Genomic DNA, 143,192 nt, shown 5'->3' on the forward strand with positions numbered 1-143,192 from the left:
AAAATTAGGCCAAGCAGCCAGGAGGTGGCAGCTCGTGCCTTTAATCCCAGCACTCCAGAGGCAGAGGTTGGTTGGTCTCTGTGAGTTCAAGGCCAACCTGGTCTACAGAGAAAGTTCCAGAACAGCCAGAGCTGTTACATATAGAAACCCTGTCTTGAAAAAGAAAGAAAGGAAGAGAGAGAGAAAAGAAAAAGGCTGTACCAAGCCTTGTCATACATGCTTAGAATGCCTAGAATTCCAGCTTCTCAGGACACTGAGGCAGGAGCATCATGATCTCAAGGCTAGCCTGAGCTACATGGTGACCCTTTGTAACTTAGCAAAACCCTGTCTCAAAAATAAAATAGAAAAAAACAAAAACAAGCTAGGGGTGTAGCTCAGTGCTACAGCTCCTAGCAGCCTAGCAGGCACAAGGTCATTGGTACCATCTCCAGTACCACACACACACACCACACAGAAAAGAGGCTAGCCTAGGCTACACAACAAAATCCTATCAGAATGAAACAAAGTGAAAGAATTAAGAGCCAAGCATAAAGATGTGTATAATAGCTGATGCCCCAAAATCTCAGAACTTAGGAGGCTAAAGGCAAGAGGTTGAGATGTTCAAGGCTAACCCAGGTCACATAACAAAGGAGGAGAATGGAGCCATGCATGGGGAAAGGTGTGTTGCCGTTGTAGTGACTGTTTTAATTAGAAAGCAGTGGACTCTTTGCAAGAGAGAACCCTAAACCACAAGAACATTGGTGATGAGCTGATGTAGCATGAAAAATGTACAACAACATTTCCAGATCGCTTGCTGAGAGTCTGCTTCAATAAAATGGCATTCATAGCTTTGCAGTATGGAAGTCTCTCTCAAATCTGTGTGCTTCCATTAAAATGAACTCCCTCTCAGTGTCTGCCCTTGAATTAAACAGCATGCGTTGTACTTTCAGAACACCTGCACCTAAGATTATTACTTTGGAGAAAGGCTCTGCAGGATTGGGGCTTAGTATTGTAGGGGGTTATGGAAGTCCACACGGAGACCTGCCAATTTATGTCAAGACTATATTTGCAAAGGTATTTTTTTTCCTTTTTACTGTTCTTTTAAAATCAAAGCTAGTGAGATTTTTAAGTGCTTTGTACTGATTTGCTGTGGTTGCGCTAATGGGGAGGTGGTATTTCATTTAGGTCTCATAGGAAACCCCCTACCAGGGAAGGCAGTGTCGCAGCAATGAGATCCTAAGAAGCAGTTTTCTCTGTACTGCAGTGGGGAAGCTAGCACTCACAGATTTGAGGAACATCTTCAGTAGCGCCTGCTCTGGAGGCTGACTCTGGAAGCATTATTCTAGGCTGAAAGGGATTCAGCTTTGTGCTTTAAGGAAGAAAATCAGGGCTTAAGATCACTGATTGCTCTTCCAGAGGTCCTGAGTTCAATTCCCAACAATGACATGGTGGCTCACAACCATCTGTAATGAGATCTGGTGCCCTCTTTTAGCCTGGAGGGATACGTGCTGTATACATAATAAATAAATAAATCTTTAAAAAACAAAAAAACAAAAAACAAAAAAAAAATATGCATAGCTGAAAAAAAAAGAAAGAAAGAAAATCAGGGTCTTGGTGTAGTGGCGCACACCTTTGATCCCAACACTTACATTCAGGAGGCAGAGACGAGTGGATCTCTGTGAGTTCAAGGCCACCCTGGTCTACAGAGTGAGTTCCAGGAGAGAGTGGGGGAGCGATGTCATGGGGCTATAGAGCCTGCTTAGTGGGTAAGGCACCTGCTCTGCAAGCATGGAGACCTGAGTTGAGATGGCCAACACTCACAGGAAGCAGCACTGTGGGGCAGAGACAGGCGATCCCAGGCTCTCAAGCCAGCCAGTCCCGCTGAATGGGTGAGAGACACTATCGCAAAAAATAGAAGTGGAAATAAATAAGGATAAGGATAGAGGAAGATACCCAACATTAGCCTCTAGACTCCATAAAAAACATGCAGAGGCCGGCACACACACCTTCATGTGTACACACACACACACACACACACACACACACACACACACACACACCTTCATGTGTACACGCACACACACACACACACCTTCATGTGTACACACACACAATTTCATGTATACGTACACACACACAACTTCATGTGTACATACATACATACACAACTTCATGTGCACACACACCTTCATGTGTACACACACACAACTTCATGTGTACACACACACAATGTCAGGCAGCAGAGAGCTGGGGTAGAGGAAGCTCGGCAGTCTTCAGAACATTGAGAAATTGTTGGCTTAAGTTTCTCTGCCAGGTACTTGGTAAGCTAGTCTAATACTGAATCATAGTGATTCAGGAAATAAACACTATTTCCAAACCAGGTATGGGCACACACCTGTAATCTCAGCACTCAGGAGGCTGACACGGGTCTTCACTATACCTTCAAGGTCAGCCTGGGCTACATTTTAGAACCTGTCTTAAATAAAGAAAATCAAACAGCAAATAACAACCTCACACTGCTCTCAGCATGCCCAGGTAATCAGTGTCCTCCTCTACTCCTGCTGCGACTGTGTGGCTTCTAGAGTAATTAATTAATTTCAGTGTTTTGAAGACCTGTGAAAAGTACTTAGGATCAACATCCCAACTTTTTCTCTCACTTAATTTGTGAACTTTTTTTGTTTTTGTTTTTTGGTTTTTTGGTTTTTGTTTTTGTTTTCGAGACAGGGTTTCTCTGTAGCTTTGGAGGCTGTCCTGGAACTCACTTTGTAGACCAGGCTGGCCTTGAACTCACAGAGACCCGCCTGCCTCTGCCTCCCCAGTGCTGGGATTACAGGCGTGCGCCACCACCGCCCGGCTGTGAACTTATTTTTTGGCTCATTCATGCTGTAACCCAGGCTGCCCTTGAGCTGTGTTGCCTCAACCCTTGATTCCCCTGATCCCCCCTGCTGAGTGTGTGATTTCAGGCATGTGCCACCACACCTGGCTTCTTACTATTTTATTCATTTTTAAAACTACAATCACTTATTCATTAATTGATCCAATGGCTTTCTATTGAATTATATTCCTAAAGAAACAAAGGGCTCTTGATGAGAATATATTGTATGAAGTTCTCACAGAATTAAAAAATATTTTAAATATTTATTTGTTTGTTTGTTTGTTTGTTTAAAGATAGTGTTTCTCTGTGTAACAGCCCTGGCTGTTCTGGAACTCACTCTGTAGACCAGGCTGGCCTCAAACTCAGAGATCTGCTGCCTCTGCTGGGATTAAAGGTGCAAGCCACCATACCCAGCTATTTAAAAAAAAAAAGAAAGAAAGAAAAGTGGGTGGGGATTTAGCTCAGTGGTAGAGCGCTCACCTAGCAAGTGCAAGGTCCTGGGTTCCATCCTCAGTTCAAAAAAAGAAAGAAAAGGTTTTCTTTTTTTTCCTTTTTTTTTTTTGGTTTTGTTTTTTGTGTTTTGTTTGTTTGTTTGTTTATATTCTTAAGACAGGGTTTCTCTGTGTAGATTTGGCTGTCCTCGAACTCACAGAGATACACCTGCCTCTGCCTCCCAAGTGCTGGGATTAAAGGCGTGCGCCCCCACTGCACGACAGAAAAGGTTTCCAAAGAAGTAAAGATAGCTCCTCTATCTTCCTTTGCTAATATTAACACAAGCTTGCTGTTACTTGCACACATCTTGCCTGCTACCTGGACTCTTGAATCAGTGGGTGTTTGCTTTTGGATAACTCTAGACAGCCACAGATTTACCCACGTGTCCCTCTTAGCGGAGTGCGGTTATCCCACCCTAGGCAGGAGGAAGTGGGACTCACGTAGCTGATGAACGGCAGCGAGTCATCAGAGGCAGTTTCACAGGGCAACGGTGGTGCCAGTCTGAGAGTCCCTGAGGCGGATACACGCTCTAGCCTCTAAAGACATGTGTGACACCACAAGTAGTTGTGACCATTATTCGCAAGGGGCACTGTTGCAGTTGGTTGGCTTTTGGCAGCCTCTGCGCTGGAGTGTAAGGCTGCAGGGGTCCTGCCATTCTGCATCTGCCTCCATGATGCTCCCCATATGGCTGACTCACTTCATGATGCCCGTTGCCGTGTTAGCTGTGGTCCAGAAAGCTGGAAGGCCTTTGCCTTGGGCTAGAGAACAGCCAGCTGGCCGGCTGCACCTGTCTGTACTTCCCAGAGGCCAGTGTGGGTGGGGATGTCTTCAGAGCACATAGCTGATGTATTCGGGTGCATTTGAAAGCGACCATCTTCAGGTACGTTAACGCGTGCTTGTGATGGCAGTGTTTGGAAGACTGAGGCCTGGGAGAGAGTGCCTTGAAGTTTGAGGCTAGTTTTGGCTGCAGAGTAAGACACTGTCTAAAAATAAATAAATCCAAAAAAATAAAATCAAAGAAGGAAACTAACGAAAGAGACAGTCATGGCATCGGAGTGGGATGTAGTGAGTGGGACTGAAGTGTTGTGGGAAGCCCTTGGCGGACATCCCCTGGACAGGCGTCCTCTAGAAACTCCCAAGGGAGTAACAGCTGTGCTGGCGATGAGTATCTTGTAAGTTGTTTTCCTTCGCTTTCGTTGGAGGAGTTGTTTCACTTTTAGATAGGAGCTCATGTAGCTCAGGCTGGCCTTGAACTCCCGATGTTGCCAAGGATGACCTTGAACCATCCCCATCTACTCCACCTCCTCCCCCTCCCCCCATGCCCTGCCCCCAGTACCTGGATTGCAGGCATAAGTCACCACACCTGGCTTGGTTTGGGGGTTGTTTGTTTGTTTGTTTGTGGTGTATTTTATTTTTTAAAGAATATGGTTTTTTGTTTTGCTTTGCTTTGCTTTTTGAGATAAGGTTTCTCTGTATAGCACTGACTGTCCTAGAACTAGCTCTGTAGATCTTCCTGCCTCTCTGCCTCCCAAGTGCTGAGATTAAGGACATGCACCTGGCTGGAATGTGATTTTCTTTTAAAGTGAAACCTACCTAAAAATTAAAATTTCTGAATTTAAAAGAAGAAAAAAAATATTTCTAAGCCCTGGTTCCTAGCCCACCCACTTCCTGTAGTCAGTCTTGGTAGAAGACTATTCTGGGGTTGTCAAATGGTTCAGTTGCTGCAGGAACTTGCCTGCAAGCTTGGTGGCTTGTCTTTGATCCCCAAAACCAACATGGTGGAAAGAAAGCGCTGACTCCCAAAAGTTGTCCTCTGACTTACACACACACACACACACACACACACACACACACACACACACACTAAACGTAAAAATATTCTGAAAGCATATTCCAATGCAAATAGTAACCACCATTATTTCTGACCCTGTAGCATTGGACATCACTGAACGTTTTCTTTTTCACTTTGATCAATAAATTTGGCCAGGATATCCCAGTTACAAAATAAATTAGAGAATCAATCGACCTAAAACTGACAGAGACACCCCCCACCCCACCCCCGGTAAAGCTTTTCTAAAATGATCCTGACATTGTTTTTCCCACCAGAGAGCATGGAACTCGAATGTATCCCAAGCTGCCTTCACATAGGACACTTGCCTCAGAAGCTCTCCCTTCTCAGGCTTCTGGAGCCGTGAAACATGGAGTGTGGTTCATACATCAAAACCTTTCTTGATAATTCTCTTCCTTGACTAAGAGATTATTTAATTTAGCCCGTAGTAACTCTTCACCGCTCCAGAAATATGACGTGTCTACATTACAGGTGCTGTAAGCATGTAGAAACTGAGAGTCCAGCTGACTAGCAGGCTCTTAGAGAGCTGCCAGTCAGTTCACGATCGGGAAACTTCAAATTCATGAGCTGGAAAGACAGCTCAAGAGTGAAGAGTATGCGCTGATCTTGCACGGTTCGGCTCCCAGCACCCTGTGCTCATAACTGCCTGGAGCTGCAGCTGCAGGGGAGTCTGATGACTCTGGCCTCCCTCAGGCACCTGCACTCACGTGCACATACCTACACATGGGCTTGGAGTTTTTCAAAATAAGTCTTAAAAAGAAACTTTAAAGTCAAAGCCACCTGGGGTCTTGTCCTCTCAGCAACCAACAAGAAATAGGCTTTCTCGGAAGGTAGAGACAGGTGATCTCTATGACTCTGGGGCCAGCCTGGGCTACATAGTGAGTTCTAGGCCAGCAGAGTTACATGGTGGGACCCTGTAGAAAAAGAAGGAAGGAAGGAAGGGAGGGAGGGAGGGAGGGAGGGAGGGAGGAGAGATAATGAGGCAGGCTAACTTAGGAAATTAGGGGGGATGTTTGGAAGCCCTGGGCAGTGTGAGACATGAGTCTGAACACCATGAGAGCGAAGACTGAGCTTGCCAGATCTGAAGTCTTCAGGACAGCACTGTTTTGGATTTGGGGTGTTTTATTCAGATTATAGAATATTAACATATATGGAAGGAAATTCACTAGAGCTTCATATATATATTATATGTAAGTGAAGATCATTTCATGCAATATTTCTAGTAAGTTTATCATGTTTCTTGTTCATAGGGAGCAGCTGCAGAGGACGGCCGATTAAAACGAGGCGACCAGATCTTAGCTGTCAATGGCGAGCCCCTGGAAGGTGTTACACGTGAGCAAGCTGTCGCCATTCTACAGCAGCAGAGAGGGACTGTGGCCTTGACTGTGCTGCCGTGAGCACAGGTCCTGATCATGACATAGGAGACGATGACAGGATTCCGTGGCTTTCAGTTGGGATGAAAAGTTGCCTCAGCTAAAACTCAGTGTCATCGTTGGCTCTGATTCTGTTTGCAGAAACCGGAGCTGCCGGCTCTGCTTCCTAACCCACATCCCTCATTCCCACAGAGGCAAGCGCCTGTGGTTTCATCTAATGAGTGGGAACAAAGGTTTAGCTTGTCATCTTAACTCGTGATTTGCTTATGCTAATTTGCTCTTCAAATAAGGCAGAAACCATTAGCAGTGTAATTAACTTCCGCACAATGAACTGTCCCCACTCCTGCCACTGGGAATCTCTGCTCTCCCTGTGTGACTGACTCATTCATAGTCAGTCAGTATCAACCCCTGTCTCTAGCTAGATCTGTATATGTTAGTCATTGGTGATTTTGAGGAGTCCATTTGCAGATTCTGCAATCTACTCAGCATTCTGAAAGGCCTTGTTTCTAAGTTCCCAAGTGCACACTGCTTATCAAGTGTGGCTTGATAAGTCCTCAAGTCTGGAATCCTGCTGGAAAGCTGACGCAGAGTGATGGGCATCTTAGCAGGTCAGCGTCACCCATGCTCCTCCCCTGTGGACCACAGGCCAGGAGGTGCAAGCCCTAGACCACACTCAAGAGATAAGCAAGTTTAGGCATCCTCAGCCTGTTCAGAGTGAGTGACAAGAGTAGTGTTTGCCTTTCCCTTACCTCCATGCCAGTGTGCACAGTAGCTCAGCCTATGGCAGCTGTGTGCAATACCTGAACATAAAGTCACTGAGCAAATGACCTGGGAATCCAGTGCTCAGCTGAAGTTTCCCAGGCTCCTCCTCCTGTTGGCTGAAGTGCTACAGCTAAGAAAGTAATCGCAGCAGAGCATAAGACGACATGTAGAGTGAAGGGGGCTGGATGCTCATCACTGAGTTCTGTAGAATCTTCTGTTGGAAACACAGGAGAGTGCTAGGGAAGGTGAGCACATGGACAGCAATGGCCGTAGTCTGGCTTTATTAGCTTTAACTCAGGGCTGCAAATTGTCCAGTCAGTAATCACCAGGATTTAATGGGCCCTAATGTAAAATGTTATTTAATTAGTGAGGATTTTAACTGAGATTCCCTTTGAGTAGATGTAATCACAGAGTGCATCAACTCTTGGTGGAATACTTGTGTGGTTATTCCAAAGGAGTGCCTCAGTTTTATGTTGACAGCACATGTCCATGACTGATGTTAAGTTTTTTGAGATTCCATAGGGTTTTTAGAATTTCTAATGTACCCAAGATACATGGTTCTGTTAGGATCCCATCTCCCAGTTCAGGAGAAGCCACCAGCCTCACTGTTCTGTGGGAATGATACCTGCAAGAACACCTCAAGCAGCAGAGGCCGAATGAAGCCCAGATGAAAACGCACCTTAAAAGATAAAGATAGATGATTTATGCTCTCCAAGTGTGATTCTGCTTCATTTTGATGGAATGACCTTAAATACACATTTTGAAATAATGCATTGTTGTTGTGTCTGTCTTTACACACCATCATTTTGGGGCATGCTACTAAAAGTGAAATAATTGTGATACTTTATGTGTCAGGTTCTTCGGGGCCCTTTCTCTTTCCACACGACTAGTGAGGAGTTGCTGTGCTAAAAAAAGGGGGGGGGGGGTTGTTGCCATCAGAACTTACTGTACACCAAGAAGACAGTAATTTGCAAAAATAGTTTTCTTAAAATCACATATATTGTGTTTTTGGCCATTTAAGTCTACTATTAATATCACTGACTGGAGTTAGCCAAAGAAGTAAAGTGAACTAGAAAAAAATTAAAATCACAGAATATTTTTATGTATAGGTAATTCTAAAGGTAGTAAATCAAGGCAGCTGGCTGAGGAGCAGGCAGAGATGTGGTTTATTTTGTTCTTTAGTCAGCTTTCCAGTGTCCTGTTGCGATCTGCAGTCTGGGTTGAGGATGTAGCTCAGTATGTAGAGCGCCCTCTTCTGACGTCAATGGGTACTGCAAGCACATCGTGCACATGCAGGCAAAACACCTCTGCGAATAAAATGAACTGTATTTAAAAATAAAAATTGTAGTCTTTTAAAGAAGATTTATTGTGTGTTTGCCTGCACGAGTTCTATGTAGCACACAGCTGTAAGAGCCCAAGTGGGCCGGCCCAGAGCCTTAGCTCTCCTATGCCTGGGCTTGAACCAACATGTAAGCACTCTGCGGGGCAGTCAGTGCCCTTAACCCTTAGCCATCTCTCCAGCCTCCAAAATTTCAATCTTGTGTTTTTTTAAGATATAGTTTATTATTTCTAGTTATAGGGGGGCACAGTGTTCACATGAGTGCAGGTTCCCTTGGAGGCATCAGACTCTTTTAGGAGCTGGAGTTATTATACACAGTTGTGAGCCAACCGAGTGGGTGCTGGGAATTGAACTCGGGTCCTCTGGAACAGCTGCACTCTTAACCACTGAGCCATGTCTTCAGCCCCTTTGTTTCTTTGGTTTTTGTTTTTGTTTGTTTGGGGATGGGGATCTCCCTATGTAGAATTAACTATATAGACTAGGGTGACCTCAAACTCATAGAAATCCACCTGCCTCTGCCTCTGCCTCTGCCTCTGCCTCTGCCTCTGCCTCTGCCTCTTGAGTGCTGGGACTAAAGGCATGCCTAGATTCTTTTCTGTAAAATGAAAATAAGTCTTTTTAAAAAGAGACAGCTGGCTTTGCTTACAGGAATGCCCCCCTACCTTCGTGCATCCGTGGAATGCACAACTTTACCCTATCAGTATCATCCTGCCCTGTACACCTCAGCCTCTGGACCCTTCCTACACCGTGGAATGCACGGCTTTACTTTATCAGTGTCATCCTGCCCTGTAGACCTCTGAAATCTCCTGTCCAAAGTCCTAACAAGCCTTCTAATTCAGCAGCTTCAAAACCCACCAACATAGGAGACAGCACCTTTTTAAAGAGAGTGAAGTGGGACTCTAGGAGAAACCCACACCACAAGTCTTAGACTTTCCTCCTCAGAGTCTTCTGTTCCTTAACCCTCTGCTGAAAATCTATATTTAAAATGCTTTTTAATAAACATCAATTCTGCTTCGTGTTGGCTCCTCTTCCTGAATCCTTTCCTGCGGGGAAAACAAGGGTGGAGTTTTACCGCAGTCGGGGTACCTAAAAGACTAAGGGAAGTTGAGCTGCTGAAACCGAGAGCTCCGGGCAGGGAAGACCACCCTGTTTAAACATTTAGGCAAGAATGAAATCCAGACAAGAGCGCCCCATCCTCCTAAACTCTCCTACACTCCCTGTTGCGGGGCTTTGAAGAAGCCTGCAATACCTCAGATGAGCGCGTGGTGGCGCAAGAGACACCGCGAGTATGAGGTTTTGACCAGTGCTCCTGGCAGGTAGGTGGGCAAGGAGTCTGGCATGAGAGTCCGCCTGCAGTGTGAATGGTTTCATTGGCTTCTCTGAAGCCCAGTTCTCAGATTGTTAGCCTCACATCCAAACAGGCTCTCAGCAGACAGCACAGGAAGGAATGTATCCCTCGGAATTGATTTTAGTCCCTAAGGCCAGGTTCCATTGCCTTCCAATTCTCGACTTCCCATTGACCAGCTGGATCAGCTGCCCTGGACCACTGCAGAAATACATAAATGTGAGTGTTTGGGGACTAGGGGCCCCACCCCAACCCCTCTCCCTACTTCCAGGATGGGCGCTGTTGGAGAGCCTTGTTGTAGAACTAATCACATTGGGAGGGCACATTCTAACTGCTATTGAGGAACTTTATAATAGCAAACTGAACAGTTAATAAAACTGATCTTTGCTGAGGATGTAACTCAGTTGGTAGCCTCACATGCACAAAGCCCTGAGTTCCATTGCTGGCATAAACTAGGGATGGTAGCACGTTTGTCATCTGAGCATTCAGGTCACACGGAGATCAGAAGTTCAAAGTCACCCTACGTAATATAGCAAGTCTGGTCTACATGAAACCCTGTTTGTTTATACATAAAACCCACAGATGAGATACAATAAGGTTTTTCGTGTATCTGCAATATGCATCAAGGACTCGGGAGCTAGGAATTGGACGAGACGTGTTTCCAGGACAGATATGATGCTTCACACCATAGCCCAGCACTCCGGAGATGGAGGCAAGAGAATTTCTGCAAACTGAGACTAACTTGTTCTACACAGCAAGTTCCAAGCCAGCAGGAACTAGACAGTGAGACCCTGTCTCAAAAAAACCAAACACGCACACACGCATGTATGCACATGTACATAAAAATGAATACATCTTCGAAAAGTAAATGGCTAGAAGTGGAAAACAATACACTGAGTGCTCATCACCACTCTGCCAGCTCTCCAGTCCCCGGGGTGGTGGTGGTGTTTGGTTTTTCAAGACAGGATTTCTCTGTTTAGTCCTTGCTGCCCTGGAACTCACTTTGTAGACCTGGCTGGCTTGATTTTGGTTTTGTGTTTGTCTGAATCACGACAGAAATGGTAAGTAGGTGGAAGGCTCCTACAGCTTCGTCTGTCAGCTCTGCCAGTTCTTCCAGCCCTTTCGTGTTTCCGTCCACAGCGTCTACTCTTTACAAACCTCTCTTGTGAATTCTACCCCTGTGCCTTGAGCTCCTCCTCCGGGCATGACTAGAACAAATGAGCAACAATCCCTTAATAGCGTCATCTAACGAGATCAGTGTTAAATTTCCCTTTGCCCTCAAATGTTGGGGAGGGCTGTGCATCTCAGTCAGGATTCACACAAGCTCAACAAAGTGAGGCCAGCTTTGCTTTTGGTTGTTGTTGCTGTTTTGTTTTGTTTTGCTTTGCAGCAGGGTTTCATGTAGCCCAGGCTGGCCTCAAACTTGTTAAGTAGCTGAGGTTGGACTAGAATGTTCAATACTTTTACCTCTGCTTTCCAAGTACCGAGATTACAGGCAGTTGCCACTGTGCCTAGCCTGTTCTAAATTCCTTTTAATGATTGCACAGTTGAATTTTAACTATAGCTTCTTCCCTGACCTCTATCCCTTTACTTAAAAAGTATTTATTATTAGTGTGCATGTGTGATGCGTCCGTGTGGGCACATACATGTCATAGCACATGAGTGGAGCTCAGAGGACAGCTCTGTTCTCTTCTTCCTTTACTTGATTCCAGGAATGAAACTCAGTTTGCTGGGCTATAAGGCAAGCACCTTCACAGATGAGTCATCTCGCTTTCTTTCTCTCTTTGTGTATTTATTTGTTTGCTTAACTTGGTTTTCAGATTCAGTGTCTCTGGTATCCCAGGCTGGCTTCAAACCATCTGTATACCTGAGGAATACCTCAAAATCCTGATGCCCCTGCCCTCCTCTCCCATGTTCAGAGAATACAGGTACTTGCCCACAAACTCTACTTAGCTTTTGGTATTTGCTTTTGAGGAAATGGGCCCAATTTGTGTAGATGAGTGGTAGAGGCCTTGCCTAGCACATTTAAAAGCAAAAATTCCTCCACCACTACAAACAAAAAGATTAGGGACTAGAGAGATGGCTCAGTGGATGAAGGAGTGTACCACCAACCCTGATGGCCTGATTTCCAGGTCTGGGACCTGCATGTTGGTGGGAGAGAAATGACTCATGAAAGTTGTTCTCTGACCACCACACAGGTGCTGTGGTACACTCACAGACTCCTACACAGACAGACTAAATATTAATAAAATAGCATTAACATAAGAAAATTAAGTAGAACATGTTTGCATGACTAATGCTGCAGTCTGAACTGTTGCCTGCAGTCCCCCAGGACACCTAATTCTGCTCTGACTCCAGTGTTCTCCTGAGCCATGACTGGCACTCAGCCTCGATTGTGCACATGTGTGTGTTGCTGAGGATGGAGTCCAGGGCATTTCACATGCAAGGCAAGTGCTCTACCACTGTGCTATGTATTTAGATTTCCTATCTTTCTTTTTGTTTTTTGTTTCTTTTTCTAGACTGGGTTTCTCTGTGTAGCCCTGGCTGTCCTGTAACTCACTCTGTAGACCAGGCTGGCCTTGAACTCAGAGATCCATCTGCCTGGGATTAAATCCTGTGCTGGGATTAAAGACCTGCACCACCACTGCTGGCTCATTTTATTTTTTATTTAAGGGATTTTATTAATGTGGTCATTTAGATGAGAATGTCCCCCGTAGGCTCATTTGTTTTAATAGTTGGTCCCTAGTTGGTGGAACAGTTTGGGGAAGATTCAGAGATATGGCCTTGTTGGAGGAGGTGTGTCACTGGGGATGGATGGGCTTTGAGGTTTCAAGAGTGTCGAAGTCCTGGGTCTCTTTCCCTCTCTTCCTCACAGCTGTGTCTCAAGATGGAAGTTCTCAGCTGCTACCTGGTGCTGCCTGCCTGCTGCCATACTCTCCACCATGATGGTCGTGAACTCTAACCTTCTGAAACTGGAAGCCCCTTCTTAAGGTGGCTTGGTTCCGGTGTCTCCTCACACCAATAGAAAAGTAACTAAGGCAGGGATGTCAAAGAGGAAGTAAAATATGGAACAGAAAAATTCACTTACATGAACTTAGTGAGTTGACTGTGAGCTAGCCGTGTGCCCTAACACAGTCCACCTTCCACCTGAGCCCAGCCACCCCAACCCCAAAGTCTCTAACTCAGAACAAGTGCCTGGCACACCCTTGTTTTTTTGTTTTTTTGTTTTTAAAGATTTATTTATTTATTATGTATACAGAAGAGGGCACCAGATCTCATTACAGATGGTTAGGAGCCACTATGTGGATGCTGGGAATTGAACACAGGACCTCTGGAAGAGCAGTCAGTGCTCTTAACCTCTGAGCCATCTCTCCAGCCCTCACACAAAGTCTCAGTATATAGCTCTGGTGGTACTAGAACTCACCAGTGTAGAGCAGGGTGTCCTCCAGCACACAGAGCTCTACTTGCCTGTTCCTCTCAAGTGCTGTGATTAAAGGTGTGTGCCACCACATCCAGCAAACTACCCTTTTTCATTTATTCATTTTATTTTATGCGTATTACCTGCACGTGTGTGTGTGTGTGTGTGTGTGTGTGTGTGTGTGTGTGCGCGCGCGCGCGCGCATCACCTGTATGCTTGGTGCCCTTGGAGGTCAGACGAGGGCATCAGACCTTCTGAAACTAGAGTTACAGATTGTTGTGAACCACCGTGTGGGCACTGGGAATTGAACCTGGGTCCTCTGCAAGAGCAGCAAGGGCTCTTAACCGCCAAGCCACGTCTCTAGCACCAACCTTGGTGATCCTGCAGAAAACCCGGTCCACATTTAGCAATAGCATCTGGTCTGCCGTGGCAGGAGGGGTCGGCTCCCTTACGTATTTCTTCATCCCAAAAGAGGCTGTAAAACATACTAGCCATGATCCTGGGTACAGTGACTAAATGTGGGAGTGAGAAACAGAGAGACACGAAAAGGAAATCCAATTATTGAATACATTCAGCTACGGGAACTGGGAATCGAGAACATGGAGAAGAGATCAGGGTATGGTGGGCACCTCAAACCCCGGCACTAGGAGGGCTGAAACAGGAGTGCCTGGAGTTTGAGGTCAATAGGAAGTTCAAGGCTAGCCTCGGCTACATAACAAGATGTTGTGTTAAAAAAAAAAAAAGTGTGGGGGTAAAAACAGAGTACTATGGTAGAGTGTTAGGATTGGAGGCATGGGTCTTTCAGAAGGGTGGACTCAGGCCACTTAGAGAAGATTTTTGCTTTTGTTAAAAGACAGGTCTCGTCGGGCGGTGGCGGCTCACGCCTTTAGTCCCAGCATTTGGGAGGCAGAGGCAGGAGGATCTCTGTGAGTTTGAGGCCAGCCTAGTCTACAGAGAGAGTTCCAGGAAAGGCGCAAAGCTGCACAGAGAAACCCTGTCTCAAAAAGCAAGAGAGAGAGAGAGAGAGAGAGAGAGAGAGAGAGAGAGAGAGAGAGAGAGAGAGGTCTCACTCTAGTTAGCTTCAATTCCTGTGCACAAAGATATCCTCCTGCCTCCAGAGTAGCTTGGAGGTCTGTAGGTAGGTATTGCCACCATCCCTGCAGTAGTTAATATTTGACCTGAGACCTGGGGATGGAAAAAAAAAGGCAGTTTTGGAAAAAAGTGAGAAAGTAAGGGTTGGTGCTGGGAGAGTGCGGTCCGGGGTTTGCTCACCCCCCTCTCCCTGCACTCCTTGGCGCACAGGTCTGTAATCCCAGCACTAGGGAATGCAGGCAGGAAGATCAGGAGTTCAGAGTTCACTACGTATGGAGTTCCAGGTTGAGGAGATTCTCTCAAAACTTCACCTGGGAAAAGAAGCCATAGAAAGACAGCTTGTGCAAAGGCCCTGGAGCAGAAAGGTGAAGGTCAGAAGTGTCCTGAGATGGAGGCCGCCAAGAAAGGAGCCTAGAGTAACACCAAGGTTCCGTCCCTAGGCGGTCAGTGTAGCTTTTGTTGCAACCAGAACCTGAAGTCAGGACAGGGATGTATGTGCGCACGTTCCCCGGCTGGTTAGCGTGAAGCCAGAGAGCAGCGTTGAAGCAATTTGAATTGCTTAAAATGTGCGCCCTAACTAGCCTCCAGAGTGTTTGGGTTCTGGGCGTGGGCCACCATGCCCCGCAGGCTCAGGCCCTCCTGGGAGGGGGCTAGGGAAGCTGATGGCGAGGGGGGTTGGGCCTAGAAACCTGCAAACTTCGCCGAGGGAGGGGAGGAGTCAGCCCGCGACGACCGGCGAGTCCCTCCTGCGGTCAGACTGCCGGGCCTGCTTTTGTTGGCGTGTGTGACCTCCGGGCTGGACCTCGTGGCTCCCAGGTAAGGCTGCTCAGGGCTAGGCCCCGGATGTCCCCGTGCTTCTCACCCTGCTCTGCCTTGGCCGGCCCCGGGATGGGAAGTGGGAATCGCTCCTCCACCCGGAGAGTGGAGACAGTGAGACAGCCGGGCCGGAGCTGCCGAGGGCGGAGGTGAGCTTGAGCGGCTGGCTGCCCCAGGCAGAGCTTTGCAGAGAGCCTGGAGGACCCGGCTCTCAGGCCCTCCCCAGCCTCCACCTTCCAAAGCTTTCCTCGGTGTCTTTGACTGGGAAGGCGTTTTCCATCAGTCTCTTTGCAAAGTTTGCTAGAAAAATGGGCAGAATTCTTTTTCAAGTCCTTAAAGGTGTTATGTTAATGTATCCTCGCACACAGGGCAGAAGCCACCGTCCTCTGGTCTTCCCTTTGCCGCCTTGAATTCGCACCCGGGTGGTTCCCTCCTTCTCCCTACCCCCACCCTAGGGTCCCTGTTAATAACTTGTATACTGTTTATGCAAACTCACATTGAAGAACTTTTAACTCTTGACACGTGGGTGGTTTTCTACATACTGAGCCACAGCTTGATTGGGCTGCGCACTTAATTCCAGGTGCCGAGAGCCGCGGCTGTGAGTGGACGGAGCAGAACCTGTGCTGCGTCCAGAGAGCCGGTTCCTTAAGGAACAGATCGGGTAAGCTGTAGAGTGTGCTCGTGGGGCACGGAGAAGGGCCCTTTGGAGGGAGACAGAAGTGTCCTGGGTTGAAGTAGGGGTGGGGTGTTGCCTGTATTCTAGGGTGGGGTCCTTAACCTAGTGTCAAGAATTTGTAGAAGCATTGAAACTCACTAGTTGCGTGCAGAAAAGTTTAAAGCAGAAAAGAAGCCAGGCTTGGTGGCGCACGCCTCTGGCTCCCGCAGAGGCAGGCGGATCTCGGAGTTGGGGAGCAGCCTGGTCTACAGAGTGAGTTCCGGGACAGCCAGAGCTAGGTAGAAAGACCCTGTCTCAAACAAACAAACAAAGAGCAAAAAACGGATAGGTAGTTCAGACCTATGGTCCCACCTTCTTCAGGGCCTGAGGCAATAGGGTCTTCTGAAGGCTCCCTGGGACAGCTTCGTGAGATCCCGTCTCTACACAAACAAGTGTGTGAGGTCTTTTTCCCCATCCAAGAGCCTACAGAGTCCTAGTATTACCCCTGAGCTTTCCAGTAGGGTGAGGAACCGAGCGAAGTTGGCGGATCGGGACCGGGCTGGCGGCAGCCATTAAAGCTGTGAAGTGATGGGAAGCTGGTCCGTCCTGGTATGTCTCACATTGTGGTCTGCCCTGTGAACTGTAAAGTTGCGAAATCCCATTCCTTCTGGAGCTGGTGGCACTGTGTCGTTCCAGTTAGACTCCAACTGGCCTCAGCCTCCCAAGTGCTGGGATCACGTGCCACAGGAGCGTGATTTACATTTTAAGTGACTTAGGAGTGCTTCCTTGGCACTTTACTCCAGAAAACCTACCAGTGAAGAAAGGGAAAAGTTTAGCAGATGAGGCCTGAAGCGCGCCCGCGGGCGGGGGGGGGGGGGGGGGGCTTCCTGTCTCTGGCTGAGGGAGGAAAGCCTTGCATTTGCATTTCCTTGGCCTTGGCCTGGTCCCTCCTGCCACCTTCTGTCTTCTTTTCAGATGTTTATTACCACGTTGCATTTTCTAATTAGCGACTTGTTCTTTATTATGTGGGTCCCCTCCTTCAACTTGCTAGCGGGCAGGGCCAGGGTTGTGGACTGTCTCCCCCCCCCTCCACGCACACACTGTAGAGGTTTAGGGTCTATGTCGCTGGGTACACTACATACATACTTGTCCTGGATTCAACATCCAGTGTTGGATTACTTGCATTTGATTTGGTTTGTTATGGGCTTTTGAGAGAGTCTCACAGAGCCCAAGCTGTCCTCCAAGTCATGGGGCCAAGGATGACACTTCATCTTCTTGGGTCCACCTCTCAAGTGTTGGGATTAAAGGCTTAGGCCACCAAGCCTGGCTTTTGGGGTGGGGGGCGGTGCCTTGAACTGCTGATGTGAATGTCGGGTCCTTCTGCCTCTACCGAAATGGCATGCACACCACTGTACCGTTTTGACTGCAGGTTTAGCACTGGCCTGTCTGTCTGGGAGACGCAAGATGAAGGGCACACAGCTGCAAGGCTTTCTGTCTTTGGACTCGAGAGGAGTCAGTGCTTTGGACAAAAGCAGCTTCTGAACTCCTGACTTTGCCCTTTGTACCTCTTGTTGGGATTTTTGTCTTTTCCTTGTGTGGACCTGCTGCTGATGTCCAGGTCCCGCTCTGCTGTGTGAGGTTGCAAAATCTCATCTGTTCTGCTTCTTATGTCCAAAAATTTGAAGCAATCTCCAATTTCTTGGTACATCACTCCAAAAGTGTACAGTGGGCTTCTGCCAGGTCAGTCACCCATAAGCTCTAGAGGGCAGATATCTGCTCCAGTACTGGTGTTCAATGATTGATCTGGAGTCAAATGGGATGTCTTGTGTTTAATCCCAGCACGTAGGAGGCTGAGGCAGGAGTATTGCTATTAGTTCATGGCCAGCCTGAACTACATACTGAGTTCTAGGAAAGCCTGGGGTGCAGGGTGAGACACTCAAACATATTAAAACCAAATCATCAAATACTGAGATCTGTTATTTGGATCAAACCCAGGGTTTATTTTAAGATGAGGTCTTGTTCTGTGGCAGAGACAGGCCTTGTACCTTCAGCCTCCCCTGATCATAGCTGTAAGCCCATAGCTTACAGCTATGATCAGGTTCAAAAGATTTCCCTCACGTTTTAACTTTAATTTTATTTTACTGTTTGGGTGTTTTGCTTGTATGTGTATCTGTGTGTTGTGTGTATCATTGCCTGAGGCAGCCAGAGAAGGTATCAGATTCTCTGGAACTAGAGTTACAGATTTGTTAGCCTGCCAGATGGGTGCTGGGAATTGAACCCAGGTCCTCTGGAAGAACAGCCAGTGCTCTTAGCTGCTGAGCCATCTCTCCAGCATCCCCCTTTAGTTAAGGGAGAGGTTATTTGTTTTTTGAGTTGAGATCTTAAAGTCTTCCAGGTTGGCCTCTTAAGTGGAGCCCAGGCTGGTCTTGAACACCTGATCCTCCTGCCTTCACCTTTCAAGTGCTGGGGTTACGGGCAGGTGACAGGCCTGGTTTTCTATCATGCAAGCGGTTTTCCGTGGCAGATAGGATGGATGTGTATTTGACTTGTGGGTTTTCTTTTTGTTGTTGTTGTTTTGTTTTTTTAATTTTTTTAAGGTTTATTTATTTAGTATATACACAGAAGAGGGCGCCAGATCTCATTACAGATGGTTGTGAGCCACCATGTGGGTGCTGGGAATTGAACTCAGGACCTCTGAAGAGCAGTCGAGGCTCTTAACCTCTGAGCCACCTGGGTGGCCTGGTACTTGCTGTGTATCCCACCTTGGCCTCAACCCCCACATGCTGGGATCTCATGGCAATGTCACCATTTCTTGCTTTTATTTAATTTTGGTGTCATTGAAAAAGCCACCTCTTAAAGGAAATAAAGATAGTTTATTGTGGAGCTGTTTTGAGTGACCGTGGCCCAGGGAACACGGATTTAGGTTACCACAAATTACATATTCCAGTGAGGAAAGAGGAAAACGTTTGATGAAGTTTTAGGGTTTTACCGAACAAAGAAAGTCATATGCCAAGGCAAAAAAATACATTGGTGGGTCCATCAGGGAGGCAGGTACAGCAAGCTTGGGAAGCCTTTCTCTCTCTCTCTTTCTCTCTCTCTCTCTCTCTCTCTCTCTCTCTCTCTCTCTCTTTTCTTTTTTAGTTTATGGAGACAGGGTTTCTCTGTATAGCCTTGGCTGTCCTGGAACTCTCTTTGTAGACCAGGCTAGCCTTGAACTCACAGAAATCCACCTGCCTCTTCCTCCCAAGTATACACCACCACTATCAGTCTGGGGAAGCCTTTCTATAGGCCCAAGATACAATCTGATGACATTCGTGGAAGCTAGGTCTAGAGGTCTGCTAAATTAATAGATTCTAAAAGGTTCTTTTCTATTAGTCCAGGAATGGTGTTCTGGAAGGCTAGAACTAGCCCCAGATGAGGTCATCAACCTCCAGTTCTGCAGCTCCAGGGCAGCTGCTCTCCTAGAGTACGGAACCAAAACAGCCATTCAAGGTGGATTTAAGCACTAATCCGGGTTGCACTGTGAAGTCCTCTTACTTTGTGTGTAAGGGGGTTTGGTCGACATGTATGTCTGTGCAACCACATTTGTGCCCACTGCCCATGGAAGTCAGAAGAGGGCATCAGCTCCCCTGGAACTGGAGTTACAGGCAGTAGTTAGCCACCATGCGGGGGCTTGACATGGAATCCTGGGTTCCCTGGAAGAGCAGCAAGTACTCTTACCAGCTGAGCACCCCCTCCGTCCCTGAGATCATTTTTAAAAAATAATAAGCTCACTTTGGTTTGGAGCAGAGCTGCCAGCTTCTACCTCACACTAAAGCCAGCACTAAGCCTCACTGTGATTTTTATCCCTCGACACCACTTTGCAAGCTCCCTGGTTCAGATCTATCTGCACCTCTACTTAATGACAAGCTTTTCCTAGGCTGGGCTCCGCTGCTGGCAGCTGTATCTCATCTGCTCATAAGGATGAAGCAGGGGAATCTCAAGTTCAAGGCCTGGCTAGGTAGGCTGCAGAGCTAGCTCAGGGCAGCCTGTCTCTGGACTGCTGGGATTAAGTGTGGTGACATGATTGATTGATTGATTGATTGATTGCAGCGCTGTGGTGACACAGTCCCCCCCCCCCCCCCAGATATTGTGAAGCTAGACCCAAACCTAGATTTTCTTCTTCCGGGCCAGCGTGGTACTATTTACCACACGTTGCCTTTCATTTATGAATAAACCCAACACGATCTTGCTATAAGCTTGCTTGATGCCAGTGGGTTTGATTTGCTAGTATTTGCTTTAAAGTTTTTTGTTTGTTTTTGTGTCAGACTGGGCCTGCAGCTGGGGAGTAGCCAAGCACCTCCTTAGCATGCGCAAGGCTTCATTGCTTCGCTCCAGCCCCGGACCCCCGAGGAACTGCGTCTATTTTTTATGGGACTGAAGAAACTCCTGTGATTTTTTTTTTCCTTAGCCTCATCGTCCTTCATATTTTCTAGCTTCTTACAGTTATTGAAGTAGTTCCTTTTTGCTCTTCTCTAGAATTCTGGGGGTTTGGATCTAATGAAGAGAACTTTATAAAGTCAGAGTGGATAGCACAGGCCTGTGTTCCCAGCATTCAGGAGGCAGGTGGAGACTGACACCTGACACAGGTCTGGTTCTAGCAAGTTCTAGACCAAAATAAAACAAAGCAGAACAAATTTGCTTCAAGTTTCCAGATTAAATGTGAAACTTATTCTCTGCTTTGTTATTGTTTGTTTGATTATTGTTTTCTGAGGCAAGGTCTTACTGTGGCTGGCCTGTAATTCTCAGTGTAGATGAGGCTAGCCTCAGCTAACAGACCCCCACACACACTCACTTACACATGCTACATTTAAAATTTTTTTTTCCAGACCTGAGGACTGAACCCAGGGCCTTGTGCTTGCTAGGCAAGCGCTCTACCACTGAGCTAAATCCCCAGCCCCTATTTTAAATTATATTTTATTTATTTGTGTGCATCTCCATGTGTACATACATGTCAAGGCACTCATGTGGAAGTCAGGACGACTTGAAGGAGTCAGTTCTCTCCCACCATATGGATCCTGGGTGAACTTAGGTTGAACCTTCTTTCTGTATTTTTCTTGTGGATGTGTGTCCGTTTGGTTTAGATTTTTGAGATAGTCCTTTGTAACTCAGGTTGGTCTATTTGGAGCAGTCCTTCTGCCTCAACTTCCCTACTGCTGAGATTAGTGGTGTGAGCCTGATCTAAAGGGAGTTGGGGGTTCAGGAGTGCGCACATAGAACCCAAGGCCTTTGTGAGGTAAGCAAGCCCTCTTGACTAAAACCCCATCTGCCTCTGTTCCTTTATATACAGCATAGAAAGTGACTGGGTCATAAACTCATCGGGTTTGCTCTTGGATTGTGTTAAGAACATAGAAGTAAAGTATGGCTAACGGCAAAGAATCTTAATACTTTAAAACTTTTCTCAAGGACTAGGGATCCAGCTCAGTGATGGGATCCTCACCCACCATGCAAAATGCCCTAGGTTTAGGCAAAAATAAAAATCCAAACATTGAGCCAGGTGGCGGTGGCACAGGCCTTTAATCCCAGCACTTGGGAGGCAGAGGCAGGTGGATCTCTGAATTCAAGTCCAGCCAGGTTTATACAGAGAAACCCTGTTTCAAAAAAAAAAAAAAAAAAAAAATCAAAAAGAAAAATCCAGACATTGTTATATGCTGGGTATGGTGGTTCAGGCCTCTGGGAGCTAGAGGCAGAAGGTACAGAGGTTAAAAGCCAGGCTCAGACTGGCTGTGATGGCGCATGCCTTTAATCCCAGCATTCAGGAGGCAGAGGCAGGTGGATCTCTGTGAGTTTGAGGCCAGCCTGGTCTACAGAGCAAGATCCAGGAAAGGCACCAAAACTACACAGATAAACACTGTCTCAAAAAACAAGAAAGCCAGACTCAATTATATAGCAAGTTTCAGGCCAGCTAGGACTGAAAGAGACCCTGTCTCAAAAATGCTGCTGCTGCTGCTGCTGCTGCTGCTGCTGCTCTGACAAAGAAAATTCAAGCACACCCCTGGTCCCAGCATACTCAAGGAGACCCGAAACCACCCCAACACATGTTCTCATTGCTCACGTTTGGTTTCTTGGTAGGCATCATCTTTAGGAAAGGAAGAACTCTTTCCATCTGGCCCTGCATGTTTCCCACAAGCCTATGCTGCCAGCTTAGCAGACAGCGCAGTGTGCTGGTCATGGAGCCTTTAGGAGGCGAGGGTTACCTGAGGTCAAACAAGAGAGCTGTTGAGCGCCCAGTGTCTTGGTCATGACGGTGTGATGAGCAGACACGGCCTCCACAGGCTCCCAAAGTCACAGACTAAAACACGGAACCAAAAGAAACCTTTTTTTTCCCCTTTGAGATGTTCGTCTTAGGCATGTTGTGACAGTAATGGAAACTTAGGAAACCAAGTCAAAAGACCTGCTCCTTCCTCTCCTTCCCACTCTGACATAGCTACACACTCAGCTTTGCCGCTCAAGGTGTTTGGTTTCCATGGAATTGGTTGTGAGTCCTAGTATCTGTGATCCACTGTCTGTTTGCTGGTTCTGCCCCCTGAGCTGTTTAGTCCTTAGAAATTCCTCGGCCCTTCAGGCGGATGTGAGAGCAATTTGCTGTGGTGAGCTGCTGTCCTCTGAGTGGGTATCTCGAGCAAGGAGGTATATAACACATTTTTATTTTATTATGTTGAGGGTCATTACACAAAGGTCACACTCTAAATTCATAACCATGACCCTAAGCCTTTCTCCCCTAAGCAGCTCACCTCTGTGTCTTAGCTGAAGGTCAAGTCCAATCTCTTTGTTTTTCAAGACAGTTTCTCTGTATAGCAGCCCCTCGATGTCCTGGAACTCCCTTTTAGACAAGATTGACCTTGAACTCACTGATTGCCTCTTGCCTCCCAAGTGCTGGGATTAAAGGTGTGTGCCATGCCGGGGCGGAGGCAGAGCCAGGCGGATCTCTGTGAGTTCTAGGCCAGCCTGGGCTACCAAGTGAGTTCCAGGAAAAAGGCACAAAACTACACAGAGAAACCCTGTCTCGAAAAACAAAAAAACTCAAACAAACAAAAAAGGTGTGTGCCATCACGCCTGGCCAGGTTCAATCTCTTAACATTAGTTTTTGATTTGAGGGTCAGGATTCTGGGTGAGACTCTCCAGATGTGCAGGGCGGAGCATTGCTCTTGGTGTCCTCTGCTTATATACCTTCCAGTGAGCTTCATTGGGTTCTAGGCCTGTGTCTGGTTATCTTCTTGAGTAGGTGATTCACTGGGTCCTGGTTATCAGGTGCAGTCTTGGTTGTAAGTGGGGTTCCCAACTAAGCTATAAAGGATTGGTTTTTGGGGTTTTTTTTTTTTTTTAAACTATGCTCAGTACAGTGGGAGTAGTAGACTCTCCTACCTGTTCCTATTAAAATGCTGTTGCTGGAATGGGCTGCCTCTCCCTTCCCACCCTGCCTGGTCAAGGAGCCACACAGTCTGAGGGTCCTTAAGCACAGACTGGGCCTGTGGGTGGAGGGGAGAGAACTGGAGTTTGGCTCTTTTAGGGAGAATCTATCTAACATTTCACACTCTGCAAAAATAATGCTATTAGGTTGGCCTCAGAACTGTTTTTGTTTTGTTTGTGGTATATAATAACTTCCTTTTTATTTTTCAATTTAATTTTTGTTATATTATTCATTGTGTGCATGTAAGGTCAGAGAACAACTTGTAAAATGGGTTCTACCCTTACATGTGGGTTCCAGAGATCAAACTTAAATTGGTGGGCACCATTACCCTCTGTGCCATCCAACCAGCTCGCGCTCTCTCTCTCTCTCTCTCTCTCTCTCTCTCTCTCTCTCTCTCTCCCCCTCTCTCTCCCTCTCTCTCCCTCTCTCTCCTCCCCCCCCCCTCTCTAAGTTTTTTGAGACAGTCTTACTTTGTATTTCTGACTATCTTCAAATTCACTATGTAGACCAGGCTGGCTTTGAACTCAGAGATCCTCCAACCTCTCATCCCAGGTGCTGGGATTAATTTCATGCACCACTATGCCCGCCTTGCCAATTCTCTTGTTTTAGACCTGTTTTGTGTGTGCTGTGTTACCAAGCTACTTCCCCAGCCCTTGTCTGTTTGAGATGGGGGTCTCACTATGCTGCCTACGCTCACCACCAACTCCTGGGGCTCCTACCTTGATTTCCTAATTAGATGGGACCACACGCATGCAACTTCATGTCCACCTCTAAATGGATTTTAGTCATTGTGCATAAATTGTGAGTTCTGACCTTTTCCACCCCTTGTTGATCATATCCATGTGTACATCTCATTAGAAACCCTTTATATCAAATGTTTATGAAGTACACATACCATAGTTTCCTTAAGCAGTCTCTTTGGTTTTTTGAGACAGGGTTTCTCTGTAGTTTTGGTGGCTGTCCTGGATCTCGCTCTGTAGCCCAGGCTGGCCTCAAACTCAGAGATCCGCCTGGCTCTGCCTCCTGAGTGCTGGGATTAAAGGCATGCGCCATCACGGCTCGGCAAGCAGTCTCATTTTTACCAAGTTTCTCGATAAAACTTAGTAAATTTTCATTTGTTTATATTTCAGATGATTTTGTATTATTTTAGAGTTTGAGCTTCTGAAGTCCTCTCAGGGAGAAGAAAGTGCTCTCGGGTGTTAGTGCATCCACGATGTCGGGTATGCAGTCAAAAGCAGCCAGGCTTCAAAGGGAGCCCAAGGAAAAGCCGGCAGCAGGCACGGACAGGGAAATGGCCACATCAGCGGATTTAAAGTACAGTGATGTATCGGCAGCCATGATGAAGAAGTTTAATGCTTTAATGGAAATGCAAGACATGATGTTTGTAGAGATGAGAGAAAGCCTGAAAAATGATCTAAAGGAAATGCTGGTTAAACGTACACCACCTGAGGTGAAGAGTTCAGAGGACGGGGGAGAGCAGCGAGAAGGAGAAGATTCAGCCTCAGATTGGTCTAAGCCAGGAGAGAAAGTGAAGGAGGAAAGTTCTGGAACAGAGGAGGACCCTGGAAACCTCACTGTAAAAAGTGAGGAAAAGAGCAAGCTGAGTAGGAGGCAGTACAAAAAACAACCCTACAGCATCCGCGCCATGAAACCGTCACTAGAGAGGCTGGGAGAAGCCCCGCCTCGCGTAGGTGACAGGTGTAGAGAGAGCGGTGGCCATGTAGAGGTCCTAGGCGAGGACCCGAAGAATGGGCAGGACAAACCAGCCAAAGAAAGAAGGCGTCATCAGAATAAAGAGAACCTCCTAAATGTCCCCAGAGACCCCAGCACACCGGAAGCGGGAGCCACCCTCAGGCTGGCTGCTGACTTCTCAGCAGCCACGCTGGATATCAGTAAGCAGTGGGGCCGCATCTTCCGCCTTCTGAGGGAGGAGGGGCTGCAGCCCGAGCTGCGGTGCTCAGTTAAGTTAGCGTTTAAATGTGATGGCGAAGCAAAGACTTTCTCGGACCTTGACAGCCTCCGCCAGTTTACCAGCAGAAAGCCTTTTCTGAAAGAATTACTGAAAGATGTACTCCCGCCACGCGAAGCAAGAAACGGAGGACGAAGAAATGAGCTTCAAGAAAGATGGGTAAGCATAGAAGGATGTAGGAGTCAAGTGTAAGAGTTGGCATAATTCTTTAAAAAGCATAATGTGAAATTTTTTAAACTTTTTTTTTTTAAATTATTTTGTGTGCATTGGTGTTGGATCTCCTGGAACTGGAGTTACAGACAGTTGTGAGCTGCCATGCGGGTACTGGGAATTGAACCCCAGTCCTCTGGATGAGCAGCCACTGCTCTAAACCACTGAGCCACGTCCCAGCACCGTGAAATCTTTAATATTAGCACTTTAAGTTGGAAACAAGAGTACTGTTGCAAGTCTGAGAGATGAGCAGGGAATTAAGGTCTGTTTGATAGGAGTTCTGGAGATTGACAGGAAAACATTTATGTTAAAATTTAAGGTTAAACACTAAGAATATCTTTTAATTCATCCAAAAGGGGGAGATGAGTGGGCACCACCAAAACTTTAAGCAGTGGGAATGGCAGTGTTAATATCAGGTGTTAACTGGGTTTAATATTCTTTCTAAACAATAGTCTCTGTGTAAGAATGTTTTGCCTGCATGCACGTGTGTGCATCATGTGCCTGCCTTGCCTGGTGCCCTCAAAGGCCAGAAGAAAGCATCAGATCTCCCATGGAGCCACTCCATGTGCGTGTTGGGAACTGAACTTGGGTCCTCTGCAAGAGCTCTTAACCATTCAGCGATCTCTTGAGCCCTCACACTATCTTTCAAACCTTCACTACTCTATGCACTCAACATTTCACTTAACTCAAACCTAACCTGGATGGATTTATATTTATTGACCACTCTGGTTTCCTCCCGTTCAAGCTGGGCGGTGGTGGTGCATGCCTTTGATCCTAGCACTGGCAGAGGCAGGCAGATCTCTGAGTTCGAGGCCAGCTTGGTCTTCAGAGTGAGATCCAGGATAGGCACCAAAACTACACAGAGAAACCCTGTCTCAAAAAAACAAAACAAAACAAAGTCCTATTCAAGTCTTCCAATAACTATATTTTTAGATTGCTATTTAGAGGTAGTATCAGCTGCAAATATCATCTTGACAGACACAGGGTCTTGCTATGTATCCCAGGCTGGCCTCCTTGGTACTGAAATTGTAGGTGTGTACCACACCACATCTGCTCTGGTCTCGTCTTTTTTCCTGGTATATTTTGATTTATTATAGAGGATATCTATCATATGCATGCCGGTGATACCACTGCATGGACATTCAGGAGATCCCATGGCCAGGTCCCCTTAGCCATACGATTTGTTGGGTAATGTGGCTGGTGTGTGCCATAGCTCTGTGGTGGTTTGCATCTCCCCATTAGTAAATCTTTATTTTAAGGTAGATTTTGTAAACATTAGATTTTTTTTTTTTATTGAGGTGTTTATTTTATTTTATTTTTTAATTTTTTTTTTTTTGGTTTTTCGAGACAGGGTTTCTCTGTAGTTTTGGAGGCTGTCCTGTGGAACTCACTTTGTAGACCAGGCTGGCCTCGAACTCACAGCGATCCACCTGCCTCTGCCTCCCAAGTGCTGGGATTACAGGCGTGCCCCACCACCGCCCGGCTTTTTTAAAAAATTTTTTATTTTATTTTTTTTTATGTGTATGATGTTTTGTTTACATTTGTGTATGTATACCATATATGTGCTTGGTGCCTGAGGAAGACAGAGTTGTCAAGTCCCCTGAGACTGGGGTTTTAAATGTTCGTGGGCTGCCACGAACTGAGATTTTCAACACACCTAGAATTTGTACCACTTTGTATAAGGTTGGACTCAAACCTCAGTGTCCAGTGTCTTCCTGTTGCTCACTATTTTATTTTTATTTGTTGTTTGTTTGGATAAAGGCTGTCATTTAGCCCAGACTCCCCACCCTAGCACCTCCGTCTCTGATGTGCTGGGATTACAGGCACACCACTCTATGCATCTTCTGGTCACTGTGTTAAAATGTGGGGCTGGGATGTAGCTCCGTCGGGAAGGTGCATACATAGCATGCATGCACAAAGGCCTGAGTTCAATCCCCGACACCACATAAATCAGGCACTGTTTCCGTGAATGGTGGGAATTGCAGCTGAGGCATGAGGACTGGCATGAGTTTGAGGCCAGCCTAGACTATTAGTGACTGGATCTCAAAAAACAAACGAACAAAATAATAATAAAATAAAATAAAAAAGTTAAAATTGCTGGCAAGATGGTTTAGTGGGTATTGGCGCTTGCCATATAAGCTTGATGGCCTGAGTCCATACCTTCGTCCCACATGGTAGAACAGAGAACTAACTTCTTCCTGCAAACTGTTCTCTGACCTCCATATGAATGCTGTGGTAACCCCCCCCCCCCCCCTCCACACACAATTTAAGAAAAAAAAAAAATTATCCGGGCAGTGGTGGCGCACGTCTATAATCCCAGCACTCTGGAGGCAGAGGCAGGTGGATCTATCTCTGTGAGTTCCAAGGCCAGCCTGGTCTACAGAGCTAGTCCAGGGCAGACTCCAAAGCTACAGAGAAACCCTGTCTCGAAAAACCAAGAAGAAGAAGAAGAAGAAGAAAACATTAGGTTAAATTGCTTTTGTGTCAGAGGGAAAGGTAAATGACCATTCAGGTGAATCTGGGTTACTAGGTCTTCGTTCTATAGAGTTGTGCTAAATGTCAAGAGAGATCATTATATGTGTTTATTCAGTCAGTCACATGCAACACATTACATGCTGGGGATTCAGAAGGTCAGAGCAGGCATGACCTTGTGGAAATTTGTTCTGAGTACTTCAGAAGAAGCAATTTGTTAAGATCATTATAGGAAACGGAATCTATCTGGGGACCCACGTCTTTGAGAATAGGTGACTGGATGCAGTTGTCTACCCTATCAGTGTGGGAGCATACTCACTCACCATGCACAACGCCCTGAGTTTCAGCTTCACCACAGGGAAAAAAATAATACTTAAGCAATTTTACAGATATTCGTTCATTGTTATGGCAAGCATATTAAATTTAGAGGGTGAAAGAGGTAGGGGTTTTAATTTATTGAACAACATGACTTAAATAACATTTTTTAAACTTTTAGGGTAAAACTCTAGGAGACACAAAGCATGAAGCTGGAGGAAAAGCAAGTGATAGTTTGAGCTTCCTCTTCATCAACGAGGTAGAAGTTGCTAGTCCGAACGTGAAGACTGAGGAAGAAGAAACATTGGAATTGAAGGATAAAGAAACTCTCAAGTTGGAGAGGCAGGAGGCCTCAAGGCTAGAGGAGGAGGAAGAAATCATAGATGTGGAAAAAATTTCTGAGGGAGACGCCTCAGAGATGGGGGAGGAGGAGGGCTCAGAGTTGGAGGAGGAAGAGGAGGAGGGCTCAGAGTTGGAGGAGGAAGAGGAGGAGGGCTCGGAGTTGGAGGAAGAAGAGGACTCAGAATTGGACGAGCAGACCTCAGGGGAGGGGGAGGAGGTAGAGGAGCACTCAGAGCTATCAAAGGAGGAAGAGGCCTCTGTCCTTCATGAAACAGGAGGATCAACCTTCCAAGGCCTTACTGTGGTCGAAGAGCGTGGCATTGAGAAAATCACCAGGAGTGGTGAGGAGATTGGTTTGATTAGTTTGATAGCAGATTCTGAATCAGAAGAAGAAGGAAATATGAAGATGACTTTCCATAGTAAGAAAAAGGAGACCTTCCATGGACTTAGAGAACTTGCCTTTAGCTACTTGGTTTGGGACTCTAAAGAAAAAAAGCTGGTTAAGTGCCAGCAGGGAGGAGCAGCCGCCATGACTGGTCAGGGGGTCGGGATGCCCTGCCTAACGTTGTACTTGGCTTCTGCATCAGAATCCCTAGAGGCAGGCAGTGATGGTTCTAAAAACTATTCATGTACAAACCTGAGTGTCCCATCACAAGTCACACCACTTCTAATGAACACAGAGAAGGGGAGATACAAGACCCCGCAAATAGAAGAGCTCTCAGCCAAAGAAGCGGACTTGATCCATGAAACTGAGGAGAACTTTAGAAGAGGGGTGATCAGTATTATCAGGCAGATGCAAAGGGAGGTTGAAAACATCAAGAAACTTTACTTTTTCGACGTCTTAAATATGAAGAGCTCCATGGATGATCTGAATTCCTTAGCGTGCATGATTGAGGCAAGAGTGAATGAGCAGGAAGATGCAGTGGAGGGCCTGACTAAGGAGACAATGCAGTTGGCCAAGGAGATCGTGGATAAAGAAAGGCTGAGAGAGAGAGAGGATAGACTGCGGAGCTCCAACATCCGAGTGATTGGAATCCCAGAGAAAGAAAACCGCGAGAATGGAGCAGAGGACATAATTAAGGAAATAATAGAAGAAAACTTTGCCGAGCTAGAAGACCTGGGTCTCGAGATCGTCTGCGCTCATCGAATCCCTAATGTGGTGGATGAGCACAGGCTCACGCCTAGACACATCTTAGTGAAGTTTTGGAGTGCTGGTGATAAACAGAAAATCCTAAAAGCTTCTAGAGCAAAAAAAGAAATAACCTACAGAGGGTCAAAAATCAGACTGACAGCCGACTTATCACCTGGCACAATAGATGCGAGAAGTCAGTGGTCCGGGATCATTAAAGTTCTGCAAGAAGAAGGCTTTCAACCAAGAATCCTTTATCCTGCCAAGCTGGCATTTGATTTTAAGGGTAAAACCAAGGTATTTTTTGATATTGAAGAATTTAAAAAGTTTATTTCTGATATACCCTTTCTGAAAGAACTGTTGAACAATATAGTTTAGCAATCTAGAGTCCACCGGAATACATCCAAAAACCAAGTCAAGTTGGACACTGGACCATCACATCTCTGTCCAGAAGGACAAACAGCTGGCTTTTTTTTTTTCAGGGACAGGAGGCAGCAAGTCACTACCTGAATGTTGGTTGAGTTAGCGTATGTAGCGTTTTAAAATGGCTATCTACCCTGGTGAGGAGGCATCTTCCCAGCGTTAAGCACACACGGGGGAAAGTACTGGAGGCCACGGTGGGAAATGACAGATAAGTTAGACTAGAGTAGTTGTGCAAGGGGACTGAATCAACAGGTTACAGTACTTTACCATTCGCCACAATGTGGATTTTCATATTAAAACTTGAAGGTTGAATGTGTCATTTGCTTACGTAATATTCTTACGTTTTCAAAAGTACCTTGCTGATACTGTTTATGAATTTCTACCCTTCATTGTTTCAACCCATCCACTGCTGGAGTCTTTCCCTTAACGTGCGACAGTGCGTGTGTAGATAGTCCTTCATTTGAAATTAATCCGTCTTCAGCGGGGAGGCACTGAAGTCAAGGAGAGTGGAGCAGAAGGCTTTGTTTTGTTTTGCAATGAGCTCCAATGGTCCCAGTTGTCCTTGAATCCTTCTCTGTAGCTGGGACTACCTTCCTGCTTCAGCCTGCTGAATGTTGGAATTATGGACTTTTTCTTTTTTTCTTTCTTTCTTTCTTTTTTTTTTTGTGGGGTTGGAAAGGGGATTTCTATGCAGTAAAAACTGCGTCTAATCCTGGGCCAAGTTAAGACAACTGATGGAGTCCTACCATCCATCTCTGAGGCACTCTGGGGATGGAACCAAAGGCCACCGGCTCTCTTGCTTTGCCTCCACTCAGACCTGATAAATGTCAGGTGTGAGATGGACACAACCATCCTTGCTGCTGTGTTCTCTCTCTCTTTAAAATTTTTTATTTTACATGTACGGATGTTGCATCTGCATGTGTACGTGGGCATCATGTACAAGCCTGGTGCCCTTGGATGCCCTGGGATTGGGGTTACAAAAGATTGCAAGCCCCCAGTTAGGTGCTGGGACTTGAACCTAGGTCCTCTGGAAGAGCAGGCAGTACTTATAACCACTGAGCCATCTCTCCAGCCCTGTGTGTTGTCTCTTGCTATGCTGCTTTGCTTTAAGTGGCTGCCAGGAAATTCCCTCCATGTTTACTTTTTGATGTACCACCATAACAAATTACCACAGACTTGATAATTAGCAACAGATTTAGGGGCTGGAGAGGATGGCCTAGTGGTTAAGAGCACTGGATGCTCTTCCAGAGGTCCACTTACTTGGCTGCTCACAGCCATCTGTCAACTCCAGTTCTAGGGGATTCAGTACTCTCTTCTGATTTCCAGGGGTAACAGGCACAAGTATGGTACATGGATAAAAATGCAGGCAAAGTACCCATACATGTAATAATCTTAAAAACAAGTGTGAGCCCAGGGGTCAGAACTCAGTCTGGGCGGCACAGGGAGACTGTCTCACACAGAAACAATAGCGGGCCTTCCAGCCATACAACTGAAGTAAGTGCATAGGCCTGTGGTCCCCAACCTTAGGGGACCAACCTTAGGTGGGGGTGGGTGGAAGGCATGTCCAAAGCCATCTCCCACAACAGTAAAAGGAAATGACCTGTGCTCCAATGTGAGTCTTTGTTTTGTTTTGTCCATGAATTGAAAGCCAGTGTTATGCTGGGTTGAAAAGGTATTTAATTGTATCATCTTGTTGAGAGTTCTGCGGGTGTTGGCTCCACTGGGCCCTAGGTTTAAAATTGGTGGTAGAGCACCTACCTAAGGGGTACCTGGGGACAATGGCGGCACCAGGAAAATAGGTGCTCACGAGAGTTCATTCTGGAACTCTCAATATGATCTGAACGTGCAAACGGGAGGAACGCCTTGATCTCCACAGCATACCACAAAGTCATCCCTGGGGAGTTCGGAGTTGCTTCCGGCGACCTTGGGTTTGCCAGCCACCCTTCCTTTCCTTAGTGCCTTAGTTGTCCACAGAAGCCTATGCAGTGGAAGCAAACTTGCTTGGCTGTTCTCCCCTCCTCTGAGCCACAGGCACACACACACACAAAGTAATAAAAGTCATAAAGGTGTGGGCAATACTCTGAGCTTAGTTTCTGGTGGAAATTAACTGATTCCAGGAAACACTCTCTGGTCATTCTCTGGGGACCAGTCACACCTGTGTTTGAGCCTCCAGAGAGAGAGACCTTTCATCCTTGGAGTTTGGAAAATGTGATCTCCCAGACCAGAGTGAATGCAAAGTCGAAGTCAGACTAACGTGCAGACTCGAGTGTAGCAAATGTGTTCTTAAAGATTTATTTGTTATGTATATAGTGTTCTGCCTGCATGTGTGTCTGCAGGCCAGAAGAAGGCACCAGATTACAGATGGTTGTGAGCCACCATGTGGTTGCTGGGAATTGAACTCAGGACCACTGGAAGAGCAGTCAGTGCTCTTAAACTCTGAGCCATCTCTCCAGCCCCTATTTTCATGTTCTTATTTGAAATCCCTTTATACAAGAACACCACATGGTGACCAGGACTGTGCTACATGGCCCTGAGGACCGTGGCATAGGCATCAGGTCAGCTGGCCCAAATGGAGTCAAAAGAATACAGACAGGCCTGATACAAGGTTCCAGACCACAGGACCCATGTGAGACATGTAAGGCTCTGCCATTGGCTTTGTGCGCAGGGGCTCTCTGTGGGGACAGAGGTTCTGAGTACTGCCTATAAGGACAGAGAAGAAAGAGGAATTAGGCCCCCTATCCTGCCCTCTAGATGGGGCCAGAAGCATGGAGTTTTGGCAATTTGACCCACCACTAGCTACTGGAGCCACCCTCAGCCGTGGCCATGGCGAAGAGCTGGCCAACCCTGTAGGAAGCAAAGGCAGCAGATCCCAGGCCTCCCTGACTGGGTCACTAGGGTGGAGATGTCACACAAGCCAAGGAGAGGGGAGATGACAGGCAGACAAGTGAGTTAGGAGTACGTGACAGCCCCCAGTACGTGTTCCACGTGTTAAGATATGATTAAACAGTGACTGACAGGGACAGCCTGGCCAGAGAGCGGGGTGCTGAAGGACAGCCTAGTCTTCAGCCCCATGCTGGGGCAGAGACACAGTGGGCTGGGCAAACCCCAATAGTTCACTACCTTCTAGAAGTCAGGGCCCAGCCAAGGCCTGAGGAAGGGAAGACAGGGAACCTGGAGGGACGCAGTGATTTGGAGGCCTGGGCTGGAACCCTTCCTCCACGGCAGAAGCAGCATTTTGACACTAGAGGGCTGTGGGCAGGAGGAGGAGAGGCTGAGGCTGCCTACCTGAGGAGATCAGGGAGGATTCTGTCGGCACTTTGGTTTGGGGTGGGGAGGGACATGTTGGCCTTCTGTTTGTCTGTCATCCCCAACTCCCAGCTAGGCGCCCTTCCATTCCCACGACAGGTGGTCAGTCTTGTCATCATCCGTGAAGTGGGGCTTGATATTGTAGCTGCCCCAAGCAAACATGTCTTTGGGGACCACCTCCATGGGTGTCAGGAACTCGTGCTCCTCAGCCCGGAGCCCAGAGCCTGGACCACGCAGTCAGTCCTGTCAACCTTAACCACCTATCCTGTATGTACGCTGGGTGTACGGCATACCTGACACAGTCTCTATGCACCTGGAAGGTGATTTTTACCCTGTACTCCACCTTCTTTTGGCACAAATGACTGTTTCGTGAAGCTCTCCAGACCACCTGCCCCATCTGGTACCAGAGGACCTGGAGGGGTCGGTTGGGTCGCAATGATGTTGGGGTCTATAGAGACGGCCACTTAGGGCCTCCTTGTACTCACGAAGGAGTTCATCATCCTTGTCCACTTCCTGGATCTCCTGGATTGGGGGCTTGTAGTTGACAGCGTGCCCGCCTCCCTCATTCTCTGCCACTATCTGGGCCAGCTGCTCAGTGGGGGGCTCCTGTTCTGCATTGTTCTCCTCTAGCCTGGGACACCATTGACTTGGCCACCACGCCTGTGCTCCCTCTCCTGTGTCAAAAGTATTGACTCTCAGGTAGCAAGAAATATCAACCCTAACCCAGGGTGAGGTGCCCTTTATCCTTACCTAGTTTTCCCAGTCTTTCTATCCTGCCTCATTTTCCCCACTTGAGACTTTTGTTTTAGGGATTAGTGGTGGCTGAAGTTTCATTTTCTTCTTTTTTTTTAAATTTAAGATTTAAATTAAGGTTTGTTTTCTCTTTTTATGTGTATGTATGCATACCTGTGTCAGTGCCTTGAGACGCCAGAAGAGGGCGTCGGATCCCCTGGTGTTGGTGATATAGGCAGCCACCTGATGTGGGTGTGGGGAGGAGAACTCAAATCCTCAGCAAGATCGGCAAGCTCTCTATCCTGGAGCCATCCCTCCAGCCTTGAAGTTCTATTTTCTGAATCTTCATGGTGAACAGGAGTCTGATTCCAGGGGAACCTGAGAGCTCAGAGGGTGCTGCGCTCACTTGCTGATGAGAGCCTCCCGTTTTTAACCAAGAATTGTGACTATTCCAATGAGGCTCTTATGCAATTATAACAGAAAACAGATTTATTTATTGAGCTGCAGAGGAAGCTACAGCAATAAAATCCAAAGCACTAATGTAGCCTTATTCACGATCTTGTTTTGCTGGAATTTAATACTTGCACACAGCAGGATATGGTCCCGGCTGTTCTGAATGCTTCCTGCCTCCCAGACACCCAGTTTCTGCAGGAATTTGTCTCCTGAAAACAATGGGCACTGCCGGCTATGGGAAGCAAGGCCAGACAGAATATGCCGGCAGTAATATTCCCTTCTCATCCTCCCCAAATTAAAACACACAATTCAGTTGTGTCTGGGACCATTTGGGCTCTCCCCAAAGCTATTGTTTGAAGTGTTTTTAGTCTTAGCTAATTGCTGAGAAATCACCATGAAAGCATCCTAAGGCAACACTCACAAATTCCCAAGGCAAGAGCTTGAATGCCACCCAAGGTGAGGGGGTTGAGTTGGATTGAGTGCCACTCTCTCCTTCACCCATGTATGTCATTGTCAGAGTCCCTCTTACCTCTCCGCCCCAACCTTAGAGGTGGAGGGAGGCCTCCTTGTTCAGAGCAGAGCCCAGGCATACCAGGAGCAGGGAATGCAGGAGCTTTTAGGGAGACAGTGACTTGTTCAGGTCCATCTAATGCTAAATCGGGGCCATAGGAGAGAAGGGCCTGTTCTTTGTGGAGCCCTTCTTCCCAGCAGCACCTGTGTTCTGCTCCTGACCCCCCCCCACACACACACCCCACCTCCCCACCCCCCACCCCGTGTCAGGAGTGCAGGAGGACTGTGTTAGAAGGTTTTCTCAGTGCTCAGTCTCGCTTTTCCTTCCTCTGCACAGTGATTTCCCCAGCTCAGCACAGCCTTGCCTTGGCTGCTTGCCTGCATGCCTTCCATGTCTCCCCTTTCCCAGGGCTCCATCTTCTCCAGGGCTCCAGCTTTAAAAGCTTTCCTCTCTTTTTCTTTCTTTCTCCTCTACCTAGAACCATCAAGGCTTTGATCCCAATAACTTCCACACCTTGTCTGCCTAGATCTCCCCACAGATCCAGTGCATGCTGACTTTGTTGTTAAATTCCAACTCAACAACCAATCCAAAACATTTTTAATAGAAGTCTAAATATCACTCAGTCTAAATAATTTACACATCAGTATTTATTTGATTTGGGTATACTTTTCTAAATACCAGGGACTGGCAAGAAATAAAAATTTAAAAAATTTATAAAATTTTTAAAAATTCATCATCATCACCATCATTATATTTCAGTTTTTTGAGATAGGGTCTCACTGTAATCCTGGCTGCCCTGGAACTCCCCATTTGGAGACCAGGCTGGCCTCGAACTCACAGAGCTTCTGTGTCCACCTCGCAAGTGCTGGGATTAAGTGTGTACCACCATGCCCAGCTTATTATTTTTTTTCCCTTTATGTTTTAGAAAGGCTACCTCCTAAAAGCTAAAAAGTTTAGGTTACCTTGGTGGGGCACATTTGTAATCCCAGCTGGCAAATGGGAGGTGGAGGCAGGAGGATCAAGAGTTCAAGATTGGTCATTCTCAGCTATGTTAATTTCAAGAAGACCAGTCCAACTTGGGGCTCCAGAAGACCCCAGTTCAAAGAATAACAAATAAAACATCTGTAAGACAGAAAGCTTAAGACTGGAGGCAATCAATGGCACATGCTGACGCGGAGAACTCTGTCTCTGTTCCCTGCTTCGGCAGCAGGTACCGAGCTCTGCAAGCTGAGCCCAAGCCCGTTTTGTGCTGGAAGCTCTTCCTAACTAACCTCTCATAACCAACTGTGGCTAGGCCGCCCCTCTCCCTGAATCCCTTGGAACTGGGCTCCGTGTGTTCTAGTGGCCTGCCGGCTCCCCTTTGGCCCAGGGTGCTGCACCAGCCCTGCCTGACCTCTCTAGTGCACCAGAGCACCCATCCACTCCAGTGAGCTCTCTGCAGCCCTGAGAAGGGCAGGGCTGGGAAAGGCTACCGTGACTTCCTCTCTCTGCAAACTCAGACACTCCCCCGAGGCTACTTTCTTCCTTCCTGAGTTGAAATTGGTGCTAAAGAAGAGGTGATGGGAGAAGCAGGATCAGGGATGAAAAGCCACCGCTCAAGAGAACCGAGAACTCTGGAAACACCGCTTGCATTTAGACTCCCCTCCTCCACCACAGGGAAATCAGATTAGGAGTGCAGAGAGGTTGGATTTTCATTTTCAGAAATCTGATTTCTAAAGTGCTTGTCTAGGATACAGTAGCTTGTCCTTGTCAAGTACCCGCTTGACTCAGAGTGTTTCAATGTGGCAATCCACTCTCTCCTGCTGCCTCAGCAGTGGCCAGGCTGGGGCCAATCCTAACAGGCAGCAATGCTTAGGAAGCTCTGGCCAGTTAGCTGCTGCCTCTGAGGGACTGTGAATCTTTTCAATGACTTAGGGCCTGCCTCCATCCTAGCCACCAAGAGGGACAACTTCCTGGAGGAGATGGCAGATGATATGAGCAATTCTCAGATAGATGGAAATACACACACACACACACACACACACACACACACACACACACACACATACATATATACATTATATAGATAGATAGATAATGTGTATGGGTATTTTGCCTGTGTATATGTCTGTGTACCATGTATATGTGTGGTGCCCAAGGAGGCCAGAAGATGGCTTAGGATCCCTTGGTACTGGAGTTAGAGTGCTCATAATCGCTGAGCATCTCTCCAGGCCCAGGCCCTGGGTTAAACAATCTCCTTTGCCTTGATTTTACAACTTGCTTTGGCTAGGCTTGTGCACATGTGGCTCTGCACTAGAATCTCCCTGGTTGGATCATGACAACTCTTGGTCATCAGCTTTGTTCTTGCCGGCATTAGGTAATGCATTCACTTTATTCACAGCTAACAGACACCTTTTTAGAGAATTGTTTGGTTGCTGGGAAATTCAGTTTCTCTTTAGCTGACTGGCCAGTGCACATTAAGTGGAAAATATTGGCCAATGCCTCCTTCTGAGTACTAGACTTAGTCAGAGGTATCCACATGTGTGAGAAGCAGGAGCAGAGCCCATGTGCTTTGTTTTAGAGGGTTGCCACAGGTTTTCTGTAAACAGATGTCTCTCTGAAGTATTAAAAATGTGTTCTACTTGTGAAGATCATGGCTATGCAGCTTGACATGGTGGGTGGCACATGGCTGCAATCCCAGCAAGTAGCAGGTTGAGGCAGAACTTTGTGGCTAGCCTGGACTTCAGAGTGAGACCCTATCTTGTCTGAACTTTATAATACAAATGTCTAAAAATGTCCTTGCAGACTCTCTAAAGATCTTAATCTTTAAACTTCCCACTGACCCTGCCCATGGGAAATAGTTTTTAGGCAAATCATTCCATCCCAGGGAGCTTAGTTTACTCTTGATTGGAAATGAGATCATGTCTTTTACAGCTAGTGGCCCTGGGCTCCTGGACATGGTGACCTTTCCCAGTACATCGGTATTCTCCCCTGCTAAGGCTGCTATGATCTGCAACAGAATAACCACTGTGAACTACTGGGCAAGTGACACAACCTAGGAAGGGTAAGAGAAAGTTGCCAGCATCACCAGACGTGACCAGCAAATACCCATTAACTATGGAGGGACCTGGGAGATGAGAGTTCATTTGATCTTGGCTGTCTCCTCTAGGCCATGACGGAGGCAAGGCTAGACCAGCATGGGCTATAGAGTGAGATCCTGCTTCCAAAATCAAATAAAAAAGAACAACAATTTCTCTGACAAATTAGGAGCTAGGGCAGAGGCGAGGCCGCAGAGCAGTTCAAGGGCCTGTATCCTTAGAGGTAGGCTTTCTCTCAGAAAGAACCGATTGTGGAGGAAACAGGTGTAGAGGGCACTGAAGGCCCTTAGCGGAAGAGTCAAAGGTTCAAGTTGATTCTAGAATTAGTGGCTTCAAAATTTGCAATTTCCTGAAATGGGTACAGTGACTTATAGGGGTGGTTGTCTGTGCTTTACCCCAAAGCGCTGCCCTTAGTAGGCAGCAGGTAATTAACTACTAGTGCTTGCTTTCTTGGCTACCTCATGGTCTTGGATGCTGGATGCTGGTACTGCAGACCAAGGCAGAGTTCTCTAGAGAACTGCATTGGACCTCGTCCCACCCCTCCTGGATCCTGCAACCAACTCCCTTATATGTATGGTGAGTTAACTCAGAACAAATCCCTTTTGACTAACAGGCAGACTCTATGGAATTGCCACTTTAGTGGCTCACCTCTGGCATCACAGCCCTTGAGAGGTAGCGACAGGAGGATCAGGAGTTCAAGGTCATCCCTTGGCTACTTAGAGAGTTCCAGGCCAGCTCTGACTACTCAAAATTTGTGGTGGTGTGATCTAGCAAATAAAGTCTGCCTGAACATTAGAGTGCTGAGCTAAGGCACTAGCTAACCATAGAGGCCAGGCAGTGGTGGCACGCACCTTTAATCCCAGCACTTGGGAGGTGGAGACAGGAAGTGATATGTCTCGGTGGAGAAAAGGAATACATGATGGGAGGAGGCAGGAGCTCAGCCCCCTTTCGGCTGAGGATTTCATACAGGTAAGAACCAGTGGCCGGCTGCTCTGATTCCCTGATCTTTCAGCTTTCACCCTGATATCTGACTCTGGGTTTTTATTATTGAGACCAATTAGGATTCATGCTACAGAAATTGTCCCTGTCCCCACCCTCATAGATTTTTCTTGACTAAATGGAATATGCATCCAGTTACAAAAAATTCATGAGATCTCAAATAGTGCACAATGAAGTCTCTTATTCTCCTCCCCATTCTCCCTGCCACCTCCTCAGAGAGGACAGCATTCCAGCTCGATGTCTTTCCCCTTGCTTCCCACAGTGAGTCACTCTCCAGAAGCACTGGGAGCTTGCTGGAATGCATCATCTCAAGCCCAATCCAGACTCAAGAATGGGGATCTGCATTTTAACAAGACTTCCTGATGATCTATGTGGATATTAGACATCAAGATGCAGTTACCACCACTGTGGTAGTAAGGGAGGCCATGCCTGTTAAGATGTCCAAGAACCCAGGAGTGACGGGGCGTGTCTATAGTCCCAGCATTTGAGAGGGAGAGGCAAGAAGAGTGCCGTGAGTTTGGGGCGAGCTAGGACCACACAATAAGAGAAAAGAGAAAAGAAAAATAATAATGTATTTTTTAAATGCCTGAGAAAATTTTTGTGGATCTTAAGAGAACCCTGCACCTTCTGTGGGAAGGCTGCATTGGAGTCCAGGAGTTGGTGTTTAGTTAGTGAAGCCATGGTACTGAAGATCCAACCCAGGGTCCCAGGAGAAACTTCCTTCCTCCAGCCATTGAGGCAATGCAGGGCTCAGACATCTGTGCCCTGAACAGAGGCCCCTTTCTTCCCAGAAATGCTGACCCATAGGCGTTCTGACAACACAACTGTCCCAGCCTTAAACACTCTGTCCTAAGGGGTGGCCCTGAAAAATGTGCAGGTCAGACACTGCCTTAGTCTTCAGCCCCTGAAGCAGCTTTGTACCTTAAGTCATGGCCATCTTCTGCAGTCAGGCACCCTGTCCCTAGCCTGGACACTCGCAGGGGTCAAGAAGGGATCCGAAGGTACAGCAGTGGAATTTTGTCAAAGAGCCTGTCTTAGTCAAGGTTACTATTGCTATGAAGAAACACCATGACCAAAAGCAAGTTGGGAAGGAAAGGGTTTATCTGGTTTACACTTCCATATCATAGCCTGTCATTGAAAGGAGCCAGGGTGGGAACTCAAACAGGGCAAGAACTTGGTGGTAGGAGCTGATGCAGAGGCCACAGAGGAGTGCTGCTTACTGGCTTGTTCCTCATGGCTCCCTCAGCCTGCTTTCTTTTTCTTTTTTTTTTTTTTAAGATTTATTTATTTATTATTATGTACACAGTGTTCTGCTTGCACGTATCCCTGCAGGCCAGAAGAGGGCGCCAGATCTCATTACAGATGGTTGTGAGCCACCATGTGGTTGCTGGGAATTGAACTCAAGACTTCTGGAAGAGCAAGGAGTGCTCTTAACCTCTGAGCCATCTCTCCAGCCCTCAGCCTGCTTTCTTTATTGTTGTTGTTTGGTTGGTTTTTGGTTTTTGTTGTTGTTTTGCTTTTCAAGATAGGGTTTCGCTTATGTAGCCTTGGCTGTCCTGGAACTCAGACTCACAGAGATCCACCTCCCCTTACCTCTGCCACCCAAGTAAAGACCTGCACCACTACACCCAGCACAAGCTGCTCCTGTTAGAGGCAGAGTCTAGATAGAGCAGTTCATGCTGTTATCCAGGCTGCCCACTGTTGTGGAATATTATTTTAACTAGGCAAAGATGTGTTACATTTGTTTGTGCTAGAAAATAGTACTTTAACTGTGTGAAGGTGTGTTACTTTTGTTTATATTGTATTTGTTTAATTATGTAAAGGTGTGTTACATTGTTTATGCTGGAGAATAGTACTTTGTGTGAAGGTGTGTTACTTTTGTTTATATTGTATTTGTTTAATTATGTAAAGATGTGTTATGGGCTGGAGACATGGCTCAGAGGTTAAGAGCACTCTGTTCTTCCAGAGGTCCTGAGTTCAATTCCCAGCAACCACATGGTGGCTCACAACCATCTACAATGAAATCTGGTACGCTCTTCTGGCTGCAGGGTGCAGCAGGCTGTAGAACACTGTATAAATAATAAATAAATATATAAAAAAAGATGTGTTACATTTGTTTCACCTTGCCTGCCTAAGGCACCTGATTGGTCTAATAAAGAGCTGAATGGCAAATAGCTAGGCAGGAGAAAGGATAGGCGGGCTAATGGTCAGGGACAATAAATAGGAGAAACCTAGAAAGAGAAAGGGGATAGAAGGAGGAGAGAATGAAGGACGCGCTTAGGGCAAGAAGTCAGGCAGACGCCAGCTGGCCAGTCACAAGAGGCAGTGAAAATACGGTCCACAGAAGTAAGGAAGGTAAAAAGCCCCAGGGCAAAAGGTAGATAAAGAGAAACAGATTATTTTATTTTATTTGTTTTGTTTTTAAGATGTATTTATTTATTATGAATGGATGTATGTATGTCTGCATGTCAGAAGATGGTACCAGATCTCATTACAGATGGTTGTGAGCCACCATGTGGTTGCTAGGAATTGAACTCAGGACCTCTGGAAGAGCAGCCATTGCTCTTAACCTCTCCGTCATCTCTCCAGCTTGAAACAGGTTAATTTAAGTTAAAAGAGCTAGCCAAAAAACATGCCTAGGCTAGGCTGAGCATTCAAAACATTATAATAAGTCTATGTCATGATTTGAGAGCTGGTTGGTGGCCTAAAAGGAAAAGCCTGGTACAGACCCACTGTGTGTCTATATGGCAGCTGACCAGCTGCTTCTAGCACTAAGGGAGTTCTGGTCCCCACGTTGCAGATCATAACTAAGCAGTAAGTGGTCCAGCTGGGATGGAGCCACAGATTGCCCCATTGGTACCTGCCTTCCCTGCTTCCTGTCAGGGTGCTGTGCACCTACAGGGCATGTAGATGAAGAAATACCAGCAGGAAGTTCCCATATTTAAGGGTAGGTGTCTACAGAGGTCTTCCCATAGGAGCACAGGTTATCCTGGCCTTCTCATCTTGCTCTGCTCTGAACGTCTGCTCCAAGCACACGGCTGATGCATGACCAGGAGCTTCAGAGCTCTGTATGTTACAACCCAGATACGAGTGGGGCTGGAGCTACTTACTAAACACCAGTTTCAGAGTTCTTAGCAGACAGCTGACTGCTCAGGTGGTGCCTGGGGTGCATGCTTTACCGGGGAGGAGGGGGGAGCCCCTGTGATGCAGGTTAGGATGACTGGCCTCCCTCCTGCCCCCATCTACTCCACCAGCATACTTTGCCTGTCTGTTCTCTGACTATGACTCCTTGCTCCTCCCTTCAACCCATCTTGACCTCTACTCTTGTAAATTCACCTTCTCCCAGAATCCCACTCCCCTCTGGCTTCACTCCCTTCTCACAAACTAAACACTACCACTGCAGGAGACTGTGTTCCCTCAAGTTGCTCAAACAAGTCAGTGGTCTGGCCTAGCTTTCCACTGGCAGCTGCCCAGGCACATACAGCTCATATCCTAGAATTTGCCAGGGTGGCATAGGCTACACTTTCTGCATGGCCGTGGGCTGGCATTTCCATCATCACTGTGGACCAGGGGCTAGTATCATAGACATCCATGACACTCAGTTGGGAGACAAGCTTTTCTTTCTTTCTTTCATTCTTTCTTTCTTCCTTCCTTCTTTTTTTTTTTTTTTTTTTTTTTAAGATTTATTTATTTATTATGTACACAGTGTTCTGTCTGCAAGTATGCCTGCAGTCCAGAAGAGGGCACCAGATCTCACTACAGATGGTTGTGAGCCACCATGTGGGTGCTGGGAATTGAATTCAGGACCTCTGGGAGAACAGGCATCTCTCCAGTCGTGGGGATTTCTTTTTCTTTTCTTTCTCCCGAGACAGGGTTTCTCTGTGTGGCTCTGGCTGTCCTGAAACTCACTCTGTAGACCAGGGTGGATTCAAACTCCAAGATCTGCTTGCCTCTGCTACCTCCCGAGTGCTGGGATTAAAGGCATGTGCCACCACAGCCCAGCATTAGAAAGGCTTTTCTCTCCTGACGCCCTTGGATTGCTGTGAGGTCTCAAGAATGTAGTCTATTTCAGGAGGGGTCCCAGTGGACAATGGTTTACACAAGTGAGAAGGCTTTTGTGTAAGCAGATGTGACAGGACCCCCTCCTGTTCTGACTCCTGTCCTGTTTTGGGGTGCATTAGCCTCATCTTTATGGATCAAGCTAGATGGTTACAGCATCCCAGCCAGTGAGAAAGTGTTGGTCCCTTCCCTTTGCCTGAAGTCTGTGTACATCACTTTACACATCTCTCATCCACATGTAGTTAAGAAGCCAGAGCAAACTGCAAGGGAGGCTGGGAAGAAGAGTCTTTGTCCTTGGTAGTGAGTTGGAGAGCTTAGAAGTAAAGAAGCACAGTAGAGTGGTATTGGGGATAACGGTGACACCAACAAGATTTTGTGACTTACCCGGTTTGTGATCACATACTGGCACACCTCATCCCAGGCGCCTTTGCCAACAATGCTTAATTTTAGCTCCACTCTTTTTCTTTCTTTCTTTCTTTCTTTCTCCCCCCCCCCCCCAGACAGGGTTTCTCTGTGTAGCTTTGCACCTTTCCTGGAACTCACTCTGTAGCCCAGGCTGGCCTCAAACTCACAGAGATCCACCTGCCTCTGCCTCCCGAGTGCTGGGATTAAAGGTGTGCGCCACCACTGCCCGGCTTTAGCTCCACTCTTTATACCTCACAAGAGGCTCCCAACTGACCCCCTGGCTTCTAACCTCACCTCTGATTGGCTGATTTCAGTGTGTAGAGATTCTTCAGTGCCTCCCACCCCCTATAGTAATGCCTCTCCCTCCCCTGCCAGGATTGAACCCAAGAGCCTCAAACATACACGTGCTCTATCCCTCAGCTATATTTCTAGGCAAGCAGTGCTTTAAAATATTTTTAAATTACATTTATTTATTCCTTGGGTGTGTGCAGTGTTCATGTGGAGGACAACTTGCCAGAACTGGTTCTTATCTTTCACTTGGGGACCAAACTCAGGTCATCAGGTTTGGCAGCAAGCACCTTTACCTGCTGAACACCCCCCCCAACCCCCGCAGTAGGATTTTAAGAAAAGAGCTTAGCACACATGTGTTTTTCTAAGAGACATTTGGATCCTTACAGTAGTCTGTGAGCTAGCCCCCTCAAGTTTGGGCTCCAGGCCAAATCTCTAACATCAAAATACAGTAAACAAGACCATATGCCTTCCCCTCTCCCCAATTTCCTCTCCCATGGACTGAAACTGAACTCATCTGAAATCCCACTGCTGTGGGGCCACAAGGCTTTCTTCGGACCACATCTTCAACCCTGCTGCTCTCTAGAACACCCTGGCTCCCTCCTTAGAGTTCCGCTCAAAGTCTCTTCCATGAGGTTTCTCTGACCCTCTCTGGCTGTGCCCCTACCTCAGTCCTGGGAAGTGTTAAGCTTTAAGGGTCAAATGGGGGCACATTGTCGCGGTAAGTGAGGTATCTCTCCTGGGACCCGGAGCAGCTCTCACAAGAGAACTGTTCAAAAACCCGACTTTACCTCGTTTTTGAGCTTCCTGTATCCAGCTGTGATTCCTTCCTCCTCCTCAACAGGCTCCTGCCATCTGTCATAGGGCCTCCCCAGACCTCCAACCATACTAGACTCCAAACTGGGGGCTAATAAATACTCTTTTTTCTTCATTTCCTTCCTTGGGTATTTTTTCACAAGGTGAAAAGAAATGAGCGAGTATAGCCCTGTATTGCAAATTCCCAAGAATCAAGAGCAAAGAAATTTTGAGACCAATTGAGAGGCAACATTTTAATTTATATACAGTAAGGACAGGCCAGAGCTGTGCTACTCAAAGCTTGGTTGTGGCCTGACTGTATTGGTATCTTCTGGGCCTAGTTGGATACATAGAAACTCAGGCCTCATTTCAGACCCACTGCATAACAAGATCCTGGGGGCTGGATACACATGAACCTTTGCAAAGCATGGAGCTAACATTTGTTAATGTATGTGTTTGCTTTTACATTGTGTTTTGATATGCCTTTCCCCCCGCTAAAGCTCCTCTGTTGCACGGATCTTTCCATCTCCGAGCAGCATCCACACATTGGCTTTGGGCATCTCTCACCAATCACGCTGTGAGGAGAAGTTTGCTGCAGAGTTTCTGAAGACCATCTGGGTTATCATGTGGATTCCGAAACTTCCACATGCAGTTTCTTATAGAGAACCCCAGAGGGAGGGTGTATGCTCACCTCCATTCTGAAGATGACGGAGCCATTACCTTCATAGGTGACTCACCCAAGGGGTATCAAGTACCTAGGCATTCCAGCCCAAATGAGAGTTCTTGGTTATGAGTTTTCACTGTTCACATCTCCAATTCTGACACTCTTTCTTTTATAGAGAGATGATTTTTACATGAGACTTCCCCAGCTTTCATGTACAGGCCCCAGGCGATATGGAAGCCTAGGAAAGAACTGTCCCTGGGAGAGATGTTGGCCCAGAGAGAGCTCTGTCTTGCCCTGGCTGGCTGCCACTGAAGCCCAGGCTGGACTTCCATGCATCTAAGAGCTCGGAAGTTATCAGAGCCAGTACCTGCTCATAGGGGCCCTGGGCTTCCCGCAATGACGATGCTGACGTCTACAATGACTCATTCCTGGTAAGAAGCTAGCCAATTCATTTGTTTCTTCATAGGTTGGGAACAGCTGAAATGACTGGACTCCGCCAACATGCATCTAGTGTTAACCATGGCACTGGATTTTCTGCTTGCTTCCACAGAGGAAACTGGAACCACTGGAGGACTCTGAAGTGCCGCACGCCTTGGCATTGACATCACTGGGCTTCGTCCTACCTTGCCTAAATTGATATTCCTCTCCCATTCTCTCTAGACATGCATATTCAGTGGGGTATACTTGTACATATATATACTTGATTCAAAACAAAAAGACTGCACTTTAAAACTCCATGTAAATAGTATTGCTTTTCTACTGTGCGAGTGTGCCCTTACCCACCTGCTTGCTACACAGGACTACAAAAGCAGTCATGAGGAATTCAAGGCTGAAGAGGTCTTGAATTTGTGGACAACCCCACTGCACTGTGCACTCTGCACCTCGCACCTGCTCTGAAGCCTGTGTAGTTTGGGGGGCTTGGCCTAAGGCAAAAAACTACTAAGCATCCTAATGAGCAGCATTAGATGAGGGGAATGTATTGTGCATATTTGACATAGCTTCTTCTTTTGAATGGTGACCCTCTGCCTGTGACCCCGGCCCTCTCTAAGGGCAAAGGAGATCAGAAAAGGGGCCTTTTGTTCCTGGCTGTTGGCTCTTCTGTAGCCTCTACAGCCCCAGGGACCTGCCCTGCTCTGAGTGGGCCTGCAGAAGCTCTGCAATTTCCACATGGGCAGGTGAATTCAGCACGATGGACAAAGCTGTTTGGCCAGCCTGTAGAGAAGAAAGAAAAAGTTCATCCTATCTGCCTCTTGTCCCAGTGAGAAGGGGGGTGGGGCATGTTGAGAAGGATGTTACAAATGTCAGGTGATGCAGGAGGAGATGTGACCCAAATGGCATGGGGACCATGAGACTTAGGCTCATGAGACATGAGGGTTCCTTCCCCAGGAGCAGTCCTCAGTCCTGGGGAGCCTGTGCCAGTGGGAACAGAGAAGGGGTTGCCAGACTCTTCACACTTAAGACAATTGGAAAACAACCTTTCCTATCCCAACACACAGATCTAATTGAAAGTTAGCATTTTGGTGTGTTTCCTTTCTCTTTTTGTGCAGATCTATTGCTGGTGTTCAAGTAGAGAAATGGAAGCATGCATCTGTCTTGAATGCACCCTTTATTGCACCTTTCCATGGTGTGCTGGGAGATGTTTCCCCATTGTTAGTCTCCATAACTCATCTTATTCTGCTTTGACAGGCCACACTATACTAGCAATTTCCCACCTGCTGGAAGCTTGTTTGATGCTCTATGCCTACAAGTCATAAACTCACTGAAAAAGCATTGTCTCATGTGCGGGTCAGCATGTTCATCTGTGCATGTGCACATGTATGCCTGTGCACATAGAGGCCAGAGCCCAACCCTGGTGGTGTTCCTCAGGGGCTACCTGCCTTATTCATTTTGAGATGGAGTCTTTCAATGGCCTGGACCAAGCAGGCAAGGCTGGCCGGCCAGTGAGCCTTCTTACAGGCATGTGCTACAATGTCCGGATGGTTTTACAGCTGTGGGTTCTGGGGATTGAACTCAGCTCCTCACGATTGCACTGCAAATACTTTATGGACTGAGCTATCTCCCAGCGCCCTCCCATCATTAACTGTCTCCTTAGGAGGAGAAGTGAGCTCCCAGCCCTTGTTGATGATTCCTGACTTAAAGTCAAGGTAGCACCTTCTTCACTCCACAGCCCACTCTGCTAAGAGCCAGAGCTGAAGAAGCTGGAGCTGTGGAGTTCTCGTTAGGCTGGGCTGCTGCTGGCTGTACAGAGATGGAGGGAAAGCCTACACACCTGAGTGTTGGAGGATGAGTTCCACAGGGGCAGCCAGTCTCTAATGAGGGAGCACAGTCCTACAGCCAGAGTTCTGGAAGCTAAATGGCTTTGAAAACGACATCTTGGTGACTGATTTAGAGGTAAAACCCAGCCTGAGGCTGCCTGTGATGCTTACTATATATTTTGCTCTCACTGTAACTGTATGTATGTATGCAGAATTAACTTCCTGAGATGTGGCACATCTTTCAGAGGAGCAGGTGGGACATATTAACATGTCAAGCTCCTTGGGCTTCCCTCTTTGCAGCTGGATGAGCCAGTGAAGCTCAAACCAATTGTTCTGCAGCGGAGAAAGAGCTGAGAGTGGGAGGGGCTCCGAGAGTGGGAGGGGCTCCGAGAGTGGGAGGGGCTCCGAGAGTGGGCAGGGCTCCGAGAGAGGACACTGCTGTTATTTTGGGGCAACCCACATTGGCCAGGAACTAGTTGAGCTCAAGGATAACCTGGACTCCTGTTCTTCCTGCTCCCACCTCCTCTCGAGTGCTAAGAGTCCAGGTCTACATGCCACCACCCAATTTAGTGTGGGCAGGGGCTCAAACACAGTGGCCACTGACTATTAGGTCACTTCTCTACCAACTGAGCTACATCCTCCTCTTATTTGCTTTCTTTCATTTTTAAGGTGTGTGTGTGTGTGTGTGTGTGTGTGTGTGTGTGTGTGTGTGTGTGTGTGTAGGTGTAGGTATGTGCATGTGGGTGTGGGTGTTCACAGAGTGGGAGCCCCTGGGGCTTATAAGAATTGTGAGCCACTTAATGTGGGTCCTAAGAGCTAAACTGAGAGATCCTTTGCAAGAAAAGTATACGCACTTAGCCTCAAAGCCATCTCTTGCTTTCTTTTGAAACCAGTAATAGATTGTGTACCCTAATAAAGCTTGCCTGAGGATCAGAGGACAGAGCAAGCAACTAGATTAGACATAGAGGTCAGGCAGTGGTGGCACACATCCTTAATCTTCTCATCACTCAGGAGGCAGAGAACCTTCTGGATCTCTGTGAGTTCAAGGCCACACTGGAAACAGCAAGGCAGTGGTGGCACACACCTTTAACCCTAGCATTGGGAAGCACACATGCCTTTAATTCCAGGAAGTGACAGCAGGGTGGAGAAAGGTATATAAGGCGTGAGGAAATAGGAACTTAGGCAGTTGAGTTGAGACCCTTTTGGGTGAAGACTCAGAGGATTTCAGTCAGAGGATCTGTGGAGTTGGTGAGGTGATTGGTGGCTGTGACTTGCTCTGCTTCTCTGATCTTTCAGCTTTCACCCCAAAATCTGGCTCTGGGTTTTCTATTATAAGACCTTTTTAATATTGGTGTTACATGAAGCAGTGACTTGCTATGTACCCCAGGCTAGCCTTGAATCTGCTGGGCCACCCTCCCTGTACTTTTCTATTTAGGCTGGAATCCAGGTGATCATTTCAGTTCTGGTCTCTGTAAGCTCAAGAGCTCAGTCTGGCCTGCTCCCTGATGCATCCTGGCACAGGTGGGCTGCCTGGCCTTGCTCAGCCCTAAGCATTGTTGAAAGCTGGACTGTGCAGGCAGAGGTGTGTGGTTCAAGTTGATACAGAAGGCAAACAACCCTAAGGAGTCTGGTGCTGGGCAAACCTGGAACAAGGCACAGCTTTTAAAGCATGGAGTCCCCGCACTGTTGCGGGAGGGGGCTGTTCAGCAGTGAGACCTGCATTGTCCCAGGGCAGGGGGAGGGCTGTCCTCACTCTGTGCTCCACCCACGCTGCCCTTTGCCATCCAGAGCTTTATGTAAACAGGGTGTGTGGTGACTGTTACCATGGAGAAGTGCCACAGGGCTGGTCCCTGAGGCTATGCATTTTCTGACAGATTCCATCTGGCGGTGACAGCCTGCATCTGTGGGCTTCTCAGTTGAAGATGCGGAGGGTGGGAAGTGGAGAAAAAGAGACCACCTACGAAGGGAGAGTGTCCCTTAAAAGTAAATGCCTCCTGCAGAGTCTGCTGAAGAAGGATGCATGGAGGTCCATGCATCATAGCTGGGTCTGTGAGCACTAGTTCTTAACACTACAGGCTGAGCATGCACCTGACCGTGAGCTGAAGAGTGGAGGGTTTGCATAGACAGCCCGTGTGTGTGTGTGTGTGTGTGTGTGTGTGTGTGTGTGTGTGTGTGTGTGTGTACATGTGTCTTCCTGTGTGTGCTGTGGTATGTTAACCTGCAGGACCCACTATATATCAGGTAAAGATGAGGACGGCATAATCTCTGTCTCAAAAAGGTTCCTATTTGATGGATGTTCTTAAGCATCTTCCAAATAAGCCTTTCCCAGTGAAAGGCTGGCAGCTGGTGCTCAGGCCTCACTACCCCAGCTTGTCTTGCTCAAGGTCTCCAGAGAAAGCGTAATGACCACCCCACCCTTTCAATTTGCCTCCTAAGCCTGGAGAAAGCACCTGCAGCGCTCTGCATTTTTATCAACGTTGTTGATGACAGCAGATACCTTTGGAACATGATTCTCTCTTCCAATGAGTCTCCAGAAGATCTGTGCTATGGACATCTGCATCTCCAAGGAGAGGTGACTGCTGGAATGACTGTCACGTGGGAACTGGCACAGGGTGCCAGCCTTGGTCCAGTGGATCCCAGCCACAGTTCTCTTCTCACTCTGTTGCTAGAAACCCTGTGCTCCCCCTTGCCCTGAGGAAGTTGTAGTAGGACTCCCCAGTCACACCATACTCAGGCAGATGGAATGTGATCAGGCCCTGGGGGACTCCTCAAGCTCTGCCTAAGACCACATTGGCTGGCTCTCCCCTCCAGCTACTGTCTACAATCCAGCACCCAGCCTGCCGTCCCAGACCCTCACCTGCAGTGACCTGCTCCTCAGTACTGACTTGGCTCTCCCTGCACCAACCCTTGACCAAGCTCTTTGAGACAAGGTTTTTCTGCGTAGCCCTGGGTGTCCTGGAACTCGCTCTGTAGACCAGATTAGCTTTGAACTCAGAGATCTGCCTGCCTCTGCCTCCAAAGTGCTGGATTAAAGGTGTGCACCACCATGTCTGCCGTGGTCCAGGTAATTTAGAATTCTTTAGTGATCCTGTGCACTGCAGATCTTTATCAATATTCCTAGCCCTAGACGACAGGAGCCCTCCCTTCTCTACTTGTGACAAACAAAAATGTCTCTAGACACTGCCAAACCTCCTCTGGATGTCAACATCACCTTCCTGAGGAATACAAGACTGAATCAAGTCTGGTGCGCCGGGCGGTGGTGGCGCACGCCTTTAATCCCAGCACTCGGGAGGCAGAGCCAGGTGGATCTCTGTGAGTTCGAGGCCAGCCTGGGCTACCAAGTGAATTCCAGGAAAGGCGCAAAGCTACACAGAGAAACCCTGTCTCGAAAAAACCAAAAAAAAAAAAAGGAAGAAAAAAAGACTGGTGGCCAGTGGGCTTCTCAGGTGGGGGCAGTCTCCCTGCTCTGGCTCCCCTGACTTCAGATCTTCATCCCCCTTGCTCCCTGCAGACACTAGCGAATGCCAAGGCCCCCACCCAACGCTGTACTGGGACCTGGCTCTAGGTATCACAGTTCCATCCAGCAGTTACAGCTTATAAACACTAAGCGTTCGGGTAGCTCATCATTCTCCCCATTTTACAGAGGTTCACCTACCAGAAGGCACAGAGTCCCTGAACTAGATTCAAACTCACCAGTGCTGGGTTTAAGCCAGTTCTAACAGTTGTACTTGAGCTGTCTCCCCATCGTTTTCCTCCACCTCCAGAAAGCTGGGGAGTTCTCTCTTATTTGTGGCCACCGTGTGGACCCAGGAAGGGATCCCATTCCATGACTTCGTTATTATTCTGGCCAGCTAGGGACCTCCATGGCTCAAGCCTTCTTGGTCTGTCTCATAGGTGTCTCAGGCTTCTTCCAGGCAAGTGCAGTGCTCACTTCTAAGTGGCCCTGGGCTACTATTGTTCAGACTTACTCCGGATTAAGGTAGCCCACAGAGGACTCCCCAACACAGACCCTATCTCATTTCATGTTTGGAAAAGGAGGCTCCACTCTCAGATCCCCTACTCCCAATCCCATGGGAAGGCAGGAGGGTGTACAGGAACTATGACTGGAGGGGTTCAGTCTGACGTGCTGATGGGATATTCTTTGTGGCTCCAACAGGGTCCAGGAAGAGGTGCTATCCTTACATAGCAATGGGCCTCTTTGCCTCCCCAGACTTTTGTTCCCTTTGAACTGTGGGTTTTAAGTACAAATATGCCTGTTTATAGCATTAAATTATGATGCCAACATTAATGATGCTAAGTCTGGTCTGGGAACTTAAGGCTGTAACCTTAGGAAAGGAGCGTAACATCCCTTGGCCTGATTCCCTATCTGTAAAATACAGGGAATTGAGTACACATGGAGCTTGCTGTACTCTAGAAATGCAACCCACTGTAATAAACAGCAATGGGGTCACTTATGACGGAACCCTAAGTTTAGGGGTTATTCATTCACTTGTTGGTAAGTCACTAGCCCATGGCAAGCACTCTGTTACATGTGAGGGATTCAGCAGCAAGGCTGGGCCCCTTCAGCGGGAGAGTAGAGAGTTTGTATGTCCACCAAGGGCATGAGCCTAGGGCTTGACGGAGCTGGATCCTACCAGCTGGGCATGTGAGCATGCTCCTAACCATTTGGTGATTCAGCTTCCTCCAGCAAAATGACAGCAGCAGTGGGACCAACCTTACAGGGTTGTCATGAGATTCACATGCTTTGATCCATGCAACACTAAACATGTTGGTTATCTTCTCCTAGTGGTCCTCATCTTACGAGGTAGTTTATTTAAGGGGACCTTCATTGACTGCAACACCAAGCAGGCTCGCTTGGTAGAATGGATCACCCCACAAAGTAGATCTGTGTCATGGAGGTGTTGTCAACTTAATGACTACAGAGTTGTTTCTATAAACTTTGTGCCGTCACCTGGCACAGATGTCTGCCCAGAGTCTCCCCTGCACACAGAGCTCAGCTGCTGCCTCAAAGCCACATACTAGTTTCGCCAGAGGAGGCTCAGGGCCAAGCCAGGCCTGGACACATTTCCCAAGCACAGTGTTTTAATCTTGTGAGTTTCGCAGCACCAAGGGTATGAGCATTTAACTTCCATTATCTAATTGAAACCCTCCACCAGCCTTATGAGGTCAACTTTATTGCTACGCCATATGGTTTCTTGAATTCTGATGGCTAGCAAGACACTTTTCCAGACAGGTGTTAAATACTTACTGGTTAACTGCCTGTAAGTCTTACCTTGTCAGTCAGGCTGCTGTTGCAGGCCGGGTGTGCCAGGAGTAGTCGTACCAAGTTGGCGTTGCCTTGGCGACAGGCCAGCATGAGGGCAGACGATCCATCATGGTCCTGCAGGTTGACATCCGCTTGGCAGCTCAACAGCGCTTGGACCATGTCCTCCCGATCATGGCTAACTCCCAGCATCAGTGCAGTCTGGCCTCCCTGCACAGAGTGACAGGCAAAGGCTGAAGCTGGGTGTGGCCAGCAAAACTTCTCAAGGAAATGGCCATTGATTGGATCCTCCCTCTGCCTGTGGCATGGGACACATTCTTTTTTTCTGGCTAACTTCTGCTTTCCCATGACTCCAGTCAAATCCTATAACCTTTCCCAAGCACTGCTGGGCTTCCCAGCACGGGCAGCATCACATGGCACTTAGTGATTGCATTTCAATTTCTCTTCATGCTCGGGGGCTAAGAAGTTGACAGCAGAGACTGTTCTTATTTATTTATTTGATTTTACCTTTTGTAGTACAGAGGATTAACTTCAGGGCCCCATACATGCTGGACAAGTGCTCTGCTACTGGGTTCCCCCTAGGGACTATTGTTTTTGTATCAGTCTCCCCAAGGCCTAGCACCAAGTATGTGATGGAATGTGCTGGCTGATGAGTGTGTGAAGGCTGTGGCTTCGGCTGGAGCCGCCTTTCCCTGGGAAGCCTCAGTCTGCTCAGTGCCCATTAGGTTTTGTTGAATGATACCTGGAACCCTCTTGTCTAAACAAGACCTCTGTTTGCAGGCCCCATATCATTCCTAACCCCTGACCAGTGATAGGGTGGTTATCTTTTGTATCCCCATGGTCCCCAGTGGACATAGCAATGGGTTAGACTCAGAGAACCAACCCAAGTTCTGTCTCTGCTCTTTAATGTGTGATGATACCAGATTCTCATTTTCCCTAAATCTTGGCTTTCCTTGGCTTGAAAATTAATCTTGCAATTATTTTTCCTGCCGTGCAGTGGTGGCACACACCTTTAATCCCAGTACTCGGGAGGTAGAAGCAGGTGGATCTTGGTGAGTTCGAGGCCAGACAGGCCTCTACACAGAGAAACCCTGTCTCAAAAACAAAACAAAACAATTTTTTTCCCCTATGTGCCTTATGTGGCTCTTGTGGAAATCAAATGAGATAAAGAGTATAAATACAGTAACATGAGGTGGTAATCTTTCTGATTATAAAGTGACAATTATTTCTTATTTACATAGGTCTGCTACATGTTCGTGTATTTTCTTACAGCCTTCCCCTATGACTTACTGTATTGTGCCAACTCTTTTTGGGTTTGAAGGTCAGGCTTGTTTCTCCAGGTTGCCAAGAATAAGGCAAGGTCTATGCCTTCTCTCCCTCCAGAACCCACTGGCTCTAGGACAGTGGGTCTCAACCTCCTCAATGCTGGGGCCCTTTAATACGCTTCCTGTTGTGGTGACCCCTGACCACATAATTATTTTTGTTGCTACTTCATAACTGTAATTTTGTTACTGTTATGAATCATAATATAAATATCTGTGTTTTCCAGTGGTCTTAGGCAACCCTTGTGTAAGGGTCACTTGACCTTAAAGGGGTGGCGATCCAGAGGATAAGAGCTACTGTGTCGTTCATGTCAAAAGCACTGAGAGCATACGGCTAGTATAGTTTCAGTAACTACACAAGAAAAGGGATTTGCAGTCAGAAATTTCCTGGCTCTGCCACTCAGCACTTGTGTGGACTAGACACGTGCAAGTTCATCTCTGCACCGCCTGCCTCATGGAGCCGTGCAGAGACCCAAGGGCAGCAAGTTAGTAAGTGTCCATTGCCATTATCTCTAAGAGGGCTAGAGACAGTATGTGGCAGTTGTTCAGTAGGTGAGTGTGAATAACTAAGTGTTTTGAGTCCCCATTTCTCTGGAACCCTGGCAGATCTTTCCCAGTTTGCCTTTGAGAGGGTGATTGCTCAGCCTGGAGGTAATGGTTGCTCACTAGATTAACTAGTCCTGAGGTTTCCTCTCCCCACCACACTGGAAGCCAAGTGACACAGCAGACAGCCCCCCCCCCCCCAGACTCTGGGGCTCCCTCTCCTTACCTTCCTTCTGGTTTAGATTAATACAACTTAGTTTAGTTCAGTAGTTGGTCATTTCCAGAGCGGCACTATATACCAGCCCCTGCAGCAACCTTGGAGATATGAAGATGTATTCCTCAAAGACTCCCAGCTCACTCCCATCCCCCTCCAGAGTCCCAGGGGAGCCAAATAGCTACAGCCGTGGGTCCCAGATTTCTCTTGGTGACCTGGACAAGACTCAGACCTTCCTAGAACCCATTACACCTCAGGAAAGAGGTGGGACTGGCTTTGATCATGGTGAGCATCCCCTTTTCCTATTAAAAAAAATCAACATGCTTGTTAGGACAATACTATTTAAAATAAAAATACTGTAGAGTCTTCTGGAGTAGGAGTTGTATGTGGGTGAGAATACTTTGAAAACCAGAAAGTGAGTTACAGATACCTGTGTGCCGCCATCAGTAGGAAGCTATCAGACAACAGCAACATTTCCCAAATGATGCTTCTGTGTGTGTGTGTGTGTGTGTGTGTGTGTGTGTGTGTGTGTGTGTGTGTGTTTGCATGCGCGCCTACACACGCCAACGCAATATGTATGTGCATGTTGTGTATGCGGGTTATGAAAGTCATGCTTGACAAATGTCCACCTTATTGCAGCCAGCAGCTTCAGCAATCCTCCTGTCTCTGCCGCCCACAGACCTGGGGTTGCAGATGTGGGCAGATGCATGCCTACCTTTTTAGTAGAGTATTGGGATCCAAATGCTTGAGCAGCAAATGTTCTAACCACTGCCCTATCTCCTGAATCCCTGAAAGCTCTTGGATGAGGTATGCAAAGTGACTTTGTAGCCACCCAGGATGCTGCCAGCAATTTTGGGGAGTGCAGAAGCGCAGAGCTCAATACAAACATTTAATTATTTTATTTTGTTTTGGTTTTTCAACACAGGGTTTCTCTGTATAGCTTTGCACCTTTCCTGGAACTCGCTCTGTAGCCCAGGCTGGCCTCAAACTCACAGAGATCCACATGCCTCTGACTCCCGAGTGCTGGGATTAAAGGCGTGTGCTGCCACCGCCCGACTAAAAAAAAATTTGTTTTTTCAAAGCTGAGGACCGAACCCAGGGCCTTGCGCTTCCTAGGCAAGCACTCTACCACTGAGCTAAATCCCCAACCTAAATTTTTTAGTTTGTTATTTTATGTGTATATGTGTATGTTTGCCTGCACATATGTCTGGGTTGTGGAATAATCTTTTTGTACATTGTAAAGATGTCATTCTGACTAGTTTAATAAAAAGCTGAATGGCCAATAGCCAGGCACAGAGGATGCTGGGAAGCAGCATGGGCAGCAGTACAGAGTAAAGGTAATAAAGCCAGGAGGCCGAAAGTAAATGGATAGAAATGAGTTAATGTAAATTATAAGAGCTGGTAGCACAAGCCTAAGCTATTGGCAGAGCTTCCATAATTTCATAAGTCTCCATGTTGTGATCTGGGAGCTGGCTGGTGGGACAGAAAAATCCAACTACATGTCTGTGCCCAAGGAGGTCAGAAGAGGGCATCAAATTCCCTGGAACTGGAGTTATAGATGGTTATGAAGAGCCATGTGAGTGCTGGGAATTGAACCTGGGTCCTCTGGAAGAGCAGCCAGTGCTCTTAACCACTGAACCATATATCCAGTCCCCAGATGAGCTTTTAAAGTATGTTTACATAGCAAGGAGCTTTTGAAGAGGCAGTGTCTCCTAAGACAGGTCAGGCTTGCTTATCGCCTATTATAAAAGATTCCAGCTCTCCAAATTCAGGGTGTCTCTCCTATAATACAGCTGCAATGGCCTGCTAACAAGTGTCCCTGTGTGTTAAGGGCTGGTTACCTAGCCTCTCCCCCTCCTTCCTCCCTCCTTCCTCCCTCGCCTTTTCTCTCTGCAGGAGGCAGCAGATTCCTCTACTGTGAGTTCCTGCCAAGACATCCTGTCTCACTGCTGGCATAAGGGCAACAGGACTAAGCAGCTGGAGACTGGTGCCTCTGAAATCAGGAGGCAAACCTTTCCTTTGTGTAAGTCCCTGGGAGTCACCCAGGCCCTCAAACATAGAAGGCAAGCACCCACTGCCGCTAGCTACACCCTTTCATTATAAGTGACTGTCTTTCTGGTGTCACTCACTCTGGCTGGTGGGCAGGTAAGGAAAGACAGGAGTAGTTTGAGACCTGGTGACTTTAAGGACCAAAGAAGCAGGTCAGCCATATTGCTCAGTTCCAGCAGAATTCTACAGTAATGTTGTGGGTTAGAAGAGCCCTGGGAGGCAGGGTCCTCATAGCCCCTGGGAGTGAGTGACTGGTGACAGTTCCTGCCTGTCTTGCTCCCCACACTTCCTCTCTGCCGCTATAATGGAGATTCATGACTTCATTAAAATGGCTTTGGGAAGCAGAGAGATGGCTCAGTGACTAAGGGTATGAGTTGCTCAGACATAGGACATGAATTTGGTTTCCAGCACCCATGCGGGGCAGCTCATAACAGCCTGTAAATCCAATTCCTGGGGGATCTGACACCTCTGGCCTCCACGGACACCTGCATATACCTGGTACACACACACACACACACACACACACACACACACACACACACACACACATTTAAAAATAATAAAATAGCTGAGTGCGGTGGCTTACGTCTTTATCCCCACTTTCGAGTCAGAGGCAGGCAGATACTCTGAGTTTGAGGCCAGCCTGGTCTACAGAGCAAGTTCCAAGGTAGCCAGGACTAGCTATACAGAGAAACCCTGTCTCAAAATAACAACAACAAAATCTTTTTGTAAAAGGCTTTGGAGAGGAGATAATCGGCAATAACTCTAAAGTATTGATCTTCCTAAATGTGTCCTGGGTCAAGCTCTGGTGAGTCACAGAGGTGAGGGGCTGCAGTAGCCAGACAGCAAAGCCCTTCCCAAGAGGCTAGTATTAGGAATTTGGTTGGAAAAGTTAAGTCCAGGTGGAATTTTCCCTGTTTTAGTTTGGAACAGAAACCAGATGACTCAGTGACCCCTGAGCCAGCCTGTCTAGGTCCCAAGAGTCTTTAAGGAGAATCAAATATTGGGGTTTTGGACAGATGCCGTCTGATGGCCCCAGCATTTTGGAGTGGAGGACACTCCATGGATCTAAATGGAACCCACTGCACTGGCAGAATGAAACTAGAGGGCGTCCCGTTTCTTGAGAAGCAGAGAGACCAAGCGCTTGCCACCTACCTGAGTTGCTTGGATGTTTACATCCCCTTCTCTCAAGAGCTTCCAGACCACCGCCATGTCTTCTTTCGTCTCTGCAGAAGCCAAGGGGGTGATCATCACAGCAGTGTAGCCAGCCTTGTTCTGATGATCCACGTTGCAGACGCCTACAAGGGAAGGTATGGGTGTTGGACCAGCCTGGGCTGGAGCCAGGCTCCATTTCAACAGTTCAACAGGACACTGCTGGCTAGCTAAACACCACGGACTAGTGCTTCCACAGTAAAGTCACTGGCTTACATTTTTAGCAGCCATTAGAACTGGCAAATTTTCTTTTTTTAAAAAGTTAATTATTTTTTCATTTTACATACCATCCCCAGTTCCCCTTCCTTCCCCTTTCCCTACCCCCTACCCCACCTACCCCCCTTCCCACCCCCCCCATCCACTCCTCAGAGGCCTCCCTTGGGTTGAGGCGGGGCCTAGCCCCTCACTCTTGCATCAAGGCTGAGCAAGGTATCCCACCATGGAGGATGGGCTCCAAAAAAGCCAAGAACTGGCTAGTTTTCTCTACAGGTGTTCTGAGGATCCCTGGCAAGGGAGGACCACAAAAGGGCCAGAGACAGACAAAGGGTCAATGACAATGATTTTATTTTGAAAACCTGGGCACGACACACAGTCTTCCTAGATGAGGATCTTCAAAGCCAGAGAGGTCATAAACTCTCCACATGATGGAGGAGGTTCGACCAGGATTTGGATGGCCTGGCACCAGCTCCCATCCCTCTTACAACCATACCACACTCACAGGTGTGCCCACAGGCTCACTCTTGCTAGCTCATCTTGAGCTCAGAATGACAGTCAAATCTGTAGGGCCTAGCCAAGGGCTCATGTCCCATGTTTCAGAGCATGAAAACAATACAGGACAAACAGAACATCTCTGAGGGAAGTAAAGAACGTCCTAATTCTTGTACTGGAACAATGGAGAATATACCTTTCATAATAGAATGATAAACTAAGATATTTTTAAGATGAGGTAGTAAATGATAATTTAAAAGAAACTCCTGAGTTATAGCCCCAAGGATATGCTTTCATGTCCTTCTGCATCAAAGAGGCACATAGACCGAGACCTGGGGTCCAAATGACCCCACGTCAGGCACCTTTCCTGCTCCCTTAACTGGACACTTTATCACTTTCCCATCTTGAAATCACATCTAGAGCTCTCTCTTCCCAGCCATCATCCCACCCCACTCTGATTTCAAGCCACCCCCAGTGTCACACAGTCCACTTCCTGCTGCCTGCATATCAGCATACAGCGCTACCTCTCCAGCACCATGTCTGTCTGCCTGCTGCCATGTCCTGACATGATGATAATGGACTGAATCTCTGAACTGTAAGTGAGCTACCACAATCAAATGTTTTCTTTGTAAGAGTTGCTATGGTTGTGGTGTCTCTTCAGAACAATAGAAACCCTAACTAAGAAGAGTTGTGAGCCTACACGTGGGTACTGGGAAACGAACCTGAGTCCTCTGGAGGTGCAGCCTGTTCTTAACCGATGAGCCATCTTTCTGGGCCCCAACTCTGATTTAAGCTATAAGTTTCCTAGAAACAGAGGGCTCACTCCTGACTCACCTTTGCATCCCTGATTCATAAGTCATAAGAAATCAACAGATACTTAATGAAAGATACATGAGTCAAATTGGTTAATTGGAGCCATGCTTTTGTTAATAGTGTTTTTGTTTGTTTGTTTGTTTGTTTGTTTGTTTTTGGATTTTTTTGGTTGTTTGGTTTTGGTTTCTCTGTGTAGCTTTGGAGCCTTTTCCTAGAACTCACTCTGTAGCCCAGGCTGGCCTTGAATTCATAGAAATCCGCCTGCCTCTACCTCTCAAGTGCTGGGATTAAAGGTGTGTGCCACCACCACCTGGCTGTTAATAGTGTTTTATGGCGACAAGAGACGGTGGCCTTTCCTAAAGATGTGGCACAGCTCTGGAGGTGGACAGACCAAATGCAAATCTGCTTCATGACCTGAGCATATTCTATAACCCCAAGTCTCAGTTGCTCATCTGCAACATGAGCAGGATCGTCCTGATGACGCCACAGGGGTGAGAAATACTGTGGAGAATAAATGGCAGAGGACAGGCAGTGGGGACTTGCTCCTGTGGTGCACGTACTAAGACGGGATGCTACAGAGGGTAGCCTGAGCCCTGTGAAAGGAAGACATGCACACTTGTGAAGACTTCTGCATTAAGAAACAAAACAACGCTGGGCAGTGGTGGCGCACGCCTGTAATACCGGCACTCGGGAGGCAGAGGCAGGTGGATCTCTGTGAGTTCGAGGCCAGCCTGGTCTACAGAGCTAGTCCAGGACAGGCTCCAAAAGCTACAGAGAAATGCTGTCTCGAAAAACCAAAAAAAAAAGAAAGAAAGAAACAAAACAACAAAACATGCCTTTAATCCCAGCACTTGGGAGGCAGAGGCAGGTGGAACTCTGAGTTCAAAGCCAGCCTGAGCTACCCAGTGGAACACTGCTTTGAAAAACAAACAAACAAACAAACAAAAGAGCAGGCAAATGGTCTGGTCCTGTACCTGGACTACAAGAGGAACCAGAGGATGAGAAAGGAGGATGATACAATAAGGCCCTTACTATAGTCCCAGACTCTCAGAAAGCTGAGGCAGGAGGATGATTTGAGTCTAGGATAGCGTGGGCAACATAAAAAGATCCTGTTTTATAGGAACCAGGAGGTGGGTCTCTAGAGAGAGACACAGATGTCGCGGAGCTGTTTCTGACCTGTGTCCAGCAGCACCTTCACAAGGGCGAAGTTGGAGTATGACACACTGTAGTGGAGGGCTGTGTTCCCACTTCGGTCAGCCAGGTTGACAAGCAGCTTCAGAAGATGTGGGGAATAAGGCTGGACCTCGAGGAGGTAGGCGGCCACCACTGCAGGGCTAGATAACTTCCGGCTGGACACACGGAACCACTCTTGACTGATGGTATTCAAGCTTTGCCTCTGAGATGGCAGAAATTCTGATTATAAGAGATTCCCTGGCCTAGGTACCCTAGTTAGAGCTCCCAGTGACACTTGGATAGGTCAGCTTTGGGGTACTTCTATCTTCCTGTGTTTTATCTGGGGGTTCTGAGACGGCAGGACCAAGAAATCTGCAGCACACTCAATGCCGGTGTGTTTCTCCCCACCCTCTGCTTCCCACCCATTGGCAACCACATACATAGAAAACAACCACATAGAAAACAACCACATAGAAAACAACCACATACAGAACAACCACATACAAAACAACCACACAGAAAACAACCACACAGAAAACAACCACATAGAAAACAACCACTTACAAAATGACCACATACAGAACAACCACATACAAAACAACCACATAGAAAACAAATATCAAGCAGAGACAGCAGCTCTGTGTGTGACAAGCCCTAATGTTTAAGGCCACATGTTTAGAATATTTATCTGGAGGGCAAGAGAGACTGCTGGGATGTGTTTATTATAAATGGTTTTATGTTCATTCTGGAAGGGGCACCAGGGTTTAGTCATTAAATCCACATAACCAGACGCAAGCTCTGGCTCAGCCATGTGATTGTACGCCCTCACAGAATACCTCTTGTCCCTGTGATAAAATGGGGCTGGATTCCTTATTTCCATGGTTCTATAGGGTGAGGTAATTTGAAAACCTATTCTGTCTCTTGGGCGGGGGTAAGGTGGCAGAGATGAAGGGGACTCGCAGCCTACAGTTTGATGGAATGTGGGGTGGTGCCAAGCTTGCATGCACGGGAACTTGTGGCACATTTCCAGAGTGGGAACATCAGAGTCACATGTGGCTGAATCATTTCTCTATATCAGAGTATCTTCTTTATCTAGGGAATCGAGAAATCCTGGAGGAAAGCCATGGTGTTATGGAATATAGTGGTAGATTTTAAACCAAGAACTGAAACTGGTAGAGTCCTTGCTGAGCATGCATCCCATTCTTAGCCCCACCTAAAAGCAGGCACAGTGGCAGCTGGAGGCAGTAGAATCAGAAAGTTCAAGATCACGCTTGGCTACATGATGAGTTTGAGATCAGGCTGGCCTGTATGAGACCTTATCTCAAAATGAATGAATGAATGAATGAACAAAGAGTTAAAACCGAGCTTAGTTATGTAATCTGAGCATCAGGAGTCTCTATCAACATCCATCTCACATATCATCAGGTCCTTAGCAATCTGGGGAATGCTATTTGCCAAATCAGCTAAGATTAAAAGGAAAAACCAACAACCAAAAATGGGTTGGGTGAGTAACAAACACTGCCGAATTGATCATTTTTAATCTCTGGGCTGCTCTGCTGAGGGAGCAAATGGGCTTTGAAAGTGCTTACAGGTTTTCCCACTTTGGGTCTGACAGCTGTCTCCTGGCTCAGGCCAGTAGCCCTTGATTAAAAATAGAACACAAGAATTATAGGTTCAAATCTCCATGGGACATAAGCATGGGCCAGATCAAATGGAGGAATGTTCTTATTTATTTTTGGTCTCCTGACCCATCAATACATGTTAAGCAAAGCAGTAGAATGGTGGAATCAAGTGGGAGGACTCGGGGAGATAGAGACAGGCTACAACCACTGTCATTTATTGATGAGGAGACCAGGCCCTGAGCAGTGAAGTAACTGCCTTCGGAAGAGGTCCCGGAAGTAAAACACATTCCACATGCCCTTTCTACTTTACCCATGGTTTTGTTGCGCTTCAAGGTACTTTGAATCCTAAGGCACAGAGTTTGGTGGTAGTTACAACTTCTAGAAACATGGTAAAAATGCCTCTGACCCCATGGCTAGCTTTCTTGTGCATTAATCCTTCTGTTCCCTCAGCCTAGCCCATCCCCTGAGGGGAAAGCATTTGGGTCAATCACAGAATGCCTGAGGAGTGAGACTCCATGTGCACACACACTCTGCTGCCTCAGATAAGGGACCAAAGTCACCCCATTGGAAACCTCCATGAGACAGTGGAAAGTCCAAGTACCAAGAGCTGCTCCGTGGTGGCCCCGGTTTCCGGCAGGTGCTGGCTCAGCGCCCGGCATGCGTTAAGAAATTCCTCTGAGGGTTTACATCTAAAGAAAATAGAGAGATTATATCGTTCAATTTCCTGACAAAAAAGATATTCACTGCCCACCTTCAGCAGCTGAAATGCTCAAAGCTGGGAGACTACTCCACAAGAGGGACGTTCCTAAAAAACATGGCCGCTCATAGTTCTATGTGGCTTGGCAGCTGAGCGCTTCTTGCTTTTGGCAGGGGCTGGAGCAGATAAGGAAGGCATGGGGCAAAGGCCCCACGCTAGTCATTGTCCTGCCAGGAAGGAAAGCGGTCCCTTCCTGCCTGGGTGCTCAGAAAAGCCAAAGAACCTAATGCATACGAGCAGACTTTTCTGGTTAGTTCCCCATGAGATGCTGTGAGGCTGGGGTGTCCAGTGACAGATACTTGTCCCATGACTGAGAGGACCTCCTCTCTCATGGAGATTTAATAGCGTGGTCTGCTTGGGCTGTTGTAACAGAGCTTCCCTGGGGGCCTGCTTAGAGTCAGCTCTGGTCTTCCATCCTCCAAACTCAGGCTCAGGATGGCAGAGGTGACATCAGTGGTTCTACTGGCCTATTTCTATGTGTTGTGGGCTGACACTGTGCTGGGCAGTTGACAGCATTTCTTCATACAGTCCCCAGATCCAACCTATCTGGCTGCTTCTCAGATGAGGACATTGAGGGGGCTGTAGGTTAAAGACCCTGAGGGTCAAAGTGTGGAACTACAAGTGTGGCCACGGGACCAGCGCATGAAATCCCAACACTCGGGCTATGACAGAAGAGACTGTGTAAGACTCAGAAGTCCCGGGACACAAATCCTTGCCCTACTTGGGGGAATCACCTCATCTCCCAATGCCTTTGTTTCCACATGTGTAAACAAGGATCGCAGTAAGTTCTAAATTCTAGGACTGCTAAGAGGATTCCTAAAACACGCATCAAGTCTGTCCTATTTACAGTGCCAACAAATGCTGGTTTTACACAGAGAACCTGGGCCATTGGGATTGTTCCTCATGGAGGCAGGGGTCACATTTGTTTGGTTCACTGAGCACAGGGGTTGGCACAAAATAGAACCTCAGCAAACATTGCTGAATGGATGGGTAAAAGTACACACACACACACACACACACACACACACACACACACACACACACAATGGGACTAGATGGAGAAGTATGTCCTTGTCCCTCTTTAGAGGGACATGTGTCTCATTTCCCCCTCCATGACTCACCTCTCAGGTGTCAGATGAGAGATTTCCTCCCCAGATCCACTCGTCTGGCCTGAGTTACTGGTGCCTTCGGGGACACCCTGCTCAGCCTCACAGGCAGCATGCACGTCTCTGTCCTGTGTAGGCTCTGAGCAATCAAGCTTCTTCTCCGTCTCACTGTCAGACACATCCTCAGGGGAGCTGTCCTCACCACTGGTCTCCTCACTGGAAGTGGTCTCATAGCTAGGAAAGGACACAAAGGTCATTTGGTCCATCCTTCGTGACCAGGGCCAGTGGTTCATGTCAACAATAGTACGTGCTTCTGGAACTCTGTGTTCAAGAGAGGAGCCCAAGGCTAGGCTAACATCCCTACACCCACCTTCGGTTCCTGAACTGCCTCACCTCTCTGTGTGGCCAGGAATCCTTTAGCCTCCTGCTCCAGCCTGGATGATAGCTGACAGAAGCAAACCCCTCAATACCTGCTGCACGTAGGCTCTGATGTGATAACAGCCACAACTTGAATGGCAGTGGAGGAAGGAAGACTTACTTCAAATTGAACACAGGTTGGGCACACCTGCAAGTTCAGCACTCAGGGGGACTGAGGCAGGAGAACCGAGAGTGTGGCTGTCCTGGGCTCTATAGTAAGACTCCGTCTCAACAAAAAAGTGTGTGTGTGTGTGTGTGTGTGTGTGTGTGTGATATAGGCTCTTAACCTTGGCTAGAACCTTTGGAGTGTTTAGCATTCTCAGTGTGTGAACTGTACCCCAAACTAACTACACCAGTCTCCCTGATCTCAATCAAGAATTTCTAAAGCTTGGTGTCCCTGGTGTGTAGCCATGCTGAGCATCATGGTTCTAGAGGTCCAAATACTGAGAAATGGCCAGGCCAAGACTCTCTGGGCAGGGCAAGCAACGAGAAGAAAGGAAGGTGGCCAAGCCATCAGGCCCCTTCCAGGTCTGGCCTAGAACCCCTTCAGGTTTCTGTAGCATCCGGTACCTTTTCGCCAAGAGAACAGCCAATCAGCAGTTCCGCCTTCCTTATTTTTAAAAAATTATATTACATCTATGTATTCATTTGTGTTCTCTCTCTCTCTCTCTCTCTCTCTCTCTCTCTCTCTCTCACACACACACACACACACACACACACACATCACAGTGTGCATAGGGAGAACAGTCTGAGGGTATCCGTTCTCTCCCTCCACCTTGTACGTCCTGGGGATTGAACTCAGGTCCTCAGGCTTGGTGGCAAGCACTTTTACCATCTGTGCCATCTCACTGGGCTCTCTGTTTCTTGACTTACCTGTGAGCCAAGGGTAGCAACCAGGATTTACTTTCCTTTTTTTTTTTAAACCCTGTCATCTAACTTATAGATGTCTTTCAATGACCATTTGTGAAGTGACCAATTTAGACACAACTTAAGAGCATACCATTCAACCACGAACTGCATACTCCCAAGATTATATTGCTTAGTGATGTCACCAATGTCTTAGCTTGTGCAGTACTCTGATGCTCACACAGTGATGGCATCCCCAACTATGCCTTTCTCAGAATGCATTCTTATTGCTAGATGCCACGTGACCATATGTAATGCTCAGTCTCCCAGTCTAGAGCAGGCTTGGCTCATGTTCTCTATCAATGGACTAATTGTTTTTAGTTTGATTTGCAGAAGAAAAAAACGGATTGGGTTTGGGGATGTAGTCGTAGATATTCTGTGCAAGACCCAGGTTCAAGTCCCAGCACCAGAAATAAACAAAGAGATCCAACTTGAAGTTCAACAAATCAGCCAAGCTTGTGCTAGTTTCAGTGTTGTGTTCCAAGGGCCCAGAGACCCTGAAACTCCCACAATCCACCTGGAGGTGGGCCCTGAGGAGACCAGGACAAGCCATTGAAAGTAGAGGTTCTGACAAACCAGCACAGCTGACAAGGAGTCAGACATGTGCCAACCCAACAGTCCACGGAGATGGAATCCCTGCAGAACAGTGAGATGCAGATGTGTCCCCCAGGACAAGGGTGCTAAGGACAGCAGTGGGTTAGATAGCAGGGGAGGCAGTCTGAGCTGCACAGGCGATGCTTACCCACCGTTAACCCCAACAAACTGAAGGTTCTTTTTGGTCCCATTACCTCCTGCACGGAAGCCATAGTCTTTCTTTTTCATTATGGATTTAAGGCGGGTCGACGGAGAGGGCTCTAGGCAGACACAATATCACAGGTTAGAATGACCTTAGGGCAGCCAGACTAGGTTTCTTGCTTTAATAGGTATATGAAAAGAAGAAAGGAGGAGCAGGGGGCAGATAATGCAGACTGGATGTTTTAGGGCTGTTAGTCAGAGGCCCTTGGGTTCAATGGTTGTACAACTGTCCCTGGGAATGATACCACTCTTTGTATGTGGATGACGGAGTAGCTATTGGAACACTTCTCAGAACCTGTGTGTGGTGTCAGCACTGTCTTTATCTCAGGGCTGGGAAATGTGGCTGGCATTCAGACTTGCACATGGGATGGTATGGCAGAACTCAGGTCTTTGGATGCTGGTCAATACCCATCTCTACTCAAAGGCATCTCGATACTCCTTCCTGGAGAGTGTGCAAGTTACCACCTGTGATGACACTGGACTCATGACTGATACATGAACCAGGTCACAAATCTTGTGCTATGTAATGGCATGGAAGACAGTTCCCCATAGGCAAATCTAGAAGTAGCCAAAAAGTGAGAAAATAGCAGGTTTGTGACCTGAGGCAGGGAGCCAACTTGTATTCTGCCAGGCACTCTGTGGTTCGGCGTTGTTCAACAGTGAAGAATGTGTGTGATATCTCCATCATTCCTGCTCAGCTAAGGGGTAAGCTCTGTACATGAGCATCCCTTGCTCCCTACTTCCGTTCCTCCTCCTTGCCCTCCCTCCTTCCACCCATTCCTCCCTCTTCCTTATCTTCCTACACCCCAAGTATTAAATGAACTGTTTCAGGTCTCTTTATAATGTTCCTTCAAACTGAAGCTAGAGAAAACCTCTGATGTGAAAAGCAAGAAAGGAAGGTAGGGATTGTCAGAGTCCAGGAAGCAAAAAGGAAGGCCCAGGAGGAGTGTACAGGTAGTATTCTTGGTCTTTGACATGGCCCTATACATAATGCATTGCAGACAAGGTACCCCTCTGGGCAGACTCATTGCTGCAGGCTTATGGTTTGGCAAATGGCTTTCCCTCCATGCTGGGTATCTCTGTGGCTTGTGCTATTTCTTTAGCTGTATGTGGGAGTCCTGCAGCTAGACACAGTCCAGCAACAAGGCTTCCACTGATCAGTTTTTATTCCCGAGTCCCGGGCTGTGTTAAAATCTTTTTCAAAAACATACTCACAATTAAAACCCCCAGTTCCCACAATTTGTCATGTAAAAGAGAAGTAGGTCCCAGGCCTCAGTACTTACCCAGTGGTGGTGGAGGGGTGGATGAGGGTGGGCCAGGTGGCTCCTTCTGCTCTGGGGCCTGGGCTGAGTAGGCAGACAGCAACAGGTTGAGGGAACTGAGCAGCTGGTTCTGGATGCTGCTGAGCTTGGAGGCAGGCTGCTTGATGGCGCTGGCCAGCTCTGGGTACCCATGCTCCAGGCAGTTCCACTGCTCTTGCAGAAGTTCTTGGATCTTCTTAACATACTGGCCGATTGTGGCATCCTGTGGGGAACTGGCGGGCCTTCCAGGTAGCTCAGCCCCTGGGAATTCTGAGCTGGCCTCCTCCCTGATCACTGAGGCAGACTCTCTGCTGCTGCTCCAGGGAGAGGTTCCTGTTACCCTGCTGAAGTCCTCAGCCCCCACCTGTGGGCCTCTCTCCTGCTCAGAGACATCTTCTTTGATCCTGAGCTCCATGGAGAGGCAGCTACATAAGGACGAGGCAAGGACCTGCTCAGGCCCCCTTGACAGGGACAGCTGGGGTGGCATCGCAGGCTCTTCAGGACTCTGATGGCCTTGCTTGTGACTACTTTGGACCCATGGGAAGCCATTCCTCTCTGCTCTAGATGCCCAGCCTTCAGGATCTGGGATTCTCAGCAGGTTGACCCCAATGTTCTTGTCACATGAGTCCTTGGGGATGAGTTCAAGAAGAGGATCCGTGTTCACCGTGGCATCAGTCTGGTCCAGAGCATTACTGGCCTTCTCTTGACTAAGCTTTTCTTCTAATTGAGCTACAGTGCACTCCAACTCTTGGATCCTCTGTTCCCTTGCCTTGGTCTCCTCTTGCTGCTTCATGAGGGCAGCTCTGATGTGGGCAAGCTCCTCTGTTCTCCCTGACAACTTGTCCTCAAGGGCCAAGACCTGATTCTTCAGGCTGGAGATACTGTTGGCATCTGTCCCTACCAGGCCCAAGCTTTCTTCTGTTACCCGGATACCAATGCTCCTCACATCCAACTCTATGGGTGGAGGAGGTGGGATCTCACTGATGTTGAGCTCAATCTCCTCCAGGGAGAGCTCACTCTCAGGGATGGGGGATGGCAGAGGGGGTGGGCTGGGTGTGGAAGAGACGGGAGTTGACACCGCCTCTGCTTTTCTGGCTTGTTGATGAATTTCCACATCCCCTAGAACCATGGGTACATTTTGGACTGAGGAGGGAGGACCTGGCTGAGAGAGGTGAAGGGAAGCCTTTATGGGACCTTCTTCAGGCTCAGCTCCCTCCAAGACCAGCTCTGGAATTGCTGGTTCCAGCCCTCCCAACTCTCTGTCTGTTGATTGGGTTGATGCTTGGAAACCTGTGAACCCTTCTGCAGCGTCAAAGGCACTGTCACAGACAATGCCTTCACCCTGGAGCAGTGTGGAAGGACCCAGGGTCAGGCTGGACTCATCGGGGGCCCGGTTTTGCAGCAGCGTAGCAGGCATGCTGGCTGCTCTCAAAAGCAGGGGCCGTCCACTCCCACCACCCTCCAGAGTGCCGGCCTCAGCCTGCCCGGTGTCCTCTGCCAACAGCGCCTTCCTGTGATAGCTCAGCTCACTGCCATATACTGAGGCCCGGGGGACATCACCCAGCGGCAGTGACTGGGACTGCTCCTGGGTCCCCAGGGATATCTTTCTGGGCACCACAGGAGACCAGTTTTGCTGGGGAGGAGCAGCATGGGTGCGAGCCCCACTGTCAGGAAGGCTGAAGTTTCGGGGCAAAGTACTAAACTTCGCCTGTTTGGCTCTTCGGTGGATAGGAATCCTTTTGATGGTGTGTCCCTTCTCAATATCATCCACATATTTGAGGAAATCTAGGTCCAAATGAAAGCCATATGGGGTCTCCACAGAGTAAGGGTGGTTCTTTGCAGGGTCTTTCTCTTCATCCCCCCGAGAGGACTGGTCCTTGGCTGGGAGATAGGAGACATAAAGAAATAAGCACAAAGTTAAAATGAGGCTGAATGTCTGTGACTTTGACCTAACCTTACCGTATGGGTCTTCCCTCTGATGCTCTGGCCTTCGAAGGATGCTGTGGAACCTACGGACTTGATGTCTGTGCTGGGATATCATCTTACTAAACCAATGTGTATTTAGCCAATGACTGTGCTTTCTTATTTTCAATATGCCATTTCAGTTTTTATCATGAACCTACCCACAGACCAGGAAAACAAAATTGCCTCACACTGTTTTTCTGGGTTGCATTGCATAACGGCTGAACTGAAGTCCAGCAATTTGTCAAAGGAGGGTACCAACTGATAATTACAGACTCAGAAGATTCTGTAGGATGAGATACACAATTTTCTCAGCATTCAAAAAGAAACTGGTATGCCTCAAATAGGTTCCAGCAATCTTGCAAAAGGCTAAGATATTGATAATTTATGACTCCCACATTTCTTAAGCTCCTGGGGTGCCTAAGCCTCTGGTTACCTAAAGACCAACAGGAACTAGAGCAGGTGATCATGGATGCTCAGTTTTCCTTCCCCCTGAAAACTGAGTAGGATGATAAACTTGCTCAGTATTATAGTTACTATTTTTGTGGAAGCCCAAAATGTAGAGAACAGAGGTCCCATGATAGAAGTCAATGTATGTGACTCCCCACTGGGAATGAAGGAGGGCTTGCACACATTCGCTGGGATTACTTGATTGCTGGGTTTTAGTGCAAAAAATACAAAAAACATCGGCAATTCAATCCATATACCTCAGCTACTATTTACCAAGTGTCAGTTGCTGAGCTATACAGTCTAGAGACACAAAGATAAGTCAGTAACAGTCATTTCCCTCAAAGGATTTATGATCAGATACTGCAGCAGCAAACCCAATGCAATGTGCTGGGTAACTGGACATTGTATACAGTAGTCTCCTTCACCGACTTGCTTTCCCCCTTTCTCTGGAAGTCTTTCCTTGGATATGGGGGAAAATTGCCTTGTTAATGGAGGGAGACTTTACAAGAGTGACATAAGATGGCAGATTCTATGAACAAATAGGAATTGGCCAGAACAAGAGGGCAAAAGACTTTGTAGCAGTTAATCCCCAGGATGGCTCTGTCAACTCTTAGCCCCTTTAGACAAGCAATCTAATTCCACTAAGAAGGGGAAATCTATTTCCTCACCACGTTGAATCTCTGCTGGCTTGCAATGCTTTGGTCAAAAGAATATGGCAGGGATGATGCTAAGAGAACTCTAAAGTTAGACCATAACGGGACTGGTAGTTTCTATCAGGGCCTCTCAGAATGCACCTATGTTGGGAAGCTAGCTACCATATAAGAACTCTCTGAGATTGTCATAATGTGAGGATGCTTAAGCAGCTTCCCACAGAAGTTACCTGGAGACGAAGAAGGGATGGAGAGAGGGAGGGATAGAAAGACTGCCCTTAGCCATCTTAGCCCAAACACCAGGCTTAAGTATAAAGGAACATCAGACTTTGACTACAGGAAGGACCCAAGCGGGGAGCTCTCAAGCTAAATCTGGACCAGTAATTGATTACTGTGGGAAGCCATTAAGTTTCAGGGTGGTCCGCCCTTCAGCAGCAGGCGGTCATTCTCTAGGTAGAAGTCAGGGAAATGGCAAAGACACAGAGGTGTGGGCTCACGGAGCACTCCAGGGGGGGGGGGGGGGGGGGGGGGGGGGGGGGGGGGGGGGGGGGGGGGGGGTAAAAGTTTATATGGCCACAACTTAAAGTGTGGCACTGAAGAGTTAGGAGAGAGATACAGGATGGGGAAAGTGAAGAAAAGCCGAATCATGAAGCAGCTTGTACGCATTACAACCATGTGACTTACTATCTCGGTCACAGGATCCTCTAACAGGCTTTAAGGAAGGAGTACACTGGTCAAATTTGAAGGAGAGGTGTTTTGGGGGTTTTGTTTGTTTGTTTGTTTTTGTAGTTGCTTTGGTTTAGTTTGGTTTTGAGATAGGGTCTCACTGTGTAGCCCAGGCTGGCTCTGAACTGTCAATCTTTCTACCTCACTCAGCCTCTGGAGCACTGGGATTATAATTGTGTGACATCCTACACAGCTCAAAATGAACATTCTTGCAAAGGACTGAAAGAAAGATAAATCAGAGGCCTGGCCTGGCACAGTAGACAGATTGTTGACATAGCCAAGGGGATAGAAATAGCCAAGGTGATAGAAATAGCCAAGGGGATAGAAATAGCCAAGGGGATAGAAATAGCCAAGGTGATAGAAATAGCCAAGGGGATAGAAATAGCCAAGGGGATAGAAATAGCCAAGGTGATAGAAATAGCCAAGGTGATAGAAACTGGAAGTAATTTGGAGGGGAAAAGACAGGCTTTAAGAAGGCACTAATGGGGTTGAGGATTTAGCTCAGTGGTAAAGTGCTTGCCTAGCAGGCACAAAGCCCTGGGTTCGATCCTCAGGTCAAAAAAAAAAAAAAAAGAAGGCCGGGCGGTGGCGGCGCACGCCTTTAATCCCAGCACTTGGGAGGCAGAGCCAGGCGGATCTCTGTGAGTTCAAGGCCAGTCCTGTCTACCAAGTGAGTGCCAGGAAAGGTGCAAAGCTACACAGAGAGACCCTGTCTCGAAAAACCAAAACAAACCAAAACAAAAAAGGCACTAAAGGTGGATTGCTGAGGGAGACAGCCTGGGACTGTGCACCTGATGGCTCCTCCTCCTAGTAGCGCTACATGCCTGCCCAGTGACTCTGCTTAGGTGTCTGTAGAGAAGGAGATGAAGCCTTCTTGACACATGAAGTCTCTGCACCACTATTGCTAAATAGATCTACAGGCCTGTGGGTGATTGATACAAAGAGCAGGGTGAGCTTCTCCTGAGTCACACCATGATCCCTGTTGGGCTCAGACTTCCAGTAAACAAGCAGGCAATGTGCCTCTGGCACCCAAACATCTCCACATAACCATATAACTTCCCATCTACCCACACAACTTTTCCTCCCAACTTGCCCACTTGCCAAGGAGACCCACTGTGATTACAGCAGTGTGGCCATTTTCTGTTATTGCTTGTGCTGGTTTCCTAAGCTGTGCCCTGAAGCCTACTGGCCCACTCAGAAGAACCCTGGATTAGGAGGACAAGTGTCAAGCCAGAGAGGAGATGGCTGTCCAAAGTTAAGACGGGAGTTTCATGACTTCTCCTAAAGGAGAGGCTCTACTGTTTATTCCATCTGTCTATCACCTCTATGCAGTAGAAAGGCTCTGATTTTCCCAGGGGCCTCTGGGAGCAGATCTGGAGCATGAAGACATGGCATCAAATAGGAAGCAGAGTGCGGAAAGGCAAAATCTTTCATCTGAGAGCCAAGGGGAGACAAAGGAGCCTGAGACTGAGAAGATACCAAAGGAAAGAGGTTTATGGGTCTGGAGAGATGGCTCAGCAATTAAGAGTGCTTGTTGCTCTTCCAGAGGACCTGAGTTCCGTTCTCAGCACCTATGCCAGGCAGCTCCCACCTGCCTGTAACTCTAGCTGGTCTCCAAGCACATCCAAAGAGCATATGCTTACCCAGACATATGCACATAAATAAATATATCATTTTTAAGAGGTGAGACATTTAAGAGGCATCTTCCTACATATACACATACTCACATATCAACTTGGTGATCCTCATGTTGCCCTGTGTGCCACTCATCTCCCTGTATTCTCCCTTTTCTCCCAGGGCAAGAGTCATGCTGGAGCTGGAGCATTACGCATAGATCCAACCTCACATTAAGATGGGCTCTTGTTAGTTCTATCTGGTGCCAGGTCTGCAGGAGCTCGGGCATGGGGGTCAGGGCAAGAAGTACTAAGATCAGTCTCTGTTCAAAATAAAAATTGGATCAGGTAAACCAACCTTCCACTTATGGGGCTCTGGAAAAAGAATCTCATTTCTTTATGCCTCAGTTTCTCCCTCTGTAAAGTAGAGAAAATATTGCCTGACTTGTGGTCTGACTATGTGGGCTCTTCGTGAAGCCCCTAGAAGCAGAGATGGGGAGATTCTGATGGAAGAGGACTCGCTGTGGAATTTCTCCCTGGGTTACCTAACTCTGTGAGCATCAGAGCTCGACAGTGTGTGTGTGTGTGTGTGTGTGTGTGTGTGTGTGTGTGTGTATGTATGTATGTGTGTGTATGTGTGTGTGTATGTATGTATGTGTGTGTATGTATGTGTGTGTGTGTATGTATGTGTGTGTGTATGTATGTGTGTGTGTATGTGTGTGTGTATGTATGTGTGTGTGTATGTATGTGTGTGTGTGTGTATGTGTGTGTGTGTATGTATGTGTGTGTGTGTGTATGTGTGTGTGTGTGTGTGTGTGTGTGTGTGTGTGTGTGTGAAAGTCTCCCCAGAAAACTGGAGAAACCGGGGCAATGAATCAGGGGGAGAAGAAAAAGCAAACTATAAGAGATTCAGAGCTAACTGGGAACTGTTTTGCTCTAAAAGCAAAGTTGGTTGGTAGGCACTTGGAAAAAACCATGAGACAGACAGACAGACAGACAGACAGACACACACACACACACACACACACACACACACACACACACACACCACACACGGGGTGGGGGCAGATAGGAAAGGGAAAGAGGAGGAGGGAGGGACAGTCATTGCCTCAAAGGCTAAGTGAATGAAGGACAGCAGAATGAATGAATGAATCAGAGGTAAAAAGTGACGCTCAAATGTCGGTCATCAATTTCTGAAGGAAATGGAAAAACAGAACTAAGAGAAAGTGGCCAAAAGTGAAGCCTGGAAGAAAGGATATTAAGCGAACTTCTTCGAAAAGCCAAGCTAGTGCAGGCCCGGTTGCTCAGGCTTTGAATCCCAGCACTCAGGAGGCAGAGGTGGAGGCAGGCAGATCAGTCTGGTCTACATAGCAAGGTTCCAGCCAGCCAGAAATACACGATGAGACCCTGACTAAAACAAAAGAAGTCAAGATCCAGAGGATGTACCCAAAGGGAGAGGCACCTTCCTTGAATTACTGGAGGTGGGTGTCCCTGAATAACTGAAAGGGAGTGATACTGAGGAGGTGAAGAAGGGACCCTTTCCAGGATGCACTGGAAAGCAGCTCTCTGCAGGAAGTGGCAGGCTCCTGAACCACGGGGAAACGCGTTTGGAAACAAGCAGGCATCAGGGCTGCAGCTGACCTAGGTCCTGCCACCAGTAAGGGCCATGTGACTAAAAGATTGTGAGCTCTCCCATTTCCTGATACTGGGGGATCTGGAAAAATGGCATCTCATCAGAGTCGGGAGCCTGGGCTCCAGGCTGTGGCCTACAGCATGTTTCCTGGGAGGGAACGTTCACTATGCTCCAGCTATTACCCAGTGATTTTATGTGCAGCATTTTGCTTCCTTCCATATGTGAGAGCCAAAGTTACATTTTAAGTTTTAATTACTATGCCTTAGAGATCCATGAAGCAAAAATGCCTCTGATCTACAAGCCCTTTGCCCAAGGACAGATAGTTTCTGAAATGTTGGAGGCGATTGTTTATGCACAGGAGATAACAAGCCATATGTTTTCACTCCACTAAACAAGTTTGTTTGACCCATCTGCAACAGTTGTGCTTGATTGCATGTGGGTGGGAGGTTCATAGGCAGAAAATACATCAGGATGTGTGCTTGCCCCTGATTGGATGCAGGCTGGATGTACATCAGGATGTATGCTTGCCCTTGATTGGACCCAATGGGAAATGCAATGGATTATGGGTTTTCCTTCTTAAGCCTCGGCAAACCATGAACCTGGGTATGGACCTGGCCAGAGCCCATCCACCTGGCCAGGATTTAATTAAAGCTTGCTTCAAATTTAGATTTACATTATGATAGTGGTCTTATTTTTGATTGGTGGGATTAACATGTACCAAGCCTGGGAGATACTTTATTAAAACCCATTTATAGATGACAGACAGTTTGGAAAAAATGCCCAATATTATACCACCTATGAGTCACACTTCTACCACATGGCCAAAGTATCGTCCTTGTGACTGGCTTTGGCTGAGGGTTAGGGGCCAGCACTCTTGACAGAGACTGAAACGTGAACTCCGACTGTCCATTGAGATTTGTCTGCTCTTCCTGGCCTTGGCTCCTCTCCCTCCACATGGGAATCTGCCCTGCTATCCTCCTGGATGACTACTGACATGTGGTTAAGTCATTGCTGATGGCCCAGGAGTTAAACGATCAGACGCACAAACAGGCCATTTTAAACCATCCAGCCCCCACCTAGCCATCTAAGAGATCCCACGAACAGGCCCAAGACTAGACTGCTGCCCCCCCCCCCCCCCAACTAACTTCCACAGTCTTCTGAGAAATAATAAATGTTCTTTAAGTCACAAACTTTTTTATCCCCTCATCTGTTTAAAAAAAGGTGATGAGGGCAGAGGAGACCCTATTGCATTCTTGGTAGGTGAATGAGAGGGAAAAAAATTAAATTATCCATATTTAATGTTTTTTACTTCACAAGACTTCACTATCAACAAGTGGTGGTGGTGCACATCTTTAATCCCAGCACTTGGGAGGCAGAGGCAGTCGGATCTCTGTGAGTTTGAGGCCAGCCTGGTCTACAGAGTGAGTTCCAGGACAGCCAGAGCTGTTACACAGAGAAACCCTGTTTTCAACCCCCGCGCCCCCAGCAAAAGACTTCAGTCTCATTCTTTATCACCCACCATGGTTCACTGCTGAAGTAGGTGCTCTGGACCCCCAGCATTGCCTGTTTGGAGACCACTTCCTATAGACTTCCAGAAAAGCCATTTCAGGTACTGGTGGTGATTAACCCTTTGTAAACCAACTAACCCTTTAAACCAGGGAACAGAACACTGCCTGCCTACCATCTGCCTTCTCCATCATATGAACACAGCTCTCAGTCTCCCAGTCTCTCATCCACTGAGTCTGTGCAATCCGTCGGGAGTTCTGAAAGAAAAGAAAAAGAAACAGTTAGCCCTGCCCAAGCCAGAATGAGTTAAAGCTGAGGACACGGCACAAAGAAAGTGATACTCAGTTCAGCCTTTCTCCTAGGGATGCTCACAAATTAGCTTTCCGAAGTGGGAGGTGAAAAGCCAGACATATTCCAGAGCTCCTCCATTTTGGGTGTGTCTTCATGGACCGCTAACGGTAAAGCTGTCACTGAAGACATTTGGCAAATGAGGGAACTGAGGCTAGGTGAATTGTTCCAAGGCCTCTCAGCAGACTATTGATGGAGATAGAGGAAGCCCAAAGTGTCTGGCAAGGAGTATGGGGCTCTTTCTGGACCTGGTAAGAGATTAGAATCCATCTTGTGAAAACTCTAGAATGGAGTACCTATAGGTGATTTAAGGCATTCCAATCAAACTCAAGACAAAGATGAGATAATGTCAAGACTGACAAGGAGCTGATACTTTAGGGTGATTTATAACCATGGGCAGGAAGGACAAGGGGAAGGTCAACCCTTTGGCCAGAAGACATCAGGAACTTCCCAAGCAGAATGTTGTCCTTACTCTGAATTAGTCAACCTTGAGATTTGACCATCAGTCCTCAAAGCCTTAATCCATTCCCAGGCCCCTCTCTAGCTCCTATTCCATTACAATAAATCACCCAGAAACTGGCTTTGTATGATTATCAGTCAATTTCCATTAGAATAGTGAATTACCTACAGCAGAGGCAGCGGAGTTGTTTTAGGAATTTTAATGTGCCTGGAGAACAGAGAAAAGCATGCTAGTGAAGAGGGGAGGGTCTGGGAATGAGGAGTGACCCTCCAGGACGGACACACACACACACACACACACACACACACACACACACACACACACACACGAGAGGGTGGGAAAGTGAAAACCACTAACATTACTTCCCGCTGGGTAATTCAGGATTGCCCAATATTAAGTGTGACGTGAACTCTGAGTGCTGTCCATGTCTCCCAAGCCTGGTCCTTGTTTCTCCCTGGGATCCGTCACACAGTCTACACACACTTGTCACAAGGCTTCTCCCTCCGATGTCTGGCTGAGCTTCAAAGGGCAGCCATGTTTTGTGGGAGCAGAGACCCTCTGGCAAAAATGCCTGTGCTGACTGACCCTCCATTGCACTTGGTTGCAGTTAAGGAGCTCTTGACCAAGTATTTGATTCTGGAAGGGAAGAGAGCTGGTGCCGTGAGATGTCTTTCTGTATGCTCTGAATATGTGTGGCTCCCATTGGATAATAAACAAAGCTGTTTTGGCCTATGGCAAGAAGCTTACAGCCAGGTGGGAAATCCACGCAGAGAGAGAAGAGAAGAAGGGCGGAGCTGGGAGAGGTGCGCCTTCGAGCCACTGCGGAAGGAGCAACAAGAGGTCAGCAAACCGGTAATGCCACGGAACTATGGGAAGGGGTTAATTTAGGATGAAATCGGCTAGCCAGAAGCTGAAGCCATAGGCCATACAGTTTGTAATTAATATAAGCCTCTATGTGATTATTTTATTAGTGGCGGTGGGACCGCAGGTGGAAGAGAGACTGCTGGGCAAGGCAGGACTGGAGAAACATCTGGCTACAAGCTGGGGCAGACGCGTCACAGTGTCTGGTGGGTCTCAGAGCTAAGAGTGCCTTGAAGGAGAACAATGGAAAAGCATGGAAGGTTCTAACCCGGGGCTGAGGGATGGCTGGCCCTGTGGCAAAGAGGAGACTCTTAAGCAAAGGACTCTCCTGCCTCGCCGGTGATCCCATATCGGCAGCCTCTGGGGGTGAAAGGGCAAGCAGGGGAGGGTGGACCGTGGGGAGTGACTTTTGGCTCTCCACTATCTTTATCTTTCTTTATTCTGCTTCCTGCTCGCCTACATCCTGAGGCACCAAGCCACAGGTGGAGTTGGAAGCACTTCAATACACTGAATTGTCTCATACAGTTCTCCCCTTAACCCAGGAAGATTATTATTCTCATTGCTCAGACAAGGGAGACTGAGGCTGAGAGGGAAGGCCCCAACCTTGCAGGGGATGCAGTGTGACAGAGGTCCAGCCCAGCCAACCCTGTGCTAGAGCTGCACTGGCTGGACACAACTGTCCGACCTGTGGGCCAGCCCAGTTCACAGTTGCTGTGGCTGTCCCTTGTCCCCTTGGCAGGGGGGGGGAGGGGGGGCTTCCTAACAATTCTTCCTTCATTACTCAATTCATGAAAAGGAGGGGACTGCTTGAGCCTTCATAAGCAGCTTCTCTGGAAGGCAGGATGCCACCCACCACGTGTAGCTGCACCCGTGGCTGCAAACCCTAACCAGCACCCGGGGACATTAGTTCCCGACTCTGGCTGGAATTCTGAATGCAGCCCATCAAACATGGGATCAAATGACTTCAAGGGATTCTTCCACTCACATTAGGCCCGATTTCTGGATGAAAAGCTCTGTGGAGGCCTCTGAGGTTTGCCTCCACTCACATTTTACTAAAACCAATCACTTCAAGGCTACCGATATTAAGTGGAGTTGAAAGCCAGCTCTCTGAGGAAGGCCCCCCCCCCACTCCCCGTAAAGGGCTCAGAACACAGAAAGGAAATGAAGGAATGCACCCTTTCCTCCCCCACCCCCCACCTGAGCTGGGTCCACTCTCCTCTACGATTCTTTCAGCACACATGGTGGAGTCTGGCTCAGGAGGCTTCCCTGGAGTTGGGCAGGGTGTTTGGTGGTTAGGTAAGTAGGAAAGGATAACTACCACACATCACATGCTACTCTGTTCGAACACAGCATGAGTGTGAGGATAGCTTTGCAGGACGTAACGCCCCTTTAAATCCCACAGCCATCTGGAACATTTAAAGCGTTGATACACAGCATTTTAAAACCAGCCTGCTAGGCTGTATCCACAGTCTGAAGACCTTTTAACATCTGTTGCTGCTGTCTGTGGTTTGCCTCAGTCTCAAGGATCCCCAATCAGAGCCTAGCCTTTCTCGCTAGCTCATCACAGTCCCAACCTTTTGAGAGTACATAGCTTTATCTCTTTCTAGCGCTTCTCTCCTTTATCAGCAAGCTTCTAAAGGTCAGGATTCTGCCAAGACACATCCCTGTTACCACCCCGACTCTCCACATTTAAAACGTGTTGGACATACTGTCTATGGTTTTTAAACGAGTAAGAGGGAGCGAGCTTATCTTCCGACGGAACCCAGGGAAAGGAACAGGTGCCACTGAGCCCTGGATGTCACTTCCCCAGTGCAAGCAAGCCTGGGAGCTGGCTCTGAATTATAGGTAAGGACAGAGGCAGCCAGAGGCTATGTGGCCAACCTAAAGTTCCCCAGTTAATTAGGGGCAGGATGGCAAGTGTCCCTCCAGACTTAAGGGACAGTGAGGGGAAGGGCCAAGACAGTCAGTGTCAGCAATGATGGTCCCTGTGCAGCCAGGCCACGTTAGAAAGTTTCCTCAGGTCAGCCCAACTCCTGGACGTCTTCACCCAACCCCTACTCCCTCCCCCACCCACATTTATTCCTTTTATGATGCCATTTTCAAGCCTTATTTAACCTCAAGGCGAAGTGTAGAGAAAGCCTCTTCCTTAGTCCTGAGACTGAGACCCGTGTCTGCATTTTGTCCCCATCAACGCCCTCTTTCTTCTGCAATAATAAAAATGCTGCTTTTCATCACAGAATAGGCGGTGTGCCAAAATAAATAGCACCTTGGATTTCCTTGAAAAGAGAGCTTGGCTCAATGCACAGCCTCCCTGCCACAGAATTCTTGGACAGTTCAACCTTACAAAGTCAAATATTTAGCGTGGGAGCACACCCAAATAGCAGCCCCATGGGTCCCTCTGTGATCACCTGGCAGAGACAAAACCCTCTTTCCAAAATGAGAAAAGGATGCCTCCCAGACCTGGGGTGACCCTGCAGATGAGACAAGAGCTTTCAGTCCCCAGTTTTCCAAGTGGTACTGGAGGCATCTGATGGCCCAGCTCGTCTGTGGGGATGCTGAAGCTGGGGCACCAAAGAAGTGAGATGCACTTCTAAAAGATTCTACCTGCTGAGTTCTTAGCCAGGCTCACTTCCCCCTCACCAGGAAATGGGGTGGTAGGACTCTGGTTTAGCAAGGCACACATTAACACACTTGCATTAATTCCATTTCCACATGTTTCTTCATGTGTTTCTCTTATCTTGCTCACATGCAACTGCTGGATCTGGGGCTTCTTGGAGAAGACAGGCCCGTTGGGAAGCAAGCTGTGTACACATCACCCTCCTCAAGCACCCTCCATTCTTCTGCACAGCCCTAGGAGGCAGGACCCGCCTCTCAGGAGGCAGGCTTCAAGCTGCAGGGATGGAGCTGAGTCCGCTTCCCAGCTGTTTGTTAAAGGACTTGTGGTCAGGTGACCTGTGACCTTGTTGAAAAAGCAAATACTGACTTCCTTTTTGCTCTCTGGAATAAGCAAGCTGGGTCAGAAATAACTGCTCAGTAAGTTAATACTGAATCAGACAGGAAAATGGAGAATGCTCAGATCCCTCAGGTGCAGACTTGGTTCTTGGGGAACTGCCACTGTTTTAGAGGGATACACTTAAAAGACACCCCCCCACACACACACACACACACAACACACAATCTTCTTTTCCTTGATGCCTCCGAATCTGGGAACTCAGGAGAAGGAGCTCCCACCTTCCCCCTTCAGCTCCTCAATGGAACGTAATAGTGGCGTGGCCTCCTAAGGACTGGGAACCTGCTGGACTTCGTGGCTGTCATCCTAGCTCTGCTTTAGAAGCACCCTCCCCTCCCCCACACCCCAAAGCTGGGATTTAAAAAAAAAAAAGCAAGTACTTACAGTGACTTTGACAAGCAAACTCCTTTTCTGTGGCCCCTGCCCCCAGCAGGGTTTCTAACTGCTGGAGGGCCGGCAAGCTGGAGTCCAACCTGGAGTTGCTACAGCTCTCAAGGCCGGGGCAGGTGTGAGGTGGGGCCCAAGCTCTCCAAACCTGACACTGCTCCTGTTCCTACTGAAGACAGATGGGTGACCTGGTCCAACAGAGGTCCCAAGAGTCTATGCTTCCTGTATACAGGCTGAACAACAGTATTGGAGAGACACGAGCCTCTGAAACCGCCAGGGCTCTAACTGGACCTGAAAAACACATCACAGGCAGCTCTTTTCTTATACACTAACTATTGAGGGACTTTCCAGCTCAGCCCAAGCTCACTTACATCAAACTTGCACTGAACTTGATGCTGGCACCAAGTGTCATCTCACCCTGAACTGCTGCTGCATCTCCCTAATACACATAGAAAGCACTTCCTTTCCATTCTGTGTCCCTTTTATCCCCACACCAGTGCTTCCTGTTATACAGGTAAAGAAGGAGGAGGAGGAGGAGGAGGAGGAGGAGGAGGAGGAGGAGGAGAAGAAGAAGAAGAAGAAGAAGAAGAAGAAGAAGAAGAAGAAGAAGAAGAAGAAGAAGACAGACAGACAGTCTAAATGAATTCCCTTGGATCTCCCAGGAGTCAGATTCCTGAGGTGGAATTATGTTCTTCTCAGTCTTTTTCTTGGAAGATTCCCAAGCATCTTGCTTTACCTAGAGATGAATAGACTTTCTGAAGGGCACAGAATGATGCATATGGCTGTAGACAGAGCTATAGAATTGGCACATACGTTTTCAATTGTTAGAAGTGTTTGCGTCACTCAGGTACCAGACAGTCAGCTAGAAAAGGATCTGCAAGATAGCCTGGATGCTAAGGTTATATGGAAAATGTGCCGAGGAGCAAATCCCATCTGAGATATATTTGAAAGGCCTACTGCCCATGGTTGTAGACTATTAAAGATGTGTTACATTTGTTTGTGCTGTGGAATATTTGTTTAATGATACAAAAATATGTTGTATTTTTTTATGTTGCATTTGTTTAACTCTGTGAAGCTGTGTTACTTTGCCTGTCTAAAACACCTGATTGATCTATATAAAGAGCTGAACAGCCAATAGCAAGGCAGGAGAGAGAGAAATAGGCAGGGCTGGCAGGCAGAGAGAATAAATAGGAGGAGAAATCTAGGCTTGAAAAAAAGAGGAGAAAGGAGAGAGAAAAGGAGAAGGAGAGGAGGATACCAGGGGCCAGCCACCCAGCCACCCAGCCAGTCACAGAATAAAAAGGAAAAAATTTTGAGTAAAGAAAGGTAAAAAGCCCAGAGGCAAATTATAGTTAAAGAGAAAAGGGATAATTGGCTAGAAGCAATCCAAGCTAAGGCCAGGCATTCCTAAATAAAAATAAGTTTCTGTGTATTTATTTGGGAGCTGGGTGGTGGGCCCCCAAAGACTTAAAAAAAAAACACCTATAACCCATTACCTCTGAACTGTCCAGAGCACAGCTAGAAACACAAAATGTTTCTGTGGAAGGGGATAAGAAAAGGTTCTCCATTTGTCCCATGCCTCTCCAATTAGACACCCTCCCCTCTGCTCTGGGTGCCTAAGACAGACACAGTCTTTTCCTCTCTCAGGACAGAGTTCTCCATGCCCACCTTTTCTTTAGGACCCACAGTCTCAAAGGCTCTGCCACCTTGTCAGCCTGCCTGTCCTCTGAGCCTCACACATCTTTCCCCATGCAATGGTCACCTTGCCACAGCACCCTGCCCGTTTGTCTTCTGCCACAGTGGCTGCCTCTGAGTCTGTGCCCCTGACCCCCACCACAGTCTCCAGAAAACATATGAAATGAATTTATCCACAGCTCTTATAGATACACACTCCCTGTGTGTCTGGAGAGCATCTCTACCTTAGGCCTCTCACCAGAATAAATGGTAGATCTCAAAGATAAGGGGGGACAGAAAGGATGGGGAGGTCCATCAAGGGAGTAATGTTATAGTTAGATGTTCTGTGGTAAAAGTACAATCTGATGGATGGGCTAATTTCCCTGAATTGACCACTACCTGATAAATATACAAATCATGCTAGGGACCTTAAGATGGCTTAGTGGGTAAAGGTGCCTGCTGCCAAATCTGACAAACTCTGTTCCATTACCATCAACCCATGTGATGGAAAGAGGTAACTCCCACAAGGTGTCCTCTGACCACCACATAGATTGAGTGTGCATGTACACACACACACACACACACACACACACACACACACACAGAGAGAGAGAGAGAGAGAGAGAGAGAGAGAGAGAGAGAGAGAGAGAGAGAGTTTAAATCTCTTTTTAAAAAATCAAATATTAAAAGTTGTGGGTTTTTTTTTTTTTTTTTTTTTTTTTTAAAGAGGATACAGCCGGGTGTTGGTGGCACATGCCTTTAATCTCAGCACTTGGGAGGCAGAGCCAGGCGGATCTCTGTGAGTTCGAGGCTAGCCTGGGCTACCAAGTGAGTTCCAGGAAAAAAAAAAAAGTGGGGGGATGCTTAAGAGATGGCTCAGTGCATAAAAGCACTTCTGAGTAATTGAAGACTAGGGTTTGCATCCCACACTGAGATGACAAGCGGGGAGTTATGTAAATGTCTGTAACTCCAGCCTCACATTAACACCGGCTCTTAAGGATCCGAAGTGCCTCTTAGCCTTTGCACATGTACCTGCACACACACACACCCATACACCTACATACTCAGATACAGGCACACATAACTACAATAAAGCTTAAACTAACAAGCAAAAACAAAGACAAAAAACAACAGTAACAAAAGAAAACAAACAACAAACAAAACCCTACCACCACCACTCACCCCCCCCCCAAAAAAAAAAAAAACAAAAAACACAGTAGGAAGGAAGTACTAGGCCCCTGGCAGTGCCTCTAATTAGCTTGCCTTAGACATCAGGATAAAAGACACAGGTAACTGGGCTTGGTGGCACACAGAATGCAATCCAGCATTTGGAAGGAGGATCAGAGCTTAGGAACATCAGAGATACTGTGTATGCACAGGTCCTTCTACTTTCTCTCTGGAGCAAAATGGTACTCAGTTCTGGCCCTCAGAGGAACCCATCCAGGAGGCACTGAGCTGATTGGCTGCAACTCACAAAAGAGATGTTCTCTGGCGTCTCTATAACCCACCAAGTGCCCTCTCTCAAACTCCAAGAGGAAAGGTGTTACATGTCCGGTTGTGTGTTGGTCCCCGCCCCCAGGCCCCCAGATGGGGAAGCTAAGTGTATTCTCAGGGTTCCAGAGCTAAAACAAGACCCAGCAGCTGCAATTCAAGCCAGATTTCCTCTTTCCACAAAACAACACAGCCTAAACTGTGTGCCACCTTGAGAGGAGATCTTCCAGGGCACTCTAGCCACTTTCTCACGGCAGTGTGTGTGTGTGTGTGTGTGTGTGTGTGTGTGTGAGAGAGAGAGAGAGAGAGAGAGAGAGAGAGAGAGAGAGAGAGAGAGAGAGAGAGAGAGAGATCTGGGCTGCTTTGGGAAGATGACTCTGCAATCAGGCAGTGCCCCTACCTCTGTGCTGCACTCTTGAGATGTACAGCTAATCTTGTTACCTCTGAGTCACCAGAGAATCCCCGGGACTGAGCACATTTCTCTTCAATGACTTTCCTGCCGAGAATTATTACCAAGAGAGGTTTGATTCTTTTTGCAATAGAGGAATACTCAACTTTTATGGCCAGTGTTCCTTCTATTTCATCATAGAAAAGTTGAACTGTCCATCTCCACTGAAATGTTGGCAACATTCAACCCCCAAGCTTGTGGCCATGTTTAAGGGGTCTCTTAGGCTTCTGCACTTTCTTCAAAAAGGTCAACTACTTGTCAGGCCCACTATGACACAGACTGGGAAGAGGCATCTGCCAGTGTATCAGGTACACACTGACCAAAACTGCCTCTCAGAGCAGACTGGTCTTGGGCACAGTCTCCCACGGCATGAAACTAAATGGGAAAGGAAAGAAATCCTCAGTGGGAAGTCATGGGTAGAGCAATCCAGGCAGGTGAGTCACTCAAAAGATGGACTCCCTAAAGCAAAGGAAAGTGTCAAGTCAGAAAGGCGGCATAAGTCACGTGGATTAGGATGGAGGGGGCACAGACCTTCATCTACATCTCTCCTGCCTTCTATAATGAACTTAATCTTTGAAACACACTGTAAAACCAAGAGGCAAATAAGCGAGGAAAAGAGGCAGAAGAGACAATCAACAAAGGAAATATGCAAATGGCCAAAATTGTAAAATATTTAATTTTATAAGTTCGTCATGAAAAAGATACTATTGAACAATCTTTTTGTTTCTTTGCTACTGGGGACTGAACTTAGGGCCTCATGCATGTAAAGCAAACACCCCACCACTAAGCTAGGACCCCCGCCTCATTATCACTCTGGTTTATGCTAGACACTGTAGTTCCAACCCCCAAAGCTATCTGCTGTTATTCTTGCAATAGAAGCACAAAGCCGGAGTTCTGAGACTATCAGACACAGAACTGGAACCTCTGTTTTCCTAATGCTAACAGACCATTGTAAGTCATGAAACGCAGTCTCTTACACATTATATTAAAACAGATAAACAAACAACAACAAAAATGCTTTCAAGAGAAGATCCTGAGTGTTAGTTAAGTATACGATGAGATACCCTTCCACCTCAGCAGATGACAGCAGAAACTGCCCCTGGTGGCAGTGCCCAGACACAATGGATTGTCTCCTAGCACCTGGCCTGTGTGCTTGGGAGCACCAGTTAGCTGGTTTGGGTGTATAGGGAAATTAAAAACCAAATGCAGGGCTGGGCGGCGGTGGCACAGGCTTTAATCCCAGTACTCGGGAGGCAGAGCCAGGTGTATCTCTGTGAGTTCAAGGCCAGCCTGGTCTACAGAGTGAGATCCAGGAAAGGCGAAAAGCTACACAGAGAAACCCTGTCTTGAAAAACCAAAAAACAAACCAAAACAAAAACCAAATGCAGTGGAAGTGTTCTAAGGGCAAGCAGAACAGAGTCTGGCATACTATCTCTTCGGGAAATAAGTACACTAGTAAGTAATTACTACAATACAAATTCAATTGTGACTTCCATATTGTGTTGAAAATCTAATCACATAGGCACTTGAAAATGTAATCACCGTTGCTTTACAGTAATCACTGTATGTGGCTGCACAGGACATCATTGACTTCTGCCTTGTTCTGCAAACCTACTCCCTGCTGGAAGTTACCCTGTCTCACATTTACTCTGCACTTGCACATCAGCCAGCCTGCAGGTGGTCCTCCAGGAAAGTGTCCAGGGAAGACCTCAGTTTCAGAAGGCTGCGATACAATTGCACATGCTTTGAAGAAAGATGTGTTACAAGTCCTACTGTATGAACCTCAGACCTGCAACCATTCTCCTGCCTCTGCCTCCTGCATGCTGGGGTTACAGCATTACATGCACCATCATGTCCAGTTTATATTATTCTAAATATTAACTTCTTATCAGATGTATTTGGAAATTATTTACACTACTCTGCTGGAATGCTTTCATGCTTGCTAGATATACACTCTACTGCCATCTTTTCTTTGTTGTCCTTGTACTATTATTTAATTCCTTTTGGTGGGCCAGAAGCTCCTTCATGGCAAGAACTAAGCCTTCTTCTTGCTCATGTGAGTCATCTGTAGTGTCCATGGTTTTGTTTGGTTTTGGACAGGGTTGCGTGCAGCCCAGGGTGACCTCCAAGTTGCTCTGTAGCCAAGATGAGTTGAACACCCAATCTTCCTCCAAAGTGCTGGCATTGTAGGCATGTGTGACCACTTTTAACTTCCTGGGCTCTTAAAAAGCATCCTGGAAGTTGGGCAGTAGTGGTGCATGCCTTTAATCTTAGCACTTGGGAAGGAGAGACAGGCAGATCTCTGAGTTCATGGTCAGCCTGGTCTACAGAGCAAGTTCCAGGACAGCCAGCAATACATAAAGAAACACTGTCTTGAAAAGCCAAAAATTAAAATAAATAAATAAATAAACAAACAAACGAACGAACAAATGAATAAATAAATAAATATTTTTTTAAAAAGGATCCTGGAAACACCCTATTTCTAAAATCTATAATTCCCACAGCAAAGTCCCTGTTCCAATGGAATAGGGTAAGAGTTTCCAAAGAGCTGTAAGTGAACCTAAAATTCTGATTCTTAAAGGTAAGTAACATAGCAATGTGATTTTAGTGTTATAAAGAATTAGGACGGGCGGTGGTGGCACACGCCTTTAATCCCAGCACTCAGGAGGCAGAGCCAGGAGGATCTCTGTGAGTTCAAGGCCAGCCTGGTCTACAGAGTGAGATCCAGGAAAGGTGCAAAGCTACACAGAGAAACCCTGTCTCAATAAATAAACAAACAAACAACAACAACAACAACAAAAGAATTAGGAACAAAACACATTAATTAACTGAATACTGGCATTAACAAACAAAACCTGTCTGTTAAAGAGTGCTAAGAACACTAACTGCATAGTCTTCAAGGAAGAATGACTCCCGTCGCCACCAACGACACTGCAAAGCTCCTGAGTAGTCACCCTGGCTAAGGTCTGGAATTCCTGCCGTTCTCAAAAAGGGCCTTGTGTTATTAGTGGAGAAGATATTTGTGCTTTTCCCAGCAAGGCAGAACTTTGTGAGCACACTTCCTATGCTTGGACTCCCTCCTTAGGAGTCCCAAGTCTCCAAGGTTGGAACTGGAATTCATAGTGCCAACCCACTTCATTTAGGACCCAGCCAAAGCATATCCGGGGACATCCAGGCCAGACTCCCAAATGAAAGGCAGCGCCCCGGAAGAGGACAGATTACTGAGTAGTGACTCTGGGAGCCAGCGGAGTAACATCCAGCTATTTGACATCCATTTATAAACGCCTCCTCTGCGAGCTTGCTAGAGTGGGTTAAAAGTCTGCAGCCATGACCTTCGCCTGCTCTAAGTCTTCGATGCTATTTATTCTTATTCTTTTAACTCCTATTACTCATAAAATCATTTTTGGACATTTTTGTATCTTGAGAATTTACTTTATTACCACTTTATTTTTCCCTTCCCTTTTAATTTTTTATTACCACTCCCACCTCTCCTGGATCATGGGAGTGAGTGGACTCAGAAGACCACACCGATTTGTACTCTAATGCTGTAGGCTGCTGTCTAGATAGTTTGGAAACCACAACTTGGAGTAAATGTTTCCCAGGAACCCAGCTCCCCTCCTCCTTCCTGGGTCCTTCAATGGAAGCATCTCACGGGAAGAGACTGACATCTCTGTGTGGTGGGGGGGTGGGAGGCACCCCTGCATCTCTATGGGCAGTTGCTATGCCAAGCATTATTGTCCTTGGTCAGAATCCAACTGAAACCTTCTGAGGCACCAGCATGGATGCTTAGCATGAGCCCCAGGTGCAGACTGTTCAGAGCTTTCATGGGCTGTGGCTTCTACCTCCAGGGTTGGGAGGAAGGTTTTTCTTGGATCAAATACACACAGCTTGCCCACTCAGGAATCGGTTTAAACAAAACTGAAGATGAAAAGTGATCCCCAGATATCTGGGTGGAACCAATGTTTGTTTTTGTTTTTTTTTCCCTTTAATTGCACAATACTCTATCTAGTCTTCCCCTAGCTCAGTATGCAATGTATCCAGTATGTCATGTGAGTCAAACAAGGATGATGGACACTTAGTCTCAGCAACTTGCTAGCTGAAGGATGGATGGGTATCATCAGAGACGAACCAAAGAGATGAGGGGCTCTAGAAACTTCTATCATTTGAATGTTTTCTGGAAGCAGATGGGACACATTTGGTGTGCTATCTGGCAGAACACGGGAAAGTTGTGTACTGTTGTGATCTGGGTTGTTTTGTTGTGCTTAACGTGGGTGCTATGTTTTAATCTATTTCTCAAAGTTTGTGTGTTGGGATTTAAACCATGGCAACAGTGTTGGGGAGTGGGACCTAACAAGAGGTGATGGGGTCACCAGGGGTGTGCCCTGATGAGTAGATGAATGAATGGGTTAGCTGTTGAGAGAGTAGGCTCACTTATAAAAAGCGAGTTTGGTCTTCGTTTGCTCAATTGCTCTTCCCCTTTTTTCCCTCTCTGCTTTCTCTCACAGGGTACGACACAAAGTCCCTCTGCAGATGCTAGCACCACATTCTTGGACTTCTGGGCCTTTGATATGATGAGTCAAGTAAATTCCTGTTTGTGATAAATTACTCAACTTCAGATATTCTCTTACCTAGACTTATCTCAGAAAACAGAGTAAAATAGGCAAAATCACTAGGAAAACATGCTTCTGGAAGTCACACTGCAGGTTTAAACCACCCGACAGCAGCTCAGAGGCATCACACAATGATTGGGCATACAGAAGGAAGTACAGGCCGACTTTCATTAGGGCTCTCCTTACATCGTCCCTCAAGCCACACTGTGGCCCCTTTCAAGTCAAGACTTGACTTCCTGCTTCTGCAAACCTTTCACAGCTCCAGCCCAGGGTTTTGCAAGTAGTGAGTGTCCATCCAGTCATTTTTGATGATTCTACTGCTGAGAGAAGAGAAATCTAACAGGACCTTGGACATCATCTCCATGTGCTACTGGGGATACTGAGGCCCCATGACATGTGTTTGTCATACATCACAGCCGAGGTTAGATTTTGCTTTCTCGGCTTCGTGACTAGTGCTTTTAGGAGCTCATGCTATGGTGCCTGTCTACCTTACACTTTGGAGGATATTGACTTGAGGGCTTCTGGAAAAACAACATGGCTGCTATTCCCAGTTTACATAGAGAATAATGGAGCTTTCATTGTAGTGACTGCTTGCCAGAAAACTGCTCATACTCCCACTGGTGACCTTTGCTGGCAGCCTCTGGCTACAGAGACAGTACCAAACACAATAATAAAAACAGTTGCCAATGTCAATTAAGCACCTTCTCTGTATTCATCCTTTGCTCATCCCTCCTCAGCACCTGGGGCCGAGCGAGCATGACTCCTCTGCAAATGAGATAAAGATGGCTGCCTTGTGATCCAGTCAGAGCTCAGTGCTGTGTTCAAAGAAACAGCAGCTAAGCAGATAAAAAATTAATTGGAAGCAATCCAAACCTTCACTGCAGTCTCCAGAGAAAATACTGAAGGGGAAGAGCATTCTTAGTGCAAAGCAAAACTTCACCTCTCCTCTCTGCTATTCTAGGCACCTTGCTCCAGCACAGCAGCTACTCCAGCTGCAGAGAGCGTTGTTCCCAGCATGCTTTGAACAGATACAACTCCTGGTGCCTCCACCACCCTCCTCCCCACCTGACACAATTCATCTCCATCAGATTCTCTCTGCCCCCTCCCCAGGAATTCCAGTGAGTGCTGGCTCCACTGTCCAGGCCTTTATTCTCTCTGGATAACCCAGTCTACATAGTAACAGAGCAATAATGAGCAGGCTGTGCCTGATGTTGCCTCAGAAAAGAATTACTCAGAAGGCATCACAGGTAAAGTTATGAATACTTGCTAATAGTTTTATTCTCCGTTGTAACTATTTTATGGTGAGAAAACTAAGGCTTACATAAAATACAGATACTTGCATTGTTATCATAATAATTGTTATGTGCACACTGCCCTGTACAAATGCTAAGGATGCTTACTTAACTGGCTGATGGTCATATTAGGTAGGTTATAGCCTTCTCATGGACAACAGGTTCAAGGGCACAGATCTAGCAAGAGGGGAGTTTGTCCAACTTCAGGGATTTAAGCACAAAGTGGACCCTTTGGTCTCTAGTTTCTGCAACTGTCTGTGAGCCTAAACAGAAAGAGAAGAAACCAGACATTAGCAAGGTGGCTGGATAGATGGCTTAGTGCGTAAGAGCACCGGCTGCTCTTCCAGAGGTCCTGGGTCCAATCCCAAGCACCTACATGGAGCTTCATAATTGCCTGCAACTCCAGTTCCTGGGGAGCTGACATCCTCTTCTGGCCGCCTTGGGCATGTGGTACATGACATCCATACAGTTAAAACACCTATACACCAAAAACAAAAGCACAAAAAAAGACCTATACACATAAAATAATAAATTGTTTTTAATTAAAAAAGATCAGCGAAGGAAGGAGTCTAGACTTGGATTCTGTTATAGCCATGCTCACAGGGTATCAAGTGACTATTAAAATGTAAGTATTTTCAGGGGATGCAGTAGGTCCATAAATAAATTTATTTGCCAAGGAATAGAGTGGAAAACTGCAGTCTTAATCAATAAAAACACAACTAGGTTTCAAATAACCTTCAAGGAGACTTGGGGGTGTTTAAGAGCTAGCTATTCAACAGACAACAGCAGTTGAGTTACATGCTTGTCAATTTTATATATAATGTTATTTGCAGCTGTCAAAATTTCCATTTCATAGACATATTTTTGAGCCAGAAACAAGGGCTTGGGGTTGCCAATTAATTTTGTTTTCCTGTCATTCACTGGGTTGTATAGAACTGGACTGACAACCATGGTTCCTGCCTTGCATAACTAGGGAGATGTATCTCTCTGCCATTGGGGCATTTCCCCACAAAGTCAGAGGGATCCCACTGCCGTAGTCCTGGGCGGAGGGCCTGTGTCCAACCCACCCACCCCAAGGGCAGATAAAAACCATGAGCTACCCCAAGGCCAAGACTTGAATTGGAAGCCTGCCCTGGTCCTGCTCTCAACCCTACATCTCCTATGGGGACCTGTGGCATGAGAGTAGTGGGCTTGGGAGGCTCAAAGGGCACTGGATCAGAATCTGTCGGAACCAGCCCTCCAGGTGATGCCTCTGCGTCCTTGGCCTGGCTGGCTTGTTTGTGACAGGGCTTGCTTCATATTCATAGCCCAGGCTGGCCTCAAGTTCTCTATCTTTCCACCTCAGTGTTCTTACTACTATGATTATAGGCATATATCACCATGCCCCCTCTTACCTACTTTACATTTGTTTTTATATAATAATTAGAATATTTATTTACTGTACTTATAATATTAATGTTTATTTTGTGCAAATTAAATCTAGGTCCCACATTTGAAAGAAATAAGGAATTTTGTTTTTCTGAGTCTGCCTTATTTCACTTAAGATAACGATTTCCAGGTGCATCCATTTTTCTCCATGATCTCATTTTTATGGCTGTATAAAATCCCATTGTGTATTCCTCTACATTTTCTTTATTCATTCATCTTTTGATAACCATCGAAGCTGGTTCTGTTTCTTGAGTACTGAAACTAGTATAGGAACAAACATGTTGTATGTTGCTTTGGGTGTATACCAGAAGTGGTATCCATAGGTCATAATGGTGCATCTATTTTTAGTTTTTGAGAAATTCCACACTGATTTCCACACTGGCTGCACAAGATGACATTCCCACTTGCAATGAGTAAGTGATTTTTCACTAGACTCTCATTAGCATATACTGTCTGACTGGGGGAGATACAACCTTAAAACTTTAAATTTGCATTTCTCTGATAGCTCCCCAAAGAAGAAATAAAAATTGCTAATAAAAACTTGAAAAGGTGTTCAAATTCCTTAGCCATGTATTCAGTTCATTAGCCTATTTATTGTCCAGATGGTGTGTCTGTGTTTAATGTTTGCAGTTCTTTATATATACTGGATTGTGGTGATATTTTATCTGTGTACCCCAATAAAACTTTTCTGAGGATCAGAGGAAAAAGCCAACCACTACAGTAAACAGAGAAGTCAGGCAATGTTAGCACACGCTTTTAATCCCATCATTTGGGAGGCAGGGATTCATCCGATCTCTGTGAGTTCCTGGCCACACTTAGAACAGAGCCAGGCATGGTGGCAAAAGCCTTTGATCCCAGCACTAACCATGGAGGTCTGGAGGTCTGTACAGACAGGAAGTGATAGAGCTGGGCAGAAAGAGGAAGTGATGTAGCTGGGCGGAGAGAGGAAGTAAGAGGGCAGGGACAGAAAGGCATATAGGCATGGGTATATAGAAAGTGTCTCTCTCTTTGCCTGAGAATTTCCAAATGGTAAAAACATGGCTGGCTTCTTTCTGCTTCCCTGATCTCTCAGTTTTTTACCCCAATATCTGGCTCTGGGTTTTTTATTAACAAGACCATTTAGCAGTTTGTCTTACACTGGATATAATTCCCCCTGTCTAACGAGTAGTTGACAACACCCTGCGCCGTTCTGTAGCATGTCTCTTTACTCTGGTGATTGTTGGCTTTGCTGTACAGAAGTGTCTTGGTTTCCTATAGTCTCACTTGTCAATCTTCGGGATCAGTATTTGTAGCACTGGCTTCCTTTTCAGAAAGTCCTTGCCCATACATTTATCTTAAAGTCTTTTTCCTTTATTTTCCTCTAACAATTTCAAAATTTCAGGCCTTCCATCAAGGTCATTGATCCATTGTGAACTGATTTTTGTGCGGTGTGAGGGATGGATCTGCCTTTCCTTCTCTACAGTCGGAGGCTGCTTTCCCAGCACCATTTGCCGACTTTAAAGAATATTTTCTAAACTCCCATTCGATGCCTTGCAAACCATATTCTGCTGAGATCTCCTGAAGAGCTTGTGAATGTGTACGTGCTGGTTCCATGGACTGGTCTGAGTGTGCAAAAAAGGAGGAGACACTTGTGCCGTAGCACTAAGGAGCACAGGTGTGATGGGGTATCTGGTTTAGAGGGGGCGGGAAGGGGCTCTGCAGACCTCAGCACAACTCAGAGCTCCAGAGTTTGCAAACTTCTGACCCAGCTCCCCCAGCTATAAGGGGTAGCTATAAATAACTACTTATTACCTGCGACTGTCTGTATGGCTCCACGGCTGTTTGTTCTTGCTGGGTTGTGTATCCATGTGTAAATGTGCATGTGGAGGAGAGGGAGGAGAGAGAGCCATGCCAGGTTTCCCCCTGACACTCTCTACCTTGTGTTTGAGACAAGCTCTCTCATTAAACCTGGAGCTCACCAGTTTGGCAAGATTAGCTGGCCAGCGAACCTCGGGGATCCTCTTGTCTCTGTCTCCTCAGTGCTAAGACTACAGACCTGTATTGCCACACTCAGCTTTTTAACATGGTGCTAGGGGTCCAGATTCAGGCCTCACACTTGCGCAACAGCTACATTCCCAACTGAGCCATCTCTCCAGCCTGTTTTTATTGCTTGCCTACTAGACTCTCTCTCTCTCTCTCTCTCATATCTCGTATGTGTGCGTATTTACATAGATTCTCAATATGTAACCTAGACTTGCCAGGAACTCACTCTGTAGCCCACACGGACCTCAAATTCAAGGTAACATCTTGCCTCGGCCTCCCAAGTACTTGGGATTCTCAGCATGAGCTATATGTCTAGTGACATACCCATTCTTAGCGTTATATTGGGTATGTAGAGAACACTGTTCTGGGGAGGGAGGGAGACAGTAGGTGCTCAGCAGGCGTTGGTTGTTTATAGAGAGCTGTGCACCGGCCTAGAGATAAACCGTTATCTCTTCCATTTGCCTGGCAGTCTCCTCTGGGCTAGCACTGCACGTCTTTTTCCTGTTTGGAGATTGGAAGCCGAAGTGCAGACAGGCTCACTAAGTCAGACGTGGTCACAAAGCCCACACCGGGCAGAACTGGTGCCGTAGTCAGTGTTCCTGATGAAGCTTTACCAGCCAGATTGAGGCAGGCTTCAGCCCACAACTGTCCAAAAGGGAAGCTGGGGGCTGAGCATGGAGAATAGGCAGGAAGCAAACTTCAGATGCAGAAGTGGGGAACAGGCAAGGGCAAGGCCTTCAAAGCAGGAATAGCAGTTAAGCCCAAGAGAAGGAATGAAGCCGCATTCCCAAAGGTCTTCAAACCCCTGGCTACCAGGACTGGAGCTAAAGTGATGCAGTCTGCATCTTCTCCTGTCTACTCCAGGGCTGAACCACAGCCTTGCCCCATCAGGATACAGCGGTTGGATCAAGTGATCATTCACATGATTCATTTTGAGGGCAGCAAGTGATTTGAAATTTGGTCTGTGGGATGGATTAGAACCTGTGAGAGATTTTTCTCTTGGGGGTTGTTCTTCTTTAAAAGAAGGAACTATGCTCAATACAGAAGAACAACTGGACTATTTCCCTTGGAACACTACCAGCACACACAAGGCCTCATATTCTTTGCAGTCAGCAGACATTTGGTATGGGCGTAAAGCCTGGAGCCTGCCCAGCATACTTACCCACTTGTGTTCTGGAGCATGGAGACCTCAGCCTACAAGCCAAATATAAATAAAGGCTGCCTTCACCATAGCCCCTTTGGAGCATGTGGTTTCTGCAAGTCCCTCTCCTGAGCCAGGGAGGCCCTAGGGGCCAGGTCTCCCCACTACTGTTGGACATGGTGACCGCAATGCTGCCACAGCCCAGGAGCCTGGAGTCATGCACTCCAGCAGCAGGAGGAAGAGAAGCCCCTTCCTTTCAAAGGCCAGTCTCCCAGATGTGCACATGCACCTGTCCATCTGAAACAATGGCTCAGACACAGAGCCAGGTTCTGCGGGTTTACGGAAGAATAAGACAGAGGTCTTTCCTTTAATTAACTCACTGTCCCAAATGGGAAATAGAGGCCTAAATGAGGACTTCTGGTGTGAGAAAGGAGCAGGTAAAAGTTCAGAGAGGTTCAAGAGAGCATACACGCATCACAAACTTGATCTGACTTTTGAAGGATGAGTAAGAGTTCACCAAGCAGGCTGGAGAGATGGCTCAGAGGTTAAGAGCACTGGCTGCTCTTCCAGAGATCTGAATTCAATTCCCAGCAACCACATGGTGGCTCACAACCATCTATAATGAGATCTGGCACCCTCTTCTGTATACATAATAAACAAATAAATCTTTAAAAAAAAAAAAAAAGTTCACCAAGCAAATGGGGCAGAGAAGAAAGCATGTGGTAGAGAGAGAAGAGAAGAGGAGAGAGAGAGAGAGAGAGAGAGAGAGAGAACAGCAATACATTTCATTTTATTTATTATTGTGTGTATGTATATGTGAATGCAGTTATGAGCGCATGCACCATAGCACATGTGTGGAGGTAGCTTTTGGGAGTCAGTTTTCTCCTGCCACTATCTGAGTTTTGGGGATGAAACCCAGGTTGTCAGGCTGGCACAGGGAGCACTTTTACCCATTGACCATCTCAATAACCCAACAGCAATTACAGTCTGGAATGCAGGCACAGGCATATAACATCTCACACAGTTGGCATTGCCTTCCCAAATTGTTTTCAGCTTTGTGACAGCTAGGAAAATGCCTCCTGTGCCCTCTGCCTTGCCAAGCAGCCTTTATCGTGTATAGAGAGCACAGTAGGTCCTGAGTAAGAACAGACAAGAATCTGATTCGTGGAGCACAAGAACTGGGCCAGCCTATGCGGTTAACTGGCCCATCCCCCTCGTTTTGCTGAAACACAGAGGAAGGGATGACATGCCCAGTCCAAATGTAGCATTGGACACCCACTAAGGAAAACCTTGTCCTTCTCGTTAAGAGAATGGAATCTACCTCTGAGTGGAGACGTGTCATTGCCTCCTCCATTAAGACCAATCACCTAGCCAAGCGACCACCCTTCAGGAAAGCAGAGTCACCTAACGCTATGCTAGAGAAATGGGAGAGATGTTTATTCCTTTAATGAGACAACATACTTTTCCTTCCCTGAAACTCTACCCCTAGTATATACAGTCCCCCAGAGCTGCTGTGACATTCTGTTTCATCTGTTCACCTTTCTGAGATCTTTCTCTTTTTCTTTTGGATGCGGGCCAGAGCTTAAGTGTGTTTTCCCTGGTGCTTTGGACTTTAAAAAGAAAATTATTCACTTTTATTTCATTTATATTGGTGTTTTGCCTGCATGTATGTCTGTGTGAGGGTGTCAAATCTTAGAGTTAGAGACAGTTGTTAGCTGCCATGCGTGTGCTGGGAATTGAACCCGGGTCCTCAGGAAGAACAGTCAGTGTAACCACTGAGCCATCCTCTCTGACTTTTAAACTCTGTCTCTGAAGCTCTTCCCCCCCCCCCCCCCCCCGCCCCACCATGTACCGCTTACATATGGTGAGTTTCCGTCTTCCACCCCCACCCCCACCTCCCACCCCCCACCCCCATCTCAAGCCTCAGGATTCCATTTTGCCTGCCCTGAGGTTTTATTTTTAAACACTAATAAAATTGTCTCTGAGCTTTCTTCTGAGTTCACCCTTAAATTCCTTTATTGATTTTCCCCCCTTTGGTGTTTTTGAGACAGGGTTTCTTTGTGTAGCCTGGAACTCACTCTGTAGCCCAGGCTGGCCTCGAACTCACAGAGATCCACCTGCCTCTGCCTCCTAAACGCTGGGATTAAAGGTGTGTGCCACCACTGCCCGGCTAAATTCTTTTATTGAGATGAAGATCCCTCAGCAGCCGGCTGTTTTAGTCAGTTTGTTCCATGTTGTAGGAAACTACACATAGCGAAAGGGTTGTAGATGGAGGTTTGTGCCCGGGTTCATTTTAAATCCACCCTGGGTGTGATGGTCTCAGGAATGGAGCTCTGGAGGGCGCAGTGACATTGGGTCTCCTACAAGAATTTCTAGAGCCCTGCCTTGCCCCTACCACCAAGTCAACACACTACGATGACATCTCAGAGCCAGGAAGCGTCCAACCAAACCTTTGATCTAGGGCTCCTGGCCTCTCCAGCCATGAGGAGCAAACTGGTTTTGACGCTACCCAGTGTACGGCAGTTTGTAACAGCAGTCCAAGTGGACCCAGCCAGAAGTTAAGTGATTTCCAAACGTCAGCACCTGGAGGAACAAAGGCTGGAAGCCAGAGGCTCTAGTCACCGAGTCTAAGGCTTCTACCCAAAGGCCAGGTAGATGGGAAGGGTTTCTGGTGGTGGGAAAGGAAAATTCTGAAAGTTGGTCTCTGGCAAGGAAAAGCAAGGCAGAGAGACCCTGAGGTGGAGATGAGGGCATCTAAGCCACATGATACCCACTTTCTCTTCTCAGGAGAGCCAAAGGCAGGGTGTGAAGGGGCTGGTAGGATCCAGGAACTTGGGGAAAGCAGCTGAGGCTTGTATCAGGCCGTGAGGAGAAGGGGGTGAGAGGTCATTGGGACAAACATGGTGTGTGTGTGTGTGGGGGGGGCAATCAAGTAGCAGATGAGGCCAGAGACCATGGATTCCACATAGACCTTGTCCTGAGTTAGGGAAATGGGATGGTGAAGTTTAACCTAAAAGGAGTTGGGGGGCGGGCCAGGGACGACTGTAGGGTACAAAAGAGGATACACACAGCAACAGATGGAATTTGGAAAGGGGGTATTTTAGTATCTTGCCATTCATGTAACAAGCACATAGTAAGGACAAGCATGCAGCTGTGGCGTGTGACAGCTGAGGTCTGTTGACCGGCCACCCTATCCCTCATTAAAAAGGGGCCCCAAGGCTTTCTAACACTCATGGGTTTCCTTGGTTTAATAGTGGAGGCCCATAACTCTCCGCCAACTTCCTGTGCCTATAGCACTAGAGTAGGGTGAGCCTAAATAAAATGCTCTACAGGTGAGCGTCAAAAGCTTGGGATGAAACACCTGAAATGCAAATCTCTCTTTCTCTCTCTTAATATTGAGTACTTGTTGACACCTCTTGGATATGTTGGGCTAAATAAGATATATTTACAATTCATTCTACCTGTTGTCATTTTGTCTATTAATTGCTTCACATGAGACCCAAACTATATGGCTATTGGTAAAAACCGGTCTTTAAGGCAACAGTGGTATTAAATTCAGGCTAAAAGTACAAGGTCAGTGTGACCACTTAAGCAAGGAGCTTATGTGAAGAGAACTCTGCTCTTCTGAGAGAGTGGCATAGAGCTGGGAGGGTTTGGTAGGAAATGGGAATGAAGGGCCAAAAAGACATGGCCTGAATAAAGAGGTCTTCTTTGGGCTATGTGAAGATGATATGACATGCCACTGAATGGGGCAAGAAAGGCCCCAAATATCTGAAGTAAATTCAAATGTCTAGAAGGTCCCAGTAACCATGAGGACTGGCCTTGGGTCCACTTCTGCTGTGGGATAGTCTGTATGTCAAATGTGTTGCTCTGATTGGGTGAAATAAAGTGCTGATTGGCCAGTTGCCAGGCAGGAAGGATAGGGTAGGCGGGACAAGGAGGAGAGTTATGGGAAATGGAAGGCTGGGGGAGACACTGCCAGCTGCTGCCATGACAAGCAACATGTAAAGACACCGGTAAGCCACAAGCCACGTGGCAAAGTATAGATTAATAGAAATGGGCTAAATATAAGAGTAAGAGCTAGACAATGGTAGGCCTAAGCTAATGGCCAAGCAGTTTAAATAATATAAATGTCTGTGTGTATATTTTATAAATGGGCTACCGGACTACTGGGGCTTAGTGGGACCTGGAGAAAGGCTCTCCAACTACACACTTCTGATCCCCAATCCCCTTTGGTGTCCTGGCTCTGTACCAGGCTATTCACAACCAAAGTCCTCCACCCCCCACCCCCCACCCCCCACCCCCATGCGCTCTGCTTCCTCCACTGACCTGAGTGCTGTCCTATCCGATAGTCTCCATCAGTCTCTCCCAGAACACCAATGCCAAACACATCCTGCCTTCCAAAGAGTTTGCCACCAGCCTCCAGACCTGAGTTTGGGTCTCAGAACCCACAGGGTGGAAGGAGAAAGCCTGTTCCCTCAAACTGTCTGTCAACCTCTGCACGTGTGCCCTGGTATACTTCTCTATAAACACACCTCATGTACACACACAATTAAAAAATGTCTCCAACCTCCGACTGCTTAGCGCTAGGGCTGACCCCCACCCCCATCCCCTGCAGATGTCTGGTAGCAATTAGGAAGGCAGCAACACCAGCCAGCCAGTGTGGCCTGCAGTAGAGATCCTAACGCAGCCTTGCCTGCTGGTTGTTGTTGTTGTTGTGTTTGTTTGTTTGTTTGTTTGAGTTCAAGGCACATCAAAACTTCTCTGGGCTTTAGCTTCATCTCTTTTTGGCCTCACAGTACTGACTTCATCTATAGTCTTGGCAGGTAGAATTAATGAGGTCATGGGAGCAGGGGTGCTTTGCTAACGGAGGGTCACAGAAAAGAAAGGGGCTGGCCTAGAGAAACGGCCCAGTGCTTAAGAGTCTGTTCTGAAAGAGGGGCTGCATGTGGTTGCCACTCATTCGGTTCACAAGCACCCGGAACTCCAGTTCCAGGCAATCATGGCCATGGGGGTGCGGGTGGGTGGGTGGGTGGGGTACTTGCACTCACATGCACATACCCACACCTCCATGCACAAACACTAAATGCCTTAAAAATAAGTTTAAAAAGGAAGGAAGGGTACAGTTGGAATCTAGCTGTGGAAATGAGGGGGTGTGGGTGGAGGAAGTTGGGGGTGCAGGACAAGGTACTGTAGAGGCAGCACATGTGTTCTCTGTTCTGCTAAGGGGCTGACCTCCCCCACTAGCAGAAAAGCACCCCACCCCGACTCCCAAGGGACAGTAAAGGCAGGGCACAGCCTTTCTATCAGAGAACACATACCTGGCTTTGGGACTTTTCCTTCCGTTGAATTAAAACCTGAATTCTGCTGTTAATGAACTGCTTGAGATTTTAAGACTATCCAGCACCAAAACCAAGATTTTACAGAGTGAAAAGTGATAATTCATCCCAGACTGGCTCTCCCTCCAAGCCCTCCCCCAACGTGGTGAAGAGTGGAGAATGCGGAATCCCAAGACCGGAGGCTGTAGGCAGGGCTTGTGCTCGTCCATTATGCGGTGGGCTGGGATGGCGGAGCCCCCAGAACTGCACTGAGAGCATTCAGATTTTATTTAAAAACGTCACTGTGGCCCTTTGAAGGAAAGAACTGCTTATCCCCATTTTACAGAGGAGGAAAACCAAGGCTTTGGAGGGGCACAGTTCAAAGACTACTCTTCTCAGCCACAAGTGTTTCCTATGGAAGACTCTCTTTATACACACCTGGACATAATGAGTGACCTGCCATTTGCTCATGGTAAAGCATCAAAGGATACATGGACCGGGACAGTAAAGCCCTGTCTTGATTTATAAAATGTCCATTTATAAATCAACAACTACTTTTTTTAAAATCCATCCAGCCATTCATCACAAATGATGTAAAGGCATATATTTTATACAGGGATCCTATATGGACAGTCCTAAGTCTAGAACAGCGCACTCCCAACTTTCCCAGACCCCACCCACCAGCTCTTTATAGTTTGGAATTTCTCCATTATTTGAAATACTTCTTGTGAACTGATATGATCAAAAGGGTTCACCCTCGGGCCCCACCGTTTGCATCCTTCCTGGTGTGGCCCACCCTTTCACTTCCTGTCCACCAAGGCCACAAGGCGTCCATCTACCTCGGATGCTTACTGTTTTATTGACAATGAAACTTTCTCCAAAGAGTGGCAGCATTCTGTGCCCAATCTGATAAAGGGATCACAATGCCCATCCTTTGGAATTTCCTTTCTCCTCCCCTGTAATGAACTGTTTGGTACTGTCTGGGCTCAGGGCATTGATTCTAGGGTTATATTGTGGTGAGAATTTCAGGCAAACTTAGTGGCTGTGGAACCACAGCTTAAATTACCTTAAGTCTCACTGCTCACCTTCGGGAGATTAATTCAAGGCTGGCATTTCTACACTAGATTTTTCTTTCCTCAGAAGACAGGAGTGTAGACTTATGTCAAATCTGGTTTTTTAAATGTTGACTGAACTCCTCTTTAGAATACTGCAAAGATCAAAATACATTGCATGAGATTCTAAGGGAATTAATAAAAATAGTTTTAAAAATACTGTACAGGCAAGCCAAACAGACGGCACCATGTGAGGCAGTGTCCGCAGTAAGACAGGCCACAGTTCTAGCCTGACCTCCAACCTCTCTGCCATAAACACAGCCCATGCCTCCCCTGGACCTGGGCAGCCTCAGCCTCTGCCGGTATCATCTCGACTCCACTAGGGTATCCTTCAGAGATCTGCCTCAGTAGCACATTTATTTAACTCCTAATCCCAACCCCAGTTAACCCTCCTTTTCCCAGGGTCTCTTAGAAACTCCTTCTCTGCCCCAGTTTGCACTTCTCACACTCTGACTGATGCTGTCTCTCTTTCTGTTAGATCACACACTGGAAGAACGAAAAACAAATCTTGCTGCCAGTTATGACTCTGGGTGAGTCTGGGACACTGTGGCCATCTTCAGGCTTCTGTGTACCCCATAGCTTTGCATAACTTGTAGACTCTCTTCTCGGGAGAATCCCCTCAACTGGAATTCTCCTCCTTTCTTAGCTGTGACCCCTATCCAGCCCTGTGGACAGCTTTACCCGTCAGCACCAGCTTTACCCCACACACCAGGCCTCTCCCTCTGCCTGTGCCCACTGCCCTTGTGCAGTCTGTCGGTCCCCATGAGAAGCCGGGTAACCCCGTCTCCAGTCACTCATCTCTTCTGATAGACCTCGAACTCCTTGCCTAGTGGAGTGCCTAGTCCCGTGCCCGTGATCAGGAGACATTTACTGGCTGTTAGGAAGCAAGGAGGCGGCAGGCAGGAAGGAAAAGACACCGAGAGAAAGAAGAAAGAAAGAAAAAATGAAGCCACAGGCCACCGAGAAATGTGAGATCTGGGGTTCAGCAGTTAAGAGGAGACCCAAGTTTGGTTCCCTGTATGTACCGCATGGTGACTCACAACAGCCTGTTACTCCACTTCAAGGGCATCCTACATCTCTTCTATCCCCCTTGGGCACTAGGCACACACATGGTACACTTATATATATTCAGGCAAAATAATCATAATATGTATATATAATTTCCTCACCCAAGCTCGGCAGGAAGCTCTTGGCTTCTGGGCCCAGGAACCAGCATTCACCCCCATGAAGTCTTTGCTCCTGGTCTCCAGCTCTAGGGGAAGAGATCTTTCACCTCACTCAGGCCCTGCTTGGGGAAGCCAGCTGCAGTTACGACTTGGTGGGCAAGAGCCTCCCAGCGGCTGATGAGAAGCAAGCCACAGAGGCTCAGAGCAGACCATGTTCATGAAGAACTGGGCACATTCCTGAAGCCCAGGCAGCTGTCTGTCCAGAGAGTAGGCTTCCCTGAGTCAGGACAAGTTGGGGACTCTCTCAGAGACCCCAAGAAATGAGGCTCCATGGGTCTAGAACAACTCGGAAAGCCACACTCTTGCCTTCCTTCTCTTTAACAAGCTGGTAGAGGGCCAGGCTACTCTTCTCCTGGACCCACTCTCCGACCTTGGCAGGAGACAGCCATCCTGGTCCCAGGGAACCACAGAGAAACTGGCCTTGTCTGTGTTCTCCCAAGCCCACATGTCTCTCAAATCATTGATCTCCATGGATTTTCACCCTGCTATCAATGTGAAGGGAGACTGGTCTCCTCACCCCAGTCACCAGGGAAGAGCAGCAGGGCACTATACCAGAGAATTCAGAGAAAGGTGCCAGCCTGCCTCACCCAGACTTCATCTGGGCAGCTAGGAGGAGGAGGGACAGGAGGAAGAAGAAGAGGAAAAGGAGGAGGAAGAGAAGGAGAAAAATGAGGAGGAAGAGGAAGGGGAAGAGGAAGAGGAGGAAGAGCAGGAAGAAGAGGAGGAGGAAGAGGAGGAGAAAAAATGATGAAGAAGGGGAAGAGGAAGAAGAAGAGGAAGAGGAGGAAGAGCAGGAAGAAGAGGAGGAGAAAAATGAGAAGGAAGAAGGGGAAGAGGAAGAAGAACAGGAAGAGGAGGAGGAAGAGCAGGAAGAAGAGGAGGAGGAAGAGAAGGAGGAAGATGATGGCCTGTCACTTCAGCTTCTTTCTTCCTTTCCTCTTCCTTACTGACCACCAGAAGGACCACCTATAGGATAACTCTAAGAGCACCACTGTAACAGAGACAGGGTGGCTTATATGATTGACGCTTCCTTCCCACAGTTATGATGCTGGAAGGCTGCAACCAGGGCGCCAGCCTGGACTAGCTCTGTGGAGGCCTGCTTCCAGTGCCCAGGCTGTCAACTGCTTGCTGTATGCTCACAAAGGATAAGAAATAAGAAAGCTCTCCGAGGCTCCTTTGATAAGGAGCAGTCTCCTGCACCAGGGCTCTACCCTCATGCTCTATCTGCCTTCCAGAAGCCTAGATCTTAATGCCATCACACTGGGGGGGGGGTGGATCTCAAAATGAATTAGGGAGACAAAGACACCCATATGGCTGCATGAGACCATATTGAGAGTCGTGGGTAGGCCAGGTGTCCACAGGAGGTTCAGCTCAGCAAATCCTCAATGAAAACAGTGAGGTATGATTTCAAACCAACCTTACAAGAAAATGGAGTTCAAAACCATTTTATAATCAGAATTAAAAAAAAAAAATAGGGGTTGGGGATTTAGCTCAGTGGTAGAGCGCTTGCCTAGCAAGTGCAAGGCCCTGGGTTCAATCCTCAGCTCTAGCAAAAAAAAAAAAAAGCCCCAAATGAAGAGGCCACATCTCTTAAATAGGCAAAATACTTTTTAAAAACCTAGAAGAAAATTGGGCGGCAGTAGCGCACGGGTTTAATCCAGCACCCAGGAGGCAAATGCAGGCAGATCTCTGTGAGTTCTAAGCCAGTATGGTCTACAGAGCAAGGTTCAGGACAGCTAGGGCTGTTACACAGAGAAATCCTGTCTTGAAAAACAAAACAAACAAACAAACCTAGAAGATCTCAGCATGATGGCGCACTCCTTTAATCCCAGTATTTGGTAGGCAAAGGCAAGCCCATCCCTGTGAGTTTGAGGTCAGCCTGGTCTACATAGTGAGTTCCAGCCAGCTGGGGCTACATGAGACCCTACCTCAAATAAATAAATAAACACATAACCTAGTAGAACAAGGACCTCACTAATAATCCTGATGATTTGGAAAAGCTGAGGGAATAATAGCCAATCTTAATAGCTACATATGGGCCAAGCATCTTGTGTACCCTGCAAAAATCTGTTACCCATTTTACAGGCAGGACCCTGACTAACAGGGGGAGTACTCTGGCCTTCCACCCTTCTAGATCGAAGCTATGGTGGGCTAGCAGGCTGCATCTGAACAATAGTTCTCTGAAAGGCACAGTAATCCAAAGGAATGGTCCCAATGTGGGGAATGTCAGGCCTCAGCTCTGGCCGTGGGCGGAGCTCCTGGGCAGGAGCCTTAGGCACCACTGGGCATCATCATCCATGAGCCTAGCTAACACAGGACTCCATTCAGTGACTGGAAACGCTGAGAGGCGGGGGTAAAGATACGGAAGAAGGTTAGGCCAGAGATGATGGCTAGCCTTGGGCCAGGGTAAAAGGGACACAAGTCTGTTTCTGTGGAAAAATGTGTTCCTTGAATGTCCCCCTATCCAAAATATCACTATACTCTGCAGTATGACACATTGTCACCCCGGCAGGTAGGACAAGGAGCTGGAACCAGAGGTGTGGTGCTCTCCTCTAGGTCAACCACTCAGTCCCCATGCAACCCATGCCTATACCTGCCCTCGCTGGTCCTCAGCATCCTCATGGGATGAAGAGGTAGTCTAGGCAACCAGGGAGGTTGTTGGAGTGCTGTGAACCCAGAATGTGGATAGCAGCACCGCTGGACAAGAGAGGCATGACTGCGGGAGGAAGAGGCAGAGTTCTAAAAGAGGGAGAAAAACGAGCCCTGGGTGATAGAGCCCTGACCAGGTGTCTGCCTCAGGGAAGGGAAGGTGCAGGTGTGTTCCAGCAATGAGCAAGAGCTCCGTCAAGAGTGGGGAAGGTCACCAGCCAGTCACATGCATCCACTGGGAAGATGTTTTAGTGAGAAGGTTCCAGGTGAGGCTGACACTGGGACAGGGTGAGGAGACAGTAACATATGGGAATACTGACCAGGTTCTTCCCAGAGGCCACAGCAGCTGCCATGAGGTATGAGGTTTGCCGCCACAGGCTAGGTTTGAGGGGTTCCCAGAAGCCCTTGTAACAGAGCCTGAGTGACTAGGGAGGAGGTAAATTGCCAGTCTAAAGAGAGAGTGGAGTTGCACACAGATGAAAGGCCTGGGAGCACTGGAGAGAAAACGTGGACATGAGGAAGGAAGCATTTGTATTCCCGTCTCTCGGATGGTCAGAGGCAGGGGACAAAGGAGGAATTAGAACCCAGTCCTGCCCAACTCCAGGGCATCGGTAATTTCTGACCTGTCCTTATTCCCACAGTCTACGTGCTTCGGTTAAGGGTGAGGGAGGAAAGGGACAGCATCTGAAGACAGAGAAAAGACTAAAAAGATAGATAGTGGGCAAAGAGAATGGATTGTAAGCGCTTTCCTACTGAGACAAGATGGCAGCTGAGTTTTCCAAGTGGATTTTACTCTCGTTGCCGAAAGAGTTTTTTTTGTTTTTGTTTTTGTTTTTGTTTTTGTTTTTGTTTTTAAAGTACAGGTTCCCAAAGTTAGCCTGCTCTGGGCTGAACTCCTGGGTCCCTCCACTTAATACCCAATGATGTTAAAACAAATATTGAATCTCTTGGGACCTCATTTGGCTCACCAACATCATGTGAACAGTCACAGTTCTACCTTGTTAGTTAGCTGGTAAAGACAAATGACTTTTATTTAAGGTCTTGGTACGGTGTGTCTGAAACACACTAACATTCCATAGAAGGGAGCGGAAAGTGGGCACAGTGCTGATGCCTGTAGCCCAGCACTCAGGAGGCTGAAACTGGATAATCCAGTGTTTGAGGCTTGCCTGGGTTCCATAGTGAGACCCGGTCTCTAAATCAGTAAATAAAAACTAGCAAAAATCCAACCATTCCTCCAAGGCTGCTGGAGTGATTTTCCCCTCTCCTGGCCCCTCACAGTCAACATCTGCCCAGTGCCCTGCCCCTTCATGCTGCCTCCTTCATGCTATCCATTCCGGGACCACTTCCAAGATGCTTCTCCCTTTACATGTCTTCCTGGGACTGGAGAGTACCTTTGATCAAGCAGGTTGTTAGTTCCTCTGCCCAAAATCTTTAAGGCTCAGACAGACAGCCATCCAGTGGTTGACTGTTTCAATGGCCTGGTTTGCCTGAGATCAGCAGAGCCATCTCAGGAGGGCCTGGTGGGTTTGTGGGCTGCCAGGAATGACCTAACAAGTTTCCCATGTGCGCCTGCATTTTGTAAGTTAACTTCGGGATGTGCATCAAAGCCTTCTACCCAAACCACAAACCGAGCCTTTGAGAAGTTGCCAACTATTAAGTGGAATTTACTACCATGGAGGAATGCCTCCCACTAACCAGAGAGAGATAGAGGAGTCTGCGAAAGGTCAGGGTGGGAAACTGCAATGAAGTGGACTGACTTCCTGTCAGGACTCCTAACTGCTCCTTTACCCCTGTGGTGAAGCCTAGGGACCGTTTCTCGGGATGTTTTAAAATGCATAAAAGAAAATACATAACTCCACTATGATATAAGTAAAATATAATTATGACAATTTGTAAAACCAAGTGTACAATGCAGCAATATGTGTTGTACTTTATTAACACATTAAATTACACATTTTAGAAGCTGGTGTAGTAACTACTGGCATCTCAACAAGCGGCATAAGTAATATTTCAAGGTATCTATAGCAACTAGAATGCAATATGAAGCAATCTATTATTTTGATTGTGACACGGTTACTCTACACAAACTGTGGTTTGTTGCCAACACTGACAGCTGAAATCAAAACATCAAGCAAAGATGTTACAGGGAAGGAGAGGCCAGGGCTGGGTGCACAGGGCTGGACTGAGCCCATGGTGGGTCCCTCATCACAGCATCACCTGGCTCAAACTGGGCTTAGATGTCAACACTGCTGTGCCTCGCTCCTCACTTCCTCTCTCCCTGCTTACCGGTGTCTCTGACTTCTGAGTGAGAAGAGCCCTACCTCAGTGTACTCAGCACTGACGGAGGAGGCCAAAGATGTGTAACCCTGGGCATTCTGCCCCGCTCACAGGCACTGGTATCTGGTAAAGCTATTTGCCCTCTCTTCCCCTCCACACCCCCACAGGCAGGTCATGACTTTCAATATTTATTTACTGGAAGATCACATGACTGTAATATGAAAATAATGTGTTAAAAGTTCAAACATTAGCAAGGTAAAGGCACCTGCCGTCAAGCTTGACAACCTAAGTTTAGGATGCAGGAGCAACATGGTAGGAGGAGAGAGCATGCCATGGTACTGGAGAACACACACACACACACACACACACACACACACACACACACTCACTAAATGAATCAATTAAAATGGGAACAATAAAATTAATGAAAACTAAATAAAAAATGATTAATTAAAACTAAATAAAGTCAATTAAAAGTCAAACAATAATGACAACATTTCATTAACAATGATAAAATGCCCTTCCTCCACATATACTCAGCATTCTAACTGTTAATTGTAGACCTGATCAAACTCTCTAGTCAGCTGCCACCCAGTTTTCTCCCAAGATGGGTGGGTGCTACATCCTCCAGGGTGGAAGGGACTTGAGGCAAGGGACAGACAATGATGGAGCATTTGAACACTCGAGAGCCCCTGCCAGTGTCCTGTGAGGAACAGTGGATGCTTTCACTCAGAACTGTTGCTGACGTACAGCCGTGAGAAGGAAGCGGCACCCGGGGCTACTCTTCATCTTCAGGGAACAAATTCTCCCCATGCCGCATCTCTCTGGCCCCATGTCACTTGATGTCAGAGTCCCAGCGCAGAAATACATACCAGAGGAAATTCAGCAGACCTAAACACACACACACACACACACACACACACACACACACACACACACACACACTCGTGCACACATGCAGTCACACACATACATATATATGCACACTCATAATACACTCTCACACACTCCCATATATAATTGGTAGCCAACAAGTTTTATCTATTCTAGGAAAGAACTTGAGGACAGAGCTGCAATTTTTGTGCTTTCCCACAATGCCTATGCCCCCAGAAAGCTCTTTGTAGGCTAGGAGCAGGCAAGACATTGAGGTGGGTGCTCCTGGGGGAAATCTAGTGGGTACTTCTTCGTTGAAGCGGGAATATGTCTCTTCAGGATCAATGAGTAAAGCTGTCTAAGTATCAAATGGCCCACCTACTTGAAATCCTGGGACCACAGTTCCTTTTTGGGAAATGTGACAGGTCTATTTTTAGACGAGGACCCCTCTTCCCTTTCATCTCTAGAGACCAGAAGTCATTTCCAGCAAGGCCTAGCAAAAGCCTTTTAGTCCAACCTTCATCTGGGAGATTAGCGTTCTGAGACACAGAGAAGTTAGGCTAGCTGTAAATCACACGGCAAATCTAGGCTCCCACTCCAGACTCCTTGGCCCTCAAGCCTCCTCCCAGGTGCTCTACCCCCAAGAAGAGCACAGAGTGGTTCTCTGCCTGAGCTCAGGGGTAGACAGCTCTGTCCAATCCCATGGTTAATTCCAAGACCCCTGAGCGAAGCAGCGAACGTTCTGTTCTTTCTTTCCTCATCTGTACACTGGAGATTTTGAGTAAGCAACCCAAGCATGGTGGTGAGGACTGAGCGTGCCCAGCTGGACACACATTTGCACTATTCCTATATCTTGCTGCTCCTGTTTCACACCCAGAATTGAGTGGGTCTGCAACAGCTGTGCCAGCACGGTCTCCCAGATGTAGGAGAGGAAGGGCTATCATCAAATCCATTCACCACAAAGAGAGTCCGGGCTCCCTTGAGACAATAGAACAGGCACCAGGTCAGTTTTCCCAGGTCTTATTCTCCATCTCCATGCAGTGCTGGGAATGAACCACTAGGCTAGCCAGCCCTGAGATCTGAGTTTTATAAGTCAGCATATTTTTGGATCCAGAAGCCCTAACTATCTATCCCATACCTCTTTAGGTATGCAGCAGTAAAGTTACCTCTTCCTCTTGGCTACAGAGCAGAACCATGTGCCCTGGCACACATTCTTAGAGATTGGAACCAGCACAGTGCCGAGTACATAAGAGAGGCAGGATGCAGTTTTGTCGGCTGAATTAAATAAGTGAAGATGCGCACAGCAACGGGAAAGCCTGAAGCAGGTGTCTTGCTTCAAAATGCATGGGTGGCAGGCCAGACTCCAGCGGCAGCAAGCAAGCACCCAATCACCATCTTAGCCGGCTCTGTGGGGAAGAAGCCTTTGACAAGCCAATAGCTGAGCCTCAGCCTGGCCCATCAGATCCAATCCAGGACTCAGAAGACATCTGAAATACGTGTGCTCCTCCTCCAATGGAAACAGTTGCAATAACAAATGATGTGGGCCAGGCCAGGCAAATAGGACAGAGAGATGGCTCATCTGTCTTCTTAATTGTCAACTCTGCCCCTAATAAGATTTTTCTCTCTGTTCCACCTTAGGCTGATGCTGAACTAAGACAAACCAAGATATCCATCTTGTAGTCATGAACAGTAGCCTTCACAAAATGCCAGGGATGAAATGAGGCTGCTTCGTGGCTTGGAGAAGCTGAGTACCAATACCAGGAGGAGCCTGAGCCCTTATAGTCAGTAGCTTGAAATCTTTGCTCTTAACTATCTGTGAGAGCTCAGCAGTTACTGCGCATCTGTTTTCTGGAAAATTACAGCCCAGAGTTTAGAAACGGGGTGAACCATGTGACAACAATATGCAAGATACTGTAAAGTTATATGCATGGGAGAAGAGCATCCATAATTTTCACCATATTTTCAAAGATAAATGCAAGTTACCCCTCCCCATTAAAAAGCTAAGAAATACTGAATGATTTCCATCCAAAAATAATCTGTTGAGTAGTTCCTATGTGTCCTTGCTCTGTACCAGGCACCTGAGACTCAAATATGACAGGAGAGTCCTGCTTATGGGGTACTCAGCTCCACTGACGCTCAGCACTACAGGAACATGTCCCAAGGCCATTGGAAACAAAGACAAGGCAGCATTTAAGTCTATGGAGAAGTTTAAGCTTGGTGCTGAAGTCGACGGCAGTACATGCATTTCCTGGGTGAGTAAGTAGAGAGTATTTTAGACAGGACACCAGGGGCAAAGGCAACGTGGGGTCCAGGAACTGCCTCAATTGTAATCTGGAGTGGAACACAGCAGTTGCAGAAGACTGGCAGTGATAGAAGGCAGAAATGAGGCTTGAGAGGTTGGCAGGGGCAGGTCAGGTAATGTCGTGAGGGCACCCCCCCACACACACACAACCCTCCCCCTCACCATGGGTCTAATTGCACAGGACTAGATGAGCCGCCACTTCCAGCATATTTTTCCTTGAGTGCTGAGCAAAGGCTTTTTGCCAGCTGTGAGTCGAATGTGGCAGCAGGAAACAGCGCGGGAAAGAACTGTTACTCCCGACCCCACGGGTTTTTTAAACAAAGGTGTAGGTAGAAAGCTCCTGTCAGACTGTTGTATTTCCCTGTAAACTTGACCTAGCCAGGGCCTTCTAATAGTCCAACATCATGGCTGAGAAAGGAAGACACTGAATAGCCCAGTCAGTGGAGTGCAGGACTAAGGGGCATGTCCATGGGGTCCTTAGTCCTCACCCAGCAAACAAAGGCTTCTAGTTCCTGTGCAGAACTCTGCTGCTGAGTAGGGCCCTTTCACAGGCTGCTTCTGTCTGAAAGTCTTTCTGCCCCTAACCAGTCAGCCTTCAGTCTTCAGACTGACACTCAACCCATCACAAGTTCTCAGGGCACCCAAGTTTAGACTCAAAGAACCCAGCTATGCAGAATTCTACGCCCAATCGATGTGATTGATTCACTGCCATCGTGGTCACTGGACTGCAAGCTCCTTGAGACTACTGTACAGTTCTGTTTACTTTTGTATCTGAAAACCTTGCCTGGTGCCTGGTTCTGAACTTTTGTGCTTTTGATCTGGACCTTGCATCCCACAACTCATGGCCCCTGGGACACATTATGGTGCCCGGAGGTAGAAGGCTGTACTTGAAAGGCAATGTCAGAGTGGACTCGACTTCTGCTTCAGTGGGTAGGTAGCCACACGCTTTTCTGTGCCCAGTCGTGAGAGGCTAAGGCACCCTATTTGGTTTACTCAGGTAGGTCCTTTGGGATTGCACTTTAAACTAGAGATGCCTTCTCTCCTGGCTGCAGGGGATCCTGCCACGGCCCTCTTTGGTGTTTAGGACTTTGCACAAGCCTCAGAGGTCATCCTTGAAATACAACAGCCTCTCTCTCCTGGAAAATGCCCATCCTCATCCTACAAGTCTGCTTCCCAGAGTAGTTGGGAAGTCGTAGACTGTGGATTTCTGCAGCCCAGGCTAGTGCATGAGGCGAGAGTAGGTTCTGACCAGGTGTAGAACACGTGGACTTTCCAGCTGCAGCAACAAAGTACTAGTACTAGATTTGACCTTAAAGGAAATGGGAAGGGTGTGTGTGTGTGTGTGTGTGTGTGTGTGTGTGTGTGTGTGTGTGTGTGTGTGTGTGTGTTAACCAGGGGACACGCGGACTTGACAAAGTATCCTCAGCCTGCACCTAGCACATGGATCCAGGGCCGCCCTCCTCCCTCTGCCCAAGGTCGCATCCCATCGTAGCTCTAGAAACTTCAGCCAGGAGCAGAGAGGTTCGGATTGGGAACCAGGCGTGATGTTTTGCAAAAGAAAAGAGACTCGGGAATTTGCAGGTAGTCCTGGAAGGCAGCGGGGAGGCTCCCCCATGTCCCGCAAGCTGCATCCAGGTCCGCAGCGTCCCTCTGAGGACAGCTGCGAGGGTCTGCACCATCTGAGTCTCAAGGACGACGCGGTCCCCCTTTTACCGTCGCCTCAGTCCCCAGAGCTGAAAAGCGAGAGCGGCTCCCCTCCAACACAGTCACCGACCCTTGGGACGCCCGCCTCAGGCTGCCGCAGCCTTTGCGGGGACTCGGCGCTAGCAGGGGTCGCGGAGGGCGACGGGCTCAGCCTGGGTCGCGCAGGGCGGATGCCTGGGGCCAGAGGGCGCCAGGCCGCTTACCTTGGCGAGCCGCTGGGTTCTGGTTGGAAGCGATCACCGCGCCGGAGCAGCGCGGGCGCCCACCCGGCTTCGGGGTGCACGCAGCTGCGGCTGCACGGTCTTCTGTGGCACGATCCTCCCTCCTCTGCACCGTCCGCGTCCTGGCACGCACCGCGCGCCGCCGCACCCTGCCGTCCGGGGCGCGCACACCCTCCGGTCGCCCTCTGGCCGGCGGGCTGGGCCTGGAGCCGGGACGCACTCGCTGCGGGCACACCCACCGCGCCAGCTGCGGGACTGGGAGCGCGGGAGCCCGATCCCCGCTGCCGCCACCCGAGTCCCCGCCTTCCTGACGCGGCGCGGGCTTTAGTGTGTGGGAAGGGGCAGAATTGCGACACCGAGGGGAGGGTCTTAGCCTTGGACAGAGTTAAGGAGAAAAACTTTTTGAAAAGAAACCAGAAAAAGTCCTAGCCTGTATAAGGCGCTTTTCAGGTTTCCCCAGGACTCCGTGAGATTCTCTAAATTTGTCTAGACTCTGGAGTCTAGACGTTTCTGTCCCCGCAGTGATGGAGAATCAGTACCAGACAGGGTAATAACAGTTCAACTCAGGACTCGAACTAAGGCCTGACAACTGAGATTCTGTGAGCAGTGAGGTCCTAGCACGGGTGTGAGGTTGTGAGGGTCATCCATGACGGGGACTTAGATGTTCCTTAAGCCGTTTCTTTTCAACTTCCTTCAAATCAATGCCGCAGCCCTCTAAAAATCTCTCTCTCTTCATACACCTATCTCTGCAGCAGCTTTGTATCATTTCAAAGTCCCTAACCTTAAATGGACAGATATCTAAGGACCACTTGGGGCAACAATCTGGAAAGAGAAGTGGGGTGGCTTCTCCTACCCATTACAGAGCAGACCAACAGACAGAGGGGAGATGGCCTCCCGCAGACCTCCAGAGCCCAGCTGTGACCCACATGGCCCACCTTCCTAGTACCCATGCCCAGCAAACAGCCAAAGGAGTTTTATTTTTGACACTGTGACCCAGATGGGATAGATAATTTGAATCAAGGGACGTTTAATTTCCGTTTTGACAGAAACGTTATTAGGATGACTTCATTTCCACGAAGCTTTTGGGATAGGAGAAATATATGGGAGTGGAAACGTGACCTCAGTGCTGGAACCCAAAAAGAAGTTGGGGCGGGGCTGTAGCCCAAGAGAGAAGAGCCTCAGACTCGTCACCATCATCAAAGGCAAGGTTAGTTTTTAATTATCCTGTGAAAGATGCTAATATGAATGGAGCTTCTCATTTTCCCAGAGAAGCCCGAAACCTAAGTACTTCAAGTAAGGTCTCTCAGTTTTTTGACCACTCGTTTTAAAACTGCTAAGCCTGGGCTGAAGAGATGGGCTAGCACATGCTGCTCTTGCACAAGACCCAGGTTGTTTCCCAGCATTGGTTGATAGCTCACAACTGGCAACTCTAGCTTCAGGGTACCCTACCTCTCTTCCGGCCTCCTGGTGCATCAGGCATGTGTGTACATGGAACACACACACATACGATATAAGTAAGATATTCATACATATAAAATAAAAATACTAAATTTATTTTAAAATGCTAAGCCTCATCTCTATAATCAGGACTTGAAGCTCCTGAGCTTGTGCCTCACAAGATTTTGTTTGACATCTCTCCATCTTTGTGAGACAGACCCAGTGCAGATCACTTTTTCCTTTTGGGTGGACGGTGGGGCAGGAACTGAGACAGGGTTTCTCTGTGTGGCCCTGACTGTCCTGGAACTCACTCTGTAGACCAGGCTGGCCTCAGACTCACAGAGATTCACCTGCCTCTCCTTGTGAGGGAACACAGGTCTGCCTCAGATGTGTTCCATGACTAGCTCAAGGTCATAGAAGCTACTACTTGGCTGAGCTGGAACAGAACCCCAGGCATTCTAAGTCTCTGTCTTGGAACCCTTCTGCGCTCTGAGATACCTCGAAGAATTTGTTCCTTGATTTCTGGGCATTGTGAGCCTAATTAGGCATGGGGCTGGCACTGGGGTGTGGAGGCACAGCACCTTTCCTGAGAAGATGGAGGGCACTGCCAGACTGCTATCCTCGAAAGCAGCTCAGCCTGATGACTCAGAGATGGAACTGTGTCTCTCGGGTAGAGCTGAGTCAGAGCGGTCACGGTCTGAACTGGAGCAGCCAGGGTGTCTGAGACCCAGACCAAGGCATCAAGAAAGGGGGAAAATACACTAAACAAACACACTCACCATGGACCTCCCAACCCCCCTCCCTGTGCCACGCAGGAGCCACAGGCACAGAAAAGAAGCCTGAGCTAGAACATTAGCTATTTCCTGTCATGGTAAGAAAGCAACTGAGTCAGACTAGCAAATGGACCCTTGCAGGGTCGTGGGAGGAAGAGACCCCTCCCGGGCAGCAGATCGTCTAGAATTTCAGGTTTGGACACCTCCACGGCAAGCTAACTGGGTCTCTCAGACAGTGAGCGTTCCTGCTGACAGCTGATTTAGGATGACTGGGCACAGCTCTGCTGCAGCCTGGGCCTTGCTGCAATCAGGACCCAGTCCAGGCAGAAGGGGTGGGGTGGCTCCCTTCCTGACTCCCTCCGTGCTGGAAAGTGGAGTGCAGGAAGATTAGTGTGTATTCTTGTCTGCCCTGTGCCAGATACTGTGATGGGCATATCATTTTCATTACCTACCTCACTGGAATCCTACCGTATCTACAAAACGGCTGTCATTCTCTTGGTGAAGGCAACGAGGCAAAAGCAGAAGGTCAGGTTCAAACTTGGGTCTTGGTGACCAGAATACTGACTTTTCCAAACATTCAGGTCTTACTCCAAGAGAGGACTGCACAGCTGCAAGCCGCATGGTTTAGCGGACGGCATCCACATACGGTAACACTACAGTCACAGGGTGCTGGCAGCAATAACGAAAGAGCTCTTAGAGGGGGCGATTCTGCACATATAGACTGCCCATTCTCATTCTTCTCTCTGATTCTGTAAACCCCGCACACAGACTCAAACACTGAAATAATGAATAATGAATCATTGATCTTAGAGGAAATGCAAGGACAGGCTCCTGTGAGCCTCTGGTCACATTTTCATCAACCCATCAATATATGCAATAATTCCCCCTTATCTACGAGAGATGCATTCCAAGACCCTCTTGTGGATGCCTTGGATAGCACAGAATCCTACAGACATTATGTTTTTTCCCCCTGTTTCTACATGTCTCCAGTCAAGTTTAATTTATATACCAGGCACCAAATGAACATTAATAATAAAATAGAATAGCCATAACGACAGAATGAATATTGTGTAAATTCAGTTTCTCCCTCTCTCAAAATATCTTTGTGTACTATACACACCCTATACAGAATGTTGTGAGATAAAGTGGGGTGAGTGATATACGTGTTGTGAAGTTTGTCCTCTCACATAAACACTGCGATACCAGGAGAGCCGATCTGATGACCACAATGACTACTAAGGTCTGGGTAAGGGCGACAGTGTGGATATGCTAGGCACTGGGACTATTCTCATGCAGAGCAGGACGGCTCAGTCAGCATACTGAGTTCTCAGGCAATTCAGAACGGTACTCAATTTAAAACTGATAAGTTGTTTATTTCTGGCACTTCCTAGTTAATATTTTTGGGCTGTGGCTGATAAAGGCTAGTTGAAACTTCAGAAAGCAAAGCCAAGGAGGAATGCTGTATACTTGTCTTACATGACTTTCTGTCCAAGGACCCCTTCTTCAATGCTTGTTGTTGACTCATTAACGTTGCATTAGAGGCTGGAAAGCACTAGAACTCACACCCAAGCATGGCTTATCTACTGCATGCTTTCTTCATACATGTATCACCACGGCCTTCCTTGGCTTAGCAGCACTAGAGTCTGGGGACTATTTTAAAAAGCAGCAGCAACAACAACTAAACCCCCCAAGGGTTTGAAATCTTGGGTTCTAGATAAGCCAGGAGCAGAGTATGAGAGGCAGAGCAAGATCAGAGTGCTACTTTTAACAGACAGCTGTATGACTCAGCCAGGAGCAAGGATGCCGGAGAGTTCAAAACCCCACCCCACTTCCACATCCACAAGCGACTGTGAAAGCCTCTGGCTCAGGAATGAAACCCACATAAGTAAAATTCAACAAGTAGGCATGCTTGAGAAGTCTGCAGATAAAGAATACACACTGAGGGGTTGGGGATTTAGCTCAGTGGTAGAGGACTTACTTAGCAAGCGCAAGGCTCTGGGTTCGATCCTCAGCTGCCCTCCCCCCCAAAAAAGAATACACACTGTAAGTTTCATGTGTGCACACATGCTGTCCAACTTACAAGCAACCATCAAACAAAGTGCAATCCACATAGTTCTCTCAGGACACTGCCCCTGCTCTCTGCCTAGTTGTTGTTGTTGTCCCAACACACCACCGATGAAGTAGGAGTCCAGCGTGATCGTTGACTGACATTTTTGTTTATCTTAGGAGATATTGTGAAGCTAAAACAGCAACGATGCATGCCGGGAACTGGGCTCAATCTTTGGTGGCATAGATGATTTCTCTGTGAGTCAGAAAACCATCTTCATATACTGAAAGCACATCCCGAATGTGCTGTTTGTAATGTAACAGCTCCAACCGTGATGCATTTCCAAGTTTCAGCTGCGTTATTATTAAACTTCCTCTTTACATCGTTGGGTCTGGAATGCTGTTGAAGTTTCATTTCCTTAGGATAAATATGCAGGAGCAAGAGCCATGTCACATGACCCAGCCCTGCTTAACTTTAGAAGAAACTTTCAAACTACTTCCCAGAGCAGCTGTACCGTCTCCTGCCATCACTCCCAAAGAACAAGTGATCGATCACTTTTCTCTCACCCTTGCAGGCCCTTGGATTTGTATTTCCCTGGTGGCTAATGACCTTGAGCCTCTCTAGTCATGTGTTCCCTTGCCACCAGCATTATCTTTTTGCTTGTCTTGAAACATTGTCTTACGTATCCCAGCCTGGCCTCAGACTAGCTTTGTAGCTGAGTATAACCTCAAAATTTCTAGTTTTGCCTTGACCTCTTGAGTGCTGGGATTGACAGGCATGTACTACCAAGCCCAGTTTATGAATGCTGGGGACATTGGGCATGCTACTGACTGAACCACATCCCCAGACTTATATTTGCCTTTAATATATCTTATTTAATTTTAAGTTTGTGTAATTTCATTTTTAATAATAGTTAGGTGTAACTTTGACTCATAAATTTCCTGAAAACTTAATAATCTGTTATTGAGCCAGAAGAGGCTGAATTCAGCACAGCATCACCCAGCTGTGTTGGTAATTCAAGCTCCTCTCCTTAGGACAAGTTCTAAGCAATGGCTGAGCAAAGGGGGTGAGGGGATGGGTGTTGGCCATCCTCTCCCAGAGCCTCCCCTCAGGGGCAGGTGGAGACTGCAGGTTCAGACATTCTTTCTCTTCCTGCTTCTTTTCTGTCACCTCTAACAATCAGCACGTGTTTCCTAGAAAGCCGCTAGCTCTTGTAACTTAAATCAACCCATATTTTGAAATCTATGTTCTATCACATGGCATTACCTCTCTTCCACCTTGCTCCTCCTATCTCCTCTCCATGTCTAGCAGGCAACTCTGCCTTTCTTCTTCCCAGAGTCCTCTCTGCTCTGGAAGTCCCACCTAACCTCTTCCTGCCTGACTATTGGCCATTCAGCTCTTTATTAAGCCAATCAGGAAGCACCTTGGCAAAGACACGTCTTCACAGTGTAAACAAATATTCCCCAACGTATATGTATTCATGGGTTTGAGGCCAGCCTGGGATACATGAAACTTTGAAGAAGGAGGAGGGAGAAAGGAAGGAAGGAAGGAAGGAAGGAAGGAAGGAAGGAAGGAAAGAAAAAAGGAAGGAAGGAAAGAGAATGAGTGAGCTGGAAGAGGCCTTAGAGAAATGAGTATAGTATGAATATGTATACCACAGGGCATAGTCATGAATGGATTGATTCAGCTGTACTATTCATAATTTCCCTAAACTGAGAGTTATTTAAGCTATTCATTGTAAGATGGACAAATCAACTGGGGCTTAGTTGATTAAAATGACTGCACAGCACTGAGCGGTGGTGGTGCACACCTTTAATCCCAGCACTCGGGACGCAGAGCTAGGCGGATCTCTGTGAGTTCGAGGCCAGCCTGGACTACCAAGTGAGTTCCAGGAAAGGCGCAAAACTACACAACCTGTCTCGAAAAACAAAACAAAACAAAACAAAGACTGCACAGTAGTGGAAATGAACTAATACTAAAAACAACAGAGATAATTCTCACAAAAATAAACAGTAAGCAGCAATTACAGAGAGTATAGACTAGTGAATCCCCTTATTTAACATTCAGACACGTGGAACTCCTCAACAGTTGTGAAGTGAGAGTACTAGTTAGCTCTGGGATGCAGAGGGCACAAGGGCTTGGGGTGGCAGTATCCTATTTCTGTAACGAGACTGTTAGAGAGAAGATGTCAGTTTGTGAAAACACATTGACTTATGACTTATTGTTTGTGCATTTCTCCTCTGTGTGTTATAGATCAATACATAAAATTGTACTTAAAATTAATCAAATACATTTCAATATTAAAAACTACTCTCTGCTGCCCAGAAAACTAGAAATTCTGGCCACCTTCTCATTTATAGTGGTCTACATGTGGTCTACTGGAAAATGTTTGGATGGGTTTTGGCAATAATTGCAAAGAAGTTGTGTTTATTTTATTACACAAAGATGTTTTGCTGGGTAGGATCCAGTGCTGGTTAATAGGTAAAAGTTGGTGAAAACACAGAGTTTTAACTGACAGGTACACACTGAGCCAGGAATCTGACACTAAGTTGAGAGGTAGAGTGACGCATCAGATGACAAAATCAGTCATCAAAGTCACCTTGCTCACAGCTGCACACAGTTGACAGTGAACTGTTCAACCACCCCTACACTTACGATTCCTTCAGCTTCTGGTTCCCTCCAACTTCCAATCACTACAGCAGTCTCTGCATAGGACAGTCCTGCATAGCTCTTTAACTCTTAATAGCCACCCCCTAAGCTGAGTCCAGATGCCAGTGGTAAGAAATCTCCTTTGGGTCATGTGATGGTCTCTGAGAGGGTTCCCAGTGATTCCCCGCCTGCTAGTATTCACATCCTTGTGCAATTAATTCCCCCACTGCAGGCTGGACCTAGTAATTCCTGTCCAACAGCAAGACTACACATGAGGTTGGGTTACAAAAGCTTGTCTTCTGCTCGGGGCTCCGTCTCTTCTCTTATCACTCTCTGTGTCTCCACATCCTTGCCTGGATGGGGGGTGGGGGGTGGGGGGACAGGAAACTAGCTGCCTAGCTGGGAATAGCCCTATCTTTGGCTAACAGCCAGTGAGGATTTGATGTCTGTCAATAGTCAAGTGAGTGTGCTCAGGGTAAGTCCTCTTCAAAGTCAAGTGTTCAGATGACAGCAACCCAGAGTCAGGCACCTATCTACACTGTACCCAGATTACTGGCCCAAAGAAACTGTGAGCTAATGTAAACTTATCAATTAAACAGCTAGAGTTAGAGTAATTTGTTACATGGCAAGAGCACATTTCACCTTTGCCCCAACCAAGCCTCAGCTGAGTCTTTCCATGGATTACCCAAGGCTTCCTTCCCACAGGCACAGTGTTTGTATTTGTCTCACACCGTGTAGGGATCGGCTGCTTACACGGCCATCTTTCCCATAAAAGGGTCCAGGAACTATGTCTTCAACTTTTCATTCCAGTTCCTAGAACTAAAGTTGTACTCAGTATGTGTTTGATTAACACACGAAAGAATAAGGAGTCATTTTAATCTTGGGGGGAAAAATGATCTCTTTGATTCTTAATCTTCTAATTAAAAAATGACAACAAATAGAAGTTATGGAAACATGTACAAGGTAAATGAGTGTAACATGGAAAATGAGATGTGAGAAATAAGAGAAGAGGATGGTCCAGATTTGGGGTAAGTAGGTACCCCTAAGGTAAATAGTGCCAGAGAAAAAATCCACTCATAGTGGAAGGTGGTGAGTTTAACTTTAGACATGTCTATGCTGAATATCTTTGAGCATGCTCACAAGGCTCATGAGTGATAAGTCTGGATCTTTGGAAGATTTTTTCTGGAGACAGATGTGGGAGCTAAGGCTGTATATTTAGTAATTGAAACTACAGGAAAGGAGTCAAAGTCTAATACATCATGGACTGATAGATGCAATGGTGGGTATTTTCATTAGAGGAGGGCAGAGGTCACATGAGGAGGAGGGCAGAGGTCACATGAGGGGGAGGGCAGAAGTCACATGAGGAGGAGGAGGGCAGAGGTCACATGAGGAGGAGGGGGAGGGCAGAGGTCACATGAGGAGGAGGGGGAGGGCAGAAGTCACATGAGGAGGAGGGGGAGGGCAGAGGTCACATGAGGAGGAGGGCAGAGGTCACATGAGGAGGAGGGCAGAGGTCACATGAGGGGGAGGGCAGAGGTCACATGAGGAGGAGGGCAGAGGTCACATGAGGAGGAGGAGGGCAGAGGTCACATGAGGAGGAGGGCAGAGGTCACATGAGGAGGAGGAGGGCAGAGGTCACATGAGGAGGAGGAGGGCAGAGGTCACATGAGGAGGAGGAGGGCAGAGGTCACATGAGGAGGAGGGCAGAGGTCACATGAGGGGGAGGACAGAGGTCACATGAGGAGGAGGAGGGCAGAGGTCACATGAGGGGGAGGAGGGCAGAGGTCACATGAGGGGGAGGAGGGCAGAGGTCACATGAGGGGGAGGGCAGAGGTCACATGAGGAGGAGGAGGGCAGAGGTCACATGAGGGGGAGGGCAGAGGTCACATGAGGAGGAGGGCAGAGGTCACATGAGGGGGAGGGCAGAGGTCACATGAGGAGGAGGAGGGCAAAGGTCACATGAGGGGGAGGAGGGCAGAGGTGGACAGAAGGTTTTTCTAGAATGAATGTGATAACCCTGGTGAACAGCTGAAGCTCTTGGTAAGACAGGGAATGATGAACAAATCAACATAGTTAAGACAAGCTACTAACTGAAAACACGTTTGTGGTGATTTGAATGAGGTCATCCGCCATAGTCTCGCGTTTGAGTGTTGGTCTGCAGTTGGTGGGATTATTTCGAAAGGGCTAGGGTGGCCTTGTTGAGGGAAGTGTGACACTGAGGGCAGGCTTTGAGGTCTCAAAAGACTCATGCCATCCCCAGTGCCCCGTCCCCCATGTCCCCTCCTCCGCCTCATAATTATGTCTCAGGATGTGAGCTCTCAGCTACTGCTCCAGCCCCAGGCCTGCATGCCTGCTGCCCTGCTCCCTGCCGTAATGATCATGGACTCGAACCCTCTGAAACCACAAACCCAGATAACTCTTTCTTCTTTTAGCTGCTCTGGTCATGGTGTTTTCTCACATCAACAGAAGAGTAACCAAGACTCCATCCTTTAATTTAGTAGCTGGAAGATCAATGAAGTTTATAGTTAATTGTACTTTTCAAAGATGCTGCAATGCCATCCCATCCCATATGCTCTTTAAAAACTTTTATTTTTTAAGTCAGCGTCTCATTTTGTAGCTCTGGCTGGCCTGGACCTCACTATGTAGACCAGTTAGCCTTGAATACACAGAGACTCACGTGTCTCTGCCTTGCTGGCACTGGGATTAAAGGTATATGTCTCCATGCCTGATCCACAATGCAATCTCTTCACCAACCCATTGAGGGATGGGGACTTTTCCTTCTTTCCTTAATTCTGGGTGTCTTGGGACTTCTTTGGCCAGTGAGGTGTAGGAGAAGTGATGCCGTGGGACTTCTGGGGCATGAACAGTGATGCCATTTCCACTGTATTCATCGGCAAATTAGAGCATCTCATGTAAGAAGTCAGACTGCCCTGCTTCTCCATAGTGAGAAGGCTAAGCTGCCTAGAGAGGCTGTGAATAGGTCTCCGGCTAAAAGACCTAGTCTTTACATCATCGTCATCCTTGCTCAAAGTTAGGTGTAGAAACCTTTAGATGATTCTAGCCTACAGTTGTAAAGCCACTCTCAGATTCCAAAGTCCACCAGATGAGACTCTGGGCTCACAGAGTAGAGACAGTCCACCTTCCTGGCTTTCAGAATCCACACGCTTGATAAGATGGCTGTTTTATGCCAATAGTTCCTAACACTGTGACTTTAGTGAAGACAGTGTCAGTGGGGTGGTTGGGAGAGATGGCATCACATCGTGGCTTGGGAACATGTAGTAGCTGAGGGAGAGGGTGATTGGACAGACAGAGGAAAGTTAGGAAATCCAAAGTGGAGGATGACAAGAGAGGGCTTGGGGAGGTTCTTGTTGGGTGGAGTACCCTGGAAAGGCAGATAAAAGAAAATATCAGCAGGGACAGAGGTGACCTTCAGAAGGTAACAGATGGTGGGGGGCTGTGTAGGGCAAGGGCGAAGGGTCTGGCTTCAGGGGTTTCCACTGAGACTACAAGAAAGTAATGGATTTGTTGGGAAAGAAAGGCTGGACAGTGTAACAGAGTTGTGGCCAGGAGAATGATGGTCTGAAGCAGTGGAAGGTCCTGAGGACTGGGTTCCTCACAGGTCAAGGTGCAGGTGTCATGAGAATGAGACCTGAAGAGGCTGAGCAGAAGGAAGAATGGACCAGAGAGTGAGACCCCAGCTCATAGCCAAGATGGCTGACAGAGTGGAAATGAGGTCCCAGGAAGGAAGGAAGTCCCAGAAGTCCAGGCTGATCCTGTCAATTCAGGATGTAAAACGTCCAGGATGTCATGGATCTGAGATGAAGAAGATGTCCACGAGCCAGGCCTTGGCTGGTTATGAAGAGTACTTCATATGGTTATGAAGCATGCCCAGGAGGAGGCTAGGTGGGAGACCAGAGACTTGAAAAAGGAGATATGTGTAGACAAGCAGTAGTGTGGAAGAGGGGCCAGGACAATCCGGCTGCAGCTTCTCCAAGCTTCATGCCTGCAGTCAACATTTTCCCCTTGATGGGCTGCAGAAGCAATGACAACTTCTGCTAAGACAAACATGAGAGACCTTTCTGAGAGGATGTCCGGGGAAAGGGTAGTAAAAAGAACGGTCATGGGAAGAAGACAGGGGTTAAGACAGGCAGGGGCCTGGTTTTGTTCTGGAGCCCTTGTTTCAGTCAGGCTCTATCTGAGAGCATTCAGAGACCACATCCTGTTAGGAGGCCCATGAGGGTCAAAGTCTCAGGGCCCCGTACCTAGGTCTTCTCACTCCAATTCAGTTTTCTTCCCCTAAGTTCCTCCACTAGAGCCTGGAGGTGCTCTGACAGTGTGTTCCAACGCTAGCTGAGTGTCTGGCAAGGGCTGTTGGAGAGAGAATTCTGGGGGGGGGGGGGTGCTGCTTGACTCCAAGACCCCTTTGACAGCCAGAGCATCTTGGCTCAGGAAGTTACAGAGAGTAATAGCTCTTCCTGTTATGACTTGTGCTATAAATGAAAAAGAGGAAAATATGAGAAAATTCTTGAACTCTCATGAGAGGAAGACAATAAAAAGCCATGTGACCACCCAACTGGAAGCTCATTTTAAATAACTTTCTTCAGCTATTTTAAGACAGAAACAGACAGGCTCCTATTCATAAGCTTGGTAAGTAAGGGCGCCTGTGACAGGGTCACGTTAGCCTCCACCCTACTGAGCCCCAGGGCAACAAAGAGAGGAGTATGATCCTGGCCATGGACAGGCCTACACCTGTCACTCCACTAGGACATTCCACATTTCCATGTCTCAATCTCTGCTTACACCCTTTGCCTTTCATGGGGTTCACACAAGTCATTGCGGAAGCCAGAGCACTGGTCTTCCGGTTGCTTCCACTCAGGAGGTCTGGGCCAGGAGGCCTGTTACCACCATCTTCAACTTAGGGATGCAGAGCGATGGCTTAGGGAAAAAACATCCGTCCCTGAGTTCTCAGAAGGTGAAGCTGGGATGCGATACAATCAAGCTCCCGAGGGGACCTAAGAAACCATTTCAGTTTTGCCTTCCATTAGGAGGCATCAGTCATCCAGAGCCATCAGAGTCTGTCAGCCTAACTCTCTGCCTTCTTCTAGTGCTCCTGGGTGGCCTTGTGTGACAAGGCATGGTGGCACTCACCTGCAGCACCAACACTGGAGAGAGGACAAGAGAGCTGCACTATCAGCCTTGGCTACACTGTGTCAAAATGCATGAAGCATTACAATAAATACAATGATGAAATGTCCTTGTTTTAACTAAAAAGTAATCAGGTTCCCTTCAAACTAGGCTCCTCCTGTGGTGGAGTTCGTTCTCCAGAACCTCCTATTTATTCCATCAGACCCTGCTAGCTCAAGAGAAAGAGAGTGAGGTGGAGCTCAGGCTGTGCCAGACTGGGAATCCCTGAGTACTGTTTTTCCTGGAGCATGTGCTCTTGGGGTCTCTGTCACTGAGTTTCTCCCAACCTTTTCCAAAGTCAGCCTTCTTCATTCATATCCTCCACTAACCTGTTCTTCATGGAGTTTGCTTCTCTCTTCACAACACACGCCTTGTTCACAGGCTACATACAGAAATTTGCGGTGCAATTCTGTGGAATCTGCTTCACTGATGTTTGTTTACAAGTCTCAGCAGGTTAGACTCTCACTAACCCGGGTTCTTTTTTTTTTTTTTTTTTGAGACGGGGTTTCTCTTTGTAACAGCTTGGCTGTCCTGGAACTCACTCTGTAGACCAGGCTGGTCTCAAACCCACAGAGATGTGCTTGCTTCTACCTCCAGAGGGCTGGGATTAAAGGTGTGTGCCACCACCACCTTTTTTGTGCTGAGCCAAGGTCATAGGTCAGCAGCCAAGGGAACATGACTATGGCTGCCTCTTTCCTTGCTCTGATGAGCAGCCAGAAGTGGAGTGGAGCAAAACCAACTGGGCTGAGAAATGATTCCCTACCCTGGCTTCACCCAAGGCTGTTTGTCAAATTGTCCTCCTTGAAGGAACAATGCCTAAGTTTTTACATACTTCTGAAATTCCCACTAGCCCTGAGGTCTTTTGGAGTCTTTATAAACGTTTTCACTTTGAGAAATTACAACACACCGGTTCTGACAGTCCATATTGATACAAAATGGACTTGTATCCCGCTTGGCCTCCTCCCTGCCACTCAAATCTGTCTCCTCTGGGGTCCTATCTGGGGTTCCTCTGCAGCTGCTGCTATCTCTGCCTCCTGCCACACATGCTGCCCTTCTGACCCCTGCTCTGTGTGCTGCTGCCATATCTCTTGGCTTCAGCTGCCAGCACCCGAGCTCAGCCCAGCATCCAGACACGGCCCTGTGGTGCTTCAGGGAACGTCTTCAGGGTGGACTCCTGCTGGTTTCCCACTCAGACACGTGATTTCAAGGCTCAGGCTCCTGACAACTCAAAGGATGTGAATGTCTCTGTTTTGTTCCGTTGTAACTCACAGGCCACCTCTCCCAGGACACAGACACAGGAGCATGTGAAGCAGGGACTGGAGAAGGACAGCCTGTCCCTCTATACCCGACAGGAGTCTCAGTTTGGTGACTGTCCCTTTCCCCCTGGGGAAAGTATGTCCCAGGAAACTCCATGTTCTCTCAGGCTAATAGACTTGGGAGAGGCCTGCCCTGTGTGTGAGACTCTTCGTGGTAGATATCCCTCTCTTGGCAATTAAAGACTTTTCATTTTTCTTAGGATCTGCTGCTGTGAAGAGGGAAACAACGCACATGGCTGTATGGCCAGGATGGGTCAGCCTAGCTCGTCTTCGCATCTGAAGAACACCACTGAGCTAGTCACAGTTTTCTTATCTGTGAAATGGGAGCCAAGCTAGTTCCTTGGGTGGAGCTGGTGTGAGCAGTTATCTGATGATGCACGGAGTGCTGACAGTGTGCCCGGCACCTGGCAGCTGAGTTCATGATTGCTATGGAGTTCTGTTGTGTCTTACTTTCTCCGTCCTGATTGTGAGTTCCTTCAGCTTTTCTCACTTTCTGGATGTGCCCAGATCAGCCAGTTTCTGATGACGACCACAAATCTGCAGAAGAAGCTTTGGTATATCTTCTCTGGGGGGGGGGGGGGCTGGCCTGATTATTGGGGGTGGGCTGTAAAACACTTAAGGCCTGGGATTAAGGAAATATGGACTTCTGAAGACAATGAAGTAAAACTGACCAGGCCTGACATTTGCACAACACTTTACAGTTTGCCTTGAGTTCCTGCAATACCATCTCATCACAGTCTTCTATGCCAGGAAGGTCAGGCATTTTTATATCCATTCTGAGAAGGAGACACTAACTCAGACACAGACTGGATACTTAGGAGATCATGTGGGGCTCCCATTCCTGAATCTACATCCAGACCCCTGTCCTCACACTTTCAGAAATCTCTTTTTCATATGACCCCCAAGACACTGGAACAAAGTGACTACACCATGGCTTAGTAGGACTGTGACCCTGACTAAAACACTACTTGGAGAGACCTCTCTTAGTTGTTTGGAAATTAAATATGCAAACTGATTTTCCTATTTTTTTTTTTAAAGATTTATTTATTTATTATGTATACAGTGTTCTGCCTGCATGCATCCCTGCAGGCCAGAAGAGGGCACCAGATCTCATTACAGATGGTTGTGAGCCCCCATGTGGTTGATGGGAATTGAACTCAGGACCTCTGGAAGAGCAGCCAGTGCTCTTAACCGCTAAGCCATCTCTCCAGCCCACAAACTGATTTTTCTAGAGCCCCCACCACTTAGAGCTTGACATTGAGTGGACAGGGCTGACCAGCCACAGGCCATCACAGTCCAGTGGACGGGACCATCATTGGAAACTGGCTGTTCTGACTCAGCAGCTGAGACCAAAGCGAGGAGGAGGAGGAGGAGGAGGAGGAGGAGGAGGAGGAGGAGGAGGATGATTCTGGCCTAAGTGGGCAGAGGAGGGGATCTTGGGTAGAGGAAACCTCATCTGTACATAGCAGCTTCAAAGAACTGCTGATTTGGGGGGCAGGGCACTGAAAGAGATTCAGTAGCTGGAGAGAGGACCAGAGGAGGTGAGTAGAACAAGGAAGAAAGTGTGGCTTCCCAGGGAAATAATGTTGGAGGACCTGGAGTCTTTCCCTAGGAGCAGCGGGAAGCCTGTGGGAAGGTTTAGGACTTCACCTGGCTGTGCTTGCATCTGCCTGGAGTGTGAGGAATGAACTGGGAGAGAGGAGATAGAAGGCCTAAGCTAGGGATTTTTCTCTTTCTATTGAGTTTTCAACAGCTTCAGGAACACCTGGACAGTGCTGGAGAGATGGCTCAGCGGTGAAGAGCACCAGCTGCTCTTCCAGAGGACCTGGGTTCCATCCCCAGCACCTGGATGGTGGCTCACAGCTACCTGTGACTTGATGACTTCTAGAGGGATGGTTAGGAGTTTGCTGGATAGCCATATTTTGCTTGTCAATAGCAATGTTGGTAAGAACATCATTGTCTGGCGGGTACAATCAGTGGCAGAGATATCAACCCACAACAAGGTCACAGCTGGTGGGCACTTGGTGAATATCCCCATAGCTGTTCCCTGGCTCTTCTGGGTGAGGCTACCTCACCCCGTTCTGTCTGCCCCCAGATACCGACCTGTCCAGTTGCCTGACACCCTGTTAATTTTAAATGGACGGGAATCTGGAATAACTTTGCCATTTAGAGCAGATAGAGCTAACTTCAGACTAGCTCTCCTCCACTTCAACACACAAGGCACATCACCTTGGCTTTTTAGACTCTTTTTCCCATCTGTCCAATGAGATAACAGGAGCCGCACTGCGACACAGCACTGATGGGAAGTTGTAGCTCTGAAACTCTCTGTCTTGGCCACCCTGCAGCTGTGTCTGGGCAAACCACATTGGTGCTCAGCCAGTTGACTCCCTCAGAACCTCTGCTGTGGGCATGCTCAGAGAGCTCCACAGCCATACTTGCTCCCTCTTGTCTACTTTCTGTGGCTTTTTTGTTTTTTCTTTCCAGTACCAACATCCTAGCCAAGCTTTGCAACCCTGGCAGCTGCAAACCTTTCCAAGTGAAGCCAGCGGGTGGCTTTTCCAAGGTTAAGTGAATAGTTTTAGCACATCCAACCCCGTCACAATGACCCTGCTCCACATTCTCAGGTAAGTTTACCAGAGTCCTGCTGCTTCTAAATGTCTGACTTTTGAAATTTCGACACTCCCTGTGGTCTCATCCTTGGCTAACTGCTGCTCCCCACAGCTGCTGCTACCTCTGTTCTTCCTTTGCCCTGAAGGTGTCCGCCTAAGATTTGTTCATAACAATCCTAACACTCTTGAAGGGTGGGGGTACAACACCTTCACTTCCAGCACTTGGGAAACAGAGGCGGGAGAATTTCTATAAGTTTGAGGCTCGCCTGGGCTACGCACTAGTTCCAGGCTAGACAGAGCTACATAGTGAGACGCTGTCTCCCTGTCTCCAGACAAACCAACAAAGGATATCCTAAGACTCAAGGCATGGTAGTAAGTGGTAGGGTCTTTGAGAAATGATTAGGCCCTGAGAACCTAATCTTAGGAACGGGATTGTTAGCCTTGCAAAGGAGACCTTGGACGGCCATCTTGCAGGGTGAAGACACAGCCAGGTGAGTCCTGACTACACATGGATCCTGAGTGCTTTTTAAGGGTGCCAACATGGAAGCCAGGCCCTGGCCCCTGCCAGGCAAGCTCATTACCACTGCACTCTTGGGAGCCTTGGCTCCAGTCCTTAGTAAACTTGTTGTGTTTATCGTTATGATTCCTTGTGGGTCCCTAGCATCATTTATCTACTCACCCACTTACTCAGCATGTGTGATTCTCTATCACACGTCAAGCCCCAACCAAGGCATCTGAGTCAGTGCTGAGTAAGGTCCACAGTGTGGACGGAGGGGGCCACTCTGGGAAAAGCTCCTGGCACCTCTTCTAGGCCACTTTTCTTGCTGACCTCACCAGCATTCTCTGGTAGGAGAATTTCCGAGCACTGTTGACAGACCTCTAGAAGCAATCATTATGGAGAGGTTAATGCAGTATCTCTTTGTGTTACTGTTTATTTGAATTTCCCGTCCTTTTTAGGTGTAAACTACTCAGGATTGATTTCCTCAAAGGGCTCATTCTGGCATCAGTTTGAACACTATTTAGCACTGTGCCTGGGGCATGAAAAGACATCCCAGAAAAAGATGGCAAGGAAGTAATCCATCTCTGCAGCAACATTCCCTGATTTCCACACACCAAAGCAGGCACTGTGCTAAGCAGAAGGACACAAGGATAGGGGAGCCAGCAGGTCCCTGACCTAATGATGAATGGATGTCTGGTTCATTGACTGGAACTTCGTGACCTCTGAGGACCTAGCCTGCATAGGGCTGGAGGTGACACCAGCATCTTGGTGTGACATGGGCCCTTCTGGGTGTCCTTTGCTTCCTTCCTGCTGAGCCTCTGTGGGAGATGGCAGCCCACTGTGGTTTACCTTGTCCTGAATACTCCCAGCTGGTAGCCGGTGGCTGCATTTAAATAGCAAGCATCTGCATTTTTAATGTTGACTGGAATTGGAAGAGCAGTGTTAACCTTTCCAAACCGATATTGGTTTTTCCGCGCTGGCTTCCTGCAATGCTTAGATGGAAAGTTTAAAGTCTTTTCAATATCACGACAGAGAGTGCAGAATCATTCTAGGTGCTGGCACTGCTGTGTCTGAATGCTTCCCTCCAAGTTCACAGTTGTCCCCTTTCTTTAGTTCTCAGCCTGGAGGGGAGACAGTGTGAGGACCATGAGCCCTGTGTCTAAGGAGAAGTGATAGCCAGGAGAGTGAGGAAACTCCCAGGTCCTGAACCAGAGCCCTGGCCTCAGAACTGCTCCAAATGCCTTCCCCCAAAGAAAGCCTATCTCACAAGGTTTGCTGATGCTCAGTGGACAGTGGCTTTTGTCCTTGTTCCCACAATTGCATGCTTAAGGTGAGAAACTGGACTCCTGGGCCAGATCTCTTACGCAGGGGTCCAATGGGAACAGTGTGTGTGTGTGTGTGTGTGTGTGTGTGTGTGTGTGTGTGTGTGCTGAACCCATGCTAAATATGCACTTTCCCACTGAGTTACACATCCAGCCCTATAGTTTGGTTAAAAGCAAGACTGATTTTCATATTCACTTCATTCTGATGATCATAAATAAAATGTGCTGTGACAGCCTATCTGCATACTTCTTGGCATCTATATTTCAATTCTCTGCTTTTTTTGTTTTGTGTTTTTGGATTCTGCCTACCCTGGAGCTAAGGATAGAACCCAGGGTCTTCCACATGTTAGGCAAGTAGTCTACTACTGATCTCTATTGTTTGGTTACCTCCAGTTCACCCCTGCATGATGGGGTGGGGAGTGATTCCTATCTATCTATCTATCTATGTATCTATCTATCTATCTATCTATCTATCCATCTATCTATCTTTCTCTCTCCAAACTCCGCCCTCTCAGAGAATCTCCAACAAAGAAAAGGTGCTGGCACCCAAAAGGCCAGTTCCACATTCCTGGCAACTATTACAGCATTCTCCCCTGTAGCTACCAGCAGCCCAAATCCCTGCCTAGACATTCCAGCTTTTGACCATACTTGAGCACAAACCCAGCATGTGACAGATACATCATCCCCCCTTCACCTAGAGGCTATATAATCTCCCTGCTTTAGTTTGGGTGGGCAGCATCTCTGGCCTCTTATCTCTGGGACTGGAGAACCCCACCTTGGCTTGATCTGGCTTACTGCATGAGGGAGAAACCTATTATCAAGCTACGGAAAACCTTTTATCTATTCCCTGACCTTTCTCTATTTTTTTTTTGATGTGGGTTTTTCTCTTCTTTCTTTTTTTACTTATTTATTTTTCTATTATCAGCTTGATACAGTATAAATTCTTATCCTAATAGTGAAATGTTTCATTGAGGCTTGCCCAGTAATTGAGTAAAACCAAAACTTATTATAAGCCACAGTCGTCCTAGGGTCCCGCCTGCTATATAGCCTCCCTGGTTCTGTGGGTTGCAATCTGATTGTTCTTTGCTTCATATCTAGTATCCACTTATGAGTGAGTACATACCATGTTTGACAAAGAATCCAAAATTATACAATGGAAAAAAAGAAAGTATCTTCAACAAATAGTGCTGGCATAACTGGATGTTAATATATAAAAGATTACAAATAGATCCATATCTGTCACCGTGCACAAAACTCAAGTCCAAGTGGATCGAAGACCTCAACATAAATCCAGTTGCACTAAACTTAATAGAAGAGAAAGTAGGAAGTAGTCTTGAACACATTGGCACAGGAGATCACTTCCTAAATATAACACCAGCAGCACAGACACTGAGCACAACAATTAATAAATGGGACCTCTTGAAACTGAGAAGCTTTTGTAGGGCAAAAGACATGGTCAATAAGACAAAAAGACAGCCTATAGAATGGAAAAAGACCTTCACCAACCCCACATCTGACAGAGGACTATCTCCAAAGTATATAAAGAACTCTATTTTTATTGTAGTAAAATTCATACCATTGTCCACTGGGGTAGCCAACAGACATATGTGGCTATTTAAATAAAAATTAATTAAAATGGTATAAAGTTGAAAATCAGTTCCTTAGTTGCAGTAACCATACTTCAAGGGCTCTGTGGTCACACATAACCAAAATCCACTGCAGATACAGGACATTCTGGCTATCACAGAAAGCACCACTGGAGAGTGCTAAGTGAGAGAGCATGAGAATGCAGGAGAGAGGAGGCGTGGCTTGTGAGTTTGCTGTGTCAGAGCAATCTTAGGGGTTAAAAAAAGATGGATTTCTCCCATCCACACTAGCACATCTGTTGCTGTCATCTTTATCCAGGTGACATTTAGAAAGTCATGTTGATGAGACTCCACAGTGCAGTCTCTGACATTTCTAGGAGACACTATCTCTCACCAAACTTCCTGTTCCTCTGGCTCTTGAAATCTTTCTGTCTCCTCTTCAGAAATTATCCCTGAGCCTTAGGTGCAAGAGTTGTGCTGTAAGTATCTCAGGTGGAACTGGGAACTCCTGATAGCTTCTTGTTGAAAGGCTACACTTCCCAGTTTCCCTTCGGGACAATGGAAGTCATTTCCACCCTTATAAGGGGCCACATCCATCTTCTTCTGTAGGCATTCTGGCCATCTGTGCAGATGACCAAGTGCCCCTTGCCATGAATACACATGGTCCTGCCAGACATCAAGCTTCTCTTTCCACCTTCTGTCTCTCAACAACTTCTTAAATAATCTAACATCAGCAGGCCCACATTCTGATTGGTTGTGGTTCTCTGTAATGGTCTTTGTCTGTTGCAAGAGAAGTTTCCTTGATGTAGGGTGAGAACTGATAAGGACAAATACTTCGAGTGTAGTTAGAGATTATGCTGATTTAGTATATTGTAAGTTCTCCTCCAAGATCCATGACTTCCCTAGTTCCTGCTAGGAGGGAAGAACACCTAACTGGCTATCGATACAGAATGGTTGGTCCTGAAAACATGCATATAATTGACACTACACAGACTGAACAGGCTTATTTAAGTATATAGGAATATATATGTGTGCGCACACATATGTAACGACAAAGAAAAGGAGTCTGTGAATTTGAAGGAGAGCAAGGGGTGGGGTTCACTGGAGGGTTTGGAGGGAGAACAGGGAAGGGGGAAATGATAAAATTATTATAATCTCAAAAAAAAACCCCTTTCTTAAAAATGACAGATTTAGTCCCTCATAGTTCTGGATGTCTGAAGTCCTAAAATCTGCTCTACATGGCCAAAACCAAGGAGCTGGTGGTGTTGGTGAACTGGCTTCTTGTGTAGATCAGAACTTCACATAGGGAGTAGAGGGTCACACTCAACTCAAGAGCCCTGTTTAATTACATTTGCAAAGCCTCTTTTGCCATGTTAAGGTGACAGTCACAGATGCCTGGACTTCCTTGAATGTATGTATTGTGGGTCTGATCTACTCTAGATAAGCAGAGGAGGATAAAGGAGGATGCCAACAGAAACATACTGCTCTTCCAGACAGTCTTCATTCATGCCCACCCTTGCACATGTTCACCCAGGTGTGGAAATTGATCTGAACATTCGTACATTCTGATGAAAGAGGAAAATTTTCTACTCTGAAAGAGACAGTGTGAAGAAAAATGTAAATTTAATTTGGCATGGTGAACATTATCATTTAAGACTCAGGTGTGAGTGAGTATTCCACCCCATTCAGGATAGATAAAGGGCTCTTTGCAACTCATTGGGAAAAGTGGCGTCTTTCACCTTCCCTCAGCATCCAGCAGCAGCTCTCACAAGTATTCCCAGGCTCCTTGCCATCTCCACCCGGCCCCGCCTCCTCTTGGACTCAAGTATGTCCACACACAGGGGCAGCTGTGCTGCAGGGCCGGAGGGCTGTCTTGTCCGTCCGACTTTACACTCTCCACTCCTTGCCTCCCAGCTTCCACTGCACAGATTGTGTGTGTGTGTGTGTGTGGGGGGGGAATGTGTGCCCTTCATGGAGCACCCAAAAGGTACCTTCTCTGCGTTGGTCTGAACAGTTCATCGTATCCTGTATTCCTAGACCTTCTCCGGTTCCACCAAACCGACGATAGTCTCTTCTTTCTCCAGAATCTTACTCATCTATTATCCATCTATTATCCAGAGCACTGCCCTTTTTTAGCCTGTCTTCTTCTCTCTCTCCATTGCCCTCCCTCTGGTGGTGGCTCCAAACACTAAATGGAAAAAAAAACCACCTGTGTGTATCCTCTGTGTGTGTGTGTGTGTGTGTGTGTGTTTAGTCCTTGTTTTAAAATTTTCCAATCCATCAAAGAAAACTGATTTTATAAAATAAAATCTCAACCAGACATTTACATGTAGTTTGTCTCCTCTAATGAAATACCTGAGGAAGACTAATTAAATAAAGAAAAGAAATTCATGTATCTCGGGGTTCTGGAGGCTCACGGCACTGTTCCTGGCATCAGTTTGGCTCAGTAAGGACCTTGTGCAGATGACATCACCATAATGGGGACATGTACAGGAATGAAGGGTCATACACAGGACAAGAAGCCAGTGAAGCTGAGGAGTAACCACACGAGTGCTTTATTATAGCTTATTATTATACATAATATATTATTAGTACAGTTTATTATAGTTATCATAAAAATTAACTGGGACTCCCATGAGCGCCAACTGCCTTCCCCCTTCTAAGATCTTCTGCAGTGACCTAAGAGCTTCCCACCACCCCTAGTTCTTAGGGGTCCAACACATGAACCTCTGGGGAAGCCACATCCAAACCAGGGCGACATGCAAGCTGCAAGCCTGTGTTATTATTAGATTCAAGTTGCCACAAGGATTTCCAAGTTCCTCCTCAATTTCTGTCCTTTACTTATCTTCATCCAATAACAATCTGTAGACCGTATAAGTCTCTAGACTAAACTTGGAAGTATCATTGTCCAACCCAGCGGTTCTCAACCTGTAGGTCATGACCCCTTTGTCAAACCTCTATCTCCAAAAATATTTACAGCTCATAACAGTAGCAAAATTACAGTTATGAAGTAGCAATGAAAATAATGTTATGGTTGGGAGTCATCACGACATGAGGAACTGTGTTAAAGGGTTGCCACATTAGGAAGGCTGAGAACTACTGGTCTACATATGTTCAACACTGTACACAGTTTGTAGAGGCCCCTGGAATCTACTCGACCAGTGCTCTTCCAGCCCAGAGGAGTAGTCTCCATTGAGGAGCCCTTAAAATGACTTAGATTTTGCGGTAGACCCAAATTCTGCCCAAGTAGCTTCATGACCTTGGACATGTGACCTCAATGCAGATTTAACATCTGCAGCCAGGCTAAGCTTCTTTAATTCATTAGTTTTAACACAAGGTCTGACTTGGAACTCACAACAATCCTCTTGCCTCTGCCTCTCAAGTGCTAGGATTCCAGCGATGAGTCATCACACTCAGCTTAAGGTCCATACACACTTTTCTGTCAGGTCAGGTACTTCTTCGATAGTCTGGGCAGAACTATGGACCTCTTCTCAGAATGTTGTAATGTGCATATTAAAAATGCTGAAAACAGAAACCAGGAGTTTTCAGAAGAAGTCAGTTATAGTCAATGACCAAAATATGTGGCCCTGCTGAGTGGTGGTGGCACACGCCTTTAATCCCAGCACTTGGGAGGCAGAGCCAGGTGGATCTCTGTGAGTTTGGGGCCAGCCTGGTCTACAGAGTGAGTTCTAGGACAGGCACCAAAACTACACAGAGAAATCCTGTCTTGAAAAACAAAACAAACAAACAAACAAAATGTGGCTCAGGGTATTTGATGCCCTCTTCTGGCCTCCAGAGCGCACACACATGATGCACAGACATACATGCAGACAAAACACCAGTACACATAAAACAAAATAAACTTTAAAAAGAGATAGAATCACAAAAACTTAAACCCAAAGAGGCATTTTTAAAAGATTTGTGATTCTGAATTGATTAATAACACATTAATGTGATACTATCTTGTAGTAGGCAAAATGTCTACTATAAAACTTGAAGACCTCATAAATATAAACCATATTTCAAGTTGTCTACAATGCAACATGATTTGGAAATGCTGTGATTTCTACAGCAACTGTCTCAGACACTGCTAAATACGACTGTGATTAGTGTTGCCTAGGTTATGACTGAAGGACTGCTCAGTTTCATTTAGAAAATGAAGATGTCTGGGCTGGAGAGATGGCTTAGTGTTAAAGGCTAGGCTCACAACCCAAAGTATAAGAAAGTGAAGATGTACAAAGTGCCCTCTAATTCATGTATTCATTCTTCATTCATTCATTCATTTATTGAGAACCTACTATCTGCCTGGCATTGCTTCAGCATAGGCATCTTTGTCCTTCATTAAATTTTCATTCTTGCTTTGAGTCTGATGACAAATTGATTCTCACCATTGGCAATAGTCATTTTCAATAAAATCACCACGAACACTGAAGTGAAATGCTGCAGGCTGCTCCTGGGGGAAACCCAGGTTAGTTTCCCGTCACAGGGCTTTTATCAACTGATAAACACACAACACTGTATTTTGTGAATTTCAGATTCAAGACACCTCACTCAGTGTACCTTGTTTTATCAGCAGTGAACTCAGAGTCTGAACAAAGCTTGCCTGACACGTGCATGCTCATTGGAAGGTGCTCATGACCTCCTAGCATCTCCAAACAGGGCTTCAGCACAACAGGGGCTGTCTCATAGTGAAATCAGTGACAAAAAACACAAAAGGCAAAAACCACAGAAGGGCGCACCTCCACAGAAGGGCGCACCTCCACAGAAGGGCGCACCTCCACAGAAGGGCGCTACAGCAGAAAGCTGAGGCCCGGGTTGAGAAGGCACAAGTGACTCACACTTGTTGCCACTCTCTGGATGTGCACATGGAGCTCAATCAAAGCACCGTCATCATTTGTTTGCAGACTGTAAATACACTTTAGAAAGTAGGTAAATTCAGAAACATAGAGCCCATGTGCAATGTGGGCTGAGTAAGGCTTTCCGGTATCCTGGGCTGTGGTCAGCAGGATGCAGAAAAGCATAACAGAGTGCCAAAGGTGGAGATCCACGAGGGATGTATTCTGGACAACGCACACAGGTTCATTTGGAAATCAGAGCCTGGTGGAGAAGAGAGAGGAGCAGAGTCTTCTGGTGGAAGTGGCTGTGGAAGTGGCTGTGCACCTGGGGCAGTGGTTGTGGAGACAGAGAAGAGTCATTCAAGCCCCAGGTTTGCCCCATGGACACCGAAGCTTCAGAAGTAAACACACTGGCCTGTTCTGCCTAGAGCTGCCCTTCACAAGTCCTAGGGCAGAAAAAGAACTGCTCTGACCTGGGAATTTCCTTCAGTGACCCCAAAGGTGGGTAAGACATCTGGCAATTGTGAAACATTTCCCTTCTTCCACAGGATTTCCAGCCCCTGAAATGTTCCAAAAATACCACCCAGAATTGGGATGCCTGCATTTGTTAGCTCAGACCACCCCCGAGATGGCCGAGGATGATTGACAGTCATGCTGGAACAATACAGAAAAGGAAGTTACCCTGGAGCTCCCTTACTCCTCTGAGCAAGGAACCTGCACCCCACAGATGATGGCTATTGGCTGGAACTTTGGGGCTCTACCCCAAAGCAAGTGGCCAAGGTAAGGCTTTATATGGCAGGGGGCGGGCAATGTGGGTTCAGTTCTCTTATAACAGTGTTGGAGGAAAAGAAGCAATCTAGAGCAAAGGAAGCTAGGGATGGGGCGGGGATGCGAACCCGGAGCCTCCTGTGTGAAGGGGCCAAGTCTAAGGACTTCACCCAAGCCCAAGTTCTAAGCTGTTGTGACCTTCTTCTAAAAGATGTCCTTGATGGCTGCACAGCTGTAAGACCCAAGAAGCTGGTGCTTGAGGGAAGAAGCCTGCCTCCTCAGACTCCTTCCTAGGTCCCGAGGGAGTGGCTTCACTCTGTAAATGGCTGTGACTTGGTGTTTGCAGCATGACCAGAAGCAAAGAGGGCGGTCCACAGAGAATTAAGAGCAATGTGCGAGATCTACTGCACACACACACTGGCAGGAGACAAGGAACCAGACCTATCAGCTGAAAAACCTGCCCTCTAAGAGAGGAAGTAGATGCCCGAGTCTGGATGTCAGGGTTCTTGACCCTGCAGCCGGCAAGCGGTTCCTTTCATGAGCATTTTTGAAAGCAGAACAGTTTCCTCATTACCCTGAGGCCAGAAGCCCAGAGCCCAGCATGCAGGGGGCCCTCATAACGATTTGGAGAAAGGAGGAAAGCATAACAACCATCAGAAATACCAAATGATAGCATTTTAGAGTGTCCAACACCTTTAAGAATTACGCAAGGCAACCTCCTTGTTTGCAGCTAGAACATTACAAAACTGTCAGTGAATGAGTCACTCAGTGTCTCTGGTGGACATCAATTATGTGTCTTAGCAGCTAGGCGCTTCTCACTCTCAGCAGTTTCAACTATGGGATGTGGTGTAGCACACACCGCAGGAACATGATGAGCCAACCACAGGAAAAAAGTGGTTAATTCTGCTCAGGCCTGGGGCTGATCAGGCCTGGAGTGGGGACCTGTGCTGTCCCTGGGGGCCTGTGGGTGCTCAGAGGTGAGGAAGGGGAAAGTCATGGAGGAGCACGTAAGGATTCCTGGAGAGCTGCAGGTGACCAATGAGACTTCAGAGATGGGAGACAGCGATGGCAGAGTGATGGGGTGGGGGGCGTGGATCTGGAGGAGCTGGAAGGCAAGTGAGGACTCTGAAAGCTTCTGAGAAAGAAAATGAAACAACCAGGACTACCCTCCAGACAGATAATGTCACCAGGGAGGAGGTGAGAGAGAAACAGTGGGGAAGGGAAGTGGCATGCAGGGCTGACCAGAGGCAGAGAGAGTGGGGATGGCGAACAGGTGAGGAGCTTAGAGACATGCTTATATTGGTACAGCAATGCCTGAGAGGCACATCACCCCACATTCCCATCTCCCTTTCATCCTGCATAGGGCTGTGGGTGAGGAATGGATGGACATGTTTGAAGTTCATCTGAAGTTTCAAGTCTGGACGATTAAATAGACGTTGACATTACTCACTGAGATCACCACAGGGAGGTCAAGGGCTTTTTTTTTTTGATTGAGTTCTGAGCATTCTCAAAGGACAGTGGGAAGTGGCCAGGGGCCTGGAGCCCAGAAGAGTGGGTTGGGAATCTTCAGGGTGTAGGAGACTAAGGAAGCCATGAAGGCAGACAGTCAACCTTCAGCTAATTGGGGATGGGAGGGTTACTCATACCAACTAACCCAAACCAGCAAGTCGGCAACAAGATGTCCAAACGGGCAGGAATGTGTCTGAAATAGTCAAGGGCAGGAAGGAAAGAGGAGTGACAGCTGAAAATGCTGAGTAACAAGTCAACCACGAAAGCATTCCTGGGAGGAAGGGGCGTGAAGAGAAGAGAGGACCGGAGGCAGGAACAGAGGAAGGACGGGGCAGTGCTGGAAGAGGGCAGGACGTGCTATATGTCACATAGAATGTCACAGCCAGGGGACAGTCTCCCCAAGGTGCTTAGGGCCAGAGAAAGAGCCCCACTGATCCGATCTGAAACCAGCTTTGCCTGCTTCTGGAAGGAGGAGCCACAATGGTAGGCTGGACGGTGATACCCCCCCCCCCCCCCCCCCCCCCACACTGCCCTTTTGCCCCTTTGGATATCTCTACACCAATAGCTCCCCACCCCCAATGGTTTAAATCAACTATTTGGATTTGGCAGACCAATAGGTATGTCCAGCCCAGCAGGGGGTCAAAGGAATCTCAAGCTTAAACTCAGACTCTTGGCTTGCCTTTAGGGTATAAACCCAGGCCCAGCCTCCAGCTGAGGGATCGGGGCTTGGTCTATGCTTCTGGGAATCCTGTCTTTGGAGAAGCCGAAGAAGAGAAAGAACCATTCAGAGAGCGGGGAGGTGGGGGGGGGGGGAGGAAGGAGAGTCAGGTGGCCTGGGCACAAAGGCAAGGCAGCTTCCAGCATCGTGGAGTGTGTCCCCCCCATCAGACTGGTGAGCTGCATCCGGAGGAAATCGTTCTCCTTGCTCAGGGAGACCATCGGCAGGAACAATCCAAAACCTCAACTGATACAACCAACATGGCTTACCTGGAGTGCTCACGAGGATTAAAGAGATCAACCACTGTGGGTTTAATCATCATACACCCTCATGAGCTAAGTCCAGCTATTACCTGCATCTTACAATGTCAGAAACAAGACACTGGGAAGGCCCAGGAGAAATCCTTACCTTGTCCAACGTCATGCAGTAAGGCAGTAACCAGCCAGCAATGAAACTGCTTCCTAACTCCAACTTCAGTCTCCAGGATGAAGTTCCAAGCCCAGGCCACTCACCTGTGACCAGACAGCCTAGGCTAGGAACTGTCTGCTAAGGCAACTGAAGCCACATTGCAATGGTACCACGCCAGTTCATTCCTCACCCACGGTACAAGTCTAGCCCAGGCAGCAAGTCTGGCCCCTGAGGTGACAGGGTGGGGGTCACCAGGTGAGGTGGGGTGGGAGGGAAGCTGAGAAGGAATTACACTGTCATAGATGGTGCACACCAGTCTTTACATTTGCCAAGCTGTGGCACTGGGGAAGTGAAACCTGACCTTTGTCTGAAGGGTACAAATAAAACACTGCTTACCACCCCTAATGACTATCCACAGATGTTCACTAAATGCTGGCTGAGTACAATAACCAGTGACCAGATGGACTGAACTGGGTCTCGCCCAGCTCCATTTACCAGCTTTCTGAGAGTTTCAAGCATAAGCACTATTCATGGGCCCGAAGCCCCGCGAGCCCGGAGTTGTTCATTCTGCACGTCCAGTGTTTCTTTGTGAGTTCTGCCTGTTGCCAGGAGACCACAAAGGGTTCTAGTTACAGGATCCAAGGCATTCCTGTAAAATGTAATGACTATTTTCCCACCACAGTCATCTACCTCAGGCCACCCTTTTATGGTGGCTTTTCACTTTTAGCCTTCTTGTGGGCTTTCTTGCTTAGTTCCTCTATAAGGTTGTGTGAGGCACACACAGAAATATGGCAAACCTGTATGATGGGACATTCTCTAAACCACTGGAAGTGTACATTTCAGTGCTACCAGTTATACCCCCAAGATATTCATGGTCACAAATACCTACTTCCCAAACATTGCACACCTGAATCAAAACAGTGCCCATTGCAGTTCATTTCTCACAGATGTACATATTTTTATCTTTACTTCAAAGGGTTAAGCACTTAGTCAACAATTGCATAGACATGAGCGACTTGGGCAGGGAGGGCTGGAGAGACAGCTGGCTCAGTGCTTCAGAACATTACTGCTTTTACAGAAGACCCAAGCACTCAAGCTGGGCAGCTCACAAACACCTGTGAGATCAGCTCCAGGGACCCATGGCCTCTGGCCTCCATGAGCACCTATGTTCATGTGCACATACCTCCCCCCATATACATATAGTTAAAAGTAAAAGAAATCTTAGGAAAGAAGGAATGTGTGACAGGCAGGTTTTGTGACTTTGGAACCCATGGCTCTCTTGCTGTCTGGGTTCTTTGTATAAGAAAGAGCTTTATTTAGGATACAACACACCACCGGAATAAATAGAGAAGAGAAGCCACACGATCATCTTGATGGATGCAGAAATGGCATTAGATAAAATTCAACATCTTTTCATCACTAAAATCTGAACAAATTAGATACAGGAAGAAAACACTTCACCAGTGCAATGATCCATGCTTGTAATCCCAACACTAGGGATGCTGAGGTAGGAGGATGCTGAGGTTGAGGGCTACATAGCAAGTTTCAGGCCAACCTGAGCTGCCTAGTGACATCTTATCTAAAAAAAACAACAAAACAAACAAACAAACAAACAAACAAACAAAAACAAAAAAGAAAGGATAAACCTGACATAATGGAAGCCACATGTGCCAAGCAAACAGCTAACATACTGAACCAGGAAGGGCTGAAGTCCTCAAAGGCCTGGAAAGAGCAAAGACTCTCAGTTCCACCTCTTTTATTAAACAGTGTTCTACAAGTCCCAGCCAGGGAAAGCGGGCAAAAGAAAGAAAGGAGTTCGAACCTGGAAAAGGGAAAGTTGCTGCTCTGCAGATTTCAAGTTGTACGGATCCCCTGCAAACCCTGTGACCAGCAGAGTAAAGATCCACATGAGGCAAGACAGAAATCCCGTTTAATACGACTTAGTCAGTATTGCTCAAACTTCCAGAGTCTGAGACCAGGCAGTTTATTTTAGACATATTTAAGTACACTCCAACTTTAGAAAGACGTTTCTGGGTGACAATTATCACAATAAAGCTTAAGGTGTGACTACATGGAAACTCTTCTGCC

The 143,192-nt window shown here is 47.3% G+C and overlaps 3 protein-coding genes and 1 pseudogene across 5 annotated transcripts in view; 2 read left to right on the plus strand and 2 right to left on the minus strand.

Annotated features, from left to right (window-relative positions):
- The window catches only part of Patj (PATJ crumbs cell polarity complex component), a 325,946-nt gene extending 317,845 nt beyond the window's left edge, over positions 1-8,101 (plus strand). For both annotated transcript variants that reach the window (XM_036177074.1, XM_036177075.1), the window contains 2 exons: positions 930-1,053; positions 6,446-8,101. In XM_036177074.1, coding sequence (XP_036032967.1) covers positions 930-1,053; positions 6,446-6,592 — 271 coding nt within the window. In that variant the 3' untranslated portion in view covers positions 6,593-8,101. The remainder of the gene's footprint in view (positions 1-929; positions 1,054-6,445) is intronic.
- Positions 8,102-24,658: 16,557 nt separating this feature from the next.
- On the plus strand, positions 24,659-30,260 carry L1td1 (LINE1 type transposase domain containing 1). Its single transcript, XM_036178569.1, has 3 exons — positions 24,659-25,573; positions 28,593-28,796; positions 28,854-30,260. The coding sequence occupies exons 1-3, from the start codon at positions 24,659-24,661 to the stop codon at positions 30,258-30,260; spliced, it is 2,526 nt and encodes an 841-aa protein (XP_036034462.1).
- Positions 30,261-30,464: 204 nt separating this feature from the next.
- On the minus strand, positions 30,465-34,393 carry LOC118577934 (annotated as a pseudogene).
- A 10,776-nt stretch (positions 34,394-45,169) lies between these two features.
- Kank4 (KN motif and ankyrin repeat domains 4) lies at positions 45,170-113,723 on the minus strand. Of its 2 annotated transcripts, none has more exons than XM_036179570.1 (10): positions 113,427-113,723; positions 76,766-76,847; positions 68,033-69,931; positions 66,697-66,808; positions 64,647-64,865; positions 63,370-63,457; positions 61,150-61,369; positions 58,396-58,538; positions 53,122-53,322; positions 45,170-46,806 (listed from the first exon to the last, which is right to left on the minus strand). In XM_036179570.1, exons 2-10 carry the CDS (start codon positions 76,815-76,817, stop codon positions 46,702-46,704), a joined length of 3,039 nt encoding a protein of 1,012 aa, XP_036035463.1. In that variant the 5' UTR covers positions 76,818-76,847; positions 113,427-113,723; the 3' UTR covers positions 45,170-46,701. The 2 variants fall into 2 exon arrangements, with proteins under 2 accessions (XP_036035463.1, XP_036035465.1); XM_036179572.1 differs by lacking the exon at positions 113,427-113,723 and adding an exon at positions 81,654-81,703.
- Positions 113,724-143,192: the final 29,469 nt, after the last annotated feature.

This window comes from Onychomys torridus, chromosome 2 (assembly GCF_903995425.1).
Source record: "Onychomys torridus chromosome 2, mOncTor1.1, whole genome shotgun sequence".
NCBI classification, from domain to species: domain Eukaryota; kingdom Metazoa; phylum Chordata; class Mammalia; order Rodentia; family Cricetidae; genus Onychomys; species Onychomys torridus.

Coding starts and splice junctions, on each gene's coding strand:
- L1td1 (XM_036178569.1), top strand. CDS start 24,659: ATGTCGGGTATGCAGTCAAAAGCAGCCAGGCTTCAAAGGGAGCCCAAG. Junction 25,574..28,592: donor ATGAGCTTCAAGAAAGATGG/GTAAGCATAGAA, acceptor TTAAACTTTTAG/GGTAAAACTCTAGGAGACAC. Junction 28,797..28,853: donor AGGAGGAAGAAATCATAGAT/GTGGAAAAAATT, acceptor GAGGGCTCAGAG/TTGGAGGAGGAAGAGGAGGA.
- Kank4 (XM_036179570.1), bottom strand. CDS start 76,817: ATGAGAGACTGGGAGACTGAGAGCTGTGTTCATATGATGGAGAAGGCA. Junction 61,370..63,369: donor CCACCACGGAGCAGCTCTTG/GTACTTGGACTT, acceptor CTGCCATCTCAG/AGGCAAAGCTTGAATACCAT. Junction 58,539..61,149: donor GAAGGTGCTGCTGGACACAG/GTCAGAAACAGC, acceptor CTTCCCTTGTAG/GCGTCTGCAACGTGGATCAT.